Source organism: Gordionus sp. m RMFG-2023, chromosome 4 (genome assembly GCF_954871325.1).
Source record: "Gordionus sp. m RMFG-2023 chromosome 4, tfGorSpeb1-WG-v2, whole genome shotgun sequence".
Classification (NCBI taxonomy): Eukaryota; Metazoa; Nematomorpha; class Gordioida; order Chordodea; family Parachordodidae; genus Gordionus; species Gordionus sp. m RMFG-2023.
This window is the reverse complement of record NC_088778.1, coordinates 19,806,527-19,920,702: the sequence shown is the minus strand read 5'-3', so window position 1 is coordinate 19,920,702 and position 114,176 is coordinate 19,806,527. Positions and strand designations below refer to the sequence as shown.

At 26.7% G+C, this 114,176-nt stretch overlaps 3 protein-coding genes and 3 long non-coding RNA genes across 8 annotated transcripts; 3 read left to right on the top strand and 3 right to left on the bottom strand.

The window, feature by feature from the left end:
* The first annotated feature begins 13,275 nt into the window (after positions 1-13,275).
* Positions 13,276-34,257, top strand: LOC135928365 (transmembrane protein 256 homolog). Of its 2 annotated transcripts, XM_065464820.1 has the most exons (5): positions 13,276-13,622; positions 24,920-24,957; positions 24,999-25,079; positions 31,633-31,686; positions 34,012-34,075. In XM_065464820.1, exons 1-4 carry the CDS (start codon positions 13,430-13,432, stop codon positions 31,663-31,665), a joined length of 345 nt encoding a protein of 114 aa, XP_065320892.1. In that variant the 5' UTR covers positions 13,276-13,429; the 3' UTR covers positions 31,666-31,686; positions 34,012-34,075. The 2 variants fall into 2 exon arrangements, with proteins under 2 accessions (XP_065320892.1, XP_065320891.1); XM_065464819.1 differs by lacking the exon at positions 31,633-31,686 and having other exon boundaries at positions 34,012-34,257.
* On the bottom strand, positions 20,447-20,866 carry LOC135929035 (uncharacterized). Its single transcript, XR_010572457.1, has 3 exons — positions 20,834-20,866; positions 20,611-20,770; positions 20,447-20,520 (listed from the first exon to the last, which is right to left on the bottom strand). It is a non-coding gene; the product is annotated as an uncharacterized LOC135929035 (long non-coding RNA).
* Positions 34,258-42,114: 7,857 nt separating the features above from the next.
* Positions 42,115-78,643, top strand: LOC135929053 (putative cystathionine gamma-lyase 2). The gene is made up of 12 exons (XM_065465543.1): positions 42,115-42,320; positions 51,863-51,944; positions 51,985-52,080; positions 60,648-60,757; positions 70,653-70,790; positions 70,832-70,889; positions 70,930-71,007; positions 73,984-74,136; positions 74,183-74,304; positions 74,345-74,397; positions 74,449-74,595; positions 78,483-78,643. Exons 1-12 carry the CDS (start codon positions 42,186-42,188, stop codon positions 78,634-78,636), a joined length of 1,326 nt encoding a protein of 441 aa, XP_065321615.1. The 5' UTR covers positions 42,115-42,185; the 3' UTR covers positions 78,637-78,643.
* Positions 62,286-66,381, bottom strand: LOC135929054 (uncharacterized). Of its 2 annotated transcripts, none has more exons than XR_010572465.1 (3): positions 66,296-66,381; positions 63,009-64,070; positions 62,286-62,964 (listed from the first exon to the last, which is right to left on the bottom strand). It is a non-coding gene; the product is annotated as an uncharacterized LOC135929054 (long non-coding RNA). The 2 variants fall into 2 exon arrangements; XR_010572466.1 differs by lacking the exon at positions 66,296-66,381 and adding an exon at positions 66,153-66,273.
* A 5,326-nt stretch (positions 78,644-83,969) lies between the features above and the next one.
* On the top strand, positions 83,970-85,394 carry LOC135928696 (craniofacial development protein 2-like). The gene has a single exon (XM_065465153.1). The coding sequence runs from the start codon at positions 83,970-83,972 to the stop codon at positions 85,392-85,394; it is 1,425 nt and encodes a 474-aa protein (XP_065321225.1).
* Positions 85,395-90,059: 4,665 nt separating this feature from the next.
* LOC135928899 (uncharacterized) lies at positions 90,060-90,971 on the bottom strand. Its single transcript, XR_010572402.1, has 3 exons — positions 90,827-90,971; positions 90,627-90,778; positions 90,060-90,585 (listed from the first exon to the last, which is right to left on the bottom strand). It is a non-coding gene; the product is annotated as an uncharacterized LOC135928899 (long non-coding RNA).
* Positions 90,972-114,176: the final 23,205 nt, after the last annotated feature.

The window sequence follows — 114,176 nt, the reverse complement described above, 5'->3', positions numbered from 1 at the left end:
TACCCAATTATTTTTATATTTTTAAAATAAATTTTGAATATTTATTCTACAAACATGTCTAGTTTGTAAATATTCTACAAACATGTCTAGTTTGTAAAAATTTTTTCTATCCTGTTTTATTTTTACCAATATTTTGTAAATTTTCTATCCTGTTTTATTTTTACCCAATATTAAATTATCATTCATTCCTTTTTTTTCCATTTTTTTTTTGTTGTATATAACATTCTCTATAGGTATCACATTTATATTATAATATATAACCAGTTATTTTATTTTACAGCGTTTATTTTATTTTTTTTGTTGTATATAACGTTCTCTATAGGTATCACATTTATATGATAGATATACAACCAGTTATTTTTTAGCTTTACAGCCGTTTATTAAATTATGAAGAAACAATCAGTTATTAGCTCTTATTTTAAGTTAAAGTTAAACAAATGTCAAGCAACATCACCTCTACAAACTACTAGTAATACTACATCAGAAATTTCAGAAAATGATTCTTCTCATAGTTAGTATAAAACATCAGAAATTTCAGAAAATGTTTGTATTATTATTTCATGACTTATATGATATTGATATAGGGCAATACCTATATATTATTATTTCATATATATTTATTTTATATAAGATAAGAGACAGATATTTATTATTAATATTATCATTTTTGTATAATAATTTTAAAAATAAATATATTCACTCATATTTCAAGATATGAATGAAGCTAATAATCTAAAAAATGGTCCTCACTACACTCAGGAGGAGGAAGATAATAAATAGTTTAAAATTTAACCCAAATTTTTCTATTTATATATTTTTGACAATATCAATAGGAGTAAGAGATTATGGTGTTTCATTATTACATTTTAATTTTAAAACAAACAAAGGCGAAGAAGAGACTCAATCATCTTCATCTAGCAGCTCAGTCTCTCATTGTCAAGAGGCAACTAGTAATTGATTTATAAATATAAGAATATTATATTTTTTGTTAATCTTTAAAGATATAATGTTTATGACCTTTTTCTAGTTTTTAATACTGAATATCTATAATTTTACTGATAATCTTCATCAGGGTTGGGCACTACAGTATAGCAAATACTTGTATCTTAAATACAAGATAAATTTTATGTTTGTTCATTTTCAGCATGCTTTTCCTTCGCCCATCCTGATGACCATTATTATTTATGACCCTTTCCCTCATTACAATTTATTAATTATAATATTTTTAGTGTCAAAAAAGTCCTCTAATGGTTCAATTCGAATCCCAAGTGACCTTGGCCAGAATAAACCAAATCAAATCAAATTAAACAATTACGCGAAAAAAGATATCCATGGAAGGCAAAGATCATTTCAAAAATCATGATATAGAGGCCGAGACTGGTTGGAGAATAGTGTAGAAGCTGACGCTGCCTTTTGTTTTTCATGTAGGAAATACTTGTGTAATCCAAGTGCTGAATTTGAACAAACGGGATTCAGAAATTGGAAAAATGCGTTAGCTGCCAATAAGGGACTGCTAAAACACGAGAGCTCAAAAGCTCATTTATGATAAAAATTAAAATATAAACAAAGGTACAGAAATAACTAAAATGTTGGGAGGTGATCAAATTAATCGTAATCAATATTATATTAAATCAATATTTGATTTGATGCTATTTCTTAGCATACAAGAGCTACCTTTCCGTGGGACTGGTTCAACAAATATTACGGATGCTGCAAAAGATGAAAACATAATTTATTCTTCTGGGCTATTTATAGCAATGTTTTCCTACACCATCCAAAAAGACCCTGAATTAAATAAAATTATGAAATTTATACCCCAAAATGCCCAGTATACATCACCACAGATTCAAAACGAAGTAATATCCATTATGGCAGATATGGTGCTTGAACATATTTCAGACAAATATAATAAAAGCGAGATGTCTTTTTTTTGTCTTAAGGCTGATGAGACAAAAGAAGCTTCAGGTTGTGAAAACCTGAGCATAATAATTCGCTATATTTTTTTGGAGAAATCCAAGAAAATTTAATAGGAATCATTAATTTAGAGTGTCTTTCTGCTGAAAGCATTACAGATTGCATTTTAAAGCAACTTAATGATCCAAATATTAATTCAGCTAATATAATAAGCCAGGCATATGATGGTGCAAACGTTATGTCTTGCCAAAATGGAGGAGTGCAAACACTTCTTCAAAAAAAAATTAATAAAAATGTTCCTTTTATACATTGCTACAACCACAAGTTGCATCTTGTGGCTCAAAATTGGTATAATAATATTGTTATTATTTCTAATTTTTTTAATTTATCAAATGCATTGTATAATTTTTTCAGGCGTTTTAACGTATCCTGTAAATATACAGGCCACACCCTTATGAGAATTTTAGACCAGAAGTGGACTGGTCATTTGGAAACATCTCGCATTATTTATGAGAATTTTGAGGCTATTGGTGAAGTATTATTTTACTTTTCTAATAGAACTCTTAATTCAGTCATGATTCAGTCGAAGCCTCTGGTCTTTTATCTCAATGTATTAATATAAATTACATTGTATTAGCCATCATAATTTATGAGATATTAATTACAATAGATCCACTAAATAAATATCTACAATCAGTAGGTACTAATCTAGTGGATGCTAAAAATTGTATTGATTCTACTATCAATATATTAAAAAATAAAAGAAGTGATAATTCTTTTGCTTTGATTATGATTAAGCTGAAAAACTTTTATCAAAATTTAATCTTACTCCCCAAATATCATCGCGGATACGTAAAACGCCTAAAAATTTCCAAGATTTTTTACTTGATAGCAAACTAGAATTTGATTGTGAAAAAGACTCCAATTGGAGTTCTTTAAAAAGGATATATTATGAAATTATAGATAACTTTGTGGATCGTTTTTTAGACCGATTTACAGAAGATGATTTTAATCTTTTTTCATCTTTTAATACATTGTCCCCCCTTGACACTGATTATTTTTTATCAGATAAAATGGCCCCATTAAAATCCCTGTTAAACTTAAATATGGAAACACTGCATCATGAAATGAAGATAGCAAAAGGATTGCTAGCTTCGGAAGCTAAAGAAAATCATAATTTTGAAAATATCTTACATATTATGTATAAAAAAAAATATAATGCATTTAAAGAATTATATAAATGCTCTCAGCAGCGATAATCATTGGGATATCAACGGCTTCTTGTGAGGCCTCGTTCTCTATATTAAAGAGAGTTTTATCGAGCAGTAGAGAGTCTATGAAGGATAAACGTAAACAAAATTTAGTATTAATGGCGTATGAAAAAAGAATAAAGCAGAATTTATCTTTTAGTTCATTTATATTAAAATTTAAAAATAAAAATCGCCGTATTCTATTATAGTAATATTTTGTTTTGTATATGCATATTATAGTATTATTTTGTTTTGTATATTCATATTATAGTATTATTTTGTTATTAAATTTTTAATAAAAATAGGAAATTTTTTTTATGAATGCGTAATTATTTGTTTGATTTTAAAAAAATAGTGCCCCCTCCCCCCAAGTAAGCACTTGGCCCCCCTAAGTGAAAATTCATGGCTACGGCCCTGTACTAACATCTTCACTAACAGAATTAACTTATTTAAGATAGACATTTAAAATCATTATAAACCAATGCCCTGCCCATAATTAAATATAGGCAATTCTCGGGTATGGCCTTTCTCTTTGCCTAACTCTTTTTATTTCAGTCTTTAGATGACAGTTCATCGAACTGTTGCGCGTACATCTTCAATCTGTTGTGAGGACAAGTCCGTGCGTCTTTTTCATAAACGTGCACAGTATAGTAAATTAGAAATTATTTGTTATAATATAATATATATGATGAATTATTTTATTCGTGAATATTATATGTTTTATAATGATTTTATATGTATGTATGATATAATCGGGGCAATGTTTGGCCATCTAAGAGATTTAGAGTTGGTAGCATCGTTCAGATGATTCGGATTGTTTCCGTTGTATGCTATTGATTGTATATGAGGCTGTCTAAATGTATTATGGAATAAACTAACGTGTTAATTGAAATTCAGTATATATGTAATAATAAAATGAAATTATTTAATTGGTGAAATTATTAAATTGGTGACTGAGGAGTGTTATTAGAAAACCCCTTGATCAAATGTAATGGTATATGAATAAATTTGAATTTTTGAAAAATGGTACATATATGAGATTTTAAATGGTATGGTTCTAAGAAAATAATGAATGGTAATGCAGATTAAATCTAAATAAGTTAAAAGAAATTACAGAAGAATGAAATATATTCGCAATACTATTATTATATATCAAAATAAAAATTATGATTATGAAATGGTTGAATAATTATTGGATTTTGTCAGGGGCGGACTGGCGATGTTGTGGCCTCGAGAGCAAATGTTTTCTAGAGGCCTCATTTTTATGGGTCAATGCTCGCATACATATGCAGCCATGGTATTAAGGCATTGTTGTGCTGCCTCAATTCGGTAAATATACTTTGGTTTTTGCCAACATTCACAGAGGCATTATCAGCGCAGAAAGCTGACATGCAACTCATTGATCCCTGAATTAGCTATATTTACCAGTATGTGGTTAGCATATCGTTGGATTTTTCACTATCAGAGGAATAATTATTTAACAGTTTTATTGAAATGCCCTTATTCTTGTTGAAATATAGATGCATCTCTTAAAATTGCGTAGGTATGTCGACCTTTTAAATCGTCTAGAATTAACATCTTGGATTCAGGTCCTAAAACAGTTGTGATAGCCTTGCTCATTTTTGTTCTACCACAAGTAAAGTTTGCACTTATATCGGAGTCGTTAAATATTATGGGGGAAAGATTAGACCCACATTGTAATGTTAGATAGCTCTGTGAATGTTGAATTACATGATAGGTATATACGAATTCTTCAACTGTAGTTGCATTTGTATTAATAATAATGTGATTGAACTATAATAAATAAAATAATTATCAGTATATCATTAAAATAGTATAATATTATTTTATTATTTATCTAATTTAATCTGAACGTGCTAATTAAGCGCCATGTCCAACACACTGAAAATGATAAAATTAGTGCTGTAAACGTTACTACCGTTACCGTTACTCGTTACATCTGAAAAAAGGAACGCGTTACCGTTACTCGTTACCTTTTCAAAAAAGGAACGGGCTACTCATTACTTAAAAAAATTAAATATATACAAAGATAATATTTATTTTTTTCCGACAATATATAATAAAATAAAACTATACAAAAAGAATATATAAGATCGTTTTATAAAATAATTTTCATATATATAATTATAATATAAATAAAATTATACAAAAATTATATATTATAACATCTTTATGTATGAATTTTTTATTTATTTTTAACAACAATTGATTTCAAAATTTTGATCAGACAAAGAGTGCTTAGTGCTCAACACCTGGTTAAATAATAGGATGTTATATATAGTATTTTAATAATAAATAAAATCTATAATGAAATTCTCTGTAAAATTTTATTATTCTGGCTACTCCACTATTCCATATATATATTATTTAAACAAGGTTTTTAAATTATTATTTAAACAAAGTTTGTAAATTATTCTTTAAATTTATTAACAATTATAGTCAAACCAATAGCAATACTAAAATAATAAATATTTAAAAAACTCAATATAATACTTTGAATCAAAACCAATATTTTGTTAATCTTGGGTTTTTAATGTTGGTTCCCAGCCCAAAACGGTAGTATAATTTAATTGCTTATATTTAGGGCTGTGCCGATCCACATATTTTTCACCAATCCGATCCGATATTGCTTCAAAACCGATCCGATACTGATACCGATCCGATATTTATATTGATTTTTACCACCCCCCTTTGAACCAAATGTAATTAAGAAATCAATAATTTTTGGGCAAAAAATCAAATTATGCATTTAATTTAATTTCTTTATTTCTACAATTAAGACTATAATTAAAAAAATATATATTTGATAATATATCCATTTTATGTTGGTATGAATTATAAAATTGCAATATTTAATATATAATATTATAATATATTAGATTTTTTTAATAAATATGAGAGCTTCTAGATTTTCTGGCAATAAGCTTCTACGATATGGACTATTTATATCCCCTGCCGTACTGAATGCAGACTCATGTGATTCCGCAGATAACGCATTTTGCAAAATTATCTTTATCCTTTGTAAAATATTTCCATAATTCAAATACCATATTTAAAATTTTTTTTTTATTTAAATAATAAAATTGGCGTTATTATTTAAAAAGATATAAAATAAATAAAACTTTGGGTGTTCCTTTCTATTTTTATAAAAAAAAATTTAAAATACTATATATCTATTAAAAAGAAATAAATTTAGAGTGTGTTGTGCATTTGCATTGTTTAAAAAAAATTATTTAGAAAATATTATAATAATGTAAAATAAATATACATAACATAAAATAACAAAAAAAAAGAAAAGTAAAAAGATCGGATCGGTTTTACAAGTATCGGCCCGATCCGATATTTTTGGAAAACGCTAAATATCGGTACCGATCCGATATTTAATATTGGCACAGCCCTACTTATATTTTAATGATTAAGTTTTTAAAAAATTTATGAAAAAATATTATTCTATTAAAATAATGATATATTTATTCATCTTTTTACCTATGTTTTTTTAAGTTTGCACTGCTGGATATTGAGGTTAAAATATTTGCGTTGGGATATAATTTACATTTACAAAGTGTAGACTTGGTACCATTAATTTTATTTATTGGTTTAAAATATATCAAATTGGGCCCAAGAAAGGGTTAAATCTGAAGAAGTAAGAACTATGGACTTAATATTCTTAAAATAAATTATAAGAATAATAATATCATTATTAACATTTACTTTGAATTTTGATTGATTATTAATTTCGACAGAAAATTTAACAACGAGAATTTAAATAAATGAAGGAAGTTGTTGATATGAATTAAAACTCAGCTTAAATTATTAATATTAAGAATTAAAAAATAATAAAACTAATTTTATATTACAATAAAATATATTTTTCTTTTTGTTGATATTTTAAAAAAATATATATAAAGTAATGAGTAACGTTTTGAGTTACCGTTACTCAAAAAAAAAGAAACGCGTTACCGTTAGAAGAAGGTAACGAATGGCGTTCCTTTTCTTCAAAAAAGGTAATGTTGTTAGTAACGACGTTACTTTTTGACTATAAAATACGAATGTTGATTTATTATTGAATAAAAATTAAACAGGATAGAAAGAACAAACTTGAAATGTTTTTCCAATAAATATTTAAAATTTATTTTAAAAATAATCAATTACTTTCTCTCAAGATTACCATTTATTTATTAAAAACGTTAAAATAATGCGGGAGAAATTAAAAAATAGCGATAGATTTTTACGGGAGATTACCAATTTCGATAGTTTTGCGCGAGTGAGATGTTTGCGTGTAAACTAAAAAATTTTGGGAGTTTCCCGTTGATGGGGGGAGACATGGCAACCATGATTACAATCTATATTTTAACCCATTTGCATCATAAAAATTCAAAAACTTTAAAAATAACGATTATAACAATTGTCACTTTTTAATAGTATATCTTCATGAAATTTTAATTTAGCATGTTTACAATCTATATTTTTAACCATTTGCAACAAAAAATTTAAAAAAACTTTATAAACAACAATTATGACAATTGTAATTTATCTATGGTACATCTTCACTGAAAATTTATTTTAACATGTAAGCAATTTATATTTTTGCCCATTTACGTCAAAAAAATTCAAAAAAGTTATAAAATAACGATTATGACAATTGTCACTTTTCTATGGTATATCTTCATGAAATTTTAATTTAACATGTTTACAATCTATATTTTTACCCATTTGCGTCAAAAAAACTCAAAAAACTTTAAAAATAACGATTATGACAATTGTCACTTATCTAGGGTACATCTTCAGTGAAATTTTATTTAAACATTAACGATTATGACAATTGTCACTTTTCTATGGTACATTTTCATGAAATTTTAATTTAACATGTTTACAATCTATATTTTTACCCATTTGCGTTAAAAAAATACAAAAAACTTTAAAAATAAGGATTGACAGTAACTTATCTAGGGTACATCTTCACTGAAGTTTTATTTAAATATGTTATCAATACTTATTTTGGCCCATTTACATCAAAAAAATTTAAAAATAATGATTATGATAATTGTCACTTATCTAGGGTACATCTTCATTGATGTTTTATTTAAACATGCTAGCAATACTTATTCTAACCCATTTTGGTCAAAAAAATTCAGAAAACTTTAAAAATAACGAATGTGACAATTGTCACTTTTCAATTGTACATCTTCATGAAATTTTAATTTAGCATGTTAACAATCTATATTTTTACCCATTTGCAACAAAAAAATTCAAAAAACTTTAATGACAATTATAACTTATCTATAGTAGAAATTTTATTTTAACATGTAAGCAATTTATATTTTTGCCCATTTACGTCAAAAAAATGTAAAAAACTTAAAAATAATGATTATGATCCTAATTGAAATTCTAATTTAACATGTTAAAAATACATATTTTTGTCCATTAGTGTCAAAGAATCTAATATGTTTAAAAATATCGATTAAGATAATAGCCATTTTTTTCCAAGGATCTTCATTGATAATTTAACATCTTTACAATATAAATGATATTTTTACCCTTAGGAGTTAAAAAATTTCAAAAATCTTAAAAATAACGAATTGACAATTGTCACATTGAAATATTATCCTTAAAAAGATCATATTAAATATCATAAATAAGTTAAATATAAATATTTAAAAAAAATTATTTAGAAAACCCACCTCATTTTACAAAAATGATAAAAAAAACTATTAAAGATTTCACCTAAATATTGTATATTTATAATAAATTTCACAAACCTCAAAAAAGATATATTTACAAAGAAGATTTAAAATTTTTATCAAATTTTTTCAAAAATCTTTTTGAACTTCAAGAAATATTTTTTACTTAAAATCTTGGGCATGAAAATCATTAATTAATTGTAACAAATATAATATTACAATAGTATAGTAGCATATCATTTTTTATTAAAAAAAATATCAAATAATAAATAATATGTTGTTTTCCTTTAAATAAATGCATTCGCAATATATTTATTGTTTCGCGGTAATGCGCTCGCGATAATGACTTAGCGCAAACATATTCGTGGTAAAAAATTAGCTTAAAGTGTTCGCGTAAAATGTTTCGCTAAAATGTATTTGCTCGAAATTCGCGGTTAAGGTTTCGCGGAAATAAATTCGCGACAGTGGCTTTTTGAAAATGTCTTCGTTATAAATGTTTATAAAAACTTTTCGCGATTAACGACATTCGCGATAAAAGTTCGCTGAATTCACCTGATACGATTGTGCAAATTGGATTTTTTTACGGCAAGCGTTAATAAAAAAGCAAACTGGTTAGATTTTTTTAATGCTTTTTTAATTTTGCGCTAAAGAAAATGGATACAAAATTGTAAGTATAATTTATCTCATATATTAATTGATATTTATATAATTTTAGAATATATTAATTTATATTTTAGATAATTTTAGAATATAATTATCAGAGACCTGCAGAGGTACCATTTGCACGGCCCGGCCCGGCCCGGTTTTAAATTTTTTAGGCCCGGCCCGGATTTAATAATTTAAGGCCCGGCCCGGATATTTTTAAAAAAAAATTTTTATGGCCCGGCCCGGATTTAAAAATTTCAGGCCCGGCTCGGAATTTTTTAAAATTATATTCGACCTGGTATATACAAAAATTCACCTATGAGGTATTTTACCATATTTTTCAGCGAGTATTATCGCTTATTATTTAAAAAATACATGTAAAAAGCTAATATTTTGAGAATATTATATTGAATTTATAAAAATTATAAAACTGTTATTTATAAAAATGAATATTTAGAGCATATACTATATTTTATATTGCATTTATAAAAATAAAACTAATATTCATAAAAATGGTAATAATATTTTGAGCATATACTATATTTTATATTGCATTTAAAAAAAATAAAACTAATATTTAATTTATAAAAATGGAAAATATTTTGAGAATATAATATGTTGTATTTAATTTACTATTTAATTTATAAAATAAAAATAAATAGCTATTTAAAAAAATGCATGTATAATAAATAGTATTTTGAAAATATAATATAATTGCACAATATTAATATAATTTATTTTATAATATACATTTTTAACAAAAGAAGATAATTGTATTATATAATATTGTAAAAAAAAATAATGAAAAATGTTGGATTAAAAACTTTCATGACTCAAGGTAAATATAATAAATGCAATAAATATTTGACAGTTTGCAAAGTAAAAAACCAGCATGATTGACGAAACCCTATACTCAAGAAAGATATTAAAAATTCACAAATTATCATGAAGAAAGAGAAGGATATCTACCTTTTCAGGTTGAAGATTACTTCTTCTTTCTTCAAGAATTCTCGTAGTGGAAAAATTCCGCTCACAGCTTGCACTTGAAGCAGGAATTGCCAATTTTGCTAAAATTGGAAATTCACTTTGATGAGCCGCCCACCACTCTAACAAATTATCCACCTTAAATGTTTCATCTATTTTTTTATTTATGTAATTATAATATTCATCATCGGGTATTGACATATTACCAGAATTACCATCGCCCCATTTGTCATAAAACGATTCAGTTTGTTTAACAACAGTCGTAATTTGACTAGTCGATGGTATTTCATTTACTTCCTGAGCCTCTTGTAATTTAATATAATCTTTTATATAGTTTTCCGTCATCTTGCGATCTGTCCCTGACTACATACGTAATTGCTTGAATTTGGGACAGAGAAAAAGAGAAATAAAATGATACTTGTGTAAAACAAATTTTTCAATTAAAAAATGCTTTATATTAAGTAAAATCAATTTTACTCCTTTTTCGCTTTGAAAGGTATTACAAACTTCAAGAAGTGATATTCCTTTATTTGATTGTTTTGGTAAAATATATTCTAAAAATTTAGATATGAATTATAAAAAATAATATTAATAATACTTGAATATTGTTATTTAAGATATTCCTTTATTTGATTGTTTTGGTAAAATATGTTATAAAAATTTAGATATGAATTATAAAAAAATATATTAATACTTTGAATAAATTTGCAGGAAATTAATAATTAGATCGATATGTGGGTGTTAGGTAGTGTTAACCATCACCCAATATTATATTAATCATAACTATAATATAATATAATCTTATAACCATTAACTCATAATGTAAAAATTTTTATAAAAATGATTAAGGCCCGGCCCGGGTTTAACAATCTTAGGCCCGGCCTGGATATATTTTAAAAAAAATTTTTTAGGCCCGGCCCGGATATGTTTAAAAAAAATTTTTTTAGGCCCGGCCCGGGTATATTTAAAAAATTTAAAGTACGGCCCGGCCCTGTCCGGGCCGGGTTTAGGGTCGGGCCTGCAGGTCTCTGATATTTATATAATTTTAGAATATATTAATTGATATCATTATTAGAATACGTTTTAGATGGTTTATCAACCATTAGTTTAAGGTAAATATATATATGAACAGCAGAGTTGTTAAAGTATCTAGATACAAGTATCTGAATCCTGTATCTAGATATAAAAATGTGGTATCTGTATCTAAATATATTTTTGATTAAAATATCTATCTGTATCTAGATATTATTTTAGACGTATCTGTATCTGTTTTTAGATACTTTTTAAGATACATTAAAATATACTTTTATTTAACGTTTTTTATATTATAAACAAAAATACTTGAATGCAAAATTCTATTTCATATAAGCATATAATTTAAATATATATATTAAAAAATATTTACACTACTCTAATAAAAAATTATTTATATATAAAATATTAAAATATATAAAAAAATAGATATATATTCATTAAATATAATGTCAGAGTTTATTAATAAACCAGACAATATAGAAGAAGTTGAATATGAATATATAAAATTTATGAAGCCAATGTAAAGGACAGAAAATCTACTGACAATTTTAGTCCTAAAGAAACTGCACCAAAGGCTACTGGTTCAAAAATAAATGCACTCATGGGTGAAAGACTTTTGGCTCTTTTGGAAAGGGTGCCATCTGAAAGCCAGTAAAATATATATAATTAAAATAAACAATTAGTTGTTTATAATTAAAGAAATCCATATTGTTTAATAAAAATTAAATCACGTTAAAATTAAAACAAGGAAAAAAAGTACTGCTTTTAATCTAAAAAAAGATGCGTTGCGTTAAAAAGTAATGCAAACGCAAATGCTCAATTTGTGCGCACTATAAAGGAGAATTATAAATATAAAAACAATTACAACTACTTAACATAAACAATACGCTGAACCCGGGTTCAAATAAAATTCCCGGGTTCGGTTCGGGGTTTAAAATTTTGTAAACGGGGTTTTTGAATCGGGTTCAGATTTTTTCCTAAAAAGCCCAAGTTTTCTGCTCCTGTATCGGGCTCGGTTCGAATCCCTGGTTAGAAATAACAAAAGAAATTGAGGAGTTAGGGAAAATAAAGAAATTATTCTAAATTAAGAATGTTTTTTTATAAAAAATGTGACAAAAATAGATAAAATTAAAAAATAGTAAAAAGTTTAAAAAAATATAAGAAAATTAAAAATAACCAATAAAAAAATGACATATAAAAAAATATATTTTTTTAAAAAATTCTTTTTGAAAAGGAATCTTCCTTTTTTTGATGAAACATTTTCCTTTTCTTGGGATTCCTTTTTTTGATCTTTTCTTTTTTAATCGAAATATTTTATTTTTTGAATGGCACTTTGCCTTTTTGATACTTTTCCTTATTTGATTGACCCTTTTCCTTTTTTGATTAGGGCCTTTCTTATTTTGGTTGCGACCTTTCCTTTTTTGAATGGGATGGGTACTTCTGTAGGGCTTTGATGATTATTAGAATAATTAATATAACATAATAATTTTACAACAAGAATGACAATAATAAAATTTTGGGTGGCTAAATATTCGATATAAAAAAATTGTATACTAAAGTGTTATTAAAATGAGGCAATTAATTTTATTTATAAACATCCATTATTATTTTAGAAATTCTATTTTTAACTATAAACTATAAACGATAACCTTTAACATGTTATTATTTTATTTTGTATTTTTGTTTATCTTTATATTACGTTATTAAAATCACGTAGGCTAAATAAAATTATATTACCATTTATATTTTTTTTTCTTATGTCTAACAAAGTATAATTTTTATAAGGCTCAAAAAAATATTTTTTAATTAATAAAAAATTTTTTTAATATTGAATATAAATTAACTGTTTTAATTCGATTTCCTTTGTAGATTACAATACGATTCCATCCCAGTAAAAATATGAAGAATATGAGTGTTAATCACATTGACAGCTTTGATCAATTGCTAAAAAAAATTACATATCACGCTTCTACTTCTGTATTAGAAAAGGAAAAAAATATTTTCATATTCAATCAAACACAAAAATTTTTCTTAGGATTAGGATCCCTATCTGCTGCTTCGGCCTATTTTTTGGCAGCTTATGGAAAGCATGGTAAAATTTGAGATTTTAAGTTTAACTCTAAAATACTTATATCGAACACAATCCTTTTTGTTGCACTTCCAAAACTAAGCAAAGCAGATATTTATTTGATTAAATTTAAGTTTACATATCTACATAAAAATAGGAACTTGAATATCTTTATAAAAATTTTATATTTTCCATTCAAATTTTACATACTTTTATTTATTTATTCAAAGCATTTTATTTCCTCTTGCCTATAAGGAATTTATTTTCGGATAGTTCTTGATATCTATTTTTGTATCTTCAGATTCCAAGCTTGTTGCGTCATGACTAGTCATTCTGAATTATTTAATTAAGCTCATCCCGTTAGTGGATCGGCATTCTTTTTATTTTTCTATATTCTTTGACCTCAAACGCTTGGCTCTCATGTTATTTTCTCATTATCACTATACCAGTTGTATTTCGTTTTTACCAACACTAATTCATGATTATCAAATTCTGCATATCTCATTTTTCGTGTCTTACATTTTTTATGAGGGGATTTTGGCATTTTATCTAGTTGTATTCATCTATTATTAGATCAATCGGCGACTTTCCTGATTGTTCAATATTGCGATATGCTGTTAATATTTGTATCGTGTCAATTTTCATCTTGATCTCGATTTTTCTGCATAGTACTTATCTTTTAATTCTTAGCCCTTTTTCTACCACTTATTCAAGGATGGAATTAAACTTTTTTTTTGAAAAGTATTAGAATTATATTCTTTATAACCGCATAGTAAGAATGCCAATCTCGCAATTATTTACAGTGCAGGGACTGGTGGATTTTTAAAGTAATTAGTTCACAATCAAGACCTTTGCAGAGCTATTGAAAAATATTGTTCTAGAAACAATCCTCATCTCTTCTTTCAAGGGATAAGAGCAAAGCCATCAGGCCTTTTGTTATCGATTAAGGTTTTAAGGAGTATGGGATTTTAGCTTTTTAGGGCCCTGGGAATAATATCGTTTTTCACACTGTCTAGGTTTGAGAAATAGGCAAAAAGGAATTATGCCCATTTCTCTAAAGAGAGCTATCACGCTGAAGCTCAAAAATTTTCCAATGTGAAATGATAGAATTCATCTAGTTATAAAAGGAGAAATTTAACGGAACAAAGAAAAAATCCCATTCCTTTTGAAATGTAGATGATGAGCAAGTTGAAATGCTTATTTACTAAGATATCAGATAACAAAAACTTGAGAGAGTTGCAAATCGGATTCAGGAACTCGCGAATCGGCTTAAAGCCTTAAAGATACGAACACTGCGATTAAAAGGTGAACCGTAGAACGGATTCTAAAACCCTGATTTGAATGTGAGAGATACTTAGAGTAAGTATAATGGAGAATTGAAGATTTCTTTAGCTAATGTTTTATTTGGGCTTCATTATTAACTATCAATCCAGTGTACAAAAAAAGGAGAAGCAGTATTCATCAGAAGAGCATTGTGGGAGGATAATATTCATACAAAATCTTTAAGGTAGAGAGTGTGTGAGAAATGTTTAAGAGGATAGATATGGATTTAGGACTAGTAGGAGAGGGTTGCCAAGTCAAAACTTTAAATTGCGGGAGAAATTTGGTAAAAATTTTATTTTGCGAGAGTAATATGAAAATTACGCGAGGCCAAGTGCCGGTCATCGGCAGGGTTTGTAAAATGGCTTAGTTATTATCCCCAAAATCAGTAACGTTTCTTAATATTTTTCAAAATAGGTAATAGAGAATATTTGCTAGCATATTTTTTCCAAGGGTGTTGATTTATCGTTATTATTACTAAAATGTTATACCCATTTCTCCAATGCTTTTAAACCATCTATTTTGGAGTAATCTGGGAAGTTACAAAAAATAGAAAACGTAAAATCACCTCATGCAAGAAATATATAGCGTATTTTTAATATATAACATTCAAACAAAGTGTATAAAATAAAATAATTATCTTTAAAAATAAGTCCGATATAATTTAAAATTATGTTATGTATTTAATTGAATACAATCATAAGATTCAACCACAAGGATATATAGTCCAGTCCAAATAAAATGTTTTCCAATGCTTTTAAACCATTTATTTTGGAGTAATCTGGGAAGTTACAAAAAATAGAAAACGTAAAATCACCTCATGCAAGAAATATATAGCGTATTTTTAATATATAACATTCAAACAAAGTGTATAAAATAAAATAATTATCTTTAAAAATAAGTCCGATATAATTTAAAATTATGTTATGTATTTAATTGAATACAATCATAAGATTCAACCACAAGGATATATAGTCCAGTCCAAATAAAATGTTTCTATCCCAATTCTTAAAACTAAATAACACAAACACATGGTTATTATGATGTGTTATTATTGTATATAATATATTAGGAAGGAGATTGACAAACTAAAGATGTTTTTTGAAAAATATTTTAAAATTTATTAATAAAATATAAAAAGAATTAATTTTGTGTCTTAAAATTATTAGCCCATGTAGATTTTGATTAAATATTAATTTAATAAGTTGACTCTGGATATAAATGTTAAAAAATAAAATTTAAAAGAAAAGAGTATAAAAACTTTGTTAGAACTCAGTTGAAATGAATAAAATTTAAAAAAATATATAATTACAGCTATCCACTCTCAAACCAGTTGGCCTCTTATGATAGAATAAAAAAGTTAGTACTTTAATTCCTTGGTCTAAAAGCATTCCCTAGCCTGAGACCGCCTTGCGACACTTTATAACATGCTACATTACGCGATTTTATTTACTAAGTTAAAAATTTCATCTTTTCTAAATATTAAGTATAATTATTTAAAATAGCAATATATATAATATATAAAATTATATGATAAAATTTAAACACATATGAAAAATTAAAAAATACGATTAAAAATTTATATATAAAAAATTATATGATAAAATTAAACAAATATGAAAAATTAAAAATACGATTAAAAAATTATAAAATGTAAATATAAAAAATTTTACAATGATTTAGAAATTCTAGAAAATATTTTCGTTATAAATTATAGGTCTGCAGCTCTCTATAATATAAAATTGTGGAACATACGCAAATATACGTTAGATGGTGTCGCCCGAACAACAAATTGTGTTGGAGGCTGGCATTATGGAATAAAATCCCTATGCCAATTCTCAACTGACGTTTTGCAAATTTTTAAAGGGGGTCATAAAAATATGAACAAACATACCCTTATATCTTCAATTCGTAATGGAGAAAATACCGTGCCTCTCAAAGAAATATGAAGGTATTTAAAAAACGAGTTCATTGATATGTTTTAAAATAAGGAATTTCTGAATTTTTCACAATTTTAAAAGTGATTGCAAAAAATCAATGATTTATATCAAAATTTAAAATAGTGAAAGATAAGGATTTAGAAAGCAAAATCTAAATTAAATAACCAAATTGCACTATTAATCACCTTGTTAGACAAAAATTTTTATTTCCTATTTCAATTTTTGACATAGTTGCTAATCCTAATCGCAACAGTGAAAAATTATTTAATGTTCTAAATGTAAAACGAAACTAATATAAAAAATCTTCACATATTTTAAAATTTTTTTTATTTCTTTATAATTAAAAAAAATAATTAGTTTCTAAAATTAAGAAATAACATAAATTAAAAATCACAAGTAATATTTATATCATCGACATTGATATATTTAATGAACATTTTAATAATACATTACCTTTATTTATACTTATTTTATTTTTTTTATACAATAATACAAATTTGGTTTCAAGATTTTCAAAAATAATAGTAAAAACTGATAGAAAAAATAAATAAATTTTTGAATGAAAAATATGCCTTTAAACTTCTTAAATTGGGCTAATTAAGGAGTTGAGAAATAGCAATAGCTAATTTTAGTTTGAAAAATTTTAATTTCATTTGGCATTTTTATTTGTACCAAACAATTCTACAATAAAAGTATTTTAACCAACAAAATCAGCTAACTTTCGTTCGACACTGATATTGATATACTTTTAATATTTTATATTTTTTTATATTACATTTTATAGATTAATCATATTTTTTTAATTTTTATCATACATATATTGAGATTAATTATACTTTAAATTTTTTTAAATTTTGACATATAAAAAAAATACATATTTTAAAAAAAAAATTAGAAAAAAAAATAATAAATTTTTAAATATGCGGCGAATTATACAAAATATGCAGTATTTTTATGTTCTACGCAGCTAATTCGCGCTAACTGTGAACGAGGAGTTACTCTGCATTCACAGTTAACATGAAGCGCCTGACTATATCGATATTGATTTCTCAGCTAAATTAAACAAATCACACTTTGCCCCGGCCCACGCCTAAACCTTAAAAAAACAAATCCTCAGCCTTCAAATGAAATTTTTATGCCCATAGTTACCAACACCTTGGATATCTTTCGTGACCTAGCTTTTAAATTAACAAAAAACCTAGGGAAAAAATACGTTTAAACACCTAAAATTCAAATTAGGGGTTTTATGTATGACAGATAATTTATCGATCTAACTTCCTAATCATCCATTCCCCTTAAATGACCCCCACCTTTTTTAAAAAAATAAATATTTATAGTTTCTTCTTAATAGTCCTTTCTTTAGTAACCCTTTATTTTTTTTATATCATTCTTTTTTAGAAATATTTTTTTATACACTAATAGTTATACAAAAATATGTACATTATAAATCTTATTGAATTCATTTTTAATAGATAATTAAATCTTAATATAATCATTTCATTTATTTAAAAGAAATATATTTTGTCTTAAAAAAATTATCGCACTTTGAAATATTAATAATAAACGGGTCTTTTTTAAAAAAATGAAATTTCATATTTTAATAAAAAATATATAGAACTTAATATCATCAAAATTTGTAAAATTTGATCGAGTCCCTTTATAAAAAAGGCATAAAATTTGACAAATAATAACTCAAGGCCCTCAATTAACTTTTTTTCAAATATGGGCTTGAACTCCCATTATATAAACTACTGATGTTCGCCTTTTTCAAAAATTTCCTAATCATAAATTATAATGCGCAACACAAGCAAAATTTGATTTCTTTTTTAAAATACAATTAAAGAATTATTAAAAGTATAATTAGCAAAATTATGATTAGTCAGCCCTCACCCTTCTTGTATATTACCTAACAATCTCATCTCATACTGATCGAACTCTTACTTTTTTATTGCGTAAGTAAAGGCTATTCACAAATTTTTCTCTAGTTTGTCTAGAGATATAAGGTTGTATATTTTTATAAACCAAAGCCTTTAATTCGTTGCACATTTGATTATATGGTAGATTTAGAATAGGAGTTTTGTTATCGGTATATGAATCCCGTATTTCAAGTTCGCTATAAAGATTCAGGAATAAAACTTGGTGTGTATTTCAATAATTCCTCAGGCCGTTATTTTATTAGTAAGATTTTCTTTTGATAACAATTCTAATTTCTCTTTAATGAAATATGAAATTTTATAAAAAGTAAATGATGCGTTTAAAATTATAAAGTTTCCAAAGCTCGACGTTTTTTGAGTAATATTTATATTATATCAAAATAATATATATTTTAAAAAGAATAGAAATAAAATTATCTAAAAAGTATAGAAAATGCCGTATAGAAAATGCCAAAGGAGATTGATATACAAGAATTAATTGATATCCTTTGGCGAAGATAAAATTCTTCCTAAGGGTCACTTAAAATTAAATGCCATTTTAGCCTGGTGTTTATAAAAAAAATCCGAGCTCTAGATCCAAATATACCGATTGTGTCGGACATTGGGAATTAATGTGATATTAAGTATAAGTTGCTATACTTATTAATTTTTTTATCTCTCTGACCATAGAATTAGAGTTAAAGGAAAGCACAAAATGATCAATGCGTCTGTAATCCTAGGCTAGAATGAGTTGCATTCTACGATCTAAAATTGCCATCGAAATTACAGTGAATGTCGATGGAATATTAACTGAGCGGAAATCGCATTTACAGCTTGGTGGCGTATATGGTGAGAGGTAATATAGGGGACGATCACCAAGGTTGTCAATAGGTATGTTTGAAGGGTGAGGTATGACGATATCACCTCCTAAACGAAAGCCTATTGCTAAGCGTATGTTGTTGAATAGAATAAAATAGTTTCGAGCCATTCATAACCCAAGCCAAAATTGTAGATAGTTGGTGGAAAATCATTAACTTGATTTATTGGAAAAGTAGCATCGGGGTTAAGAGCGAGGAAGAGCCCTTCAAAACTGCCTTTGAATAAAAGAACAGAATCTGAAGGATGAGTAAATATTTTTTATTACTCTAAATAGTTCTTTACTTTACAGTTCTCGTTTACCAAAAAAGAAATGTAGCTTTTGTAAAATCACTTTCATCAATCCATGAAATTTTTTTTAGATATTATTTATATAAATAAAAATTAAGAGTTAATAAGTTAAAAAATTTCAGAGGCTTAAAAATTCTAATATACATATAGAAATAGAAATTATCAAACAATATTCAAAGATTTACTTATTTAAAAAAGATAGCGCCAAACAACGAGATACCATGAAATAAAAAATTCATTTTATTTTATCAATCTAAATACTTTACATCTTCGTTGATACTTAATTTTAATTTAAAAATAATCATGAACACTCGGCAAAAATTACAAAAACTTTATTATAAAAAAAATACTAATATATATAATGTACAAAATTTAATATAAAATATTTTGAATATTAATTATTAAAATATATATAAAATAAAATATGTGATTCTATTTAAAATTATTACCCTACCATTCTAAAATATCTTTATTTTCGCCTAGCTATATTAAAATTGTGTTACATTTACCTTTGCATTTATAACTGCCGCTATTTTTTATGACATATAGATCTCACGAATATGAATATTTGTTGTCTTTACTCTACCCATTTAAAGAAAATAAAATTAAAAAATTACAAATTAATTAGAATATAATATGATTGTTTTAAAAAAATTAGACATTAAAATTTACTTGGGCGAACATTTTGATGATCTTAGCTTGTGGTCGGCTAGTATCTAAAAAATAATAGGAGAACAGGCAAATTTCCGAAGGGGGAAACGTCCACAAGCTCCCCTCCCCTCCATTTGTTGCTCCTATGTCACAACTCCATAGTTAGTGATTAATAGTAATACTAATTTTAAATCAATCAAATGTGAAATAAGTCATTAAAAAGAGCGAAATAGGATGGTTTAACTTATTTTATATGCACTATATTTCTACAAATCTGTATAAATTATTTATACACTTTTCGTAGAAAAAGAATTGCTAATGGCGGTTATAAAAATATTTTAATATAATTTAATAATACCACGTTTCTGCAAATTTAAAAAAATTATTTTTCATAAAAAATAGCGAAAAAATTGCTATGGCAGATATAATAATATTACTTAAATTATATTTATATATTCTATTTTTGCTTAGGGGTTATAATTTATGTAAAATAAAAAATTGTATCAATTGAAGATAATTTTTTTATATTTAATAATTTCATTATGAAATGCAATAAAATATTTATTGTAATTATGGCGAGCTCTCTCCATTTTTCTTATAAATAATTAGTATTGTATCTTTGCCTCATAAGGAAAACAACAAGCTTGTCCGACAAATGAAATTTTTTATGCTCTGTTGTAAATATTTAAAGATGAACATTTTATTTATATTTGGATATTATAAAGGATTTAGATATTTACGTTTAAAATTTTCAAAAAATGCTACTTTGATAAAATATTTTTTTGAGGAGTATTAATTATCAGCACAACTCATCTTACCGATATTGATGATAGGAAATCAATTTTGCTTTAATTTTAATTTATTTAATATTTTTCGATGAGTTTTTCATCTTACATTTCCATTAATTATATTGAAATTGTTAGGACATTTTGATCATAAATATATTTATGATATTTAGAAGTATATTTTTTTTATATACCAGAAAACATGGAGATGAAATATAACGAAGGTTATTAAAACGTCAAGAATTAGGATGCTCTACTTAAAATTTGACTTCTAAGCTCTAAAAGGGGTTTTAGCAAAGTTTAAAAATTTAAGCAAAATAAAGAAATAAGCATTTTTCAGTCGAGAATAAAAACGCTCTCAAAAATTCTAGAAATAGCGACAATTCTAAAAAAAAATCTAAAACTTTTTAATTTTTTATGCAATTTAAAAAAAAAACATGAATAAAAGAGATTTGCCTCTAAAATGATTATAAAATCAAAGTATTTCCTAAATTATTAGCAAATCAAAATATTTCCTAGATGTCCCAAAGAAAATATATATAATGTTGAGATTAATATCTATCAATCTAATGTAAGGTTATAAATTAATTTTCTGAATATAACCTAATTTTATCATATAATTTAAAAATTTCATGTTGATTAGAAAAAAAATACGGATAGGCTTCACGGTTTATAGAAGCATATGATTTCTCCACATTCTGAAATTATACAAAAGTGGTAGCCCCTAACCAATTTTCTCTTTCTCTCTTTATTTATTTCTTTCTTTGAGGTGTTACTGGCTATCCCTATTGGTGTGTCTGTATTGCAGGGCGATAAGGTGTCTTTGATAATTATTACCCTTTATACATTCTGAAACCACCCTTCTTAATCAACAGTCTAATTCCTCTGTCGATATATGTTAGTTTATAATTAATAAGGAAATTCTTAATTAAATATGTTAAAATTTTAAAAAAAATAGTTTAATTTTGATCCCCATATTTAGCAATAGATTTTATACATGTTGTAGTGATTGAATATGTTCTGGTCTGGGTGTGTGCTGTAATAATATCTAAGAATTCCTATATTTGGTATAATTTTTCCATAAGCATTACCTAATTTTATGATAACAAAAATATCCAAGGTGTGTCGTAATAACCTGGTATTTTTTGCGTTTTTAATCAATCGACATCTAAAGGTAAGCGTCACGACAATCTAATGTAGTGAATTTAGGACCTTCTACTATTTGTAATGTCTTCAGGCATTGGTAGTAAGTAATGATCAACTTTTAGATGAGGATTGTTGTATAAAAGTCTTCAAAAATCTAACTATCATCTTTCTTTAAAATGTTTACATTTGGAGCAGCCCATTCAATTGGATTGATCGTTGGGATCCTCCACTTATTATTTCTTGTTTAAAGCATGTGTCTAGATGGCATAGCCATAGGCGTTGTAATTTCTTTAACGTGTATTTTTACATTAGTTTATCCTTAAATATTTCTTAAAATCTTTATTGAATTTTATCTCCTCCCTAATATTTGCTGCATTTAACCAATTTAGTACTTTTTTGTTAGTTTTAATTAAATACAAAAATCCATGATAATCCAAATAATGATAATTCATGGCTGTTCGTCACAATTGCCTTTAGCACTGGCATATGTAGTCTGTCATCGAAAAAATATTCTTACATTCACATTTATTATTTCTAATGTTTGTAATGCTTACCCCGGTAAATAATTAGTTACGATCGCTGGGTATTATGACGTTTTTTTTAGTTCGACTATTGTTTTTTTATATTAAGTGTGAAAACATGAGCCCTAGCCCTATCAGGAAATTATTTTTTATCATAAAAGTTATGACTTTTCTCTTATCATATTTATATATTTTACTAATAAGAGTTATCATATTTCCTTTTTTAGCGTTTAGAATATAATATCCATACATTTTTTGAGTATTAGCACTTAGAAATATATAGTACTTCGTAACAAATAATCAAGGTTGGACAGTAATTATCATAATTACAATTCCTTTTTTATAATTAGTAACTATAGTTAATTCCACTTTTTAAAAAAGGGCTAGTAATTATAATTAATTACATTTTTTCAGACATATAATTAGGAATTAACAGTATGATTCCTAATTACATTTATAATTTCTTTTCTTATTTAATTCCTTTTTATGAAAAACGCTTAATAAATCATTTTTTTATATTTAAAACTATTAATAATTGTAAAATTTCATTCATATTTTTGGTGGAAACATAGAGTGATTAATCTTTAACTTTTATCTTGGACTCTGACGATAACTCCAAAATTTTCTCTTCAAATACAATTTTACTTTCAGTAGAAGAAAAATCTAAATTGTCAATATTCAATCGAAATTTTTTAAAATAACTAGTAAAAATGAAAAATCACAAGAACTGCTTGTTCTCTCTGCAATCTAATCGTAAAGGGCCTGAATCAAACCCCCAATAATTTTCTAAAAGATAGGAAGGTATATTTACATATTAACTTTATGTTAATCTTATTCCTTTAAAGAATGTTAACACAATTTAATCATTGAAATTTTTTAGAATCATAAAAAATAAATATTCAACAAACTTTACCAGAATATTTTTCTCAAAGTCATCCAAAATAAGTCATCAAGTAGCTAATGATTTAATGCAAATTTTGTTATAATAAGTCATAGTATTGTTGTCTTCATCAGTACCTGAATAAAGATTATTTAGCATTGCAACTGGAAAAGTTATATAGAACATATTTAATTTAAATAACAGACTGTTTGAAAAATAAAAATAAATACCTTAAAAAAATTATCTACGTTTTTCTTAAATATAGTTAAAAATATTTTCAATATCTTTTGTTTATTAGTGTATAATGCCTGTAATATTTAATTATATTTAGACGACATAAATAATATTCCATTTTGTAACACAGAATTTTATAGCATTTCTTAACAATGTACAAATATAATGTTTATAATAATTTACATGTAAATGTCTGATATGATTTTATATTTTTTATTGAACGAGTAAAATCTTTATATTTTTAAAATATAAAAAAATTGTAATATAAAATAAATATAATTACATTATATGCTATTTAATAAAGTTTCTCGTTTTATAATTTTTAATAAAATCCTGCTTTAATCTTGCTATAAAAGGAAGTTTAATTATATAATTAAAAATACTCTAGAAAATCAGATTACATGAAAAAATAATTATTTACCGTTTTTATAAAAGGAATTAAAAATTTTATAAGTAAATGTAATTAGGAATTAATTAAATTTTTGAGTAATTATGCCTATCCCTGCAAATAATATATAAAAAACATATGTAAGAAATTTGAGACATAACCTATGAGGAATAGGTTGATCTAAGGTTAGGAACGGTTTGTACTGCCAATTGTTAATATATTCCTGATTCCTAAAACCTTTTTGTCTCTTTTTTTAGGTTTTTTTTTAAATTCCATTTTATTATTGAATAGAATTCCATTTTTATAATTTTAATTTTTCCAAAAGTTGTTAAAATTTATAATTCCTTTATTTGCTTCTTACAAAAATACATTATAGTAATAGAAGAAAAAAATATCTCCACTAAATCTAAACAAGTAATATATTAAATTTGATGTATAATAATATAGTTTTATAGGTTTATCAAACAGCCAAACAGTTTCATTTTATTAGCTCTATCGCATTGATGCTCGTACCATTATCAAAAAAACCACTTTTGGTAAATAATATATTTACTTATTATAACGTTACCAGGGAACCCAACCTTTGTTTAAAGCAAAGGTTAGGTTTCTACCAAGAGATTAAAGTATAACCCATGATAACACCCCAGAGTATCTCAATTTTCAAATAATGGTATTAAATTACAACTAAATTTAAAAAATACGATTTTAATCTAGAAAGTTATCAAGGTTCGTTCCCCCACTTCTTTTAAAAATTGGGTATCTGTTTGGGAAGTTATAAAAGTTTATTTCAGATCAAAGGTTCTACTCACTTGGATTCCTGAATGTTAAATAGTATTTATTTGTTAAATCTGCTTATTTTCAATTTTTGCAATTCATTGAGTTTTCTTTAAATTGTAATGATATTTAAAAGATATATTCTTAGTTTGCCTAATGAAAACATGAAATTTGCCTAAACTTTTACTATGAATCCAGCTTAACAAACATTTATAGAATTACTAGACCTATATATTATTTATGTGCCTACTTCTAGCTCCTCACTTTAAAATTTTTCTTAAACCTTCAATAAAAAATCTTTAGACCGTGTATGATGAGAAAGATATTACTAAAGTTTAATTGACATCTTAAGAAGTCTTAAAAAAAACTTTTTCACCTATATCCATTTAAGAAATCGTCCTAACCCAGTCTTCTGGAGGGGGAGGGGGTTAGGAGGAAGAGGCTCAGCCTTTGCTGGAATGACATAGAGTTTGTGAATGTAATGTTTATCATCTAAATTTTTAAAGTTGATGAATATAATTTTAAAATATGTCCTAGGTTTATTAAAATTAGATGAATCCATATTTTATTTATAAATTTTTTCAGTACAAATTTTATTTAGTCATATCTAACTCTTTGCCAGTTTTTGGGATAAAAATAAATAAAGGAAAACAATAAATAAAGAAGAACAATAATAAAGTAGAAAAATAAATAATTTACCAAATTTATAATTTGAATATCTCATCTTTAATTTAATTGAATTAAAATCAGTTTGCAATGAGAGTAATGGTAATAACAACTTGAGACTACCAAAAAAGGCTTGTTTTATTTAATGAAAATTATTTGTCATGACCTACGCTGTTAGTTAAGAGTTAGAGATATGTTTGAAAGGTTTAAAAGGTACAGGAGGTAAGGTAAAATTATAAATATCACAACCCTTGCAACTATAGCATAAATTTAAACAAGTTTAAATAATTAAATAATGGATCTTCATTTAATGGTAGAGATAGATATCTCTCAGATCCAAAATTTTCTCCGGAGGGGAGGGGGGAGGGTAATATTTTAATATTGAAATAATTTTTTGGAACATTAAAAATTTACTAAAATCATCATATAAAATTAATTAGAACTAATCTTATATTAAAAAAATGACAATTTCGAACACAAATAATAAACTATTGGGAAATACAAAATATTTAAGAGCGAATGTAATATTGTTAAAAATCTAACCCGGTTTGTAAATCACAATAAAATGATATAAAAAGAATATCGTTCACAAATGGAAATTTAATTCACATTTTCGACAATTTGTTTTGTAATTTTTTTAAAATCATTTTTATAAATACTTTATTAAAAATTTCTGTCATATTTAAAACACTAAAATTAAAACACTATAAAATTAAAAATACAATTTCATAATTGTATTCCCAAAAAGGAACCATAATTATATCTAAAAATTTTTATCTGAATTTTTTGACGCATATAAAAATTCTTTAGCTTCGTTTGTAAAAGAAGATTAAATCTATGTATATGTATATTAAGTAGAGCTAGTCCATTCAATCGATTTTCTGATGACGTATCTCTAAGATAGGTTTTTATTCTCCGTAGAAAAGGTCTTTTCATTTGTATTTGTACTAATTGGTATTGTTGCCAAAATATACAAGTAATTTTAATATATTTTGAAAATTATAAAGTGTGCAATGGTTTCATTGCGTTTCTTGGAAGATTATTAATTAATTAATCTTATACCAAGATTTGAATTATGAAATTAATTGGTCATCAAATACTGCTTCCTTTGAATAAAATTGTGGTAAATATTAAATTTTAATATCAAGATTTAATGTACCCTAAGACCAGGCGCATAGGCAGTGGGTGGGGGGAGGCAGCCCCCCCCAAGCCAAAAAATGCAGATGCCGGATATATTTTTCAAAAATATTATCATATTAATTTATATTTGTTAATATTTAATCCTATCTCATATTAAATATATATTTAATTACATTTATTTATCACATCACTAAGTTATTTTATCAATTAATATCGATTTCGAGTTTTCCTTGGCGTAATATTCACCTATTATTTTCAAATTTTGGCTTAATATTTATCTACCATTTTCAAATAATAATTATTTCTGAAACTCCTTGTCCAACAGGAAGAAATAAATTGCAAGCTTGTCTAACGAGATGGAGTCTCCGCCATAAAGCAGTAACAGCCTTTATGGAGTTAGAAGAGCCGATTATTAATGCTATTACTGAAATATCACAATGGCCTGAAAAAAATATTTCCTCAGAAACAAGAAAATTATTGGATTCAATACTTACTCCAAATTTTTTTCTAATCAGAATGTATTATTTAATTATACAACTATTTTATGTAATACTTTTCAAAAACATCTCTTTCTTTCTTTCTTTCTTTCTTTCTTTCTTTCTTTCTTTCTTTCTTTCTTTCTTTCTTTCTTTCTTTCTTTCTTTCTTTCTTTCTTTCTTTCTTTCTTTCTTTCTTTCTTCTTTCTTTCTTTCTTTCTTTCTTTCTTTCTTTCTTTCTTTCTTTCTTTCTTTCTTGACTTGATTAAGAAGATTAGAATAGTGGAGATCATTTTATTATAACTCAAGGAAATTAGAGCTAATGTTGATGAAGAATTTTATATGTTATTGTTGAGTCTAAAGCAGAGCTATATATGTTTGATATTTATCTCCCTCGACTTGCAGCAAGGCAAGCTCATCGTCAAAACATTAATATAGGATCGGTAGAACAGTATTATAAAACAAATGTCCCTCTCTTAGATACATTTATAACCCAAATAAATGAATGGTTTTTAATTTATCATGCAGCACTTACCAATCTGCAGATCTTCCACAAAAGCCTTCACAACCTTTTTCAGATAGTGATAGAAAAAAAAATATTTATTAGATTTATCAAGAAGATGTTAATCTTATGATGCCTTATTAGCTGAATAACTATGTTTAAAAGATTAACTATGGTTGATATAGTCCCAAAAAATGCTATGAATGGTTTGCATATTTCAAACACATTTTAGATTATATTCCCAATGTATTAAAATGGTTATATATATTAGCAACTCCTCCCATGTAAACTAATGAGAGAACATTCTCTTTTTTTAAGAAGAATAACAGAGCCCTGCATGCAGAGGTACCATTTGCAGGGCACGGCCTAGATTTATTTCGGGCCCTTCTTGGGTATATTTAAAAAAATTAAAATACGGTCTGGTCTGGGGTCGGGCCTGCAGGTCTCTGAAAAACATACCTAAGAAGTACAACTTCTGAAAGTAGATTGAATGGTTTGAATCTTTTGAATATTCGTAGTTGACGCCAAGCAAGGGTGAGATAATTGGAAAATTTGCTTAATCCCAAAGAAGATTGGATTTTACATTGTAAATATATAACATATAAATACATTTATTCCTAAGAAACTTTTTGTGTATTAAATTTATATTTCCATCATTAAATTTTTTTATACTTTATATATAAATTTTAAAGGCTCATAAAATTCTTCTATTTTGGGTCTATTAAGTGATTCATATGGTGGTTATATTCACTTTATATTTTATAATTCACATTTATTTTATAGTTTTTCATATGCCACCAGTTATATCCGTTTAATATTTTTTAATTCTTTATTTTATAGTTTTTTATATGCCGGTTTATATATATAATTTTTTTATAAATCACATTAATTTAAAATTTATGTATTAGAAATAGTTATTAGTCGTAATAAATTTATGCTTGATATTTTTAAATAACAATAATATTTCTTAAAAAATTTTATTATCTCCCCCTCCCCTTCCCCAGACCAAATTCCTGCGTACGCGCCTGCCTAAGACGAATTTATAAATTATCGTATTTATAAATTGAATAGAGCCATTTACTGAATCACAAATTCATTAATTTGAGTCAAAAATATATCCAAAATTGTTAATAAAAATGGTTATTTTTTAATAATTCTCAATTGAGTCTACGTTAATGTTGGAGCGATTGTTTGCCTATGCACAATCAAGGCTTCTCAAAATCATATAACTTCGCTTTCGCCTCAGTAATCACATAAATCTGGTGAAATATTTGGTTGATATTATCTGTTTCCTAAGTTATGTCACATTTTTGTCATATTTTGTGATAAAGTGTAACAATACCCTAATTTAAAATTGAACTCATGACTAAATACGATAAATTAACATTCGTAGCAGCTTAACGTTTTACTCTTACCGTAGCAGTTTTGCGTTATGCTTTCACGGGTTCTCAAATTTTAATGTATTTATTTATTTTATTTTTTTGGTCTTATAAAAGTAGATATCTTCAATATGGATATAAATCGATAGCTAATCAAATATTATATCCAGGAGATTAATTCTTCTCCCTAGTGTGCAATTCCAGGTCTAGAGGGGCAGTAATATTTTAATCAACACCAAAAATTTATGTGGGTATCTAATAAAAGATAATTAAAATGTCTTTAATATCTTTTGATTGTAATATTAATTATCACTCTAAGTGGGCGAATCTAGGTTGGGGGGGGGGGAGGGGTCAAGAATATTTTAATCAACACAAAACAATAATATTGGTATCAAATAAAAGGTAATTAAAAAATATTTAGACTCAAATAATAGTAATTATTTTTGTTAAATAAGTTGCGTTAGTCTGGAGGGAAGGGGGTGGAGTAAAAAATAAAAAATCGATATTGGTATCAGATGAAATGTATATAAATATCTTTTGATTGTAATGGTAATTATCACTCTAAGTGGGTGAGGCTAGGTTTTAGGAGGAATATTTTTATAAAATATTAATATGGGTATTAAATAAATGCTAATTAAAAATGTTTTGACTCAAATAATAGATTTCACTCTTGGTCTTAATGGGTTGGACTTAGGTCTGAAGGAAGGGGGAAGGGGTAAAAAAATAAAAATTGAATATTGGTATCTAATAAAATTAACATCTATCATCAAATCAAGGATAAAATTCTCATTCCCAAAACCGTTATAAACCTTTATAAATATCTGAACCGATATAAAAATTTTGAAGTAGTAAAAAAACCTTTGTGAATTAGGAGTTTCAACCAAAATAAAAAATTTTACATTTTTTCCTTGTGATATTACATATTTTACTATATTTGCGTCGTTTTAAGGTATCAATCTATTTTCTAATTATTAAATTATCAAAATATTTGTTTAATATCCATAAGAGGTATGTATTAATTTTTTGATTGTGACTTAAATTGATCAACAATCTTTTAACTGCTTCTTATAGAATTAGAGCCATATTCCTATTTTCACTATTTTAGTATGCAATATATATAAATAACCAATTTGTATATTTTTAATTTAGTTGCATTTATTTAATTAATTTAAGTATAATATCACCACCTACCCGCGAGTAATTTGATAGAAGAGTCATTATTCCTAAATTTCAAAATGATCAAATTTATAAGGTTTTAATTTTATATATTATTAATTGAATTTTGGCATTTGAGTATATTTTAAAGCATTAGTAGTGTTATAACTTTTATTATGGAGAATAGATTTTGTGTTGCTTGAAATGCAAGTATTTGCAAAGTTCTTCAAACCTGTTTTTTAGAGAAATTCATAAACCTTTAAACTAATAATATCTATATGATGTGTGTGGCTTTGCAAATTGATAGCGCAAATATCGAAATCTAGCCATAATATTTCTATTGAGCACTCATTAAATTCTATGATTAGGGCTAAAATGAATAAAAACACATTAATAAATTCTTATTCAATTATGATTTCTATATATTTTTTTTTATAGTATTCATAGATACTTATAATAAAAATAAATTAATTTCATATTTCATCTACTTTATAAATAAACAATATATTAATTTAAGTGATGGTAAAAATTTTAATAAATAGTATTCATATTTATATAATCCTGTTACTTCAATAAATATGATTTAAAATTTTTTTTAACTGCAATGAACCTTTATAAACTTTTACAATTAGTAGATGAACCAAGCCAAACCTTTAAATTTTTTTCTTATGAACCGCAACCGAACCGTAACCATTGTAAATTTTTATATGCTGAACCGCTATAAATAAATTCGGGTCCCTACTTTTTGCTAATATTTAAAATAGAATGTATTTTGAGTGTAATACTTTGCAATTAACTATTCAAGAAAATCTTATATATTTTTTCAACAATTTTTGTTACTGTGAGTGACTTTTTACTTTTTATTTTAACAATATCAATATAACATTTATTTATTTAAAAATATTAATTTGTATGTTCTGTCTAAGAAATAGATCCCTAGGTTCATATGTTTGTGATTTAATTTTCTGAGATAATTTTTTTTAAATAAAATTTATAGGAGCGGCTGTCCATTGGTAGACGTTGCTATTAATGAGAATATAAAATTGGGCAGGTTTTAGATTTGTTTATTTTTTTAGTCTCTTCTTGAGTAAGCAAGTTGCTATTAATATTAGTCGGGAAGGATGAGACATCTGTATAATTCCAATTAAGGGATTTGCTAATGGCTCGGAGGATAGTGGTCAGACCGTCGGTCTTAGGTCGTCACCTGTTTAGAGGTTGCATGATTCTAGAATTTTAGGTATGTGATCCATTTTCTAATAGGAGGAATAATTTATTTACTGAAGAGTGACGTTGATGTCGACCTTGACTTTTGATATTGAGATAATGCCTTCCCTTGGCATTTAATTGGCATTTAATAGTATCATGCAATGATGAGGGTAAACTAGGTCGCATCCGAGTCTATATTCTAAAGACTCTTAGTTGTTCATTAATTAAGAGATTCTCCAGGTTTTTACTTTACAGTTGCAGCAGTCATTCATAGCCTCAGATTTTATCTTCGTTTTGAAATGTTGAATGTCCTCAAGGGATAAAGAAGAATATAAATTTGTAAAAAAAATTTATATTAGAGGTGAAAAATATTTTTGTGGATTACTATTGTGGAAAAAGGTGTATCAATAGAGACATTGTTTTGCCACATTGTTAGAGCCTGATCTATTAAGTTATCGTTGAGATATATGATACTAGATATTAATGAATTATGTTAAACGGGAATACATGAAAAGGACAGGGTATGAGGGATATTAAGTCAAAGACCCCCCTCCTCCCCATTTTCTAGGTATTGAGTTAATTCCTAGTTGAACGTAGTTAAATTTAGATTTAAAAATTTTTCCACAAAAGATTTAAAAAGTGTTACCAAAATATCTATGAAATTTTTCAAAAGGAAAAACGAAGAGGATCAAAATAAATGAAAATTTTAGGTAAGCTGGTAGTATATTTAAAAAATTTTACATGTTAAAGAGTTAAAAATTTTGGATAATGATGCCTCAGATGGAGGGATGTTTGATAGGGGTGGTCCTAATAGGGTAAGGTTATTAAGGTCTATTGTAGCCCGATAGCTCTGTGGAATTATTATCAATGAAACTCCGCATTGGGCCTGTTAAGAGTGAGTCCTATATTTTGGGATTTGTTCAAGAAAGTATAAAACTTCTAATGGAAGGGATCCACAAATGATTCCATCATCTAGATACCATATGTTTAAATTCAAGTCAAATTTGGATTTAAGGTAGAGAATATCAAGACAGAATAGGAGATGTCCAAGTGTGTCCCCTTCCTGGATACCTTTGTCGGAGTCTATATTTGAATAATGCCATAAGATATTTGGAAGAATTTTGAATAATCTCAGAATTTGGGATAAAAATATTTTAAGAAATGTTTACGAGATATGCTGTTGAAGACATTTTTAAAATAAGCTTGATAATGGCAGTGTTAAGAGGAGAATTTTGGATATATATACGAATGGCGTGAGAGGCTATTTCGCAGCTTCCCTTGACTCGGAAAAATTTGATATGTGCTAAGTAAGTTAACACCTACAGTTTTGACTCGTGTTATTATTATTTTTGCAAGTAATCTCCTGAATACAGAACCGATTGCGATGGGGCTGATATCTCCACTGAGTTTTTGTATAGCGATAAGGTTAGCCCCATAAAGAATTTGGTGAATCTGTTCAGGAATGTCTTCGTTTAAAAGATTATTTAAAAACGTTTTAAAAACATTCAAAAATATTTTTTATGGTGTGTGTTGGATTTTATGAGGAAGTGAATAGAAGAGCGAAAACCATTTAACCCTGCTCCAGAGAATTTGTTGAAGGAATTTATGGATTGAATTATTTTATCATTAGATATGGTAGTCTAGTATATTGGGTAAGGATGTATACGAGTCAGGAGTCAGGGGGGTGAAAATTGGGAAGCAGAAATGTGTCAGAATTTGGTGGAGTTAATTTATTTTCAATGGATGTTAATTTGAGAGCCCTATTTAGGTCACCCTCATTTATTTTTTTCATATTTTATTTTATTGCATCGATGAGATAGATTGTTCATCATTATTATGACTCTTAGGTACTTATTCAATCATGAGGAAGTTTGAGTTAGATTTGATTAATTTTTATTACTTGAAACAAGATTATAAATAATTAAATGATAAGTTTAGTAAAATAGTCGGACGACAATAATTATTTAGTATAAAATATATGTCGTTGCGACAAATATTTTCAGCTGATTATTTAGAAAACATTAATTAGAAACCATATACATAAAAAAATCTTTCGATTTCATTATTCAGTGCATGGCTTGTGAATGTTATGCGAAGGATGAAATCATATAACTTACTTGACAAGATACTTATATAACATAATTATTATATTATAAAATAAATAATATAGACTGGATCCTTATTTCTAAGCGGCCTTTTGGTATTTAGTGGAAGCTGTTATATATATGCATTACTTGACTCTTCAAATTATAGCATGTTAACACCATTTGGCTCGATGTTATCTGTTGGTGGTTGGCTCACATTTTTATTATAAATTTTATTTCATTAATAATTCGATTTAAATTATTTGTATAATATGTATTTTTAATCGTCTTTTTGTTTTAATCTAAATTCGTTTATTAATATTATATCAAAATATAGAGATATTCATAAATAAATATTCAAATTTATGGAATTATAGACATTCCCACTACGATATTTATATATGACATAATATATATGTTGTTGGCCATGTGTTTATTCTGGCAATGTGTTATTTTTTCAACTTTAAATCATTTTTGAGGGCATTTTTTATACTTAAAAATCTAATTTTACCAGAAATATATTCGAGCATGTTTAGAATACATTTATGAATTGTAGACAATTTGCCCTTTGAGTCATTTATATAAAATCCTAGGAAAAACTGATATAAAATGGCAAGATTGTCTGAAATTTTTAGGGTAGGTATTCCAAACATAGCGGAATATCTACCCAATAATCAGATTTTAAATTTTAAAAGTGCACAAAAAACGATTTAAAGTTTATAAAAAACACATTGCTGCTAACATATATTTTGTTATTTATAAACTTTGACCCTCATCCGCTTGATTTACCTAGCGTTCGTATTAATCGACATATTTTCTTTTGAAAAGATTGCATTTCCCAGCGATTATTCCTTTTCCGCAATTTGATATATAGATCATAAATCCACTCCGATATCGATATTCAATATATGAACATTAAATTTAATAAACTATTTACTCTTAGATTCGCTCTATTATCTACTATAATCAATACTCGGAAGACTGCAAGATTAAGTTTCCACAGTGTTAATAAATTTTTTAAACTTTAGATTAGGAATATCTTATTGATTTAATTATTTTAAATATCAATCAATAAAAAATTGTTTATTGGCAAAAGAACTTTATAAAAAATATTCTAATTTATTATTTCTTTCTAAGTAGATTGACTAATCCTAACAATCTACCTATTTTAAAATGTCAAATTCCTATAATCGTTTAAAATATTTTTTTTAAATTATATTATTTATTACCGATAGTGTTGCTAAATCGGTTCAATCCCAACAGTTGTATAAATTCTAAGCCATCTTGTAAAATTTTTATTTCAATATTGCAATATCTTTGGAGTTTAAATCTCGATCGAGGCTAATTAAAGTAAAAGTTTTCACTTAAAATTATGCTAGTGATGAACCTCATTCTATATGTATAAAAACAGGCGAAAATCTATGGAGTTTGTATTTCTTAAAGAAAAGATTTTTAAAGTATTAATGGGTCAGTATATTTTGTAAAATATACCAATGGGTCAAGAGCAGCGTTATTGAATTAAAGTGAAAAATTTTAAATCCTGTCATCAGTGTAGATTGTTATTGCATCTGCTTCTCCAACCAGTTTTTTTTAGCCAATATTTTGGTTTAATATTTTCACAAAAGTATTTTTTTTAATCTTTAATTTCTAATATCCATAAAAATTATTAAAATAGAAATCAAAATTCTTATATTTGATAATAAAATAAAAAATGAATCTAAAAATATGGAAAAATAAAACCCTTTTATCTTATATGTTATAAAGGTGCCGTTTGGCTATAAAAAAATATATATAAATTTCAATTTATAACAATAATAACAGAAAAGAGATTAAAATTATTTTGGGGAGCACAGCCCCTTTTCAAAATTTGAATAGAGAGCTAAAAATAAATAATAAATTATCAGGAAGTCAAAATCTGCATAACCCGATCCAGTTAGGATGTCACCGATCCATGGATCTGGCCAACCTGGGTGCACCAGAATCACGGTCTATGTCGAAAAGAGAATCTTCTAGCTAGTTAATGATAGACTACACTTCGTCCCTTGGGTGTCTAGCACCAGAGTTGTCAATCAATCATCCATTCCTGGACTCCGGAATTTTTGGACATCAATAATACGTGAAAGTTGACCAGCAGCAGAAATGTAGAAAGGCAATTGTATGCACCGCTATACTGAACCTTAGAGTACTCAGGGTGTTCTCTCACAAAACATTGGAAGAGGTTAGCCCTAAAATGGGTGTTTAGCCCCAAAAAGGGCCCTGTATTGTTAGCTTAGAAGGAAGAAAAAGGTAGAATAGTTAGAAGAAGGAAATGAAAAATTGTTGCTTGTTTGATAAGGTACGGGGCCAATTGTATCACTTTCTCTTCTTATCCCCTCACAATACACCTCTGTTGCCCCACCTTACTATAAACAATAATTTGAAAGAAAAATAAGTAAAAGTGAATCATTTTTTGAAATGACTACAATTAAAAATTTTAAGAAAAAATGCAATTTTATAAAAAAATGTAAAGACCCAAAAATATTATATAAAAATTAACATAGCCAAAGATCTACAATATGTGATCTTAAAGATTTCTAATATAATTTTTGGATAAAATACCAATCTAATAGTGCCCCTCTATCTCCCCACTGCAAAATCTTGTCTACGCCTATGTCGGTATCCTAATAATATACTTATCATTATTGTAAAAAAAGACATGTTTTTATTACTTACCAAAATCTTAAGAATGTCCTTAAAATTTATGTATATATTTTTATCTTATTATTAAAAATATAATTATATTATATGGTTATAGCCGATTTAACAGATTCTTCATTTTTAAATTTCAACTCTCAAAAAATCATAGTATTTAAAAAAATTTTATGATATTTAATTTTATCGTCTCAAAATAAATACCTAATTAACTATAATGTCTTTTAGCTTGATTTTATCTTCAGAAAGATGTGCATAATTATATCAAAAGTTGTAAATACAAATCCAACTTATGGGAAAATATGGCAATTTATTCGAATTAAATTATTTTTCAAAGAATTATATTTCGAAAGTCTCGATTTTTTTTTATAAAGTAATAAACATGGTTCAGTTCAAGCGCTCCTTGGCAGATTTGTAATTAACTTCAATAAGAATTTTTTTTCTAAATGTAATTTTTAGAGAATATCGTTTTGAGATCAAATATTTCAAACTAACAAATGATTAGAAATATTTATATCCTACTCAAATATCAAAGTCTATTGTGTTTTAGAAATTTGATATAGGTTGTCAGTATTTATCATTAACCAAATCATTTCATCAATGTTTATTTTTTCTAAAATATAATATGTGATTTGATAATATTTTAACATATAATATTTGTGAGACAAAAATATCATCAACTATTTTGATGATATTTAAATATTAAATAGAAATCTAAATTGTTTATTGTTAAACATGACGGATAATTAGAATTTATGCATATCAATAAATTTAAAGTTTATTAAAATTTTCAAACTTTGAATCAAGATTATGTTGTAATTCCATTTATAGAAATTTGGGTCAGGCCTAGATCTAAAAGAATTACCAATGGGCTTTGGGCGGACTGGGCTGACAACACTTCTGCGGGTAGTGTATCAAGTAGGGGTGAGACCAATACCAATATAATATTGGTTTACAATACCAATACCAATATAAACCAATATATATTTAAATATTGGTATTGCTTTTACAACCAATACCAATACCAATTACCTAAATATATTGGTTTTGATATATTGTTTAAATAAAATTTTAACCAATACCAATATTAAAAATAACATAATTATTTGGGTTTATCGTGGATAATTATATCGTGGTATTTTTTTTACTTTCATTGCAAAAACTGATTACATCTGTTATTTCTTCCAAATAATACTGTGATATCAATATTTCTGTTATTTATAATTATAGTTTATTTTTATTATGGAAGTAAATTTTTTACATGATATCTATCAATTTTATTTATTTATTTAGGATATTATAATAAATGAAGACCAAATAGAGTTAATAAATATAGATGCTGTTGTTAGTACTAATAATAATAGCGGTAAGGAACAAGAAGAATTATCAATATCTAATAAAAGACGAAATTCAGCAAAAATCTGGGAATTTTATACTACTTGTGTTAATAAAAAAAAGGCAATTTGTAATAAATGTAAAAAAAAAATATCACTTCCCAATTTTGGAACCTCAGGATTATGGACACATCTTAAATCCATCCACCCAACATTATATAAGAAATGTGAGCAAATAAATATTGGCAGTAAAAAAATTAAGACAATAAAATCATTTTTACTTAATAATATAAATAATAAAGCTAATTTAAATAATTTAATTATAAACTTTTTCATTCAAAATAATTTAGCCTTTTCAATAGTTGAGGAGGATATCACTTTTAAAAATTTAATAGCATATTGTAACCCTTCACTAACATTAGTTTCTAGAAAAACACTAAAAATAGAAATTATGAAAATATCATAGTTCTTTTATCAATTTAAAATCTGTACTTTCTAACATTACATCTAAATTTTCCTTAACAATGGACATTTGGTCCTCTCCAAATAAAATACCCTTTATGGGCATAACAATTCATTATATTGATAATGATTTTAAATTAAATAATCATTTATTAGATTTTATTCCTTTTAAATCAGCACATAATTCTATTATTATTTTTAATTCTGTATTAAAAGTTATTAGAATTTTGTATTAATATTGTTTTTTTATAATTTTTTTTAAGCCTTTATCCTATCGTATAAAATAAAACAAATAAAAAAGTAAAATTTGAAATTGATTTTTTTTGCATTACATTAGACAATGCAAGTAATAAGCATTTCTAAAAATTTTAAAACAAAAAGATAATTTTGATAATGTGTGCAAACGCTTTTGCCATATTATACATTTGGCTGTCATGGCTGCATTGGAACACTTAAATACAACTTTAAAAAAAATAAGAAATTTTTAAAAAATTTTTAAACTTTCTATATCTAAATTTAATAAACTCGAAAAAATATATCTTGAAAAAAATCCACACTTAAAATTTCCTCACCCAATTTTGGATATACCAACACGTTGGAATTCAACATACCAAATGCTTGAAAGAGCAATATTGCTCAAACCCTATTTGACAACATATACCAATCAAGAAAATTATATAAGCGCCTTAGCCTGGAATAATATAGAAATATACCGAGAATTTCTGGAACCATTTAAATTTGCTACAGAGATGGCCTCATGTGCTAATACTCCAACAATTTCAACAATTATTCCTTTATATTTCAGTATTTTTGAGCATGTGGAGAGTTATAATAATAATCCCAATGCTATTTTAAAGACAACTTCTTTAGCTGCCTTAACAAAACTTAATAAATACTATAATTATAATAAACACCTCTTTATTATTTCAACAATGATTGACCCAAGATTTAAACTATCAAGTCATTTATTAAAGCATAATAATATGGAAACTCTTATTGGATATCTTACTAATGAATACAATATTTATAAAATAAATAATAACAATTCAGCGGAACTTACAAATGAAGCACAAAATAACAAAAAATTATCCTTTTATGGCAAAATTTATCAGGTGAAACCTCATAATAATAACAACTTAGTAAGTAAATACGTAGATGAAGCCACAATTTCCAATGATACAAATCCATTAGATTGGTGGAAATTAAATAAAAATAGATATCCAGTATTATCAAAAATTGCTAGAGATTATCTAGCAATTCCGGCCACCTCATCTAGCTCTGAAAGGGCTTTTTCAGAAGGACGGTATGTTATAACAGACCAACGTTGTTCACTAGATGAGCATACTATACAAGCTTGCCTGTGCCTAAAAAGTTGGATGCGCATGCAAGATTCTTCTTAAATACATAAAATTATTTCCTCTTCTTATATTAAAATTATATCATTCTTTTGCATTATATTTTGTATAAATAGACAGTTATGTTACATTTTTAGCTTACTTATTTTGCTATGTTCTTTGTGACAAATAAAATGGTTCAAAATCAATACGTTTATTATTGTTGATACAAAAAATATATGATTAAATCAAAATTTTTTATATTAACATCACCTAATAAATTCCTAATTTAAAAAAAAATTTGAATTCATTAAAATTTTGAGAATTGGTTCTTAGCCCTGATTTTATGGTATCATGATTTTTTTCCCCATGTTTATTTAAAATTAGAAATTAAGGGCTTTATAATCACTATTTATATTCTCTTAATTAGTAATTTGAATTTAAACCAATACCAATATAAACCAATACCAATAGCAATACCAATACAAGAAATAGAAAATATTGTTTAAACCAATACCAATATTTTAGACCCAATACCAATACTAATACAATATTTTGTTAATATTGGGTTTTTACTATTGGTTCCCAGCCCTAGTATCAAGTATATAATACAATTATATTAAAAAATTTAAATAAACATAGGATTTAGTTATAATAAATGAGTTGGTAACAAAAATAATGCTTTATAAAATATAAATTATTAATACAAAATATAAAAATAAAGAATCAAAAAAATAGAAAATTTAAGGTAGAATCATTACTTAAGTTATCTTTAAACTTTATAAAAATTGCATATGAAACAGATGTTATCATATGCCTATAATGAATATGCCGATAATCATAGCAACATATTAACGCATTTAACTTGGTACCATTAAATAAAATTTGACTTATATGCGCGACAAGTTGTGTAGTAATATAACTATTCGCCTAGAGGAACCACTTTCTTTTTTTCTATCTTTCTTATGAATACTCTTTATGATTATAAATAAAACTTTTTTTCATCTCTTCCGATTCAAAAATTAAAATCTTCTTCATATTTATTTTTACAATATTAGCTTTTCCGTTTGGATTCTTTATAAAACTGAACTCAAATATATAGCATAATAATAATTCGAATACATCATGATGTAAAGATAGAAAAATTTCCTGGAAATAACGGGAAATTTTTATTTTCCTGGGAAATTCTAACTTTCCTTTAATGTCAATTTTATTGAAAAAATTATCATTTATACTTAATAAAACATAAAATTTTATTTTAAAAATTATGATTTATAAATTAATTTATTATATCATAAATTTTAAATTATTTTTTATTTTCCTCATGATATATTAGTTTTCAGAATATATTCACAAAAGTCTTTAAGCTTATTTTTTTTTATTAGAGCAACTCCTCAAATCTCAATATAATTTTAAAAGTGCAAAGATTCTCAGATATTCATAATATTATGATATATTATAGAATGTTACCTATGTCAAAATAAACATTATTTTTAATATTTATAATTGCTATTATTATTATCATTCTAATAATCATTATTACTTTTTATTATTTCAATTAATATATTTAAAATTTTAATTTTTATAGTTTGACATTTTTTTTTTTGTCAAGATAATTTAAAAAAATATATACTTAGTTTTAGATAAGTATTGTAATTATCATTATTTTATTTCGCTCTTTTAAGATTAAATAAAATTATATGATAAAAGATGTATGACATTTTTAGATTTGTGACAAAATCCATATTTATATATAAGGATAAACATTTTTTAATCATACTATATAACTAGAATTATAATAATTTATTTAAGTTTAATTTAAAACATGATTGCAATATTTTATAGAAGGTTCGGAAATGTTCGAACATGTGGAATTACCTAAGATATAGTTAATAACAAGAAAATATGCATATTGTCAATTAACATAATTTCCCAAATTCCACAAAGATGTCTCAGCATATCTAAAAAATGTCAAAGGTATATAACCATTTTTTAGTTAAATGAGGTTGATAATAATAATTCTATTGAGAGGATATTGTATGTACACCAGTTTCTAATATTCCTAACAAACATTAAAAATAATTTTAATATCTTTAAGAAAAATACCAATCATTCTAATAATGTATCAGGCACGTCCAAAATTAAAAATTTTGTTGACTTCACAACCCGATAGTGCTTTGACACTGGCAATTTTTATGTCAAATTGCCCCTTTCAATTAGTAGAAGTTAAATAATTTATCAATTTTTAAAAATTAATGCGCCCAGCCTATAAAATCCCAACAATATAAAACAATTTAAAACATGGCCTATCAAAATCTGAAATCATATCTTTGACAAAATGTCAATTTAATTTTGGTAAAAGGCATTATTCCTAAAAAGCTGATTAATCATTTTAGGAAAAATAGAGTATATCCTTTTATTTAGCACCATATATTTCAAATGTCAACTTTTAATCATTTTGCCACTCATGCAATACATTCAGGTCAAAAACCTGAAGATTGGAATTTTTTACCTCTTGTTCCTCCCATATCATTAGCCACAACCTTTAAACAAAAATCACCTGGACAACCTGAGGTTGTTTTTATGTATAATCGAATAATCTGATATATTATTTACAATGTATGTTTATAAAGAATATATTTATAATTTATATTATTTAGCTTGCACAATTTCTTTCTTATCAATATTCAATAGGTTTTATATAGTTAATTATTTAATATTTTATATCTTAAATATAATTTCTCTTTCCTAAAACCTGAAGAATTTACTAACTATTATCACAAATTTAGTTTGTGAAATTGTTAATAATTAGTTATAACTGTGTTGTTAAAAGATACTTTTTAAATGGATATGGATACATCATCTAAAAATAGATCTAGATATAGATACATGTCTAAAACGTATAACAGATACAATTTTATAATGTATGACAGATACAATTTTAATCATGCATATATACAGGGTTTGTAGTTGTTATTGAGCAGAAACACTTATTATGAAAGCACAGAATATGTAAATAACCTTTTATATTTTCTATTTAATTCAAACAACCATATAAAAAAATGGCAATACCCTTATTTTTATTAAAAAAAATTCTTTTACATTAAACTCAAATTTATTCATTAATAGCTAGGAATTATCTATAATTATTTTATTTTTTTGCTTAAAATAATTTTGCACATTAATATTGTTTTTAATAATTAATAGGTGTCATGGCTAAGCAATAATTTATATATTCCTTTACATGATAAAAAAATATCCATCACAATCTTATACTGATATCTACAGGGGAAAAAAATAATATTTAATTAATATTTATTTTTATTTATAATTTTTAATATTTTATATATAAGTTTCAATATTTTATAGATATTTTTTATTATTATATTAACCATAATATTTTTTAATATTTTATATATAAGTTTCAACATTTTATAGATATTTTTTATTATTATATTAACCATAATAATTTTTAATATATATGTAATTGAATTATATGCTCATCGGTTAAAATGAATTTTGCATTCAAATATTTTAAAAATAAAAAGGCTTTAAATAAAAGTATATTAAAATGTATCTATAAACTAATACAGATATGTAATCTTGCAAATATGACTGATTCTAGCACTAAAAAATATTTGCTAATGTAAAGAAAGAAGTTTAAACTTATGTCATATTATTTCCTGCGATTAAATCATATAATAGGAGGAATGACTAGTAAAGATTATATGGCAGAACTTTAATTAAAACAAGTATAAAATAAAATATACTAAATTCGTGTTACTCTTATTTAGATATACTCATTACAATTTTATAATCCTCTCAAAAAAGGATAAATTTTCTTTTTATTATTTTTCATCTGATAGTCTTGTAGAAATATTTTGTAGAAAGAATTTTTACACTAATCCCCCTCACTTTAACATGATATAGCCCTGTTACATGTCAATACCGCGAATATTTTAGCGAGAAATGCATTACCGCGGCGAAAAGTTATTTATGCGAATGCATTTTAGTGAAAATAATATCATGGAATTAATACCTTGTTTTTGTGAATATCTTAAAGCAAATTCATTAGCGCAAATGTATCACCGCGAAAGCGTTATCATGAAATGCTTTATTGCAAATGAATTATCTCAGTTACAATATCGAAAATGCAGCTATGTGAAAATTACATTTTTATATTAATTGGCTTTTAAACAGACTTAGTGAAACCTTATTTAAGTTTAAAATAATATCCATGTAACAATGTGTATATTTGAGATAATAGGTAAACAAATCCTACATAGAATCCAACCACAATGAAACACTTATCAATTTTGAAATTGAAAATTTAAATCATAGAATTTCCTTGAGATGATACAGATCATATCAGAAAATGATAAAATACTTGACACCATTTAGAAAAGGCTATTTTCAGGAGTAAAAGTGAAAAAGGAAAGCTGAAACTTCTCGATAAATCAAAATCTAAAGAAGTTCTCTAATAATTTTATGTCAAAGACACAACCGTGAATAAGTTATTAATGTTGTTCTGGATAAAATTGGAATTTAATATTTAAAAAAAAGATATAAGTAGCAAACTATTAGTTTGAAAATATATAGTACACAAAAGCAGTTGATCTTGGCACTGACTAAAGGAGGTTGCTAAGTCTAAAAAAAATAGGTGAAACAAGGTGATGGGCACGTGAAAAAGACCTTAGATAGTTATATGATGAAGAGAGCTTATTCCCGATCTCTATAAGGCAAGAACCAGGCCATATCAATAGCTAAATCTTTAATTGAGAATCTGAGAAAATTTAAAAGGTTAAATCGGTTTTGAAGCTTGAAAAATGATTGAAGATGCTATGTATTCCTTATCTTTATAACTTTCACTCCTTATCTTTATAACTTTCACCTCATTCCTAAATAAAGCTATAAAATATACAAATTTAAAAGAAAATGATTATAAGTTACCAGCTAACATTTAGATACAAAATAATATGCTAAAAACTCTAAGTCTAACAAATGTGTGGTGATGAATGCAAAGATGAACGCTTGAACATCCTATTAATCTCTATATTTTTAAGCAATTCGTCTTACAAAAATAGTTTAATTTAACAACATAAGATTTTCTGTGGATAAAGAGCATAAACAAATGTGCAATATTTATATCCTAAGAATTTGATGAAATAAATATCTTAGATATTTCTGACTTTGTAGAAGGTTTCATAATTAGAAAATCAAGGACAAATTACGACATGAATTTGTCTTCATTTGCCCGTATTTATAAAGATTTAACAAGTTAATTAAAATATTGATTTTAAATTGTGATAGTGAGGAGTATAATAAATGTTGAAATATTACATGACAATAATAGTAACTCCAAAGTAATCAATCCTTAATATGTATCTATGAGTCTCTTCGATGCTATGATATGTACACAACCAGAGTTATGCATGATACTTAATAGCGGTTAACGGTTATCGCTATGAAATATAACTGCTAAGTTACCATCAACACTTCAAAAAAAGCTAACGGTTATGCTATCTTTATTTAAAACATGTAACAAATACAAAAAAGTTCTGCGTTACATAATTGAAAATAAATGATAATAGAAAAATGTGATAAAGAATTTTATTGATTTATTTTTCTAAAAAGTCTAAAAAAACAGTATAATAAAAAAGCAAAAACTAATTTATTACTATTTTATTGTCTAATTTAATAAAAATCATCTATTTAAAGCATTCATTCGACAAAATAAAATTATTGTTATCTCCTGTTTGATCTTTCGAATTTGCAAATCAAAATAAAAGCTCTAGGAGATTGGTAAATATATATTGTAATGAATAAATATTTATATTATTGGATATTTTGTGCTGTATATTTATTACAAATAATAGATCGAGAGATAGGATTTCAAGTTATCCTTGTACTACAAACTGTGGAAATAAAAAAAAATCCATTTATCAGTTCTATCTTGTAAATTAATATAATGTTAAATAAAAAAAAGTGATAATGGTTTTAAATGAAGCTCTGAATAATCTGTTTTTCACAATCTATAGTACAAAATTCGCTTTAACCAAAATATTATCATTGTCCTCCTATGCTCAAATAATCACTTTTTCAATGGCTCTCATTCTTTACGAAAATTAAGAAAAACAATATATACTAAATCCCATAATGAAAAGATTTGAAAAAAATCGTAAAAATATATTAAAAGTAACGAAAAACATACGTTACTTTATGTTGCACAAATAAATAAAATATAATCGTTATAGAACCTCTTCGTTATATTTTTAAAATGGGAGATATGTTATGTAACGTAATGCTATTGTAAATCTGCCCTACTCTCCACACAGCTGCATACATTAATCTATTTTTACCAATATATTAGAAAATTGTGAAAGAACATGTAGTAAATTTAAAATTATATAAAATGGGCTGAGGAAGAATATGATGGGACACGATTAATTGAAGGTATTTTTTTTTAATGCCCGTTGAAAAAGAATTATTGATGTAAATCGAACTTTAATATGTGTTTATTTGCGCCAAAGTTGAGAGTTTATGCGAGATTTATTAGCTTAAAAATTATACAATATTCGTATAATTTTTATATTTTAATTCTATTTGACAAACTATATTTGCAATATGTCTGATTTTATATATAAACAAAATAAGTTTTATACTCGGTGCAATATGATGTATTGTATGTAGATTTTATAGTACAATAATTAATAATTTTATATTTGCAATTAGTATGATTTTATATATATGCAACTTAAAATAAAATATGGGATTATCATTTCATTTGAGTTTTTTTAATATAAATTGATAAATATTGTGTTTAACCCATCGTTTTAGACATCTATGTCCAAAAATATATAATATAGACATTAAAGGGTCCTTGGCCGAAGGTCGGGTAAAAGCTGGAAATGAAGCCGCTAGAAAATATTTGCCCATGAGGCCGCAGCATCACAAGTCCGCCTCTACTGAAAACCAAAAAATCCAGCATTGGATTATAGAAAAATAAAATAAAACTATAAAAAATGGCAAAAAGATTAATTTTTTGATAATAGAAATACTGCCTATTTTTGATAAATTTACTGCTCAAAAAATCAAACAATTGTTGTTACTTGTTGCTGATGATAAATTAAATTTGGTACTATAGTGAACACATACTCTGTGTTTTGGGACTATAAGTAAATGTTTCTTTGATAAACTTATGGTTTTCATATTGCAAAATAAAAATAAACTAAAAATTACAAAAACTAAAATTATTTTATTAATTGAATAGTACAACAAACTTAAAAAAACTGGTATGAACTATGAACTCAGATAGCTCCATGCAAAGTTGTTTTTGTTCCAAATAGCCATGTTAGCGTGCTACTTTTAAAAATATAATAAATATAACTGAACGAAAATTAATACATAATTTCATAATTAAAATTTATTTTTTACTATTTAATATTGTAGTTTATATTTATGAAATTTGTATTAAATCCAAACTAATTGGTGTAAAATATTTAAAATGGATATAGATATAAGTTAGTCATACATAGATAATATTAACCAAATTATACTGGAAGAAGATAATAACAATAATATTAATTTTCCTTTTCCAAAATTTGAAAAATATTTTCAACTTAATGCAAAAACATAATTCAAACCACATTGAGTAATATTACACGTTCAAATGCTTCGGAGAAACTGATTGATAAAATCATTGTCTGTTTATAATTGATACAGTTCAGTCAATGTCTTTGGTTGATAATCCATCATTTATTATTATGATTAAAGCTTTATCTCCTAGTATAAAGATTTGTTGTCAGCAGTTTTGTTTATAATTTGATTAATATAATATTAATTAGATTAACAATCTTTACTATATAGAATTCGACAACAAATGTGTAATAAATATTTTAAAAAATGCAGATTTGATAGTTGATCTGGATTAAAAACTCGGCTTCAATAAAATTTAATAAAATAAAAAATATTTTTTCAAATAAATTAAATTAAATAGTAACATTTTGTGTTACCGTTACTCAAAAAAAAGAAGCGTGTTACTCATTACCTTTTGAAACAAGTAACGAAGGGTGTTTCATTTCCTCAAAAAATGTAATGTCATAGTAACGATGTTACTTTACAGCACTAATATTTATCAATACGAATAAGATGTTATCATTTCGATTTAAAATTCAAATATATATAGCAAGAGGTAAAAGGATTTGAATAAATTTAATTTTTTTAAAGATCCATAAAATTTTACAATTGGCCCAAATTTCTGTGTTCCCTGGTTTTCTCCGATCCAAATGGAAACCTTCTTTTTTTTTAAATTCATTGCCCCCCCCCCCCTTATAAAATTAAAGTTTTTTTTAAAAAAAATTATATATCAATTATAATCATCATTCTTATGATATGAATTGATTTTTTTATAGTAGCTAATTTTTAGCTATAGCTCTCGAAAAAAAGTAGCGGCGCTATTAATTAGCTAATTCTTTTATAAAAATGGCGTCACTACTAGGGTTGCCAGGTCTCGCCCGTCAGCGGGAGACTTCCGCATTTTTTTAGTTTACACGCAGATATCTCACTATCGCAATTATAAATTTACCGCAATTTTTAAATTTTTCCCGCACAATTTTTTTTAAACATTTTAACGTTTAATATATAAATAATAATTTTGAGAAACAGTAATTGATTAATTTTATATTTTTAAAAATTTTTAAATATTTATTCAAAAAACATGTCAAGTTTGAAATCTCATCCTTTCTATCCTCGCTTTAATCACATGTTTTTTTTATCCAATAATAAATCAACATCATTCATTCATATTTTATCATTTTCATGTGTCTTTGTGTGTATTAGAGGTCTGCAAAGTAATTTTTCGCAGCCCGACCCGAGCCCTAATTTAAAAAACTTTTTCCCAGCCCGACCCGAGCCCGAGCACACATATTTAGTCCAACCCGACCCGAATAAAATTTTATAATTGAGTTTGACTATTATAATAACTAAAAAAAATTATGTGTATTTATTCATCGCCACCTTAAATAAAAGTTTATTTGACGGCCGTAATCTAATCAAGATATATATTGTTGCATTTTATTTAATTTGTAAAAAATATTATAAAAAAGTTAAAATACAATCGAATCTTACAAATAATTTAATCATATTTTTATATTTGTTATCAGCACATCGATCCTTTTCATATAAGCATTATATTTCGGAAATAATATATTGCGTATACCATCAGCAATATCTATTAAATTTCTAGAAATTGTCGTGGGAATGGAATGATGCTTTTAACATTAATATTTCCATATATTGAGCCAATTTTGGCAAAATATTGGCAACAATCAACAAAACTTTCCCCATGAATTGCATCAAATATCTCAAATCACGTCCACAAAACATGGTGAGCACTTTTGTACACTCTTTTTTATAATTTAGCACAACTTTTAAATTTTTTGGAATCAGTAAAGGCTAATTGTTAATTGACTCTTTTTACTCCCTATTATAAATGCTCATTTGTGCCTTTCTAGTTGATTTTTGCCTAAAATAATTTAATAAAAAATGCAGTTTTCCTCATATATAAATAAAAACTTTTTGTTGACCTCAGATTTGCAATTAGCATTTTCCCTTACTTCATATTCATTGCTCTTAATCTTTTCACATTTTTTTAATTTGGCATCCATTGAAATAATTTTTTTAATATGAAAATATGAGGCTATTTGATTGAATAGATATTAGTAAAATATATTTTTTTTAACTTGATAGAATATGATGAAAATAAAGTATGTAATATATATTTTTATCTATTTTATCAATAATTGATGGAGAAATAGTTTCCATCGAAAGCTTCAAAATTTAATGAATAAGGAAGGAAATTATAATTTTTTAATGTATATTTTATTTACATAATAAAAGATCAAAAGAAAAAAATTAAATGTTTATTATATAGTTTATTATCAATATAAGGTATAATAATTTAAATTTTCATTATAATAAATTTTAATATATTTAAAAATGTTTGAAAAATATATAATAATACTATTAAAAAAAAGAACGGAGATGGTGTGACGCAGGGAAACAAAAATGAAAAAGGGACGTAAGCGTTGTCTATGATAAATATCGTTAACTATTCAATGCAATATACTAAAATATAATTACATAAAATAGTTTGGTATATGGTTGTTATGTAAATTATAAAATAATATTTAAAAATGACATGTTATTCTTATTGAAATTTTAAGGATAAAATGTGATAAATAGAAAATGATATGGTTTTATAATTGACATAAATTATAATGATTATTAAGAATATTTATATTAATATTTTTTCGGATCGGACAGCTACAACCCATACGAATCCGAAAAATATATTTAATGTCGGGTCGGGCTACGGACAGCCCCTGCGATTCTCCATTGTGTATAACATTATAGGACTAGGCGCTTAATTATCATGTATCACGTTTAAATACATAATAAGTTAATGTTGTACCTATTTCATTGATAATTATTTTATTTATTATCGTTCAATCACATTATTATTATAATCAGCAATACAAAAATATGCTCCAAAAATAAGAAATAATACATATGCAACTACAGTTGCGGATATCACCTACATGTAGTTCAACATTCACAGAGCTATATATCATCACAATGTGGGTCGAATCTTTCCTTTATAATATTTAACGACTCCAAGATAAGTGAAAACTTTACTTGTAGAACAAAAATGAGCAAGGCTATCACCATTGTTTTAAGACCTGAATCCAGGAGGTCAATTCTTGACCATTTGAAAGATGGACATCCATATGCAATTCTAACAGATGCATCTATAAAGGGAAATATTATAACATTTCGATCCTCATCTATTTCAACAAAATTAAAGGCGCTTCAATAAAACTATTAAATTTTTTTTTCAGATATAGTGAAAAATCTTAAGACATAGCTAACCATATAATGGTAAATATAGCAGATATTTTCAATGAGTTGCATGTCAGCTTTCTGCGCTGATAATTCCTCAGTGAATTTTGTCAAAACCCAAAGTGTATTTACAGAATTGAGCACAATGTTGACTTAATATTAATTGGCTGTATATGCCATATACTACATAATTCTTGCAAGAAGGTAGTGAATGTATTATCGTGGATGTCGAAATAATTGTAATGAAATATTTTAACGTAGTTCATCAACCAAAAGAGTTAATGAATTAAAAGAGTTGGTGGAGTGGTGTGACTTGGAATAGTATGAGTTGTTGCGACAAGTTCCTATCAGGTGGTTATCATTAATACCTGCCATCGATAGAATTTAAAATTTTACGAACCTTTAAAAAAATATTTCTTAGATAAAGATTATAAATCTGTCCTAATATTTTGAAAATTTTTTCGAGAAGGCAGAGGCATATTTAGGAATAATTTCACATGTAGGAAATCCACTACATGTTGTTAATATGCAGTTGCAATCAGAAGAATCTTTTTTAATAAAGACTCACAAAATTATGCTGTATGTGTTCATCTTTACAGTTTAAAATTGACAATAAATTTTAGGACGCTATTGCTGAAAATATCATATTAAAATGTTCAAATATTACTCTAATATATTTTTAAATGAAGCAAATTTTTTATTTTAGAATATTTTCAATCAAAATTTGATTTCAATAACTCGATTTATAAATGTATAGATATTATGACCTTATAACAAAAACCATCAATTGTGTTGGTTTTTGTAATATAATAAATATGTTAAAAATACCGATATACATTGAGGTCTTGTTTGAGGAGATTCAAATTATTTTCTTTTATATATAATATAAATAAAGTAAATCCACTACAAAGAAGTTATTTTGAAAAATATTACCTATTTTGAAATTAGAATACTTTACCGACTTTGTTAATATTTATATAAAGTAATTATAATAATTACTAGGGGGATAAATTTTTTTAGCAATTTTATATTTCTACCGCAATTTTCATAACCCGCAAAATACCAAATTTCCCTGCAATTTGAAAATTTGACCTGGTAACCTGGTCACTACCCATCTTTACTTTAAAAAATATTGCGTGTTACTTTTAATAGTTATTTCAACAACATTTATTCTAAACAATATTTAACAAAAATTTTTGATATAAATTTTTTTTTAGAAATATGATTATTCACGAAGTGGGAATCCAAGTAGAGAGGTTCTGGAGACATGCCTTGCATCTTTAGAAGATGCAAAATTTGGTAATTTATGTAATTTTATATTTAATATATTAAAGATTAGCTCTCACATATTCCTCTGGATTATCAGCCTTAAATAATATTATATCTTTACTGAAATCAGGAGATCATATTTTATGTGTTGACGATGTTTATGGAGGTAATGAATATATTTAGTTAATATAATATGAATTAAATTATTCATATATGGACCAAAATAAAAAATTTATTCATATTTAGACCAAATTGAAAATTTTATTCATATTTCGACCAAATTGAAAATTTTATAATAATCTTATTAACGGAAAATTTTAATGAATAAGGAGTTAATCTAAATAATTAATTTCTAATAAATAAATAAAACTCAAATTGCAAAAGATTTCAAAGTTTAAACAATAAATTATACTTTGTCATTACTCTCACAAGGTAAAATTTTAAAAATCTAGTTTGTTTTTAAAGTAATTGTCAAGAAATTAAAAAAAAAAGACCTTCATTTATTCCTTTACTTCAATTTTTTATTCCTAAAGGATTTCATGTTCTAGATTTTTTTAGGGTTTGTAATTTCGAAATATTCGCTTGTGAATTATATTTGACTTATTATTTAGCTCAGAATAAATTGAACCGATCAGATTTTTTTCCCCTTAATTTCTCAGAATAAGTTAAGAATTATTTTCTTACCTTTTTTTCTTAAAACTGTTTTATATTTTCAGACCCGGCCCGTATTTTTTAAAAATATATTATATTTATTTTTAATATTTATAGCTAATAATGGCCATTTAAAATATTTGGTTTTAAAATATCCGGCCCGGGCATTTTTTTTTAAAAAATTTTTTAATTTTTTATTTGATATATATTTTGATATAACCATAATTATTTTTAAAATTAATTAAAAATATTTTTTTAAAATTTATAAAAATATATATAGATTTATATGTTGTATTCCAACTGGAAGCTTTTATCTACAATATTATTTTTCTACATTTTCGTGATTTTGGCCAAATATTTTTAGAGAATTTTCTTTATTTTTTTTACATTTTCTTGATTTTGGTGCAACACGATTAAAATCAACTCTAAGTCCTCTGTTGATCATAAGATAGGAAGGAGGGGAGGGTAAAACACTAAAAACATCTCCAAGTGAAAGCTAATATAAAAAAATTGAATGCTATTAAAATTAATCATTACATTCTCGGGTCTATGACTTGAGATAGGGGGGAGGGGGGGGGGGTTAAAACAAAGAGATCTCAATAAAGGATGAATTGAAAATTTAAAAAAATTGAAAGCTATTAAAACTCTATATCTTGCTTACTATACTATGATCAGAGTTACCATGTCAAAATTTTCAAATTGTGGATATTTTTTTTAGCAGGCCCTAGAAGTGCTTGCCTTCAGCCGGGTTAGGGAATATGGCTTATTCGTTTTCTTTTAATCTCATAATTATTACTTTATTGTTTTTAACAAAGTCTGTATCCCTTTATTATATTTTTATTGGTAATATTTTACTTTTAATTTATACCTCTTTGCACTGGATTTGCTTTATTTATTGTACAAAAGTAAATCCTTTGTTCTGATTGGCGTGACCAAATTTTATAAAATAAGATCTTTATTTATAAATCTATAAAAATATACTAATTTTAAACGATCTTTATTTTCCAATGTAAAATATTTATGTAAAAAATGGATGATTTTATGCGAATAGTATTAATAACTTTAATAAAATTATTAAAAAAATATAATAATAAATAGTTTGTATTTATAATAATATAATATTGACAGAGCAAGCCGATTTCTCTTCTTTCTTTGAGGCCTCCAAGTGGAGTAAGGTATACATGTTCGCATATTTTTTTCTAATCATGGGCATTTATTGTTATTAAGAAAAATTCAACCAATTTTCCTCTACTTTAAAACAATATATTTTTCTGGAATCATAAAAATAATACAAACTAGGTATTAATATTCGGTATTTTTAACCTATTTATTAAATTGTAAAATACAGCAATTCATAGTTTTTGTTCCATTGATACATTTATAAATAGGATTCGAAAAATCATATTTTGATTATAAATATTGTAAAATTATTTTAATAAAGATATATGCCTCGTTTAAAAGGCTATCAATTAGGGTGAAATTTGCACCATTTGAATTGTTGTTTTTAGCAATATAGCCATAAAATTTATTTTTTATTTTTACCTGGAAAAAAATTATACTATTATTTTGTCAATCATTATTAATAAAACAATTTTCAGATTGCAACTGCATGACAAGATGTAGTAAACTCTCTATATTGAAATTATGCCTCCGCCAAATCATTTCTGAAATTTTTTTAAAAATAATAGGACTACTTTTGTAATTTTTATTTAAAAAATATTTTTTTTATAGGATGATAAAATTTTAAAATTCTATCAATCGCTAGTATTAGTGTTAACCATCTAATAGATATGCCATAACAACTCAAATCATTCCACTTACCACTTGTCTAACTCTTTAATTCAATCACTCATTTAATAGATGAACTGAATTTATTAAAACATTTCATAACAATTATTTCAACAAAATATATATTTATAAAACATATATTATTTATCATTTAAAAACGTTAAAATGCTGAAAATTTTAATGCGGTAGAAAATTTAAAATTACGGGAGATATATGCATGAGGTTTCAATTGCAGGAGAAAAGTCTGTGCATGTTGTGGAAAAAATTGTGGGAAACGGGGGAGACATTGCAACCCTGATTATGATCCTCATGTGCTTCAGTAAATAAATCTATTGTCAATCTATCTCTTCCTATTCCAAATAATGTAATTTAGAAATATATATGAATATAATGTAAATTAATAGATTTTTTCATAAAATTATTGTATATATATAATTAAAAATATTATAATTTATAAATTATAATTATATAATTAAAAATAAAATTCTATAATTGAGTCCCCAAAAAGGAACCATAATTGTGTCTAAAAATTTCTATTTGAATTTTTTGTCGAATAAAAAGGAATTCTCTTGGTTCATTTGTGAAAAGTCGTATTTTATTAGCAAGATTTTTTAAAAACAAAAATGTTGAAGGCGAAAAATGCCCGTTAGTAGAAGTCACAACTGGAGTGAATAATAAGTTTTTAAAATTTTTGTATTTGTTTATCTTTTTAATTTCAGCCTGTGTTATTAAATTGAAATTTATGTTTGAAGGGAATGATGAAACACACGTGTAGTCCCATATGAGTGATTTGCCGAGGGCCCAAGGTATGGTTGTCATACCATCAGGTCTTAAACCATCTACTTGAGATAAATTTGATGGTTCGAGATTGTTAGGAATGTGTGCAGCTGTTAAGCTTCTATTTATTATATGGTTTACAGCTGAGTGGCGTTGATGTCGCCCTTGACTAAAAATGCAATTTAAGCCATGTCTACCCTTTGAATCAACGGGTGATTTGCATTTGACGCAGGCATGAGGCTGTACTATATCGCAACCTAGACGTAGACCAATGGTTACTCTCAGTTGTTCATCTGATAAGAGATTACCAAGGTTGCGACTAGGGAGTGATTCTAACCATTCATGACCACCAAGTCTGTCAGATAATTGAAGGAGTTGAATGCAATCTAAAGGTGGATTGACTGATATATCTGTCTGGTATTTAGAGATTAAAGGTGTGAAAAAATTTTTGTGTGTGATGATTGATGGTAATACGGTGTTAATGGGTGTGTTTGCCTTCCATTTGTCAATAGCGTCGTCTAATAAACGATCGGTAGGGCATATGAAGCCAGAAATAATAGAATTGTTAGATAATCTAGATGATACGAATGATGATAAGGATAAAAGATTGAGCGGAAAAAAATCTAAACCTCCTAGTTTAGAAGGTAGCTGAGCAAGTGACCAATTGAATGAGTTTAAATTTATGTTTAAAATTTTTTCCAGAAATATTTTAAATTTATCCTGAATTTTAGATATGAATTCATTGTTTTTGAAAAAAGATGATGATCGGAAAATATGCATAAATTTAGGTATGTACAGGCATTTGCGAATTAAAAATAAAGATTGATGAGCTGGTAGGAGACTAAGAATGTGCTCCATACTGTAAAAGCTTTTAAAAATCTTGTTGAGAAAATCTTCCGATTTGGTCGCATTAGCTAATGGGGACCCAAGTAAGGTTAAGCTGTCAGGAGCAATGATTTTGTAGCCTTCCAACTTTTGTGGCTTATTGTTTAAGAAACATAATTCTGTTTTATTTATGTTGAGTACCAGGCCGATAGCTTGGGAATTGATTTCCAGGTGTTTTAAGGCGCTTAGTACATTAGCTGAAGGGCCACATATGGTCTCATCGTCTAAATACCATAGATTAAGATCTAGGTTAAAATTTTGTTTAATTTGGTAGATGAGATGATGGATTCCAAAACAAAAAAGAAGAGGTCCTAATGGATCCCCTTGTTGGATGCCCTCTTGGGATAAAATCTGATAAGATCCATATGTCAAAGGCGTCTGAAAACCATATGAGGATTCAATAAATTTAGAATAACAGGGAAATGTTTCATAGAAGAATTTTAAAAATGAGGTACGATGTAGGCTATTGAAGGCATTTTTAAAATCTAGTTTACATATTACAGAATCAGGTGGTGGGTTTTCTAAGTAAATTCTTAATGTATGAGCCGCTATTTCACAGCCACCCTTGATCCCAAAACCTAGTTGATAAGAATTTAATATGTTCAGCATCATGTTTGATGTGTTCAATTATGATTTTGGCTATTAATCTTCTGAAAAAGGAGCCTACTGCAATAGGACGGGTACCACCATCTGGCTTAGATAAAGCAATTAGACGTGCACCAAAAAGGATTTGGTGAGTTTGTATTGGAATATCATTATTTATTATGTTATTACAAAAAGTTGTTAAAACCTTGATGACAGAACTATGGGAAGGATTTTTTGGATTAATTAAGTATTGAAAATAGGAGGGTCTGAAACCATCAAGACCACCTGCTGAGTTTTTATTGAAAGAATTGATAGCATTGACAATTTCATCACTGGTAAAAATTACAGTCTGGTGGATTGGAGAGATGGGTAGATTATCTGTAGAAGCTTCAGGATGTAGTTGTTTCAATAGTTGTAATGTTTCTTCATTGATAGGAGAAAGATGGTTATCTGAGGATATGAGTTTAATTGCACCACCTATGTCACCTTGATCTATTTTATTTGATATAATTTTGCATTTGTGTGTTATATCATCTACTTGCTTTTTAACATTATGATTGTAGTTAATCATTTGAATATTGTCAAAATTATCAATGTTCGATTTTATTTGTTCATGTAATGGGGTCTCTTTGTTAGCAGGACGTATAAGACATTTATGAGAGAAGGTTAATAAATCTTCCCATGATTTTAAGCAATTTAAGTTATCATTAACTTTTGTGATAAGTTTAATAACAAAATTTGAAATTAGGTTTCTAGATTTATTTGGTAGATGTGTTAAAGTGGGTCTTTTTTTCCATTCAAAAAATCTTTCAAGAAAATCTGTGTTGATAGGGGGAGGATGAGGCTCAATAATATTGAATAAGGGTTTGGGTATTGTTAAAATTTCATTGGTTGGAGATTTTTGAGAGGAAGGACATGTTGACCCTTTGTAACTATGTTTGTATAATAGATTACCCTTTGTCACTTTAATTAGTTTTGCACAGATGTTGCAAATTGTTGACATTGAAGTTTGAGGGTATGTGAGTATAGATTGTAAAGTTGACAAAACCCAGTATTGTTTATAAAGAGTCAGGCTGAATGGCAATAATTATTATACACATTATTAAAATTTGATGTTTTGAATATCATTGTAATACTTAGAATATGATGTTTTGAATATCATTGTAATAATTAGAATTTGATAAGTAACTGAAAGATTTGGAATACTAAGATGATAATAATTTAGTAGTAGCTTTACAATACTTTTCTGAAAGTATACATTGATTTTTGGAATTTTGAATGATTTATATTTTCAAACTTGGATGAGTCCTTTAATATTTTGTAGAGGTTGTTAAATCATTGATTTGGAATATGGTCAAAACCATTATGGAGAGAATCAAGAGCAGTTTTATCATTTTTAGAGATTGAATTTTAAATATTTATTTTCACCTTGATTAGTCACCCCTCTGCTTTATTTAAAATATAGAATGAAGTTAAGCAGCAGTAAATTCTGGTGATAAAGCTCCCTAGTGAAAAATTGCTACGCCACTGATAAATTTTGTACCATTAGTTTTTTTCTAATCTTCCTTATGGATATACCCATGAATCTTATGTTCATTCTTGAATAAGTTCAATTTTCTGACCAGGTAAAAGCGTGCCACTTAAATTTTAGAAAAAGTTACAATAATTATATTTATTTTTAAATGACTTTTACTTAGGATTATATTCTTAAGTTAGTATCTTGTTTGATACCTTTTTCATTTTAATAAATAACTGTAAATAAAAAAAAAATTTAAACTTATATTTCCATGCTAAAATAAGCCAATCAGAAAAGTGGACAATCTTTACGATCAAATGACTTTATGATTATAATTAGATAAATCCTAAAAATAAAGAAAATTTTTTGTTCATCCTTCATCAAGTAAAATGTAAATTTCTCATTTGATAGGCTACCTTCTAGTTTAAAATGTCATTGCAGAGAGGCGTTGAAGTTTTGATTAGGCTAAATCGTTTTTTAGAGGACCGCAATCCGAACTGGTCTTTTAATTATTTTTCAATCCGGATCGATCTTTTATTAATATTAGTTTACCTTGCTATTCAATTTATATAATTTTTGTGTATATGTTATTTTATATTACTTTTCTATAGGTTTTTGTGAATTTTTATTTTTCAGTTCATTTTTGCAAATATATTATGAAAACGAAAAGTTTGTCAAAAAAGTAGTGATGTTAAAAGTTACTTTTGAAACATAACTAGTTACAGTTACTAGTTACATTGGCAAAAACATAACTAGTTACAGTTACTAGTTACATTGGCAAAAACATAACTAGTTACAGTTACTAGTTACATTTTTACAAAAGTAACTAGTTATTAGTTACAGTTATTTTCAAAAGTAATTAGTTACTTAATTTATACATCATTCATATGCGCATTATTTATTTATTGAATGCATTTATTTAATATAAAAAAAATTAGGATAAACAAAGTATAATCAGTTATTTAAAATTATATACAATTTATTTATATAAAAAAATATCGCTAAATTGAATATTTACATCGAATATAAAAATATATATTTGCATTGAAAAAAAAACATTTATTTTTCATAAAAATTATAATCTAATAAATGTTTATTTGCTTTTAACAACAAATTAATTTCAAAGTTATTTATAGGAGACGTGCTCGTTTATCTCCAAAAAGGAGCTTACCTAGACTGAACAAGCGCTCTAGTGGAGCACTTGATGTTAGAACAACATTATATTTAATAAAGAGTAATTTTAACTTTGGAAAATCGTTATATAAAGAAAAAGTGTTGTTATTAGATTTGATAAAGTTTTCTATAAGTTCATTATCCAGAATATTTTGGCGCTTTAGGTCAAAAAATCCAACTACATCAAGTGATGTTGGTTTTGAGCATGATTCATTCGTCTGGGATTCACTTTGAGGTATTAAGGTAAATTTGAACGGGAAATTATAACAATCAGATATTTTCACAAAATTTTAAATTAATAAATTTAATTTAAAAAATAAATTTAATTTAAAATTAATTTATCACAACATATTAAAAATAAAATTAATTATTTGAATATATCTTTAAAAGTAACTAGTTACTTTTGGCAGTCAAATTTCAAAAATTATAACTATTTACAATTTTAAAAATATAACTAGTTACAGTTATTTTTTAGCCAAAATGTAACTAATTACCTTAACATCACTACAAACAAGCATTCTACTTTTAAATTAAATATTTTTCTATTATTTATTATATTATATTATTTATATTTGATTTGATATTGTTAGCATAAATACTTTTGTAAAAACAAAAATATTTTTAAAATAAAAAAAATTAAAAGACATATTCTAGAACGGTCTTTTTATTTAACCGTGGTCCAGACCTTGAACTTTTCTGATAAAAATGCGTTTAATATTTTATTTAATTAAAAATTCCAAACCGGGCTCGGATCCTTAATAAAAATATATCAGGCTAAGCCTGATTCGGGCTTAAATTTTTTATACAACCCGACAAAGGAATTGAATTTTTAGGGCTCTAGTAGAGAGTAAAAAATTGTTTGAGGGGGGGGGGGGTTATTGTAGGCACGCTGCTTCCTATTTCTTTCTCTCATCTAGACGCTGAGAATAACAATTACGAATAATTGTAAAAAATGGGTAAAACATGAAACATTTGAATAATTATTTAATTAAGTTTGGTATTATTATTTTTTAACATTATTTCCAATTATTTAGGTAATAAATGCATTCCCATTCAATTATATAAGAATGTTTTGTACATAAATATATTTTCTAAAAATTAATTATAAGTTTTTTAAAATTAAGACGCCATTTTATCGGATCAAATTGGAAAATTCAATATCTTAGATAACCGATATATTTAAAAAGATAAATAATCGGACTGGTATAATAATACGGAAAATCAAGTTTTTTTGTCATGAAATGGCCTACTAATTTGATTAATTAAGTTAATAATTGTAGTTTTTATATTTAGATATTTGTTCAACATTTTAGTAATAATTCTAGTTTTAATATTTAGATATTTATTTAAAATTTTAGGGACTTTTAGATATTTAGACAAAGTTGCTACAAAATTTAGAATATCTACAACATTCATTGATGCAACCGATTTACAAAAGGTTGATGATGCTTTGAAGTCTAACCCCAAGGTAGGAAATTTTATAAAAAAAATTGTTTTACGTGATATATTTTGTGAAAGGTTATTTATCTATATTTATATACAATAGAGTCTTACAGAGCCAGCTCGTTAGCCCAGCCTATAGATAAGGCTGGCTAACTTCATCAATAAAATAGGCCCGGCCCGTCGCCTGATAAATATTCATATTATAGTTTCTACCATTTTTTACCAGATTAATTATCACATATAAAATGAATCTGAAAAATACGATAGCTTTTAAAAATATCAGCAAGTGAGAAATATTTACTAATCATTTTTATCAGAGACCTGCAGGCTCAAATCTGTTTATTTTTTTAAAAAAATAAAGCCCTGGCCAGGCCTAAAAAATATTATCTATAAACACGGGCAAGGCCAAAAATTAAAAAAAATCCGGGCCAAATATTTCAAAACTTGAATTATCATAATAAATAAATATATTAAAAATTGTATCTATCACATTCATTCACTTCTCGTTTTCATTTCAAAACTATTTATATTTATCGTTTGAAATACTTAACTAGTTTATAAAAGAAAAGTAGAATAGTTTCTAAATTATTCACTAATTATAATAACTTTTAATCAAATCACAAAAATTTTGTCATTCATTATATATATCAGAGACCTGCAGAGGTACCAGTTGCACCACCTGGCCTGGATATTTTTAATTTTTATAGCAAATAATGGCGATTTAAAATATTTGGTTGTAGACCCTGCCTGGGTATTTTTTAAAAAAATTAAAATATGCCCTGCCCGTGTACCCGGCCTCAAGACCTGGCCTGCAGATTTCTAATATATATTACATTGTGGCCGGTGGTATAAGAATTCCTTTATGCTTAATTTATTTTAATCTATATATAAATCTAACAACACACATTTTTGAATACCAATACTTCATTTAATTTAAATGCCGACTAATTATAAACTATTTATAATTCGATATATAATTTTTATTAAAAAAATAATAAAAGTAAAGTTTATAATACAAAACTCCCATATTTTAATAATTCTTTTATTTCTTGTATACTTCATCGACTTCTAATAACACTAACTCTTAAAACCCTATATCTAGGAACAGCATGTCTGCTTTTTAAGGTAACGCGCTATCGTTTCTTGTCAAAAAGAAATAGCGCGTTAACTTTAAAAAAAGTAGCTCATAAACTTTTTGGTCTACTTTATAAAAAAAATTACAAATATGTTTGTTTTGATTTTTGCTTATGAAGTAATTATATATATTTAATCTAAAAAACATGTTATTAGTTATTTTTTAGAAATAACAAATAAGTAAAATTAATAATGTGGGAAGACTCGCATAGCTAATTTTTGGTGATAACCTTAATTTTTATCTTGAACTCGAGTAAACCTATAAAAATTCGAATCGAATAATTGCATTATTAAAATAATTATTCGATTCGAAAATTTTATTTAACCATAAATAAAAAAGATTGAAATTAAATTTTTTTTATAAAATTTCGAAGGAAGATAAACAAATTTTATTAGTAAGATAAAATAGAAACATATATAATATATAATGCAGAAAAATCAATATATTAAGAAAAATCTGATAACAACCAATTTTTTAAACACAAAGTTTTTAGGATTGTATCCTCTTTTAATGATGCGCTCCAACAGAAAAGAGCCGCTCACATGGGGTAGAAGATCCTGGTATAGATAATATGTCTCTGCCATTTTAGATAAAACGGGAAAACGATCTCCATGTAGTTTCCACCATTCTAGTGGGATTTATTTGATGTGATTCTCGCTTCTTTTAAATAAGTTTCAACTTCGGAAATTGGTACGGCATTCTGTTTAAAAATTACATCCATATTTGATTGTATTAAAGGTTGACTGACTGATACATCATATTTTACTTTATAATTATCAAACATTTTATTAAAATTATTTAATATAATTGAAATGTTGATATTATAAGAAGGAGGTAGGCATTCAAAAAACTCTAATTTAAGTCTAGGATCTAATAGAGCAGATATAAGGGTTTCTAAATTTGTTAAATTATAATAAGATATAATTTTTTGTTGAGCATAAATTGCGTTTATAAGAGAGACTTGGGTGCTCAATTAATGAAATATAAAAAGGAATGACCAAATTAAGGGTAGAAAAGGAGTCCCCTGATATAGCAACAGTAAAATCATAAAATGTTTTCAAGTTTGCATGTATTCTTTCTGACGTGACCCATTCATCCTACATTAACAAATAAAAATTAGCATTTAAATATAGATAAATACTTCACTTAGTTGTTTCTCTTCAATAATAGATACATCATAACTATTAATAACAACATGAATGGCTTTTTTCATTGTTATTTTCAATCATAAAATATGAGCTATTTCACCTGATAGGTGTATCTAATTTTAATATTATATTTAATAGATGGATTTTGAGAATTACAAAATTCTTATATCATAGTAATTTTCTTAAAAGAATTTCGGATGCTTCTTATAATGTGTCTTAATTTCATTAATTGTTCATCTATTTGTTTTATTATTTCTTGAACAACAAGATTTAAAACAGTGCAAAACAACGAATATGTGCAATTTTTGATCTGGGTTTAATTGAGGGTATTTATAAAGTTAGTGTTTGATGTGGCATTGTCACATGTAATAGCTGCTGACTTAATATCTATGTTATAATTATTAATGATTCTATAAAATGTTTTCCCCAAAATGGGAATTTGTAAATGGAACAATGTCTAATAATATAGATTTTAGTACCCATTCATCATCAATGTAATGGCAGGTTAACCCTAAGAATGGGACATTTGTTGTACTTTACCAAATATCTATTGTAAAATTTATTTGAGTATTTGAATAGCTTATCATTAATTTAATTTTTTTGAATTCATTATCAACAGATTCATTTATGTATTGCTTCATTGTAGGAATTGAACATATTTTAATGTTAGGATTTAATGCATTAACAAAACATTTAAATTCATTTGTTGCAAGAATTTTAAATGGGATATTAGATTTGATCAAAAATTTTAATAAATAATGTTTGATATCATTATTGTTGTACATATGATTATTATTTGAATCATTATTAAAATATGACCCAATAAATTTATTATTATAGGTCTTTTGATGGAATCGTTTGTTATGATTAATTAAAGCTGAAGCAGTTTTTTTATCTAGCAGTTTCTGTCAATGATTGGTAAATATAATGTTTCCATATATCTGCATTTTTGTGTCCTCCTCCAGACTATATAGAATTTGATGTGAATGAACATTCACTTTGTTCTCCAAAGCTTTCTGATTCAGAAATATCAATTATACCACTGTGTTGAACATCTATTTAATAAATTAAATATTATTATAAAATTTATAGCATGGCCAAAAGGGCAATAGGTTAGTCAGTAAAATTTATGTAAAATCATCATCTTATAATTATATCAGAATTTTATTTAGAATTTTATGTGTAATAGAATAAATTAAAGCTTGATTGTTGTACATAAATAATATAAAATATTTTAAACTATGCTTCAAAGTTTATAGAGTCACTTATAAAATATTTTTTAATGCTCTTAAAATTTATAAATTATACCGAAATGTAGATGATAGTTTTTAAAAAATTTTATTGGGAAAAGAAACAAGAATATAATATTATATAGATAATATAAATTTTAGTGAATTTTGATTCATATTAAAGTTTTAGATTATTTGATATGGGCAATAAGAATTTCCTACATTAAATATTATTATAAAATTTATAGCATGGCCAAAGAAAATAAGAATGTTTAACAAAATAATTAAGATGTTAATTTATAAAATCTTAACATTAAATGGATGATGATAAATTTAGATGTATAATACTAATTACATTAGTTTATAATTAAATTTTTATTACCTAAATATGAAAAAATAGGTCTTTTATAAAATATTTTCTAAATATAATATTTTTTCATCATCCATTTTGTTAATATTATATAAATTAATATCTTAATTATCCTTTTGTTAAACATTCCTATTTCAATATAAAATAATCACTATATATTTTATGTTTTTATAAATTATTATCTTAATTATCTTATATGTTAAAATGATTATTTTATTAATTAAATCACAGCAATTTATAAATTTATGAAGCTAAATAAACTAAATTTGACATTTAATATTTTTAAGAATTTTATATAAATATAAAATATTACATTTAGAAATATTTGTAAAAGACCAATTTTTTCATATTTAGGTAATAAAAATTTAATTATAAACTAATTTAATATTAATGTCTAAATTTATCATCATCCATTTAATGATAATATTTTATAAATTAATATCATAATTATCTTTTTGTAAAATATTTTTATTTCAATATAAAATTAATAACTATATATGTAATGATTTTAAAAATTATTATCTTAATTATCATATATGTTAAAATGATTATTTTAATAATTAAATCACAGCAAATTATAAATTTATGAAACTAAATAAACTAAATTAGACATTAAATTTTTAGAATTTTATATATGAAATATTACTTTTAGAAATATTTGTAAAAGACCTCTTTTTTTATATTTATGTAATAAAAATTTAATTATAAACTAATTTAATTAGTATTAACATCTAAATTTTTCATCATTCATTTTGTTAATATTTTATAAATTAATATCTTAATTATCCTTTTGTTAAACATTCTTATTTCAATATAAAATTAATCACTATATATTTAAAGATTTTATAAATTATTATCTTAATTATCTTATATGTTAAAATGATTATTTTAATAATTAAATCATAGCAATTTATAAATTTATGAAGCTAAATAAACTAAATTAGACATTAAATTTTTAGAATTTTATAATAAATGTGAAATATTACATTTAGAAATATTTGTAAAAGATTTATTTTTTCATATTTAGGTGATAAAAATTTAATTATAAACTAATTTAATTAGTATTAACATCTTAATTTTTCATCATCCATTTTGTTAATATTTTATAAATTAATTTCTTAATTATCCTTTTGTTAAACATTCTTATTTCAATATAAAATTAATCACTATATATTTAATGATTTTATAAATTATTATCTTATATGTTAAAATGATTATTTTAATAATTAAATCACAGCAATTTATAAATTTATGAAGCTAAATAAACTAAATTAGACATTAATTTTTTTTAAGAATTTTATAATAAATATGAAATATTACATTTAGAAATATTTGTAAAAGGCCTATTTTTTCATATTTAGGTAATAAAAATTTAATTATAAACTAATTTAATTTATTATCTTAATTATCATCATATATGTTAAAATGATTATTTTAATAATTAAATCACGGCAATTTATAAATTTATGAAACTAAATAAACTAAATTAGACATTAAATTTTTTTAAGAATTTTGTATATAATTAAATATTTATATACCTAAAAAATGAAGGAATATATAAGATAGGCCTTTTGGAAGTATTTCATATTTATAATAAAATTCTTAAATATATTATGGCCAGTTAAATAGCCAGTCAATACATACTAAGCTTTGACTGGCCAGAAAGACAACTTTCACATACTTTCTTGGTCCATCTCCATCATATTCAAATTCATAAAAAATTTTTGGAAGTAAATTTGAATAAAAACAGCTGTTACAATTTTAGAAATATAAAATGCTTCTTTTTCCACTAGGAAATTTTATTAAATAAAAATATTTTAAATAATTCCTTCAAATAATATATTATTTTCCAATATTTAGACCTACAAAAATTCTAATCGAATCGAATAATTCGATCGAATAACAGATGAAAGATTATTCGTCGAATAATTATTTTCTTTATTCGAATCGAATAATTGTAATTCGTTTTAGGTCTAAATTCGAGTCATTTAATTCCATTAAAATCAAATAAATACATCTAAATAATTTATATTCCAAATTCTTTATTTCAGGAATGTGAACCCTTCGACAAAAAAATGGTCCGACGTCAGGAATAAAATTTGAAAAAGGGTTCTTGTCCAGGGTTTGAGTTTGGAGAATATAAAGAAATATTGACTCAAAATTTTTTTAAAATATTTATTTGTTTTTATACTCCATATAAATGCACATACATAATTTACAAGTTCTAAAAAATTCATTTATATTTTAAATATGTTATTTTGTTCCTCAATAATATCTTCTAAAATATCATCTTAAAGATTTCCACACAAATCTGACAATAAGTATTTCAAAGAAGAAATTGCACCTTTCTAACGCTGGCCTATAAAATAAATAGCTATTTATATAATACATTATTAATTATTGTACTTTTTATCGCTAGTGCATCCATGACTATTCTAGAAAGGTTTCTGGATATATTTTAGAATTTTAAAATATTTGCATCCTTAATTTATTCTCTTAACCTGCGAAAACTTTTAAAGATTTATAGGAATTTGTTGTCCTCCTTTTTACTGATATTAATTTTTTTCTATATCTAAAAATGAATTTTTAAAGTCATCAACGGCATTATCATTATTGTCAATACAACCAATAAGTGGTTCCATGTCAATTCAGCGAAACTTTTATCGCGAAACTACATCAGCAAAGACAATACCACGAATTTTTATAGGGAATCCTTTAAAACGAATACATTACAGCAATACTTTTATCGCGGAAGTTTTAAATCGCGAAAACTATTTTGTGAAACATATACCACGAAGATATTATGGCGAGGTCAATATCGCGATAATTGCTAATAGTTATATTATTTTGAAACATTTATTTTTATGATCATATTGATAATTTTTTTTAAAAAAAAATAGATACAAGATTGATTCAATTCAAATGAAAGAAATGAAAGCGAATAAAAATATATGCTATTATCCATCTAGGTTATTTGATCTAGCTCATTGATAGGGGGTTGGGGGATGTGAAAACCTACTTTGAAATTAATCTTCATAAGAGTATTAAATGAAAGCGAATATATATTTAATTCATAGTCACAGTCACTTTGTTTTAAGTTTGGTTGAGGGGACGGGAAGGTTAAAATATTTATAACATATATTTCCACATGGGTGGTAGCAAATGAAAGCTAATAAAAGGATATGTTTACTTTGTTACTCATCTATTTTTTTTTCTAGGGTAAATTTGGGAAAGGAGGGAAGGGATAAAAATTATAACATAATATCTCGACAAGACTCAAAAAAATATCTTTCGACTGTTTTGTTAATCATTTCCATCAAATCATGAGGAAGACCAAATTTTTAAAATTTATTTTAAAACATATATCTTAGCATGAATGCGGGGGGTGGGGCTTCTATATGTAAATTAATGTTGAATATGTTGTTTTTCTTTAATTAAATGCATTCGCAATATATTTATTTCGCAGTAATGTTCGCAATAAAGGTTTCGCTCTAAAGTAATCACGGTTAAGATTTTGCGATAATGAGTTCGCAATATTGTCTTCGCTATAAATGTTTTTCGGAATTAGGTTCACGATATTACCTTGGCTATAAAATTCCTTCGCGATAAAAGTTACGTGATAAAGTGTTTCTCGATAATGTTTCGCTGTGACCTGACAGTGGTAGTAGCCTCCAATATGTTGTTAAGAATGGAGTGTTGCTTGTTATATGCCATAAATCTCTTAAGATGAACTTTAGGGTTATTTTTGTTCAATGCTCAATAGAACTTGATATCGAGGGTCGAAATATATTGAGGCATATACTGCACTGTTTTACAAATAGTTTTGCTCTAGAATTTTCATATTTTCCAATATTTCATATAAAAAAATAGTTAATTTTTCTAAATCTAATCGTCATTCAACCCATATGTTATAAAATCAGATAAACACATAATTTTAGAGGTTCCACTAAAATTGATATTAAATATTATAAGCAACGTTTTTCTATTATTATAGCATATTAATATATCATCATTTATGATAAACTGTTATATATGAAATGAACCCTTCGACAAAAAAGGGTCTTGGTTCAGGAATAAAATATTTAAAAAGGGTCCGGATTAAGGGTTTGGAGAACATAAAGAAATATTGCCTCAAAATAACAATTTTTTTCCATCTATTTATTTTTACTCCATATAAATACACATACATAATTTACAAGTAAAAAATTAATTTATAAATATTTTATTTAATCGCATAGTTTTATTGTCATTTAGAGTAAAATATTATTACCGCTTCCAGATATTTTTCACTCGAAAACGTTAGTTTTCGTTTATAATCAAAATTTTTAGACAATAACAAATTTAAAGTTCAGCTTCAATGACGATAATTATAATCTATTACGTTCTTTTCTCTAAACAGTAGTCATTAAACTGAATATTCTCTCTGATGACACATTTGAATGTGGAATAGAAAATTGCATATTTTTTTAAAAAGGTGAGTTAATATTAGATGGAAAGTCATTTATTTTAGCTACGCATTCATGTAATTGTTTTTTGATAATTTATCTTCATAATAGGAATAAAAATATGAATATTCCCAAATAGAATATCTGTATCTATATTCGGTTTTATAATTAATAATAATTTTTGAAATTCTTCCAACGCTGGACATTTTTTCTAATATCATAGAGCTAAGATATTTCCCTATATTGTCTATAATATCATAACGTTTTACTATATATTTGAAATTTTTTTTACAAACATCTTTGATTCATTTTTTAAATTCAACTCTTCATCATTAATAAATTGTAAAATCTTTTTGAAATGCTCCCTTAAAAATTTTGCTGAATTTTTAAGTTTTTTGATAAGAGCATGTATATGTATCGCTATGTTATTCCTTTCAAGCAAATATATTTTTTATAGTTTGTTAAAAGGTAACATCGTGTTTAATTAGTTAATAAAAGAAATCTTCAGATTGTAATTGTAATTTTATGTTATTTATTAAAGTGCCAACGTTAAGGATAATGCATAAAGGTGCCTCTGCAAAATAATCTTCGAAATAATTTTTAAAATTGGTAGGGTTACTGTTGTTGATAACTTTAAAAAATATTCTTTAAGTGGTTGGTAATATTTAAACATCCGCTCAACTGCTGGTATTAACGTAAGGCAGCCTATCGAACGAGTAATTCTGACCATTCTAAATTGCTCCATTCTACCAACTCTTTTAAAATTGTAAACCTTTTTGTCGAATTGCTAAATTGATTGCATAATTACTATATTCTTGATGAGCCGAGTTTTAAAATAATGTCAGGGCCTAAAAATATATAACCCTATCCAGGCTGAAAAATTTAAATAATCGGGCTGGGCCGTAAAACATTTTTTAACTCGGGCCCAGTTGGTACCTTTGCAAGTCACTGTTTTATATCACATTTTATATTAAAATAGATAAGTATTAATTATCAGAGCTATTGTTGAATATTTAATTTTAATAAAACATTAAAATGAGAATAATATAAATATTTTTGAAATTTCTCCTTATAAGCTTTTTAAAAATCTGGCCGCCACGGGCCTAGATAATATATATCCACCGGGTCATCAATTTTGCAGGTCTCAAATAAATATAATTTGATAAAATTTTATATAAATAAGCTGATTTTACTGGAATCATTGCCCTTATGTTAAATTATGTAGTAATTTGACTCATTTTGCTTAAACATAGTTTAAAACACATTCTTTTTAAACTTTGTATTTATGATGGATTGACAAATTTATTAAATATTTTGCGGTATATTGATTTATATACAGCTTTATGCAATGTTAGGTTTTAATTTATGGTTTTTTTGATATATCTACTACCCAAAAATACTGGATCTGTTACGAAATCGATTAATTGATTTTTTCCCCCAAAAAAACAATATTCTATTTAATCAAAAAATAATGGCTAGTTGAAACAAAGTCGGGAAGTTTCGTTTTGATCAGTATTTCCGAAATTTATTATGATAAAAATTTTGTTTAGAGTATAAAAGATATTTTAGTTATATAATTAATTATATTTAAAGATGATTTGGATTGAAACGCCTACTAATCCAACTTTGAAGATAATTGATATAGCTGAAATATCGAAAAAATGTAAAGAAATTAAGCCCACTAAACCGATTGTTGTTGTCGACAATACTTTTTTAACTCCATATTTTCAAGTACATTAAAAAATTTATTAGCATAAAATTTATTCTTATAGCGCCCCTTAAATTTAGGAGCTGACATTGTCACGCACTCACTCACAAAATATATGAATGGTATATTGTTTTTAATATTTTTTATATATATTAGTTTTAGGGCACACCGATGTAGTTATGGGCTCAATATGTGTTAATGATGACACGTTATATAAAGAACTAAAATTTCTTCAAAATGGTAAATCTAATAGTATTTGTTTATTAATTTATATAATATATATATTAAAATTTGATTTCTGCAATCGATCATGGCTTTGAAATGATAAAATATTGAAAAATTATAAATTTTAATATTCAAAAATTATTTAAAGTAAAATTATCCGAACATTTTTATATAAATGTTCAAGAGATCACTTTAAGCGAGAAGTCAAAAAACAGCTTTATATTTAGATTTTGAAATTTATTGACATTAACCTTCTAAAGTTACCACTTTTATTTTAAAATTTCCTATTATATTTAACAAGTTTTAAATAATGTTTTTCAATATCTTAAAAGTCGACGAATAAGCAATACTATAAATATATTCCATTTTATAATCAAATTTTCACATAAAAATTTGTTATAAATTATATTTTAAAAAACGGGACGCTTCCTAAAGACGCTATAATTCTTATGGGATTGGTGTTTGACTTTTTCCATTTTCAATTATAAAAGCGCACTTAATATTACTTGCTAAACAATCGCGCAACCTTAGTTTGGGGGTAAAAACAATTAGTATAATCGTTTTCAATTTCATCATAACAAATCTATCTTATTTTGGTATTACATTCCAAATGCCCCAAATTTATTTGATTATCTTTTTTTATATAATTGCACTAGTACTTCTAGATTCTTCGTTCTATCTTGAATCTTGATATCAACTTTAACTTTATTTATACTGTTTACTAAACTAGATTGAACTAAAATACTATTCAAACATCATATATTGGCTTAAGTAGAATTATTTTTGCCAAACTTCATACCTACATTTGACTGACTTTACGCTTAAGGCTTGATACTTTTTATTTGACATGTAATTTTGTTATTTTTTATGGCTAGTACCAATAATTTTTTCCCCTTTAAACCATTTACCAAATAAATTAAAGTAATAAATGTGCTAATTCGGCACTACTTATGGACTGGATATACGTTTCAGTTAATGATTCCAAAATTTTAGTTCACTTCATGCTTAAAGGATGACGTCATAGTTTTCATTTTGTTTATAATTCGGTTTCTTTTTTGTGGTTTGCAGATCTGATTGAAGAATAATAAGTACTACTAGACACTAAATATTAGCCAGGCTAGACATTTAGTTCTATATTTTTTATTCTGATATGATGCCAATTTTTTTCTATTATGCTATTCCAAACGGGTTAAAATAATATACAATTAAACTAAACATTGAGAATATTTGCAGAATGAATGCTTAAGTTGCCTTTTAATCTAAGATTGGCTAACATTCTATTGCTAATAATTTTTTCTTTTAAATTGGTTACTACACTGGTTAATGAACTCATAAAGCATAAGGCATTGGCATATATAATTAGCACATCCAATTGTTTACATATTATAAAGCAAAATAAAAATAATTACGGAGAAATGAATCATATGCATTTCTAATTATAATTTTTCATAAGGTGGGACCCAGCCGAAGCCTGGGCATTGAAAATCCTTATTACAAATCCTAGCTACGCCACTATACGAAAATCAACATATGTTAATCATGTCATCGATATAAAAAATGTAACTATAATTTTTAAAAGATATTTTAATACGTTACATTTTCCGCAATCTAGCAAAGATAGTCTAATTCTTCTATTAGTTTTTTTGGTTGGTTCGCCCTCCTTTGCAAGTGCTTTCTCCCTATTTCTCTCAATGACTTCCTCCAAGGCGACTATCCCTCAATTGGTCGGTGTGTTTACGAACCCATCCCCCCCCCCCCTTTACTCATTTCTTCGGCACTGGCTGATTCTCCCTAAACTCTCGGCTTTTTTACTTTTCATCATGGTATTTTTTCTTGCATCCTTTAGGGCCTCTCTTAACTCTATCCAGACTTAAGTCCCGTTTTTAGTGAGGGAGGCATACGATTTTTATAATCTTTATCACACGACGAATTATTACTCCAGCTATCATCTATTTTAGTTGTTCATAAAATAGATATCTATACAGACCAACCAATACGGGTCCTAAACTCGAAATGAAAACCTTCCCATGTCTACAACGATATTCCGAAAATAAAGGGATATCTTGAATTGATCATCTATTTTCTTTACAACTATTATATTGCTTCGCAAACAGCTCGATGTCTATTTAAATAGTCTCACCAAATGTACAAACGAGCTATATTTCTCACCTCCATGTATTTTTAAAACTTGATTATATAATTAAGGTATCACCATTTGACCATTCCGATACCTTGTTTCACCGATACTTTTCTCTTGTCATAAAATAGTTTAAAATCGGCTGAAAGAAGCAATATAGTTTAATAAAGTCCATTAATCTTTTTAGAATGGCATCCTGTTTTATCTTATTTACATCTCTTTAGCGATCGAGAAATCATTTAGTGCCAGGAGGTTTATCATTTTTGCTTGATTTTTATCATTATCGTCATGTTTATCATAGAGTATAGGCAATCGTGATAATACACCTGCAATTTTTTTAGAAGACCTTCACGATATTAATGTCCTTATATGCTCAAAGTTTTCATGCCTACCTAAGCAGACAATTGTTAGATATTTTAGGTAAATCCAACTTAAAAATTATTTCTAGAGGTTTATAATTGGAACGTATAATGAAATGTCTACCATATATATAATTGTGAAATTTCTCAATACTAATACACTTCTTCTTTGCCGATGGGCGCGTAATTTTTCTCAGACACTGATCGCGTTAGAGTCATACGATATTAGAATCTGTTCCATATATCGACCAATGTCGTAATAGTAGGGCTGTAAAAACTTGTTTTTAAAAGGGGTTCGGATTCAGTGAAAAATCTCTGAATCGGATTTAGAGTTCGGAGTCTAGAAAAAAAGGACTTATAAAGTTTAATAACAACAATCAACTAACTATGTTTATTCTGTTGACATTCACCGATATAAAAATTTATAATTAGAATTTTCAAAAAATTTGGTCTCATTATTTCTATATTTTGAAAACATTTTTATATTACATCAAGCTATTGGGGGTGTACCATCGCCTTTTGATTGTTTTTTGGTTAATAGAGGTATTAAAACCTTACATGTTAGAATGAAAGAGCACTTTTCCAATGGTTTGAAGATAGCTCAATATTTGGAAAATCACGCAGGAGTTGAAAAAGTGTTACATCCATGTATATAATAATCTTAATTTAATATAATTCTGAATACTAATTTTAGGGTTACCCTCGCACCCTCATTATGAATTAGCTATCAAGCAAACTAAGGGGCACAGCGGAATGATTACTTTTTATATTAAAGGAAATCTTGAACAAGCAAAAATATTCTTACAAAATTTGAAAGTAAATAATTAGATAATACTATAATAATAATTTTTAATAGATCTTTGCTTTAGCTGAAAGCTTAGGAGGTTATGAAAGTTTAGCCGAACATCCGTAAATTAATTAATTATTTGCTATTATTTCATAATTTTTTAAATAAATTAGGGCATTAATGACACACGCTTCCATACCTAAGTTAAAAAGAGAGGCGATTGGTATCACTGATAATTTAGTTCGGTTATCTGTTGGAATTGAAGATTATCAAGATCTTATTAATGATATCGATCAAGCCTTAAAAATCGCCTTAAACATGTGATTTATGAAGATTATTGTTATATTCGAAAAAAAATACATAATTTGTAGTAGGCAACATAAATACTACCTTAATTTTTGAATATATTTTTTTAATTATCTTATTTTAACTTGATCTTTTCCCCCTAAAATAAGATGTCTTCAATTTTTATTTGCTAAATCATATGTTGTAATCAGAGTTTGAAATCTGCATCAAAATGATTTCCGGTTCATAAATTTTACACGGTTTTGAGAATTCTGGTTTCGCATTATATGCTATTAAAATAATTGATAATAAATAAATCCTCTAAAATGAATAATTCAAAATTTTATGCAAAATACATATGGAAATTATAAAAGGGTTCCGATATTTGTTCATATAAATTTTAAAATCAGATTCCGATACCTAGATATATCCCGTTCCAAACATTGACTTATATTAATATAGACTGCTCAACGATTAAAATAACATTAAAATAATCACTTGAACATTGCAACTTTTATTTTAATAAATCTATGTTTTTAATGATTTTAACGTTAATATTTCATATATTTATGATTTTATATTATTTAAATTGCATATATAAATATAAGATATAACATTTTTCAAAAAGATATAATATAAGAATAATTTATTGTTAAAAATTCATATTTTAATGAATATAAAATATTTAATATATATTTATATTGAGTTACCAAAAAAATAGGTAACTCACTGAATCACGGGGAAATTTTTATTTTTTTTAAAAAATTTTTTATTGTTTAGTCTAGTAGAAAGAAGTCTTATTTTAATTTTAACAATTTTTTTTTATAAACAAATTTTTTTTTAAATAAATAATATTAAAAATTTCCCCATGATTTAGTGAGTTACCTATAAAATATAAAATGACATAAATTTAAGAAAAAAAATAATATTAAAAATTTCCCCATGATTTAGTGAGTTACCTATAAAATATAAAATGACATAAATTTAAAATTATTGTTTTTTTTGGAAGAATATATTAAATCATAAATTAATTAATATTTAAATTACTAAGTGTAGAGTTGGTCAAGCCCTCTTGAAAAAGAATCTAGATACAGATTCTTTGTGGAAAAATGAATCTTAGATACAGATACTAGTATCTTTTGCATAATATCAAAAAGATAAAAGATATTTGTATCTTTTACTCAAATAAAGTATCTTAAATACAAGATACATTTAAATTATTATTACTAAGAATATCTTATAAAATACAGTTTTTACTATTTATTTGTGAAGAACATAACATACACATATAATAAGAATGAATATTTACAATAATTAATAAAACATTTAGTGATAAGTTAATTATAATAATTAAGCATTTTAATATTAGTATTAGCCCATCATTAGCATAGAATGAGAAGGGAGACTAGTATTTTTAATGGAAGTTGAAATATTAATTTTCAGAGTATTTCAAATAATTTAATTAGACCTTTGCCGTTTCGATGTACTTAACATTGTACCAAAACTAAATAACATTAATTGGAGCTGATGAAGGTATTGCAGTATTTTTACTTAATGGTAGGATAATAATTAAGCATTTATAATATATTTCGACTTAATATAATTTAAAACCTCCAGCTCAATGTTATTAGTATTAATGAACTCAGCACCAGTTTTTTCATTAAAAGAAACATAATCGTCATTTTCTTTATTAGATGTTAACATATTGCTTTTATAGTTTGAGCTTGATTATATACTCTGGTACTACATTTAGTGCTTCTTTTATTAATATATTTTGAAATTATTTTTTTTATTATCCGAAATCCATAAGTTCTTAAAATATGGATGTAATATTGATGTCAAAAAAGCCACATTATATTCAAATCATAGGAAAATATTTTCTTAAAATCTTTTGCCCATACTATCTTGGGCAGCTTTTAATAAAGGTAGACAATATTGTAAACTTAAATTTTTAAGATAACCTATGTCCCTTTTAACTACAAATAAATAATATACTTAAATATGTTTAATAAAATTTGGGTTTAACCCTTTATCATTTTTTTGTTTATACAGGTTTTACATCTAGCCTGTAAATTGTTTTTTTTTAACTTTTATCTTAAAAAATTTCCATATAAAATTTTAAGATAGGGATATAATTCAGGGTTTCTATAAATTAAATTTCACTACCATGAGAGTTAATCATCCTACAAATTTAAAATATTACATAAAATTGGTAATGATATTTTATCGAGTTACATTTATATATAAACTATACTCATTTCGTTTTGGTGTTGCTAATTTTTATCTTTCTATCTTAATATGAGTTGTAAATTTTCCAGGTAATTTTGGTTGTCAATATATTAAAATATGGCTGAAAAAAGAAGGAAATTAATACAAGATTCTTGAAGAAAATAAAATATGTAAAATTTTAAACATGAATATTAAAAAGAATCTGTATCTTTTGTCATGAAAATGAATCAAGATCCTTTTCAGAATAGAGGATCTTAGATACAGATACTAGTATCTTATTAAAAATGTCAAAAAATAATGAATACAAGATACAAAAGGATCTTGTATCTTAGATACAAGTATTCGCGGTACTCCCCAACTCTGACTAAGGGATGCTCTGGCAAATCTGGAAAAAAAATAGACATACCAATTATATTATAATTCTCTAATAAGGGCAGGCTTTTTATGAAATTTTTTAATTCAAGTGTTTGAAATCAAGAATATGATATTTGACATATTACTGTGACACTCGATGAGTGGTGTATTCTAATAATAATTAATAGAAAAATCATGATTATTAATGCTTTAATTCGTTCAAATTAATAATAAAAGAAAATTTATATATATACTTACAATTAATTGTAACTTTGATATAGTATTATGAATTAATAATAGTATTTCTTATGACATTATATTATGGATAAAAGTAGGATAGAAAAAAAGGTGTAAAAGTCTACCTTTATTAAATCAAGCCCATGGTATTGCTTGCCATTCCAGTGGATACATTATCCATTGAAATTGGTACATATATAGGCTATTTAGCTTGTAAATCTCTTAATTTGTTATATTTTTAAAATCCTGTAAAAACACATTTAATTGATAAAAGGACGGATCGCTTTTAGATCAGAACAAGTAGGACGTATAACGTCGACAATGCTTCCTAACCCAAATTTAAACTAATGTTAAATTTTGAAAAATAAAACATTAAATATTTACCCTCTTATATGTTATTACCTATTGTAAATAAATAGTAATCACTTTAGTCATAAATTTATATTAATAAATATTTAATTTAAAAAATTACAAAATGCAATATTTAAAAATCTTATTTATTTCGCGATTTATAAGAAAATGACAAAATAGCATATTTTTTAAAATCGTTGACGCAAAAAATATATCTAAAGCATGATTCTTCATAAAATTTCGAGTTCAATAAAATAATTAATTTTTTTAGTCTTTACGCGTAAAGGTACACTATTGAGCTTTTTAACGATGGTAAGTTTTTTTTATAATCATGATCATAGTTTGATTAGCTAAATATGTAATTCCAAAAATAATATATATGTACTAGAGGTCTAAGGCCCGCCCGCCCATCTAAGTGGGGGGATGGGCGGATAAAAAAATTTTCGAGAATGGGCAGGCGGGCGGTTTAAGGAAATTTAAAATTTTTGTTCAAAAACAAACTAAAAAAAATAATTGTTTAAATGATCTATAACAATTTCTTTTTTTATTGTACCAATAGTTTTTTTTTAAGTGAAGAACATTTACCTAACTATATTATGTAATAAATACAACAATAAAACTTTTTTCTCAGAATAAATAAACATTTTTGTCTATTAAAAATTTCCTTTTATGGGAATGTAATAAAACCTTTTTCTTAAAATTTCCCTTTTTTGGGTTTGCAATTTGCATTTGGTTTCACTTTTATTTAAAGATCTCACTTGAGGAAGAGGATATACTTCAAACGGATATCCTACTTTAATGGAAACGACAAGAAAGCAAAGATATCAATTCCTGCATCTAGTGCTTCTTCCGAACGCGGATTTAGCATTGCTGGAAGATTTTTAGAACAAAAAAGAACGTGTTAGAATCCAGAAAATGTTGATTTATTATTATTTTTGCATTATAATTACATATAATATTAATTTTACATTTATATTTTTTTCATAAATATTCAATTTGATCAAATAAATTGTCCATAATTTACATTGATTATTTTTATACTTATATTAATTTCCTAAATTATAAACTTTTTGTAGAGGTGTTATGCTGAAATATTTTTATTAGATGCTTAAAAAATGAAAGAATGACCATAATTAAATTTTAAGATCCGAACACTAAAATGAAATATATGCCTCATTTTGTAGCAAAGCAGGATTATAATGAAAAATTCAATTTATTATATAAAACCTACGGGTGGCCACACAAAGCAAATGTGTATGACTTCTCTCCAGGTGATTTGGAAACAGCCTTATTCGGTCAATATGTATCACGAATTGAGAAAGTAATTATAAATATTTGGTTATATTAATTTATAATTTTAGAGAAGCTTGTGAATTTCTAGATCTCACAAGAGATGAAATTATAGAATATGTCAAAGAACCGGTTGCACCAGCGTCAACTAATATACTTGATTGGTGGGCGAAAAACAGCGATTTTTACCCAACCTTGTCGCTGATAGCTAAGGATTACCTTGCTCAACAAACGTCCAGCGTTCCAAGCGAAAGAGGATTCAGCAAGGCCGTTTATTTTTTGACCAAGTAGCGAAACAGGATGTCACCGACAACACTTAAACATTGTATGTGTTTAAATAATTGGGATGTTTCAATATGAAATCATTATCTATATATATATATACATTTGTATCTTATTGATTCTATTATAAATCTTGTTATTTGTATTATACCGTTATCCTTATCAATAAATATTTAAAATATAAATAAATATTGTGTAATTTATATATTATTTTGAAGATATTTAGTAATAATTTATTTAATATAAGATTATAAATAAGCCTATTTTTATTAGATTTTATCTAAGGTTTCACAAATTTAAAATCAAAGATCAAAAACATTTTAATTTATGTTTCTCTATTTTAATAAATAATTTTTATGTAAAGTTAAAATAAAGTTTAACAGTGAATGTATTTTAAAATTACGCTAGCTTAGAAAATTCTCAAATATCAAAAATTATGTCTCGCGTAATTTTTACGAGAATATTAAATATAGAATTATCATTCACATAAATAAGACATTTGAATAACTAAAAAATCTACGTGAATGAATTTTTTTATTAATAATTAAATTTTTATAAATAAAACAATAAAATATGTTACTTTTTTTTATTATAACTAAATAAAAATAAAAAATACAAATTTTATTTATTTTAAAAGTACCATGAAAACAAATAATATATTATTAAAAAGAGGAAAAAGGGAGTGTTTCTAAGAAACAAAAAGTAAATTCAAATTATATTAATTATTGAAAAAATAATTTCAGGCCTGGATAGGAATATAAAATTAGTGAGCCAGCTCAATTATTTTCTTGGGATAAAAAATTATCCCGATAAAAAAAAAGGTCTAAAATAAAACCAAAGTTTGTCTTGACATAATAGAGCTCTGGTTTTTCTAAAAAAAGTCGGCAATCACAGTATGAATAGGTTTTAAGCAGTAACACCCCTCCCCCCTTCGCGATTTTTATAATAAATATCTTGTTGGTATAAAGTGTATCGCTATATTATATTAAATTGTTATAATGTTTGTTCACAATTCTGATAAAAGCTTTAAAAAAATATATTAAAAATTCTAGACTAAATTTAAATCACTATCTTCCCCATTCCCAATAATTTATTCGTTCTCCAGCCGACATAAGTATATAACTCGTGTTCACGACTCAAGTTGCAAGTCTAAAGTAAAAACAGAACAAATGTTTTATTAATTAATAATAATATTTCAAATCTTCGTCCTCTAGTCGACTCAAGTTGTTAGACTTGAGTTCACAACTCAAGTCAGTTTTCGGCTAAGTCGACTAGACTTAGTCGATTAACAACACTACCTAAAGATGATATATAATTAAAAGGTTTAGTTATTATAATATTTCCTAAAATTTGTTGTGGAATGAAATATTCCCTTCATATATTATTTTTGGGTTTGCATAGAACATATTCCGCTCTTGGTGCTTTTATCAATTATATTTAAAAAATGTCATTTAGAATGGCAGGTTTTTTATTCTGAATATAATAGTTGGAGGGCATTACTGGTATATACTAGCGATGACGTTACTGGAACTTATTCCTTTCTCTTCATCCTAGATCGAGATTTACAAAAAAAAATTATTTAGTAATTAATTATATTTATAAGTATGTCATATTTAAGTTTATTGTGAATATAAACTAAAAGGAAGGAGTTAGTTAACACTCGATTTTTCCACTTGTGCATGTCTTTGAATATTCAAGGATCGAATCGAGAGACTCCTTTTTAAATATGCTCATGGTTGCTAGCTTTTATAAAAGGGGATGCCAATTTATTTTTAAAATTTCTATAATTTTATTGATTTAAAGCCCCTATACCCACCCCCTTTAATTGGCCATCGTCGCGCTTTCACCCAACTTTCAGCCGAGTTTGTTTCCATATATTTATATCCTCCTATAATCATAATATACATGCTAATCTAAAATACTTTACCTTCATATCAAATACCTTAAGATCCCAATCTAAAACTTTATATTTCCTTATCAACATTTTTTAACAAATATTTTGCCAATTTAGTCCTTTGATTTTGTATTTTTCCGAAATAGAACTGATTCAAAAATGAACATAAAATTAATTGGGAAATAAGCACAACTTTTTGTATGCTCAAAAATCAGTGCAAAAATAGATGTATATGGAAATTAGACAACCTTAAAGGATTGAGTTGGTCAGATCCTCGAAAAATAATAATTTCGATATAGATTATTTTAGATACAGATACTAGTATCTAATTAAAAATTTGATAGAAAGACTATCTTAAATAGTAACTAAGGATAGAAGAAAGAATGCCTGGGTAAGATTATTTTGTACATCATATCTAAAATAAAATTCTAAAAATGCTGTACTAACCATTAATTTCACTAATAGGTAAAAATATATATTGTAAACATGTTAAGATAAAATTTCAGTGAGGATGTACCATAGAAAGTGACGTCATAATCGTTATTTTTTAACTTTTGAATTTTTTTATAGTAAATAGGTAAAATATTTTGTATGCAAAAAATCAAATTATGCATTTAATTTAATTTCTTTATTTCTACAATTAAAACTATAATTAAAAAAACATATATTTGATAATATATCCATTTTATGTTGGTATTAATTATAAAATTGTAATATTTAATATATAAAATTATAATATATTAGATTTTTTTAATAAATATGAGAGCCTCTAGATTTTTTGGCAATAAACTTCAACGATATGGACTATCTATATCCCCTGCCGTACTAAAGGGAGACTCATATGATTCACAGATAACGCATTTTAAATATTTTTATTTAAAATAAATAATAAAATTGGCGTTATTATTTAATAAGATTTAAAATAAATAAAACAAAAATTTTCAATATTATAAATCTATTTTAAAAAAGAAATAAATTTAGAGGGTGTTGAGCATTTGCATTGTTTAAAAAAAATTATTTAGAAAATATTATAATAACGTAAAATATATATAAATATCAAAAAAAAGAAAAGTAAAAAATCGGATCGGGTTTTTCGGTTATGGGCCCGATCTGATATTATTGGAAAACGCCAAATATCGGTGCCGATCCGATATTTAATATCGGCACAGCCTACATTTTAATTCCATAATTAAGCTTTTCAAATTTTTATGAAAGAATATTATTCTATTATTAAAGTAATGTTTAAAATAATGATATATTAATTCTACTTTTTACCTATGCTTTTTTAAGTTTGAACTGCTGGATATTGAGGTTGAAATATTTGCGTTGGGATATAATTTACATTTACAAAGTATAGACTTGGTACCATTAATATTCTTTATTGGTTTAAAATATATCAAATTGAGGCCAAGGAAGGGTTAAATAATCTTCATCTGAAGAAGTAAGTACTATGGACATAATATTCTTAAAATAAATTATAAGAATAATAATATCATTATTAACTTTTACTTTGAATTTTGATTGAATATTTATTTCAACAGAAAATTTAATAACGAGAATTTAAAATAAAAATGAAGGAAGTGGTTGATATGAATTAAAACTCAGCTTGAATTATTAATATTAAGATTTAAAAAATAAATAAAACTAATTTTATAATACAATAAAATATATTATTCTTTTTGTTGATATTTTTTAAGAAAAAATATAAAGTAACAAGTAACGTTTTGCGTTACCGTTTTTAAAAAAAGAAACGCGTTACCGTTACTCGTTAACTCAAGAAGAAGGTAACGAATAGCGTTTCTTTTCTTCAAAAAAAGTAACGTCGTTATTTATTGGACGTTACTTCACAGCACTACATAATATATGTTTATTAACTCTGCAATACTCCGGTGAAAAAAATGACGTTAGTACTATGATGGGGTTTAATAGACCCCAATTTTAAATGTATATATCTCCTTCTGTTTTAATATTTTGGTTTAATATTTGGATATAAGATAGAACAAACCTCAAACTTGATTAAATATTTAATTTTAATTTATTGTGCTTAGATTAAAAATAATTAGGATATTTATAATTTGTGCCAAAATTTTCTAAAAAAAGTCTACTTTTATTAAATTTTAAATAAAAAAATAATTTACCTATCATATCATCATTATAATTCAATCTATTCTTTAATATAAAACAAGATTTACACTAATACATACAAAAATAAAAAAAATATAGGACATTTAAATATGTAAATTTTGACTTATCACATAAAGCATTAATATGTTCCAAACATAATTTTTTTCCCCATATTTGACAAAAATATTTAGTTTTCTCATATTTACTGCTAGGACACACACTGTACCTTCCTCTTGAGTGGATAAGATTTATATTATGAACTTTGCCAATATATTGCATATAGATTCCTTCAAAAGTCAGGACAATCTGATAATTTTTGTTGTACTTCTAAATATGGCTTAATAATTCCATTGATATTTTATATATGAAATTACTTCTTTTAAGTTGATATTTTTGTGTTTACTATATGATGCGAATTAATTTATATTATTATTAGAAGTGTATAACTCTCCCAAAATCCTACCTTCAGCCTCATCGTGGCGGGGGAGTGGCAACGTCTTTTGGCGGCAAATGGAGGTCTAAAAGGTTCCCTGTGATCTGGGTCTAGAATAGGATCACCGTCTCCTCGACGGGGTGTAAAAACCACTTAAAGAGGTTGATGTCAGGAAGGGCATCCGATTGTAAAAACCATGCTACAAAAATTTCCCTATGGTTACAACAAAGCATGGGCGGGGTACAGCCCAAAGTACCCCGTGGGCCTCCTCATCCGCCTACGACAAAAAGAAGGATGGGAAACCTGGTGGAACCACTATTCATGAAAATGAAACCTATGACGGCCATAAACGACCTGATAAAAAGTGGAGAAACCAGTTTACGGGTGATCGAGTTAGGGTCGCGACATGGAATGTTGGGAGTATGACGGGAAGAGCGGGAGAAGTCGTCGATGTATTGCACAGAAGACATATAGATGTGTGCTGCATACAGGAGACTAGATGGAAAGGAAATGGGACCAGAATAATTGGCAAGACTAGCGAAAAGTATAAATTCTTTTGGCAAGGAGGTAATGATGGTAAGGCTGGAGTTGGGGTATTGGTTGCGGAGAAATTGGTAGACAAAGTAGTCGAAGTGAGAAGGCTAGACAACCAGATAATGGTTATCAAGATGATTATTGGTAGAAAGCTATATAATATGATCTCGGCATATGTTCCTCAGGTTGGAAGAAGTGAAGAAGAGAAAGATGTATTTTGGGACAGTCTATTGGGGGTGACATCGAGACTGGCAAATGAAGAGGGGATTATCCTGGCTGGCGATCTGAATGGACATGTGGGAGCGAGTAGTGAGGGTTATGAAGGAGTACATGGAGGGTTCAGTTACGGCATGAGAAATTTAGAAGGAGAGAGGATTTTAGAATTTAGTGATGCTATGGATATGATTGTTTGTAATACAATGTTTAAGAAAGAATCAGAGAAGCTGGTGACTTATAAGTCGGGTAGTACCAAAAGTGTTGTGGATTACTTGTTATTAAGGAGATGTGATCGATGTATAATTAAAAATGTGAAAGTGATACCGGGAGAGGAATGTATAAATCAGCATCGACTAGTTGTAGGAGATCTCACTCTTAAAGGTGCCAGGGTCACTAAAAGAAAGTTTGTCCCAAGGCTGAAGGTTTGGAAATTGAAGGAGGAGAATGCTAGGCGTCAATTCAATATGGCATTGGCGATTAGGGAGGCGGAGGTGGCACAAGCATCTGGGGTGAATGACAAGTGGGAAGCCATGAAGAATGCTTGGGTAATGACAACTGAGGAGGTATGTGGATGGACAAAAGGGCCGCCTAGACATAAGGAGACTTGGTGGTGGAGCCCAGAGGTAGCGAAAGCCGTGGATGAGAAACGGAGGTGTTTCAAAGTATGGTATAATAGCAAAGAAAATAGTGATAATGATATTTACAAGATGGCTAAAAGAAATGCTAAGAAATTAATAGCGAAGGCTCAAGAAGAAAAAAGACACGAGTTTGCTAAAGAAATGAAATGCGCTGATGGAATTGGAAATATGGTTAGAATGGCAAAACAGATGTCAAAAAAGAGGCAGGATGTGATAGGTGTAAAGTGTTTGAAAATATGGAAGGAAAAATGACGATTGATAGTAGTGGTATTAAGAACACCTGGAAGATTTACATGAAAGGACTTTTGAATGAAGAAAATGAATGGAATAATAATATTAGTTGTGCAAAGGTAGAAGGTCCAGGGTGTAAATTTGGCAAGGACGAGATAAGGAGAGCAGTGAAAAAGATGAAGAAAGGGAAGGCATCGGGTTTAACGATGGTGGTATCAGAGATGTTTAAAGGTTCTGATGATTTAGGGATTGAATGGTTAATGAATTTAGCAAATCAGATTGTCACAGAAGGTACTATTCCCGAGGACTGGCGAAGAAGTATAATTATCCCAGTATACAAGGGGAAAGGTGATCCTTTAGATTGTGGGTCTTACAGAGCTATTAAACTCTTGGAACATGCAATGAAAGTATTTGAGAGAGTGTTAGAAAAGCGGATAAGGGAACAAATCAAAATTGATGAAATGCAGTTTGGTTTTACATCGGGAAAAGGCACGACAGATGCAATTTTTGTGGTGAGACAAATTCAGGAGAAGTATCTTGCGAAGGAAAAGAAACTCTATTATGCGTTTGTTGATTTGGAGAAAGCATTTGATAGGGTGCCGCGTGAGATTACAAGATGGGCCTTGAGAAAATCCGGTGTGGAGGAATGGTTAGTTACCGCAGTGATGGCAATGTATGTTGGAGCACAAACAGCAGTACGGACGGATTATGATGATAGTGACAGCTTTGAGGTGAAGGTAGGACTTCATCAAGGATCCGTGCTGAGTCCATTATTATTTATCTTAGTAATGGATGTGGTGGCTATAGAAATGCGTGAAGGACTTCCATGGGAGATATTATATGCAGATGACCTTGTATTAATGGCAAACAGTGAGGGAGAATTGAGGGATAAAGTTAGTAAATGGAAGATGACTATGGAAGCAAAGGGCCTGAAAATGAATGCATTAAAAACAAAGGTGATGATTGGTGGGGAAAATCTAAAGATGGAGGAATCCGGTAAGTGGCCATGTGGTGTATGTGGGAAAGGAGTTGCTAGAAATTCAATCCAATGCACCAGATGCCAGAAATGGGTACATAAAAGATGTAGCGGGAAAAAAGGCAGTTTGATGTTAGAAAGAATGACCTTTATTTGTAAAACATGCATGAAAGGGATACATAATAATGATAACCTAAAAAATGGTGGTCTGGATATTGGCAATGGGTTAACCCTAGAAAAAGTGGATAAGTTTTGTTATTTAGGTGATATGCTAAACGCAGATGGTGGTGTAGATTCTGCTGTTGTTGCAAGGATCAGACAAGCTTGGAAGAAGTTCAGAGAGATGTCGTCTATTCTTACAAATAAAAAAGTTTCTCTGAAGTTAAAGGGGAAAGTTTACGTAAGCTGCGGGAGAAGTTGTTTAGTTTATGGCGGTGAAACATGGGCAATGAAAGCAATTCACGAAGCCAAATTAGAAAGAACAGAGATGAGGATGGTTAGATGGATGTGTGGGGTATCTCTGAGAGAGAGAAAAACTAGCAAGGAATTGCGAGCAAGATTAGGTATAGAAATGATTGGTATGGTAATGCGACGAAATAGACTAAGATGGTTTTGGCATGTGGAACGTATGACAAGAGATGACTGGGTAAAGAGATGAACAATGATGGAAGTAGGAGGATCAAGACCTAGAGGAAGACCCAAGATGACGTGGACAAATGTGATAGCGGCGGATATGAGAAGCTTGAATCTTACAAGTATTGATGCTCAGGACCGTCAAAAATGGAAAAGAAAAATCAGAGGGAAAACTGGCCTACCCGGGTAAACCTGGAAATCGCCATAAAACGGAGAAGAAGAATTATTAGAAGTGTATAAGAAATTGTATCATTTTTTGTCATTCAATACACCATATCTAACCTACCTTTAGTCATATTATAAAATGTTATCATTTCAGGATTTCTTGTATCATTTGTATCAACATTTTTATTATGGTGGAAAGTTGATATCATTATGACATCCTTTTCTTTTTTTGGTTATGATAATAATGTTATTTTTTCATATCCAACTCAAATATATGAAAAAATGATATTATATTTTAATTAAATTTTATTATATTTACTTTCAGAATATGTAAAAATCATAATAAATGATAAATATAATTTGAAAAATGAGATAATTATAAAAAATTTCAAAAACTTACGTTTTCTGGTGGGGTCTCACAAACCCCAATCAGTCACAAAATGTTTATATCTTATAAAATATTTAACCAAAATATATGAAATTTGGAATATAGATTCTAAGATATATTTGATGAAGCTATTGAAAATTCCAGATCATAATAATAAACCGTTTTTATGTAATATTAATTCTAGCAAGCCTGGGGTCTCATATACCCCATTGGAGTATTGAATGGATAAAAAAAACATTAAAATAAATATAGAGCCAAACTAGCCATCAAAATAATTTTTTTAAAGGAATGCGAGATGGAAGTGTATTTATCGAAGATGGAAATCATTTTTAAAATCGCCAAAATAGAAGACAAAAAATCTATTAGCAAATATTGGACTAGAGGTTTATTCAAAATTATTTACTTTGTGTTTGCCAAAGACATTAGATGAAATTAGAGGTCTGCATTGGGCGGGTTTTTGGATAATATGCCCGCCCACTCAATGTTTAAAAAAATTTTTAACCCGCCCGCCCAGCTCGCTTATAGTTTTCAAAAAAATATACCCGCCCACCCTCCCATTAATCTAAAAATTTTTACCCGCCCGCCCATTAATCTAAAATTTCTTGCCCGCCCGCCCATTAGTCAGAAATTTTTTACCCGCCAACCCATTATTTATAAAAAAAATTTTACCCAAGCCCGCTATTTTAAGCATCTAATGAAAATAGTTTCAACATTACATCTCTATAAGTTTTATAATTTAGGAAATTACTATATTAAGCTTAAAAAATATTCAATTTAAATTATGGATAATTTATTTTATCAAATAAAATATTTATAAAATATAAATATAAAATAAATATTATAAGTAATTATAATGCAAAAATAATAATGAATCCACATTTTCGGGATTCAAAAACGTTCTTCTTTGTTTTAAAAATCTTCCGGCAATGCTAAATTTTCTTTCAGAAGTAGCGTTTGGATACGTTGCGGCTAACTGAAGTAGCACAAGGGATGATCTTATTAACATCCAATTTACCATATGTTGCCCCTAAGTCGGCAAATCTTTGTAAAATATTTATAAATCCAGGTCCTTGAACTGCTTGAAATGGCCTAAAAAAGATAAAAGAATAATTTATTAAATTAAAATACCTAATGTCTCTAGCGCAATATTCTACAAAACTCGCTATTAGACCAGATTTTATCGTTTTGTTTAATTGAGAATTGTCTTTTTCAAAATATCCAGTTATTTTTTTATTATCTATCAAATCTTCATAATTTGCAGATGAACATTGATGCTGAAGGAAGAAGGAGGTGCCACTTTTGCTATTATATTTAAAGATAGACTCACAATCATTGCAGCGAATCCAATCTAGCTTTTTGTCATTTTCATCAAAAATAATTTTAAATTGTTTCCACATAGACGATTTAAGTTTATTATTATTATCTTCATTGTTTTTTATCTTATACAAATTATTTTTTATTTTCTTAGCAATCAATTCTTTATTCATATTTTAAAATTAAATTAAAAAATATTATTTTGTTAAAATTATGTTATAAAAAATAATATTTATATATTATATAAGAAAATAAAAATGAAAATAAAAAGAGAAATATAAAGATAAACAATCATTACTAAAATAAAAAGAGAAATATAAAGATAAACAATCATTACTAAAATAAAATAACACAATGGAGTAATTTCATTATTCCCAAAAAAGGAAATTTTAATTTTCAATATCTAAAAAATTATATATTTTAAGAAAAAAGTTTTATTTCATTACCATAAAAGGAGATTTTAATTTGTTTATAGAAAAAAGTTTGTTTTTATTTGTAGAAAAAGTTTTTTTAATTGAAGAAAAAAGTTGATTTATTTTATAAAAAGTTATACCAGAAAAAGGCTTTTTATTTTTTAAGTTCGTAATAACAATTTTTTATTAATTAAAATAAAAATTTTTAATTTTTTTAACCCGCCTGCCTGCCCATTGTTTAAATTTCTAAATTTCTTAACTCGCCCACCCACCCGCCCATTGTTAAAATATTTTTTTAACCCGCCCACATGCCTGCCCGTTTTTAAAAAAATTTTACCCGCCCGCCCACTAACCTGACCAATGCAGACCTCTAGGCGGGTGGGCAAGTTAGATATATGTGGGGGGGGGGGGAATAAAAAAAAATTATAGGTGGGTGGGCAGGTTACAAAAAAAATAGTGGGCAGGATTTCTGGCTAAAAGCCTACCCATTGCAGACCTCTAGTTCAAGTCCCTGGTGTTCACTAAGGCAGGGCATATGTAAACAACTGTTTTAATTCATTCTATCAAAGTTTGTGTCAATAATTATTTGATATACTTAATCATGAAAATAACATTCTAAGGCAGAGATTAAATCGGAACCCTTAAATTTATAATAGAGATCTGCAAATTGCAAAATTTTCAGGCTCAGTCTGGTTAGAATTTGGCTTTTACCAAGCCCAACCCATTTCCAATTTTTTATCAAGTTGCCAAGCCAGTGTTTTAAATACAAAGCCAAACCAAAAATATATGTAGCTGAACACCAAAATAAGCAACTATTTATATTGAAAAGTGGTAAAAAAAACTAATCAGAATTTATCTATAATTTTTATAACTAATCTAAATTTTGAATATTTTGCCCAGCCCAAAAAAAATCAGATGTTACCCAGTCTAGCCCATGGGATGAGTACCAGGTTGGGCATTGCAGACTTGTAACTGGTATTAGGTAATATTATAACCTTAAATCTGAATCATCAAAATAAATTGTCACCTAAACTTGAACCTGTTTATAATCTTTTATAAATTTTTTTTTAAAATAAATATGAATACAATATTATAGACATATTATTGTTAACATTAATATTATATAAAATTTTTTATTATAAATTTTTCATGTGTTAATAATGGTAAAACATTGAAGAATTTTTTGTGTGAAGGCTGACCTCTCCAATCTTTATAATAATTTTGTACTTTATATCGAGTGTTATCTAGAAACAATTTTTCTGCACTTACAATTATTTTACCATTAATTACAGAATTCAAGGTGTTATTTTTACCAATTATAACCTAGAATTTGATTTTAAATCAAATTATATATTATTAGAAACATTTAATCCTGGGTGAAACAAAAGATTATTTTGCTTTGTAATGATTTGACCAGCAACAACTATATCATTTTCGTTAACATATGGACCTTTAATTTTTCCTTTAGTTTTTTTTCTCTTATTTTTCATAACAGTGCTTACGTATCTTACAAAATCTATATTTGAATAATTTTTTTAAAAATGTAATACATAAATAAACTAACTTGAATGCAAAGTATTAAGAGATAATAAATCGTGTTTGATTAATAAGCAAGTAAGCATCACGTCTGATAAATTTGAAATTCGGATAAGTCTATATCACATTGATCAAATTCGTTTGCCTAACTTTCACATAAAAACATTGCAAGAGATAATTGCAGACTTTTTTTATGATTGGATGATGTTTAAATGTTAGATTTCAAATAGGAATTATAAGATATTTGGAATAAGATTCTCATTATCATGTTTAAGAATTATATACTTCTATTCTCAATAATATATTTTTTATAACTTTAAGATCAATATAATTTTTCATAATATTTTGTATTGCTTTTTAGTGTTGTTAATTGGTTGGTTGTGTAGAGCCCAGACCCGGGGTTTGGGTCGAAAATATCGACTAAACCAGCTCTGAGCACGAACCCCGAGCACAGACCCGGGGTTCAGACCCGGGGTCCAGACCCGGGGTTCAGACCCGGGGTTCAGACCCGGGACCCGGGGTACAGACCCGGGGTTCAGACCCGGGGTCCAGACCCGGGACCCGGGGTACAGACCCGGGGTTCAGACCCGGGGTCCAGACCCGGGGTTCAGACCCGGGGTCCAGACCCGGGGTTCAGACCCGGGGTCCAGACCTGGCACAAGAACCCATTTATTTTTAACTTTTTTTTGAACTTAGTAGGAATGGTATACATAAGATTTATTCATTAAAAGAACAAGCGTTCCCTCTAGGTCTCGCTCGATAGGCTAATATGGCTAGGTGTGTTAATTATATACTGTAGTCTACTATTAATCATAATTATTATTATGAATATTTTTAACAACAACATGATGATATTGATATTATATGGGCGTCAAATAAAAGGTGTTTTAATCAGTATAATGTTATTTTTTGCCATGCCATTAGTGTTGTTAAATTGCTTGGTTGGGTCGAATTAGCATGATTTTTGGTTGGGTTTTTGGTCGAAAAAATGAACCAAAACCAAAGCAACCAAATTGGTCGACCTGGTCGACCAAATTCATAGACCCGAGCACCGACCCAAGCTTCGACCCGAGCACAGACCCGAGCACCGACCCGAGCACCGACCCGAGCACAGACCCGAGCACCGACCCAAGCACAGACCCGAGCACCGACACGAGCATCGACCCCAGCACAGACCCAAGCACAGACCCGAGCACAGACCCGAGCATCGACCAAAGCACAGATCCGAGCACCAAACCAAATCAACTTATAATAATTTATTATTAATGTTTTGCTCAATTTTATGCATAGAGGACGAATATTTCAATAATAGTCTTTTTAAAAAAATTGTATATTTATATTCTAAAAATTAAAAATTAGAGGACGAGTAATTCAATTTCATATTAATTAAATAATTGATATGGAATTCAAAATAATTACCTTCTAAGACCGTGAAAAATTTATTATAGGAATTTATCGATTTTTAGATATTTATAATTCATATATCATCGAAAAATGAGGATAATTTATGTTGATTTAATTCTTACCCTAAAGTTGTAAAAAATGGCTAAGCCTCAAACAGATTAGATATGCTGGCTCAGGAGTTGACATAAGTTACCTCAGGAGTTGACATAAGTCACCTCAGGAGTTGACATAAGTCACCTCAGGAGTTGACATTAGTCACCTCAGGAGTTGACTCTACTTTAATTTTAAGCTGAAATGCATTTATTTGTTGTTTAACTCTAATTCGATAATGGATATTACAAATTAATGTATTGTATAGCCTAAAATTGCCTTCCCATCAAAATATTTTTACATTTATCCAAAATATCCCTCTAGCGAGTATTTCTAGCTGATCTTTGCTCACATATATCGATAGAAAGATCCTTCAGTGCACTAAGAAGTAACCACATTACGAAATAAATTTGACAAATATACTTTAAACGATATTTTAATCATCAAACTTAATATAAATTTGTTAAACAACGTTATCTTTTTTGATATTCATTTTATTAATATTTGTGAATAATTTTATATTTGTCATAGAATGAATAGAATAATTTCAATGAAATTGTTATTACTTTTGATAGTTTTGAGGGAATAAATATTTTAAGTGATAAAATGAATTTCAAAAGTATAAAAGTCATGTTTAATAGTTAATTAAGGCAGTAATTTTTATAAGAAACAATCAATTCCCACCTAAAGTTAGTTTAGTGGAATAAACTATGCCCACCATGCCCATTTAGGGACTAATAATTCCTAGTTATAGTTTAAAGAAATGTCGATTTGGGATATTCTTACGAAAACAGAAATCGATTGAAGATTTCGACATCAGGAAAGATGGAGAGGATTTGATACCTTTGTCTAGATATTTTTTTGGAAAAATGTTTACCCCCAACCTGTCATGATTTAAACCACCAGAAGACATAGATTAATGATTAATTTGAAAACTCAAATAATCATGCTTCACTTAAAAATAAAAATATATAGTAAAAATTGCTGAGCTATATATTATATTTTCTAAGAAATTTAATTTTGAGAAAATTAAAATTTTTACTTGGCAACTTTTGAGAATTCAGTAAAAATTACTTTAAGTAGTAATTCTGAGTAATTAAGGGGAAAAGAATATATGTTAAAGCTTTAACCTGTATGTATTACAACAACTATGCAATATATATTGGCTTACGCTTCATAATTACTGCTTGTCCTTGTGGCTAACTTCGTTTAAGGCAACTTTTTAATATTAGATTCATACAAAATTTTTCAAAATATAACTAATATTTTATATCTAAATTAAATAGACAGAAAAGATAAAAAAAATATATCTATAAGGATCGCAAAATCATATGATTCAAAAATATTCTGGAATTGGGGAAATCCCTTTTAATTTAGATTTAATTGATTTTGAATCGCCATCAAAATCCGATAAAGACAGTTTAATGAGTAATGTTATAGTTTTTACTTTTATAATTGTTTTTGGTTAGTGATTGGCAAATGATAAATTTATAAATATTAAGTACTCATCAATTAATCTTTTTAAAATGTTTAAAAGTGAGAGAGTAGAGATTAAAACGGCCTTTTTTTAGTCACACTTTATAGTTAACATTGTAAAGCGAAAATAATCAGTAATACGTATAGTTGTTAACATTTTTCTAAAAAGAATATTAATTTATGAAATATTTATTTCAAATTGCAAAATATATTTGTTTATTAAGATTAATTTTTATATAAATTAACCATTTATCAATAAAATATTCTAGTAACTGAAATTTTATTTAATTCTTCTTAATTTATATATGCCAAGGTTCAAAATAGACCGGGGATAGTGTTATCACATTTCATTTTTAACTATTGTAAAGAAAAAAACTACTTAGTTATTCCACACCTAATCCCCATAAAAATAGATCTTATGCACACCATAAACTTGAATATACAATATTTATTAAATATTATGATGACAATATATATATATAATCTTAAATAAAGTAAGTATATGTATTATAATTTTGATCTTAAAAATACCCCTCCCCCTCCTTCCTTGATTTAATATTTTTAAAAAAAAAAATTATCTCTTTCAATGAAAAAATTAACAATTCACTTTTGAATTCTTTTGCCGAAAAAAATTTAAGTTTTATTTTATTTAATATTAATAACTTCCGTTTTTTTTACTTATTTTTTGTTTTTTCAGTAATAATGCCATAAATAAAAAAGGCAAAGTTACATTTTACATACATCCTGTTTTTTTAATATTTTATTATTTTTTGTACATATTTTATTTTTTAGGTAAAGTTCAAAATTTAAAAAAAAAGAAAAAGGAGCTTTTATAAGAAAAGAAGTATAATTATGAACAATCGAAATTAAAAAAACAGATGGAAGGGGGATTGGAAATATAGTTAAATATTTATAAATAAAAATTAGGATGTGAAAGAAAGTTATTAAGTAAATAAATTCTAAATTTTTTTTCATCTTCATTTCCATTTTCATTTATATTTTTTTTTATAAAATAAATTTTAAAAATTCTAAATTTTTTTTCATCTTCATTTCCATTTTCATTTATATTTTAATTTTATAAAATAAATTTTAAATTAATACATTTAATATGGAGGATCATTTTCATTGGTCAGATAATGATGACCAATCTATGCCATCTCCAAGTAATGAATTCTCATTTTTGTCTCAATCATCTATAGGACAAGAATTGGTAGAATCATTTTCTGAAGAAGCCTCATCGTCATCCATACCAATAGACATTAGGAATTCATTTACGATGACTCCTAATAAGACACGTAAAAAATGTAATCTTTGCCCAAGTATTTACAAATTTTCAACTTCCCAAAGTAACAATAATTTTAAATTTTTGTCTTAAATATTTCTTGAGCCGGCCTGAACCAACGGCTTAAACCTATCCTGAGCCGGCTTGAGAAATAAAAAATTTAGCTTTTTAACTTAATTAGTGCTCAGGCTAGCTCTGAGCACGGTTTAAGTGTTGTCAATTTGCTTGGTCGTAAAATATACGACCCAATTTTGTGCTAATACTTGCTCGAGCACAGGCCTCGGGTCTGAACCCCGGGTTTGTGCTCGGGGTTCGTGCTCAGAGCTGGTTTAGTCGATATTTTAGACCCAAACCCCGGGTCTGAGCACTACACAACCAACCAATTTAGACCGAAAAATATTATTTATTAAAAACTTCCTGTACTAATTTATGAATTATATTTTATATATTTAGCGAATTTGAAAAAACATCTTAAATCGGTGCATCCAAATATATTCAAAGAGATGTCACACTCACACGGTTCCATTGACTCGATGCCGGGGATGAGAAAGCTTTTATCTCATGAAAATTTAATGATAAATAAACTCATTTTAATTTTTTTAATAAAAACTAATTGTTCCTTTAATATAATCGAAAACCCAGCTTTTAAAAAAATTTTCTATTATACAAATAAAAATATAAAGCTGTGGTGTAGGCAAACATTAAAAAAAAACCTTAGTAATGTCTACACTATAGCCAAAAAAAATTTAATTGATAAATTAAAAAATAACAGTAATATGATAGCTTTAAGCACAGATTTGTGGACTGCTAATAATAGCACGTCCTACTGTGCTATTACGTTCCATTATATTGATAATAATTGGGATATTGTAAATAAGATTTTAGATATTATTTTGTTTCCTCACCCACACACTGGAGATAATATCTGTAAAATTGTTTTGTCATCATTAGATGATTTTAAATTAAGTGATAAAATAATATCAATAACACACGATAACGGATCAAATGAGATCAAGGCAGTACAACTGCTCCAAGAGTATTATCAATCCCAATACTCGAAAATTTTATATGGGCATCGCTGCATGGCCCATATCATTAATTTGATAGTAAAGGTGGGCCTTCATTTTTTTGAGGCTAAATTGGAAAAAATAGAAAATATAGTTAATAAATTACATAGCTCGCCCAAATTTATGCAATCATATAAAGCCATATGTGGGGCTACATTAATACCTTTAGCTGTTAAAACAAGATGGAACAGCAAGTACCTCATGATATCCGCCATCAATAAGGTAATAATTATTATTGTATATTTTATTCTTTTTCTTTTATCTATCTAGAATATTGATTCAATTCATGAATTGAGCGATCAAGGTATAATAGGGGAGGATATTACGCCATCTTCTGATGAATACTCGTTCTTCCTAGAGTTGGAAGAATTTCTTCTACCATTTTATCAAATAACTGTAGAAATATCCACTCATTCTCCCACAATCGGGATGACCCTATTATTCTTCAATGATATATTGGAGAATTTAAAAAATCATACCGTGGCATATTCTGATTTGTCAATAAAAGAAGCAGCCACTATTATGTTAAAGAAAGCTGAAGAATATAGTGATAATATATTCACTCCATATAATTACGCAGCGTCGTTACTTGATCCTAGGATCAAAAATACTTTGATTACAAATCTAAAGGATGACGTTGCAGATAAATATTTAGATATATTTAAAATAAACTTTGCAAAATATACGTCAGAGCCAGATGCGTATAATTTTGATAATAATAACGATATCTCAAATTCTAAAACTATTTCAATATTGCAGGGATTGAAAAAAAGGTATATTTGTTAAATGTTCTATGTTAATCCATAATTTTTGATATTTTAAATATATCCATATTTAGAAAAGGAGCATCAAGTGTCACTAATGATAATAATCAATTATCGACATACCTCAATGAGCCACTCGCGTCCGAGATCATAAATATATTAGATTGGTGGAGAGGAAATGCTGTTCGTTTTCCTCATTTAGCAATGATGGCCAGGGACTATCTATGCCAACAGACAACCTCAGTGGCATCGGAAAGAGCTTTTTCCTTGGCCGGAAATATTATGACAAAACTGAGGAACAGGATGGCCTCATCGACGCTAAAGGAATGTATGTCACTCTCTTCCTGGGATACAGATATAATGTCTCTTCGTGATGACATATGGCATTAATTTCTCAGGTATAACAGTTTATGGAATAATATTATTATTAAACATACATCAATTAGAGAGGTCAGAATAGAAATATAAAATATCACTTATTTAGAAATTTATTTAAGTAAAATATCTATAATAAATATTTATGTTAATAGGTTATTTTGAGTTTAATTTATTATTCGTGTTGTTAAAAGTCTCAAATGCAGTCAATTTTAAAAACATAAATTTAAATTTAGCTAAGTGCAGGCACGCGAATATTTATTTGGTTAAATTCTCGCCGTTTAAGAATATTAAGTATCATGCATGTCATATAATAATATTATTTATCTCAATAAAATTATTAATATTTACATATTTGTTAAAATATTATTTGAAGCGGGGCTTTATGTATGTTCTCTCTACCGTGCAAGACTCACTCGTAATAGGAATATGACAATTTTATATAACGGAATACGAATTTTTAACATAATATTTTATATGCGTTTGGATTGGAGAATATATATATTTTTTAAATGTATATTATATAATTTTTTATTTCATTATATTTATCATAATACTATAATTATATATATTTGTTTAAATATAAATTATAATAAAATATCACATTATGCGATTATTAAGATGTTTATGTTAACCATGAAAAAATAATTTCTCATAAAAAATATATATCAAAATTTCTAATATCATAAGTTTGTCAATTGTCACCTAGATACTAAATACTTAGCAGTTACTTTGTCAAAATATATCTGATTTATTTTTTTTATCTTGACAGATGGCCAGTATATCATTAAATTAACTTACTTAATTAATTTGTTCCTACGGTATAATTCTCAGTTATCGGCACTTAATAAAATAGATTTCATAAAAAGAACGATGACGCGTTTTAGAATTACTAACGTTTTTTAGTCAACCGGTAAATAATCTTTTTGATCTCATGATGATATTTTTGAGAAAAAATAAGAATATATTTATAATAATTATACTATTAATAACTTTCTTTCACATCCTAATTTTTATTTATAAATATTTAACTATATTTCCAATCCCCCTTCCATCTGTTTTTTTAATTTCGATTGTTCATAATTATACTTCTTTACTTATAAAAGCTCCTTTTTCTTTTTTTTTAAATTTTGAACTTTACCTAAAAAATAAAATATGTACAAAAAATAATAAAATATTAAAAAAACAGGATGTATGTAAAATGTAACTGCCTTTTTTATTTATGGCATGGCAAAAAATAACATTATACGATAAAAAAAAATAGGAACTTGTTGAAATTTATTTTTTTAGGTTATTTTTTTAAAATATGCTGGACAAAATGTTAAAATTATGAAAATGTTCTTTCTTTATCAGTTCCTATTAGTGCTTTGCTTTAACTAGTAGAGTAGCCAGTTTAAATATCAGCAATTAAGCCAGTCTTACGTCAATTTTTTAGAAATTTTATCAATATTTAATAATTTGTGAGTTATTTTAAACTGCACTGCCCGGCTCGAATTTCTTTAAAATATATTATATCATAGATAATAATGGTAATTTAAAATATGTGGTTTTAAAATATAAGCCTGGCCCTTGTATTTAAAAAATAAAATTGAGGCTGGGTCCGGGTATATTTAAAAAAATTAAAATACAGCCCGGTCCGTGTACCCGAGCCGGATTTAAGGCTGGGTCTGATTTAATTGCGCGTTTTTTATTTCCCTGATAAATGTGAATTTACCAAATTTATTCTGAAGAGAATCTACTCTGAGAATTTCATATGATTATGCTAAAAAAATTTTGTATTTAACAATTTATAATGAAAATCCATATATAGGTAATCAAAATTAAGGTAAGGTGAAAGTATGATGGGTATTTTGTTCTATTTTTTGCATTTTAAATAATTAATTGGGTTCTTTAAATTTTTAATCTGATTTTGCCGGAACTGTATTCCATGTGTAGAAACTTTGATATTAGGGATTTATTTTTTTTATTATTTGAATTATATTTTAAAATAAGATCCAATAGAAGGAGGAATAGGATTTATTGCTTCTGAAATTTCCTGGCATTAATCGCATTCATTTTAGTTCCAAAACACTAATTATTGTTTAAATACGCCAATATTTTTAAAGAGAGAACTTAATATATTAGCAATCTATATTATTTGTAGTCATACTAAACTAACCCAATTTATTTTCAAACATTAATTTTTATAGAAAATGGCCGTCAATTTTGAAGTGAGAAATGGATATTATTATCAATCGAAATATCAATTTTATCCCAATTATTTTAAAACATCGATTTTCAAATGAAATATGATATCGCCAATGGTTTTAAATTCAAAAAATTATGTAGAATGCAGTCAATATTAAACAACGGTTTACCGTACACCAGGCTTAAATATTTTTTTTTAAAAACCTGAGATGATTTAAAAAAATAAATGGGTTTTTGTGCCTGGAATATAAAATATTATATAATAAAATATATATTTATTAAATAATGTGAACAGGGTTTCCAGGTCAAAATTTTCAAATTGCGGATAAATAGTGCATTGTTAAAAATAATCCTGGAATAATAATTTAGATTACAATCAAGATATAATTAAATTCCCTTTTATTTGACGCCCATATCAATATTTTCCATTGTTAAAAATATTTCTGACCTCATAAGACGAATATTAATATAATAATAAGTAATAAAGCAAAATTTAATTAAAACACCTTTTATTTGACGCCCATACATAATATCAATATCATCATGTTGTTAAAAATATTCATAATAATAATTATGATTAATAGTAGACTACAGTATATAATTAAAACACCTAGCCATATTAGCCTATCGAGCGAGACCTAGAGGGAACGCTTGTTCTTTTAATGAATAAATCTTATGTATACCTTCCTACTAAGTTCAAAAAAAAATTTAAAAATAAATGGGTTCTTGTGCCAGGTCTGGACCCCGGGTCTGAACCCCGGGTCTGGACCTCGGGTCTGAACCCCGGGTCTGAACCCCGGGTCTGGACCCCGGGTCTGAACCCCGGGTCTGGACCCCGGGTCTGAACCCCGGGTCTGAACCCCGGGTCTGGACCCCGGGTCTGAACCCTGGGTCTGTGCTCAGGGTTCGTGCTTAGAGCAAGCATGAGCACAAAATTGGGTTGTAAATTTTACGACCAAGCAAATTAACAACACTATTTACGATCAACATTATTTATAACATTTTGTGCATTTTTTTGAGATTAACATATTTTAAGTATGGAAGAATTATCAACTATGACTGTTTCAGTAAACATATGAAATTTAAAAGAATCAGGAGGTTAGTAATGCAAATTTCTAGTCATAAAAAATAATATTATGCCACTATAATTATGTATCAAGATTATTATTTAACTTTCATTTAAATTTTTTTCTGCAAATTTTATATGTTATAAATGAGATTTATATTATATATTATCAATGTTATAAATTTCATACATACAAATCAATCATATTAATATATATATCAGGTGATTGCCAGTCAATAAAGCCATCCATATTTGTGTATGCTTATTTAAGACTAATTAGAATATTGGCCACGTTGTCGATGATCTTATTATGAACAAAGAAGACAAAAATAAAGTAATTATGAATAAAGAAGAAAAAAATGATAACATTATGATCAAATTTGATAACTTCGACAATCAAAACAACTTTGCTGATTACATTGAATATATTGATGATATGTTGGAGATAAGAGGTATATTAGTAAATAATGAAACCAAAAAAAAATATTATTTGCGTATATGGGTATTAGTAATTTAGCAGAGATGAGGTCCTTTGTTTATCCAAAAATATTGAAAGATCTTAATTATGAAGAGATTATTGAAGTGGGTAAGAAAGTTTTTAAGCCTATTTCAACATTATTTAGTTCGAGAATTAAATTTATTCGGATAGAAAGAGGGGTTGGTGAATCAGTTGCGGAGTTTGCAGCTCGACTTAAAAAAATGGCTCAAGAATGTAAATTTGAATCTGACCTAGATGGGAGATTGAGGGATCAGATGGTGGCTGGAATCAAAATGGGTGCATTGAAGAAAGATATTCGCACTAGATTTCCAGATGGAATAAATGACTTGGGAGAAAGGGTGAGTTTTCAACAGGGTTTAAATATGGCTTTGGCAATGGAAAGGGCTGAGGATGAAGTGACAAATATGATGGCAAAAAAAGTCAATAAACCTAAGGAACAGATAGAGAATAATCAAGAAAATTTTTCGAATCAAAAGTACTCATATAATAATAATAACAAAGAAAAGGGTAATTTTAGTTATTACAATAACAATAATAATAATTTTAAGTTTAGAGATAACAATAAATTTAACAATAATGATATGTATAAGTTTAATAAATGCTCAAAATGTGGAAGAACTCATCCCCCTTTTCAATTGTTGCGTTATTCTAATTTCTTAATCTTATTATTATTTTTTGTAATCTAATTTTTATTATTTTTTGTAATTTGATTTTATAACTTTATTGCGTAACCTTGTTTTTATAACTTTCGGCGTAACCTTACTTTTTATATTTTATAATATATTTACTTTTTGTTTTTCGTTTGTATTCTAATTTATATTTATAGAAAATGTATATATACCTTAACAAAAGAAAAAGAAATTAGTTAATAAAATATATTTTTACTGACTCGCACCTCGCGCAATATCGTTAAGATCCTTATTCTTTTCATCAATGTTTTGCATCAAGGGTGAAATGTTATAATTGCCAAAAGGTAGGGCATTATGCTAAATATTGTAAGGGACAGAAGTTACATGCTATGCATATAGATGACAATGATTCATCAGATTCAATTAATAATATTTCCCAAATTGGTAGAAATAGTGCAAAGATATTTGTTTGGATAAATGGAGTACCTATAGAATTTGACTATGATACGGGGGCACAGGTATCGGTGATTGGGAAACAATATTGGGATGAAATTGGCCGACCCAAACTTGGACCAACCAAACCTTTATCAGTATATGGTAACCAACCGCTAGATGTGCTTGGTGAAACTATGGTGAGGGTTCGTCTTGGAAAGATAAGCAGATCACTACCGATTGTGGTGACCCGTTCAAATGACATTCCATTATTTGGACTACCATGGATACTGGCATTTAATATGTTTATTCCACGACAAGTGACTATACGTAGTATCACAAATAAAGAGGTTATGACAACCAATAAACAAATTGCTGGCATGACAACAGAATTTTTTAGTGTTTTTGATGACAAACCTGGACGGGTGAATGATATAGAAGTTAGCATACATTTGAGTGAGGCAGGAAGGCCGAAATCATGGCCAGCTCGTAGAGTACCTTTTCCATTACGAAAACCAATTGAAATGGAACTCGATAGATTGGTTAAATCAGGAATATTGAAGGCGATTGATCCAACACAAAAATGGTTGACATGGGCCACTCCTACGGTATACGTACGAAAAACAAATGGAGAAATCAGGATTTGTGTGGATTTTAAGGTGACATTAAACCCATATATTTTGTACGATTATCATATTATACCAACGGTGGATGATCTTTTAACCAAATTAAAAGATGGATTGAAATTTACGGTAATAGATTTGAAAGATGCATATTTACAATTACCAATAAAAGAAAGTTCAAAAGAATACTTAACCATATCGACCCACATTGGTTATTTCCAATATCAATGTATGCCTTTCGGTCTTTCTAGTGCGCCGACCATATTTCAAAGATATATGGACAATTTATTACAAGACTGCCAAATGACCGGAGTATATCTTGACGATATTATCATAACGGGGAAAAATGATGTAGAACATTTGAATAACGTAAAAAAAGTACTAATGAAACTAAAACAGGTGGGTATGAAGGCAAAATGGGCCAAAAGACGTTTTTTAAATGAATCAGTTTCTTTTTTGGGTTTCGTAATAAACAAATATGGAATACATCCAGTGAAAGAAAAAATAGATGCTATTCGAAGGATACCAACTCCTAATAATATACACCAATTACGATCTTTTTTAGGACTTGTGAATTATCACGAGAGATTTTTGCCACATCTACATGGAATTGCCGCTCCTCTGCATAAATTAACAAGCATTAAATCTTGCTGGGGTTGGTCGGACAAGGAACAAGAGGTATTTGATAAAATAAAACAGCTTTTGTCAACAAATAAAACGCTAATTCCATATTCGCCAAACTTGCCAATTATATTGGAATGTGACGCTTCCAACACTGGTTTTGGAGCTGTGTTATGTCATTTAGTGAAAAAAAATATTAGCAGACCAATCGCATTTGCCTCGTGAACACTTCTAGAGTCAGAGAAAAATTATGCACCAATAGAAAAAGAGGCACGAGCACTTTTGTTTGGTATGGAAAAATTTCATACATTCATTTTTGGTCGAAAATTTTTATTACGAACAGATCACAAACCTTTGGAAAAATTATTTGGTGATAAACGGGAACTACCAAAAATATCCAATAGTGGATTAACGCGCTGGGCTTGGAAAATGTCCGCATATGATTTTGATATTGAATATGTTCCTGGAAAAGAAAATAAAGTAGCTGATACATTATCTAGACTGCCAATAGATGGCATAAAATCAAATAATGATCAAAAAAACGCGTTAAAAATTAGAGCTATAAATTTGCACGATATAAATATTAGTCAAGTTGAACTCCAAAAGGAAACAAGGAATGATAGCTTGTTTAAAAAAGTAGTTAAAAACATTGAGCATGGATGGGTGGATTTTGATGCGAAAAAAAATACAGAGTTAGTTTGTTTTTATAATCGTAGAGAGGAATTGTCAGTAGATCATGATGTTATTGAATGGAATGGGAAGTTGGTAATTCCAACCATTTTGAGGAAATCAATTTTAACGATTATACACAGAGGGCATCCAGGAATAAATGCTATGAAATCAATTTTTAGAATGTATTGCTGGTGGCCGAATTGCGATAAAGATATTGAACAATATGTTCGTCAATGTATGCCTTGTCAAAGTAATCGGTCGAATATTATGGAGGTTCCTTTATATTCGTGGAACATATCTAATATACCATGGGAACGAATTCATTTGGATTTCGCGGGGCCTATTGATTCGTATTCATGGTTAGTTGGAGTTGATGCAACATACTAAATGGGTTGAGGTTGAGTTAATGAGAGAGACCACGTCCACGACAATGATCAGGGTTTTAAGGAAATGGTTCGCACGGTTTGGAACACCTAGACAAATCGTATCAGATAATGGACCTCAATTTATTTCTGGAGAATTTCGAAAATTTTGTTTCGAGAAAAATATTAAATTGATACATACAACACCGTACCATCCAAAAACGAACGGTTTAGCGGAAAGAACGATACGAACCCTCAAGAGTCGATATTTTGCAACTAGGAAAGACATCAGGGAGCCCGAGGAAGCCATGGGAGAAGTTTTGCTAGCATATAGAATGGGTGAGCATCAATCAACTGGACGTTCACCGGCTAAGTTATTATTGGGGCGAAATTTAAAAACGGGATTGAATTGGTTACGTCCTAATGTTAGTTATGAAATGGAACGATCGAATATACGACAAAAAGTAGCGCATGATGAACATAGTCATATGAGAGAATTTGAGATTGCACAACCGGTATGGGTGCATAATGAAATAAATTCAGGTTGGAGAGAAGGAGTTATAAAATCCAGAACTGGCAGATATTCTTATTTGGTAGAAAGCAAGGATAGAATGGTACGAAAGCATGCGGATCAACTTCGAAAAAGGGAGGTAGCTAAAGAAATGGAGAAGTCTGGACCAGGGAAAGAAAATGGAGAAAATATGGAGTCAGAGAGAGAAGAGGAAAATATAAAAAATAAAGAGTCGGATATAGTTGAGATTTTAGAAAATGTGGAAGATAACGGAAAACTAGAAACGCGGAAATCACAAAGAGCCAGGAAACCTACAAATCGGCTGATTGAGGAATTGTAAGATCATATGTGTGGGGATATGTTATAAATGAGATTTATATTATATATTATCAATGTTATAAATGTCATACATACAAATCAGTCATATTAATATATATATCAGGTGATTGCCAGTCAATAAAGCCATCCATATTTGTGTATGCTTATTTAAGACTAATTAGTATAGTTTTGTTCATCTTTTATTACTATAATCTAAAATACAAATAATACTCTCGCAGAATTACCTGGAATGAGTGGTAAAAAATGTAGCTTTAATAAGTTTCAACTAATGTTGATAAATTGGCTTAGGCTCTAGCCGACTCAGGAGCTGGCAAAGCCGGTCAGGAATTGGCTCAAGACGGCTCAGGAGTTGGCTCAAGCCGGCTCAGGAGTCGGCTTGAGTCTAATTTTGAGCCAAAATTTATTTATTTAAATATCTTAAAAGAATATAATAAATATTATTTTTATTTTTAAATTTATTTTTAAACATAATAATTTATATTATATTATTATATATGAAAATAGATTTATTTATTTGATGTTTTTAATAAAAAAAATAATATGCTGCTATTGTAATAGTATTTTTGTTACAATTTATTAGTGATTTTCATGTCATGCCCAAAATTTTAAGCAAAAAAAAATCTTTTGAAAAAGATTTTTGAACATTTGATAAGAATTTTAAATTATCTTTGTATTTGAGGAAATTTTTTGAGAATTTTATTATAAATAAACAATCTTTTAGATGAAATCTTTTATAGTTTTATCTTTATCATCTTAGTAAAATTATCTATTTTTATGTATATTAAAAGAATTGGTTTTTTCTAAATAACTTTTTAAAAAATATTTATGTTAAAATTTTTTATGTTATTTTTTTTATATGATCTATTTAAGGAAAATATTTTAATATAACTTTTATATTTATACAATAATACTTTTAAATATACTCTTTATTTTTCAATTTCCATAAAAAAAATATTCACAGTAAAATTTTCGTTTCACAATATATTTCAAAAAATCAATTCAATATTCTTCATTTTATAAAATCCCCGACTGAATTAACATCAAATTAAAATAATTTTCATCTCATAAAAGTTTTTCTTTTCATTTCCATAAAACATGAACATTAATTTTTTCTCGTATAATATATTTATCAAAAGTCAAAAAGTAAACAAAAAAATACCAAGTGTTTGAATATCAATTCTCGATAAAATAACTAATAAATAAAATATATTCTTTTTGATTGACATTTTATAATATATATGTACAAATATATATCATAATAATACAAAACTACAACCCGCCCACCCTTCATAAACCCAGATACCATATAATTATCGTTCTTTAAGGACATTGATTATTTCCTCGTCATTTATCGAATCTTATCTTTGAATATCATCGACTTTTAATTCTTAATTGTCTTCTTTCGACATGCGGATTATAAAAATTAATATATTTTGTTTGTTTTATAATACATATACATTTGAATTCAACAATCCTTTACAATTATTTTCTTTTTCTTAATGTTCAATTACAAAACAAATAATTGATAACAAACAAAATAAAAGAATACGAATAGGGATAAAAAAAAATAATAAATTACCACTATTAAAATTAAATATATAAAATTTCGTTATACCCAAAGAAAATAATATAAACCACAAAAAAATATTAAGACATGTCATATAGCAAAAATATAAAATTACAATATATATATATAGATAATGCCACCACAATCATATTTTTTATGTTACAAAAAAAAATATGAAGATATGCCGATAAAAAAATTTTTAATTTACAAATATAACTATTAAAACTATAAGCAATATCATCACATCACATTCCATCTTTTTTTAAAACTCACTTATTTTAGATAATTCTTCACTAGGTCAAAGTTTAAAATCTTTTATTGTCCACCAACTTTTATTTAAGAGCTTTCTTTATCACATAATATTAAAAAAAATTTTAATTTTACATTGTTTCACAACAATGTCTCTTTAAATTAAAAAAATAAATACATTTTTTTAAAAAATTAATCTACACAAAAGTTTGTATTTCATTGAACTTTCCAATACCATACCACATGGTATTATTCACATGAATTTATTACATGAAACGATACACATGTTTAAATATACTATAAAAGGGGGTAAACAAAATAAGATTTTATTTTTAATAGAATAAAGATTGAAATTAAATATGGACAAGCAATTAATTAAGAAGATTAATATAGTTGATTAATCATTATAAAAAAAATGTGTTAAAATTTAATTCAAAATAAAAAATTAAAATACTTACATATTAATTATTTTTAATTTTTCTTAAATAATAAATAAAAATGTTATATAGAATCTTTATTATCCAATAGTAATACTAATTTTTCCAATTTAAATGAAAACTCCCAATCTTTGTTGAGAATTAAAGACCAAAAAGAATACACAAATATTGGAATAAAGAAAAAATAGATATAGTTACTAAAATGTTATCAATGCCAGAAAGAGAACAGATGAAAATTAAAAACATTGCAAAATACGTCGAAATGTCTACAGCATCAGTTCTTAAATTTAGACGGGACACATTCCCAGATATAAATGGAGAACCTTTAAAAGAATATAATATTCAAAAAAGAGGAAGTAAAAAGAAAGATGCTTCCATTATTGAAAGAAGTATCATAAGCCTATTAATGGATAATAACACTTTGACTATTCAGGAGATAATAGAAAAGTTACCTCCTGGTAGTCCAAAAACAAAAACCACAATTAGTAAATATATTAAAAATATTGGTTGGTCTAAAAAAAGGGCTGGCAAGGAGCCTGATAGAAGAAATACTCCCGGGGCTATTAATATTCGTCAAATTTATTGTGCAAAGATCTTAAATATCCCAAGAGAAAATTTATATTTCTTAGATGAGACTGGAATAAACTTGCATGTTGTACCAATCTACGCCTGGGCGCCATACAATGTCCGTCCAATAATAAAAATCCCATCCTCTAAGGGTAAAAATGTAAGTATCCTTTGTACAATCGGAATTGGAGGGGTAATTCATTATAAAATAATAGACGGAGCTTATAATGGGCTATTATTCCGTGATTCTATGACGGAGCTTATTAGTATCCTACCACCAGATGCAATCATTGTAATGGATAATGCATCTATCCATAGAAGCCATCTTATCGATTCTTATAAAGGTAGGATTGAATACCTACCACCTTATTCAAAATTTTTTTGGAGTTTTGAAAAATAAATTTAGAGCAATCAATCCCCGCCCTAATTCAAGAGATGAAATTGTTACGAATATTATTCAACTCTTACACGGATTTATTCCTTATGATTTCACTAACTTTTACAATCACATGCAAAGCTATTTGGAGTTGGGTTATCGCGGGCAACTGAAATTAGGTAATCTTTATAATCGATTTGTATTAATAATTATAATATTAACTCTTTTAATTTCTAAAAAGGTACCAACATCAAATTCGTGGAACAATGGAATATTTTGATAAATTATAATTATATTTTTTATGTATTAATTATTTTATCGAAATTATTATAAAAGTTTATAGTGTTATCATATTTTTATCGAAATAAATGGATATACAAAATAGATTACATTTAAGAAATTCTAAAATATTTTCAAATATTAAAAAGACTTTTTACAAAAAATGATTTAGAATTTTAAATGAAATTTAATCAAATATCTTACTTGAGCATTCTCAAAGAAAATATAAAAAAAAATTCATTTTTCATCACAAATTATATATATGTAACACATTTCTTTTTATAATGATTAATCAACTATTAATCTTCTTAATTAATTGCTTGTCCATATTTAATTTCAATCTTTATTCTATTAAAAATAAAATCTTATTTTGTTTACCCCCTTTTATAGTATATTTAAACATGTGTATCGTTTCACTGTAAAGTCAATGTTTTTATTTTATTGATAACAATTTAATTCTTAAATTAAAATATTCTTCTCTATTGCTTAAGATAAATAATACTTTTCTTCCCAGATGTTATTTTTATTAAAACTTTTATTACAATATATTATCACTTTTATTTATACTTTACTCAATTTTATATTGACTTGTCTCTCAACAATACCATTCGGACAATATTTATAAAAATTTTCACTATACATTATTGAAATACTTGCCCCGATATCAAATAACATTTCAACCATTTGTCCACCAAATTTTAAATTAATATGAGGACATGAACTTTGTTCCTTTGCTCCCTCAGTTATTACATTTTTATACAATTTAATCGGTTGAATGATATTTATTTTAATCTCTTTTTCAAAACAATTAATATTCATACCTAAATTCTTCTCAGAATTTAAAGATCTCTGAATCTCATTTATGTTTTTATTAAAAATCTCTCCTGGATATTTCTCACTTGTTTGATTACAATAATCCTTTTTATTCAGAATATTGGTTAATTTAAAATTTTTTATTTCATCAGAATGACAATAAAAATTTCCTACATTACAACTCTTTTTATTCGAGTTAAATTTCAATGTATAATTATCATTCATCATTCCCATGATGATTATCAATTTTATTATAAATATCCACAAAATTTTAAATAAAACTATATATATCAAAATATTTATTATTCTCTAAATATGATTTTTCTATTTTTATATGATTCTCTTTCAAATCATATAGTCACTGTAATCCACTCACACTTTGAATACAATGTAGGACAATGTGTCCCATTTCTTCACATTTGAAACACATTCTATCATGGTCTGTATTGTAAGTTTAAATTTCATTCACATTTATACTCTGAGGATTTTGTATACTTCGAACCACTGGATTTATCATTACCAATGTTCGTTGTGGAAATCCACTTTTGAAATTGGCTTCTTTCACCATACAATTTTTTTTATATGTCCTACAAAACCACATCGATGACACACTATGTCATTTTTTTCACTTGGTTTTGCAGTCAAATTCTCATTAGTTTTTCGGTCTCTTGAATAACAATTTTTACCAATATGTCCTCTTCTTCCACAAAGTTCACAACTTTCAATTATATTATTATTATTTTTAATTTTTAAATTGGAAACATCTCTGGACAAATTTTTCATATTTTCTTTCATTTCTCTAATTTCACATAAAATTATAGATTCTTCGGTACTTTGTCTCAAAGTATTATCTATTTTATTATTTTTCAAAATTTCTTCTGGTTTTTTACTTAAAACATCAGAAATTTTCTCTTTAAATTCAATCACAATTGAATTTAATTTTTTATTGATATCCTCCGATATGTCAATATTTTGAGGAACATTAAATACTTCACCAGTATCTAAATATTTCTCATATTTATCTTCAACATTTTTTTTACTATTTAAATTTTTTAATTCTAACAAAATTAAATGTAAACTATTTTTGATATACTCAGAAATATCTAAAGATTTATTACTATTTAGATCACCTAATTTAATTATTTTATACTGATCTTCTCTGAATTTTATTAATTAATTGTCTGAAACCAATTAATAATATATACAATATAAAAAAAATGAAAGCTGTAACCACACTATTGGTCACATCCAATTCATTAAATTTCTTATCAAAAATTTTATTAAAATTATTCTTAAAATTTGACATTTTATTAATACTATGCTTATTATAATTATCATTAAAATAAAAAGCCATTTTTTCATTAATTACCTAAAATTTAAAATTTTATCTTATATATTTATAATTTTAATCCAAAAATCCTACTATTACGTTGTGTAATTTATAATACAAAAAAAAATTTCTTACCTTTATTTATCCGGAATCCACTACTATTTTGAGGAACCTGGTCCTAGAAAATTTTTTCTTTTATAATATCTAAAATTCTCTTCACAAAATATTCACTATTTTTTAAATTTTCTTATTTTTCCCTAATAAGTGTTCACGAATCTTGGTCAGTCGGTACCATTTTTATATTTATACAATAATACTTTTATTTTACAATTTCCATAAAAAAAATATTCACAGTAAAATTTTCGTTTCACAATATATTTCAAAAAATCAATTCAATATTCTTCATTTTATAAAATCCCCGACTGAATTAACATCAAATTAAAATAATTTTCATCTCATAAAAGTTTTTCTTTTCATTTCCATAAAACATGAACATTAATTTTTTCTCGTATAATATATTTATCAAAAGTCAAAAAGTAAACAAAAAAATACCAAGTGTTTGAATATCAATTCTCGATAAAATAACTAATAAATAAAATATATTCTTTTTGATTGACATTTTATACAAATGAAAATATGAATATGAAAGCTAGGGCGTTCCCTCCATGCGACGCGCAGGGTGTAGACCTCCATCCTGTGAAAAATAAAGTAAAGGTCAAAGCAAAGAAGACAAGACTGGCAAGTTTGAATATTGGGACGCTTAAAGGTAAGACGAGAGAATTGGCATCAATGTTGAACAAGAGAAAAGTTGATATAGCGTGTATACAAGAGACGAAATGGAAAGGACAGAAAACTTTGATGATTGGAGATGGGTATAAATTGTACTATAATGGACTTGTTAGCAATAGGAACGGTGTCGGCATCATCCTCAGCCAAGACCTAACCTCTTCAGTAGTAGAAGTCAACAGGATCTCTGATAGACTAATGAAGATAAAACTCTGCATTGGTCAATCAATACTACACATCCTATCAGTATATGCTCCTCAAACGGGTTGCAAGGAAGAAGAGAAAGATGACTTTAGAGCTATCCTTGATGAAGCTGTAATGGAAATCCCTAAGGATGACCTAGTCATAATTGGTGGTGACTTAAATGCGCATGTGGGGAAAGCAAGAGATAGCTACAAAAGGCATCATGGTGGTTTTGGATACGGAGAAAGAAATGATGAAGGAGAGCACGTACTGAAATTTGCGCAAGCCTTCGACCTTGCCTTAACCAACACCTACTATAGGAAAAAAGACAGTCATTTAATAACATATGAAAGTGGTACTAGGAAAACACAGATAGATTACATGCTAATCTCTCGCAGAAGATTAAAAGATGTAATAGACTGCAAAGTCATCCCAGGAGAAGATATCGCCGCGCAACACAAGCTACTAATCATGGATTTACAAATCTCAAATAAAACCACTCAAAATAAGATAAAACTGGAACCATGCATCAAATGGGGCAAATTAAAAACAATGACAGATGCCTTTGCAATCAATGCAAACATTGAAACAATAAATTGCTCACAGTCAGTGAAAAAATCTGGACAGACCTTTCATCCAGATTAATAGACACTGCAAAATCGACGCTAGGCTTGACAAGAGGAGGCAACAAATCACACAAAGAACTATGGTGGTGGAATCAAGAGGTACAAACCACTATACAGGAGAAAAAAGCAAAATATGTTACAAATCCAAAAATGCAGATGACAAGTCAAGATACAAAAAATCCAAGAGATTAGCTACAAAGGCGGTGGCTAGGGCCAAATCTATGGCATACGATGACATGTACGAAGATCTACATACCAAAGAAGGGCAAAATAAAATATACAGATTAGCCAAACAGCGAGAAAAGAACTCTAGGGATATAAACGGAGCTCCGAAAGTAATCAAAAATAAAGATGGGAAATTGATAATAAAGGAAAAAGAAATAATGAATAGATGGAAAGAATATTTTCAGGAGCTTCTCAACTTTAATTCCCACATATTGCATCTCGATGAACACTCCCCTTGTCAAAACCTTGTACAACCTATAACCGAACAAGAAACAATCACATGCCTCAAGCATATGAAAAACAACGCCTTAAAGCACTAGGAGATGATGGAATACAAATCTGTACAATAAAATACTTGGAAATGAAGAGGTTCCCCAAAAATGGAGGAAGAGCTATCTAGTTCCTATCTTCAAAAATAAAGGAAATCCACACAATTGTCAAAATTACAGGGGCATAAAACTAATGTCACACTGTCTAAAACTATACGAAAAAATAATAGAAAAAAGATTAAGAGATATAATCGAAATAGGAGAGACACAGTTTGGCTTTATGCCTGGAAGATCAACAACCGATGCTATCCATGCAATTAGGCAAATGAGTGAAAAATACAGAGAAAAGAACAAAAAGCTACACATGGTCTTTCTCGATCTAGAAAAGGCCTTCGATAGAATCCCACGAAAACTTATCTGGTGGGTGCTACGCCACAAAAAAGTTCCCGAAAAATATATAAGAATAATACAGGATATGTATATGGGACATACAACAATGGTCCGTAGCACAACAGGTACTTCAGCAGGCTTCACAATAGCCGAAGGAGTTTATCAAGGGTCGGCTCTCAGCCCACTTCTCTTCATTACAGTAATAGATGTATTAGCACAGTCTATACCTCAAACAGTCCCGTGGAATATGATATTTGCAGATGATATTGTGATACTTGCCGAATCCAAGGATGAAATAAAAGAAAGGTTAGTGAATTGGATAAATATCCTAGAAACGCACGGATTAAAAGTAAATAGAGAAAAGACGGAGTATATGGTGATAGGAGGAGATGAAACGGAGAGTATTGGTATAAATGATTGGCAGATATCCGCAATTAAAAGCTGTAAATATTTGGGCTCCACTATACGAACAAACGGCACAATAGAAAAAGAGATAAAGAATAAGATTAATCAAGGGTGGTTAAAGTGGATATCTTTATCTGGAGTGCTATTTGACAAAAGAATCCCACACAAATTAAAGGGAAAAATCTACAGTTCCATAGTACAACCAACTATTCTATATAGTTCGGAAACATGGCCAACCAAAGAATCAGACGAGAGAAGTCTACAAACTATGGAGATGAGAATGCTGAGGATGATTGCTGGGGTAACAAGAAAGGATAAGGTGCGCAGTACAAGAATACTAAATAGTTTAAAGGTAGTGCCCATTAAGACTAAGTTAATGGTAAACAGACTTAGGTGGTATGGGCACACAATGAGAAGGCCTATGAACTACATAGGAAATAAAGTTGAAAGTTTGGAAGTGATGGGCAAACGTAAAAG

Coding starts and splice junctions, on each gene's coding strand:
- LOC135928696 (XM_065465153.1), top strand. CDS start 83,970: ATGGTTACAACAAAGCATGGGCGGGGTACAGCCCAAAGTACCCCGTGG.
- LOC135928365 (XM_065464819.1), top strand. CDS start 13,430: ATGAAGAATATGAGTGTTAATCACATTGACAGCTTTGATCAATTGCTA. Junction 13,623..24,919: donor GGCAGCTTATGGAAAGCATG/GTAAAATTTGAG, acceptor AATACATTATAG/TAATAGAAGAAAAAAATATC. Junction 24,958..24,998: donor TCTCCACTAAATCTAAACAA/GTAATATATTAA, acceptor ATAGTTTTATAG/GTTTATCAAACAGCCAAACA.
- LOC135929053 (XM_065465543.1), top strand. CDS start 42,186: ATGTCAACTTTTAATCATTTTGCCACTCATGCAATACATTCAGGTCAA. Junction 70,791..70,831: donor TTTTAACTCCATATTTTCAA/GTACATTAAAAA, acceptor TTATTCTTATAG/CGCCCCTTAAATTTAGGAGC. Junction 70,890..70,929: donor ACTCACAAAATATATGAATG/GTATATTGTTTT, acceptor TATTAGTTTTAG/GGCACACCGATGTAGTTATG.